Below are 111321 nucleotides of genomic sequence, written 5' to 3' on the forward strand. Positions count from 1 at the left end.
ATATACAGTCTAACGGACACATGTTTTATCTGTATCGCTGCATTAAACGGCTATATCTAGTTTTCAAATTTATAATTGTTAATAAATAAGAAATGTAATTTTAAAGGTTACCTGCGAACTAAACAATCACTTTTTCAGTTTCCCCGTAGCTGATTGCTTAATTCAAGTTTGACTGTATTATTGTCACTCAAACACTGCCTGTATATCGAGATACCAATACTAATTTTGTTACCACCACAAAAATATTGGTATCGTGACAACATAAGATATAATATATTTAATAGTAACTGCTTGGAGGAAGAAACGATGCAGAGGAGGGGGGAACATTATAAATGAAGTCTACAAGAACATTATTTTAAAGATTAAATACACATATTATAAGTTTATATATAGGCATATTCAAAGGGTTATATGCTTATCAAACTCGTGAAGCTCATGAAGGGCGTATCGAATCCAGGTTGGTTTGTGTTTATTTATTTATTTTTTATGTTTCATGTTTCCATAGGTGTCTTTATAAAGTTAAGCAAAGAAGTCATTATTGCAATATTATTTGCATACATAAGAGTGATGTGGAGGTCGGCTCGGATTGTGTATTTTCAAACAGCAGTTCTAACAAATATCAGCTCGTTGATCCATCTGAAATAGATTTTCAATGGTGCTTCAAAAATCAATTAGGAAAATACATTTAAAAATCAATTTTTTAATCCACAGCAGCAAATTCAAAAATATAATCGTCCACAATATTATATTTTGAATTTTTCGAAGCAGTCATTTAGTTCGTAGTACACTTATAAAGTCAAGTTTCTTGCTAAACAAAAATGTATCCATCAAGGGGCTACACAACAGGAGGGGGAAGGCAACCCCACTTTTTGAGAATTTTCAATTATCATATGGGTTGATTGTCCATATTTCCAAGATAGTTTGAGACAAGGTACATTAGAGACACTGATTTCAAGAAAAATATATTGCAAAGCACGCCTAATTTTAGTACATAATAAGTAAATATCTTACTAATATAGGAGAAGGATCACTTTTCAATTGATATTGCCTATCGATTGTGTTGAGTGTCTGTTTGTGATAGGCTATTGGTAAGGATGACGTATTTGTAATAAAAGAGCCTAAGTTTAGCGATTAAAAAGGACACACGGTTGTTGCATGTTCCCGTTCTTCTTTTTTGCCCGTTATTTAAGAAGTCCCTCTGAAGCAGGCATTCTGGGATATCTTTGGTATAAAATGGTTTTAAAAATGTATAATAAATAAATATATATTAATTTAAATATGATTATAATATTAAAAATATCCTCCTTACAGCATTAATTAATTTTCTCTCCCAATATCATATAAGAAACAATTGATAGTAGCAAGGCTCTTAATTCTGTGCTTTATTTCTTTACAAAAATGGCATCCTTAGCTATCAGACTCTTAACACACTCAACTACTTATTTATCTTCCTAGCACAGTTGAAAAGAGGATGACTAATTTACCTTGTTTCTAAGTATCTTGTATGTTTTGATTTTGAAAAAAGAAGGTGCAAGGCCCTCCTAGTGCCAGATTTAGGGGTGAAAGAGTAAATATTTTGATTTTTGTAAATTTGAAGATTAAATTTTGATTATGGTTATCTCAGATTTTTTTAATTAAAAAAAAAAGATTTGGATCTCACTTTATTTTTAAATTGAATTTATTTTATATTTACCTCTGTAACCATTTTGATGGAAATAGATGAATTACTTGTTATTACAATTAAGTGCATAGATAGGGGAGAGTCCTTACTTCAGAGGAATAAGTTTACACCACGACGCCATGTTAAATAATGAACAAAACAATATATATTTTTGTCTCTGTCTGTTTGTTTATTAGTCACTATGATTACAAAGATTATATATGGTTACAGTAAGAGATTGTTAAATACCTAGACGATTTCAAAATCAAAGTCTAGGTAACAAAAAAATGTAAAAAATGCATAATCGTCCCTAACTTTGAAACAAATTGAGATACATCACTCAATTTAATTTTATGACACGGTTTTCCGCTCTACAGAGTGTGGACTTGAGTTGTTTTAGTTTTTAGAAAGCTCTATTTTAAAACGTTATGGTACTCTAAATAAGAATGCTAAAAGTAATTTCAGTCGGTCAAAGTATAATTAAGCACTATGTGTTATTGTCAAATTGTCGGGTTGTAAAATTCAAAAGATGCGGGCTCAAAAATATGACAAGCCGTGTATCACTAATATATATATAACATACATTTATGAACTTCAATTTCGATCGTGTTTATATGAGATAGAGATTCACAACTCTTAAACGTTTTTTGATAAGATCATTTAAAGATAACTAATACACATCAAGTGATATTACTTTGAATTAGCAAATGATTTGTAATTGTGTTTTGTAATATATGTTGTGTATCAACATAAAAAAAATGTTGAATAAAAATCAAAAACAGAGAAAATCCCAAATTATATCCTTTAATTATTTTTCTCTATACCTATATTTAATACATACAGGCCAATATGTCCTAGACATATTTGAGTCAATTTTAAGCTGTGAATTAAAATTTTGGGGATGAGTGAATATACCCAAGAGCATTCATTAGCTATAGTCTAAAACTTTTATTTGATTAAAAAACTTATATTAGGACCGATATTCTCTTTCAAATAAAATCTCTCAATTATTTATTATTTTATTGTGACAATCAATTTTTGCTACTTTAAGTGCGATTTCCAAGCGCCTCAGAACGGTAAGTAGGAATGGTTTGTTGATAGAAATGGAGGATAATTTGTTGAAGAATACAAATGTAATCCAAACTCATTTTTAAGGAAATTATCGTGTGCAAGTTGCAATGATTAAAAAATGTGATGAATTATTTATGTGTCCTACTTGTGATGAGGATGATGCATAAAATGAAATTCCTTATATTTTGACTTTGTATTGAAAACTACATATAAATAAGTTTGAACATGGAATAGAAAATGAGTTCCTTTTAAGCTTTTTCTTCATTTTTCTAGCTGTTAAATGTAAAAAAAAAATATTTGAGCCCTCTTCATTTCTTGGTTTCTTTTTTATCATTCTCCAAGATGAAGATAAAACCAACTACTCAAACGATAACCAGCTAGTAAATTTTTGTCCTCATTTAATCGGCTACAAGAAAATGTATTTCTCGCTTGGGGGCGCTGAAGATCTAATGGATTACTCTATAAATAACTACAAAACCAACATAAATTCCGAAGTAGAATTATACGGACAAAACTGCATAAGCGAAAAGGAAAAATGATTATTAAGTGACATCAAAATGAATACTTCGATGGAGAAAAATAACATTTATCATAGCCAATTAAACTTAGACATAAATTGACCATGTGCTATTTTTCAGTTTAAAAATAATGATTGGATGGACAGACAGAAAAAGTGTGAGCAGGTCCAATCCTGCTAGTTGAACAGTACTCTGGGGCACTCTATAAAGCTCAAATGCCCACATTTATGTACATTACTACTTAATATGTACACGATGGAGACATAATTTAATTAGATCAAAAAGCTATTATAACATCCATTAAAAGTTATTTTTTTAAACGACTGATGTTGACACTAAATGAAACATAATGAAACGTATAAATTGTAACTAGTACAATCTGATTTACATGTTACAACTTATACAAGAATCGCAAATGATATGGCACAACAGATAAGTAAAATATATAAGTATTTTTGTTGATTAATTTGTAATGCAATGTGTCAAATATTGTTACAAAAATTGTCAAAAAGAATTAGAATCATGTCAATAAAAGATTTAATTTTGTACGTAAACATGTATACATGCAAAAGAATGTCCTTATATAGATACATCACACTACTACTGCAATGATGACCAAAAGGTTACGTAATGGAGAAGTAGGAGACAACTAAGACTAAACATAAATATATAATATTAGCATCTGGCCTCTTGACAACTGACTCATATGAACAGCCGTTTTGAAATGTCAAAAATATCCATATAGATATTAGTGTTGATTCTCGGTCCAAGAGGGAATTTTTTGTTCGGCTCGATCTTAATTTATTTTTTTATTCATCGATTTGGAGCAATATTTCGGTGCAGAATTGAAATATAATCTTTTTCAAATCATGGATCGATATTTTCTGTATCAATACAATGGTTTCTTGGAAATCGAGAACAAATATTCTCAATCTCAACTTTATCAAGATTCTCAAAAAGTACTAGTTCTAAGACAATGAGACTTTATATATTAATTTTACTTTATATAAACAGTTACATCTCCCTTGATCTCAAAGGCATCCATCCTAGGGCTGAAGACCTTGAAGGTATTCTTCCAACATGTCAGACCAGTCCTTCTCCACGGCAGTCTTTAAGACATCCAGATTCACATGTGAAGTGGCTCAGGCATTTTTCTCGATGGCGCCGTAGTCAAGATGGTTGTAGTCTGATGAGGATGGAGGCCACATTGACCAGGGACATAAATTTGTGAAGTTGTTTTTATACCACTTTCCCCCCTTGTGGTTCCTCTCATGGCTTTCGCTGTCGTAGTTTAGCCTTTTAGTCTTCGTAATAGACCCTTGAAGCAAGGGACGACGCAAGAGACTTCGTCATAACTCATTCCCACGTAAACAAGGCCTGACTCACAATTTCTATTGGCCAGATTCTCAGTTGTTATATATATTTCTCTGATGAAGAATTTTGTTTTGACAATCATTGGTTTTTTTATATTGCTCTACAAGTTGATACTACGTGGAAGTTATTTCGTAAGTCAGTGAAACCTTTCCCAAGTTTTATTCACGATTCACTGGGACACACTGTATATAGACAGATTTTTTTCGATTACCTTCTATATACCCATTTCCTCCACTGACCTTATTTATGAGGTATATAAAGTTAGTACTAGTTAGGTACAGGATTGATCGCGGGAGGAGGGGGCGGCAGACGGCTAATTAATCGAATGAAATGTTATTTATCTGCTTATATTGTTAAATAAAGACCGTAGAACATGACCCTGTTACTCCTGTTATTGATCTTGATAAAGTCAAACTATGTCTAGATTTATCTTGAAGACTCAGTAAATATGATCTATACAACAAATTTACCTTCATATCATGTTATTGTGCCGATGTTAGCAATATTGGAAACCCCATGATATCATATACAATTCATTTATAGAATTGGTCCATACTGAATTTTAAATTAGACCGATTACGATCATATTTTTATTTGAGACCGATCTAGACCGAACTTCTTTAAAAGACCGAATTAGTTTGGTTTATGGAAAATCATAACGGTCTCAGACCCGTCTAGGACTTACAAACTAAAATCCAACACTCACTGAAATGTAAAATTTAAAAAAGTATTTGGATCTTTATCGATTGGCGGCGGGTACCCGTTTTTACCTGGGGATTTGTATATATTTGTTCATATTGATGGATAATTTCGAGTATTTTACTTTTTTTGTATGAATACTTTTGTACAAAAATGATGAGTCATCACGTGACATAATGCATTGAACGCAAAAATTTTTGTTAGCTAGGCTCTTAATCATCCCCATGGGTGCTGGAAACGAGTTCTAAGTGAAGAGCCGGTGGTAATTTAAGAAGTATTTTAGAAGACGTCCAAACTTTTTATCAGCAGTCAAATACAAACTATCCATGAAAAATGGACGTTGTTGCCAGAATACGTTGTGGACATGTATGCCAAAATAAATACAAGAATAATTTGAAATTGAATTGAAATTCAGAATAAGAAATTAATAATTGTTTTTTTTGTTAGTTTTTTATATTAGTATATATATATATATATTGGAAATGGAATGAGTCGTCGTTATTGATTATTTTTTATGCTATCGAACCTCATATTCAAAAAGCTATAAACATAGTGATAAAATCAATTTTTCTTCAAATTAAGCTGGCTACGTGAAATATGGACGCCGAGAATTTTTCCTGACAATTAATAACCAACTCAAGATAAATTAGTCACTAGCAAATGCAGTAGCATTTAATTTCAATTTTATCACCGTTATTTTTAGTTATGGAGTTTCATTACACAATCAAACGAAAGCTGAAACAAAAACAATAAAGTTTTTTTAAATATCATGTCTCAATTTGTAAAAATTATGGAGCAACAACAAAAATGGAAACACGTCGGTGTCAATTACAAGAAGGCTGCAAAGACTGTTTGCATCTCCATTCGGACTGCCTACCAAATCAAGAAGTCCATTGCAGCTCCATGCAGTCAAGAATAACCTAAAATTATACAGCAACAATATGGATGACATTTGGCCTGCCTCCATGAAGTTCTCGTCCATCCCTAGACTTTGCAGTTTGGAATGACTTGGAAAAGAATGTTTGCCCCACTTCTCATCCAAATTTGGATTCCCTCTGAGCTTTCGTCATTAAAGTGTGGTACAAAGTCATGAACAGGCCTTCATCATCAAGAGCTGCCAATATGTTTGCCGGTGTGTCGAGGCTATTATTTCTTGAGAAGGGGGCATATTGAATTAAAAATACATATGGCTAAATATAGTATTTAAACAAATCACAAATTGGTTTGGAGTTGTCTTTTCTTAATTCCATAAAAATAACGTTTTTCGTAATTTATTCATGCTAGTGCAAGCTTCGGGTCTCTACTCTATAGGATTTATTTATAAAAACCACTTTTGATGACCTTTTTTTTTCATTTCGTTTTTCTAAATTTAATTTTATAATTTCGAATATAGCAAATTAATTCTCCGAATATTTCTAGGAGTGATAAATTGTGGATCAATTCCACTCTCCGTCTCATACACCTATGGTTGAGAGTTCCATTAATTTTCTTAATAAGTAACTACACAATCTTCGTGAATTCACTATTTTTAATTGAAATAATAACAAGGTAAATTCTGCACTGAAAAAAATTACATACATCACAAGGGGAAACGACAAAGGGGTGTTATCTATCTAGTATCTCAAAAGTGACATATTGCACAGAAGATTTCCTTGGCAGCATGAAAACTTTTTTCTCTGCAAGACAGATGACGAATCTTTATTATTTTTCCTTGGAAGTCGTGACGTATGCAATATTGGATTTCCTTTGTAGCATTCACCTTGATAATTAAATTAAAATGATGTCAATTCATGGACATTGAATATATTTGGCTTTTGTATCCCGTCTTATTTAAACCTATTTACAGTGATATTTTCTTTCCATGAGATAAAATATGAAGAAGTTTGTATGGTTTTTTATGGCATAAAACACACATAAACAGATCCCTATGCTTTTAGAGTAAGTCTCTACATGAAATTATCAAATGTTTTATTTTAATCAACATAATAAATTATTGGTACTCAAGGAAACAAAGAAGCGAAACACGCATGTTAGCTTGAAGTAATTTTCTTGGCAACGAAAAAATTATCCTTTCCCTGCAAGATGTCACTTTTAAGAGATAAAAGATGACGATATTTTATCAATCTTCTTTTTGACATACACAATTATTTCCCTCCTTTTGCATTTACAATGGGGCATGGGAGTTGTTTTCTTTTATTAATGTGTAAACAAAGCAACAGAGAGTGGCGCCATCCTGCGACAAAATAATACAACTCAAGATAATAATATGGAATAATAAATATAGATATATGTTATATACATAGATGGCGCTGTAAAAAAAAAATTCAGCATGCGCCATTTAAAAAAAAAAAAAATTCAGCATGCGCCATTTAAAAAAAAAAATTTAGCTACAGACTGTCACACCGACCTGTGGATAATATCTTTTTTTTAGTTTTTTAAAAGAACAGTTTGCTTAAAGGTTGATGAGACCATTCTCTATCTTTGTGTAGCATATCTTGATCAACTCCTATCAGTTAAAAACGAGACATCGTTGAATCATATTAAATATTGTAATTACCCACTTCTCCTAGCCATGGACTCTAACGCTTACAATCCGCTCTGGGGGTGTAAAAACATCAACTCAAGGGAAGAGAGTCTTGAGAACATTATTGAAGAAAATGGCCTTATCATTATAAACGAAGGCAATTAACCTACTTTCGTAACTCAGCGAGCTAGCTCTATAATTGATAGTTATATCATGAATCAGCATGCCTATAATATATTTGATATTAATGGTTGGTATGTAGATCTTCGTCCATCCATGTTGGACCACCGATATATAGTTTTCAACTTTGGTAAATACAAGCCAATAGCATCTCAATCAAGGAACCTGAGGTAAACCGACTAGAAAACTTTTAGGGTTTGTACAAATTCTGTATCAATACCTGCAATACGCCAGCAGTATTCACCATTGTGCCGAAACACTATATGATTATTAACAAAGTGATATATAGTGCATGTCCAATTAAAAGAACTTTAAAAGCTAAAGCAGTACCATGGTAGATTAAACGTCTTGCTGGATTGAGACATAAGATTAGCAAACTTGAGCGTAACCGATCCCCTCACAGAGAAGAGTATCTGATTGCCAAAAAGGAATCTCGTGCAGTTGCTCAGAAAAGAGCAAAAAGATTCCTGGAGTTATTTTTGTAGCACTACCGAAGGCTCAAAAGATATTGCAAGAATTATTACAATTCAAAAACCAATCTCTGAATCAATTGGCTTACTTAGAATAGAACAGGGATACGCTCAATCACCAACAGAATCTCTTGAAATACTCCTGGAGACACATTTCCCAAGATGCAAAATAAATTCAATAAATGTAAACCCATTGCGATCCACCGCCTTTAATATTGACTTTGCGGACGACAACAAAGTACGAGAATCATATAGGTCCTATTGGGGCTTACAAGAGCTCAGCTCAGGACGAACTAAATAAAATTATCCTATATTAGGTAGGAAATAACATAATCCAATAGCCCCCCACAGTGTAAAGAAATGAAGGGTGCACTTTTGCCAAAACCGAGTAAAGATAACTAAAGCTTGGCAAAATCATTCTGACCCCCTACTTTGTCTAACTTCTTTCTTAAACGTCTTGACAGAATCGTTCAATGGAGAGTTGAAGAACTAATTCCAATATTCTCCTCACAACATGCCTATACAAAGGGCTTATCAACAGAAACGGCTTTGTCATTGTCACTATCATTGAGACATTGATCTATCAAAATCAATGTACACTCGCGGTCAGCTTTGATTGTACTGGTGCATTAGACTGCATTCAATTCAACTCAGCGAAATGTGCAATGGGAAAAATGGGAATACCAGATGGTATCAGATCTTGGTACAGAGCACTCCTTAGAAGGCAAAGAGTAACAGCTGAACTTAAGGGAGAAAAAGTTAATATACACCCAACACGGGGTAGTCCTCAAGGAGGTGTGCTTTCACCTATGATATGGAATATGATCATGGACACCCTACATGAAAAATTTAATAATAACGCAGTCAAGGCTGTTGGCTATGCTGATGACATCCTTCTACTATTGAGTGGAAAGCATCCACTCATTAGTAACGTCGCTACCAAATGCAAGAAGCGATCAATACTTTTATAAAATTGGGAAGAATGAATAGTTTGACCTTTAACCCAGACAAAACTGAATCAGTTGTTTTCTCAAAGGTATATGAACTGCGATCTAAATACTTCCCACGCCTAAAATTGGGTGGGAAACTCATAAATTTTTCATCACAAATGAAATACCTTGGTGATATATAGTTGATCAAGGACTTACTTGGACGGAACACCTCAAAGAAAAAGCTGCTAAATACAGTCGTCTGTGGAACATGGCCAAAACAGTCATTGGTCAAAAGTGGAGTTTAATCTCAGACAATGTTTTATGGCTCTATGAAGCGATGATAAGACAAATAATTTCCTACGGGAACCTTATATGGGGCTATGCTATTATAGGAAAAAAAGGTGTCGTAAATTTTTTTAATGGCATTCTAAGAAAATCATTTCTTTCAATGACCCACACACTTCGGTCCACGCTGACAGTGGGATGGAATCAATTATGGGAATAGTCTTGATCTTTATATAATAGGGCATGCAACAAAAGTAAGATGGAGAACAAAACACTTCTTACGAATTCTAACGACATTGACAACCTTCCCAAACGTTGTGGAAACTGCTTCGCCTGTGACAAAATACTCGACCAACTTCACCTAAACAAACCCAATGATTACATTAAAGGAAAGCTCATTGGGATGGATAACTCTAAGCTTGATAATCCGGACACAATCATATATACAGACGGATCAAAGGATGAAGAAGGCAATGCAGGTCCTGGATGGGTCATTACCAAGGAATATGTTGTAAATCATCGGTCGATGCCATCTTTAAATAAAGAAGCATCCGTCTTCCAAGCTTAGGTTTTCGCCATAAAACAATCGGTAGAAAACCTTCTAAAACAAGAAAAAACATCGAAGAAAGTTATGATTCGAACTGACTCTCAATTAGCAGTTACCCCTCTGATTAATCTACTTACCACAAGTAATGATGTCAAAAAGTGTAAAAAAGACATCAACCTCGGGAAAAAGAATATAAAGAAATATTCATTGAATGGTGCAGAGATCACAATGACATCACAGGTAATGAATTTGCTGACTATCTTACAAAAAGTGGAACCGCGAGTGTGTTGGTGTACCTTCTTGTTATATTAAGAAAACACTTGATGACTTCTTTTACAAAATGTGGCGTAGTCGTTTTAAAAACAATCAGAGCATGAAGCACACACATGTTATGATGAAAGAGCCAAGATCAAAACCAGTTAAACTTCGACATGAATGCCTGAAGCTATTTGTTCAAGCCTACACAGGACATGGACCATTCCTTGTTCAGCTCAGAAAATGGACGAACCCAAGTGCACTCTGCAATATCTGCAAGGAAGAGACTCAGAGTGCAGATCATCTTATAAGTAGATGTCACAATGGAAGAACAGGAAGAAAATTGCCAAATTCCTAGGAATTATGAAATGTGTTAAAATGAAGAAAATAATTCTGAATAATTTTAATATTTTAAATGTAAGAAGGAATCTCTCTTACTGTAGTGACACAGATACGCCGTTGTGTGGTTGTATTCTTCAATTTTATCTTTATTATTATTTTTTTTATGCTAATTGTGAACAGTAAATAAAATTATAAGTAAATCTTACAAGAAAAAAGGATGAATGAATGGAAGATGATGCATAGCTATTTAAAGTAAATACATTTTCACAGTACCTTCAATTCCCCCTAGCGGAAAAAAATTCTCACGTAGACCACTACTTTGGATCATGTGGTCTGCGTTTCGTCAGTTGGCTTATAACTTAGATCTTGCCAAGTGGGCATGAGCATTGTTTACTTATATTCGTTTTTAAACAAAGCAAATGTGAGTTACACCGTCTTGCGGCAAAATAATAGAACTCTTTTAATGCAAGCTCTATTATTTAATAAAAAAATTACATAGAGGGGGCTGTGAAAATTCTTCTGGGCATGCTCCATTTTTTAAACAACAAGCTACATCCTGTCCTACCACCCTCCTGACAATATTTTTATTTTATTTTCTCATACCCTATAGGAGACTCTTCATAGTGATATTGCCCCTCTAACAAGGTACTTGCCGCCTATCACATATACCATTAAAGCTAAGTCTCGTCACCTTCTTATATAGTTTTGCCTCTTCTTAGACCCCTAGTGGAGTTTGAAATTTTTAATAGGGACCCAAGTCCTTAAAATTTATTCTACAGAAGGGACCAATTTGTATTTATTATTATTTGGACAAATATTGGTATTTGCATAGTCACTGGACTTTTAGCAATTTGGTCCTCGGAATATAAAAAATCCGTTCTATTCGTATTTGGTTTCCTTACACGTTTGAAACTCTTGTATCTTGCCATCACTAGTGTACATATATGTATTCATAAATAGCGTATTAAAGAAATGAAATCCTTTTTTTTATAGGCGCCTTCATGACAGAAAAATAGCTATGAGCCATAAATTGATTGTAGACACAGTAACCATGATATAAATAAATATTTGTCTATTTATTACCAATCTTGCGTATGAGTCATTTTAGATAATCCAGAGATGACCGATTAATATAATAATGTGTGATAGATACTATTACAATCTATAGATATCATAATAGCAGGCCATCATTGAGATTGTATTTTATTAGTGGATATAGAGTCATATGATCTCAATGTTCTTTCTACTAGCTTTTTTCCCATATGGACGTTTAAACATGTACTTTTCTATATATTGTTAGTAGTAGATTTATTAGTAACATCATTATGGTGAGTAGGAGTTTAAAAAAAAAATAACTATGTAAGAAGTGACCCTTTGACTCCCAAAGAGCAAAGCTAGGTAAACAAAGAAACGAACTCATGATTGGGAAATTGAAAATGGTCTAAATCCATCTGAGTATAAATCAAAAAAGAAAAATATACTGGGTGTGTGGAAATTCCGCAGATGTGACATAGAGACCCATACCTATTTTTTATTTTGAGTAAATATACTGACTTGAAATTTTTAGACAGGTGAACTTATTTCAAATCTTTTCCACGTTAAAGTTTTGTTTCTTTCTTTGTGCAAACAAAAATGGCAAGCCGTTTGCTGAAACGATTGAAAATGGAGCCACTTTGCACAAAAAGCACAGAGAGAATCAAGGCAGATGATAATCTCAAGGACATCGATGAGAAGTTCAGTGTGAACTTCAAGACTGTGTACAAGGTTAAGAGATCAGGGAGGCCAAGAATAACAAGAACACCAGCCAAGATCAAGAAGACCCAGGTATGAAATGAAGCCAACCCTTCAATGTCAACTAGGAGGTTCTTGGGAGAACAGAAAGTTCCTGAGAAGACCATGAGAAAGTTGCTGAAGGAGGACTTGGATGACTTTAGCCACAAGTTGGTTTCCTGAAAACCCCATCCGGAGAATTTCACGTTGGCAACTTTGGTAGATTACAGAAAACTATATTTAGTTATGCTAATCGGTTGAATTTTTTGTTCGTCCGATTTTTTTTTTTTACTTGGTATCCGGAAAAGTGAATATTCTTTTCCCAACCTGCTATAATTATTATTTCATTTCCAGCAATCAGATTGAACATTGGTGTGTGCTCATAAAAAATAGAAAATAACCCTCAGCATTTGTAGTGGAGTTATAATTGTAATTCCTTGTGGGACTCAGAGTAGGATTGCCGATCGATATTGGAGTAATTCTTGCAAGTACAGGTGTATTTCTCCCCCCCCCCCCTTATTATAGCTGCTGCTTGTAGCTGATATAAAACATTCTTCAAATTGTGATGGTTGAATTTTAGTTTGTTTATTTTTTTAACATGTCCTAAATGCTACCGATTAGCAATCTGACTACAACACGCAACAAATCCTCAGGGTTACTTTCTATCCTTTATAAGTACACACAAATGTTCAATCTGGTTTCGTATGGATCAATGATAGCTTCTATGTTGTAGAAGAGGAACTTCATTGCTTGGGAATTAAATAATTATGCCCCTTAACAAAATTTTAAAAAAATGGATTGGTTATTGCTCCTCTGTTCCCTCCCTTTGCACGGCTCTTGGGGACGCTTCCATTTAATGTGGCTATAAAAAAATCAACCCAGTGGCAAAATGGAGATCACGTGATCATTTTTCCCCAAATTTAGTAATTTACCGGAATAAAATACTGTCCTTTTGTTACTCTATAATTATAAACAAATACACAATTAAACTTACTTTTTAATTAAATTAACAAGATAAACTATGTGCATGCAATATGAAAAGCCTTACTCTACTTCCTGATTCCGGAATGGGGCATGAGCGATGATTATTATTTTAGTTTGTATACAAAGTATCAGAGAGTGGCGCAGTCTTCTGGCAAGATAATACATATCTCTGAATAAGAATATTATTTTTGAGGGACATTCTTAAAAGCTTATGTTGCGGCCCAAGCTACAGAACGTCACACCACCTTGCGGATAATGTATATTTTTTAGTTTGCTAATGCCGGACTTGTCGTTTACCTATTAGTTATTATTCTTAAGTGGTACTACTTATATAATTAAAAACTTGGAAAAACATGGCAGTGTATATTTCGTTTGAATTAAATGCTGTGTTTTGGATTGTTTCAAACTCCAGAAACATGAAAATAAACTTTTCACTCCAAAAAAATCTACACTTGTGGCCTACAATGAAAACATATTTCCTCTGTGTAACCTCAATAAACTTTGATAGTATAATGAATAATCCAAAATATATTTATAAGAAACAAATTTTAAATAGCTTTTAATATAATATTTATTTATTAAAAATAAAGTACACTCTGTGAAAACTATGATTTTTACTCAAGTAATTTATTAGACTTCCAAATAAAAAGTACATAAATCGTACATAAAATGTCCGACTCTAGTATTTTGTATGTCAAATCGTTACACCATTTTACAATAGTATCTTTTATAGCCTATATTGTACTATTGAGTCATTTGATTGCAGAAACTATAAATATATATTTGCTTTATAGATTACGTAGTTATATCGATGTAGCAAATAATTGCATCAGGTATCAATAAAAGGCTTGGAATACAAAATATTTAACTTGATGAACAACAATGAAATTAAATTTTTTTAATTATTTTAAATTTTTTAAATTAAACTTATAAATTAAGAGTACTGAATACTTATAGTTTGTAACCATTTAGAAGAAAAAAATTACAAACACTCAATATAATTTTTGTAGCCGGAGTAGGTACAAATTTTAAGACTCGTGACTCCGTCTCCATCGAGAAAAAATATGACTTACAAGAAATATCCTCCGATTTTTTTTAAATATATAAACCTGTAGTCACAAACCATATTCTATATATTTTTTCTTTTATGTAAATCTTTATAGGCGATAAATAACACTAAATCATGAATATGTTGTAAAATAATATATGTTTTATTATTTCAAAAAAGCCACAAAATCAGAAACTTTGGGTTATAAAGGTTATTTTCATGTGTCTCAAGGTAAAAACACTCAAGAACACACCATTTCAATCAAAGGGCAAAAAAATAAAAAGTTATTAGATATCTATTTTACCTCTGTAACGAAGTTGAATGGAAGTAATGGTTTTGCTTTCTGTTTGTTCATTTGTTAGTCACCAGGATTACGGCATAAGTTTCAGAGCGATTTTGTTAAAACTTGGTACGAAGATTATAAATAGGGTCAATGTAAGATGCCATTAAATTTTGAGTGATTAATATAACACAAAATGTTAATTAAAAATGCATAATCGACCATAACTTTGGAAGAAATTGAGATGCATCACTCAATTTGATTTTAGGCGTAATTTTTGTGCTTTTTTGCGAGCTATTCTCGTTACTTGTTTTAATTACTCTCCCTAATACTTTTAGGAGCACTAACAAAACTCGTGAGTCTAAAAATCAAATCTTTAAAGGGTTATTGAAGGTGTATCTTTTAAAAATGGTCATTGCCTTCTCAAATAAGAAATACTATTCATAACCGGCTCCGATTAAGCCAGATTTGTTTTTCAAGTACACACGAAACTTTTTGAATCTAAATGCAAAAATACTTCTTGAAGATTACCATGTTATAATGTGCTTGAAAAATAAAAAGGAGGAGTCATAAGTTGTGACGAGTTAGGAGTAAATACTCACGTTTTTGTACTCGATCCGAGCTTTTGGTGTACTTTATGTTTATTTCATAAAACGTGTCTACTAATTGATTAGTTTTACTCATGGTACATCACTAGTTTAAGACAAATAGAGATACACATCTCATTTTCATTTACGGCGGTGGTTTTGTGTTCTACCATGTGCCCATTCTAGTTTAAAAAATGTTTCCATTAGATGTGTAGAAAAGAAATTGAAAGACACGTTAGAATGATGACGCATCGTTTCCTTCAGGTTTCTACCTTTTTGGAATTGAATAACAAAGGATTCTAGGACTTTAAATGATATGTAATGATATTATAATATATCTTTGCCAGATTTTGTGTGGAAGAACAGAGGAATATTATAAGTATTCATAATCGATGAATTAGCCATGGTGTTAGGTGTCTCAACATGAAATATGGAATGTACTATTTGAGAATGAGTTGCAGTTTCTTTTTTTTTTGTTATTTCGTTCCTTCCTTTCATTCCTTGACTTCCAATGAAGGAGAGAGAAAAAGGAAGAGAGAGATGAAACCCGAGGATATGTTTAATATTATTAAATATCAAATATGTGTTTTAATAATAAAATATGTAGGTATATTATATGATTCAATATTATAGGCATAACAAAATGAAATTTAAAGAGAATGAAGTAATGAGTAAAAAGAAAGTAAATCATATATAGGTAGATGCGGATCGTCAGCATAAAGGCAAGCTAGATTGATTTTCCTCTAAAATTGAATCTGGATTACATTAGTGATACGTGAATCTAAAATCAATCTTGAATAAAAGTCAAGACAATTCTAATTTTTTTTTATTTGCTACATCGCACATGGCCTGACAAAACATGTGCTTCATACATAGATGAGCCAATTTTTTTTTTAATTTACCTCATTTTCAGTTTGTACTTACCTTCAAAAGACAGCCCTCAAAATTTCATGACAATCTATTGTTTTATTTGTTAGTTGTTGTGCTTAGTGCAACGCTATTTTTGTTATTCCCAAAACAATGGATCCAAGGACAACAATTTCGTGTTTTAATTTCCCACTCCTTCTGGTGGGAAAAAAAAATTTGTTTAAGCCAAACAATTGATTGAAATGGGCTATAGGAACTCTGTTCCATCAGAAAGAACAATAAACCTTGGTTTACAACGTCGTAGAAACAATAATGACGTACAATAAATGGGGCGTCCAAATGAGGTGGTAACAACAAAAAAAAAATCAAAGAAATCCACAAAATCGTATTGATTGATCGGCATGAGTTAGCAGATATTATTAAGATTTTAAAAGAACGTGTTGCCATATATTACATGAAATTTTTTCCATGAGAAAGCATTGTTCATAGTATGTGCCGCATTTGCTCACTATTGACCAAAAAAAAGTAAACATCCTGATGATCCGGAGCAGTGTTTAATCCTATTTAAACGTAACAAACCGGAATTCTTGCGTCGTTGTGTGCCAATTCATGAAACATGAATCCAACACTTTACTCCGGAATCAAAACGATCCTCATCTGAGAGAAAAACAACTGACAAACCTCGTTCAAATCTCCCGATATCACAATAATCTGTTTATTAAGGCATGGTATGCACATGGCATAATATTCATAGACTACAATGAGAAGGGAAATACGCTCAACAGTCAATATTATATAGCAGTATTGAAGGACAAAATCACGTAAAAACGGCCCATTTGAAGAAGAAGAAAGTGCTAGTTTACTACGATAAATGCATTTAAAGAATGGTAAAACTACGTAAATTACACTTTGAATTGTTTTTCCATACATTACTCTCCAGATTTAGCTCCATTGCTAATATACAGATTGTTGTAGAGCAAAATCATGACAACCTGCGTGTTGCCTCTGAGAATCTAATATGTAATCTCCATGTAAATATCTTGTTAACTCCATAACGATGATTTGGTTACTAAGTGAAACGTTTATATGCATATTCCACCTCACCAAAATTATTGCACAATTTCGTCATCATATATGCCAGAAAAATCCGGAAATCAGAAGCGTCGAATTTTGTTGCTGCACCCTGTACAAACCCGGAAAATAATTAAGGATCTACATTGAAGAAATTCCTGCCTATGCATGTACTAGATATGGAGTGGGAATTATGTGTTTATTTCCTTCATCTTATAGCGCCTTGCTGCTATTCTAATTAAACGTCATGACAGTTGGCCTTCTCTCCTTCAAAACACTCTTCCAATTGTCCGAAATGCCATGTTCACTTTTGGTCGGCGGTATTTTATTAGCATAACGGCAGGACAAACTTTGTACATCACTTTACATATTACCGTGCTAGTGGAAAAAAAATCAGGATTACATATATAGATGGGGGAAAAATGATAATGAAAAAGGGAGCGGAGTTAATAAATTAATCACTAATGGTCGGAGAATTTGTTGGGGAGTCATAAGTGAAAAAAATCCTTGTTGGACTCTTGGAGTAGAATTGAGGATCGACATTGGAATAATTATTGTCTACATACGGAGTGGGATCTGTGTTTCTTTCTTTCTTGTTATATCTCCTTGAATCTAATCTAATCTAATGTTTTGGCAACAGAGCTGCTCTCCTTCAAAACATTCTTAAAATAATTCAATTCAATTGAAATAAGACCACGTATTTTTTTAAAAATATAATGGTGGTTCATGTTATTTGAATCTCTGTAAACAATCATGAACAATAATCTAATTAGTTATTCGAATAAACGACTTATATTTGAGAATCTCTCTAATGTATTCATGATAAACATTCGTTTGTCATGAATAAACCATATATTTGCCTCCTTACCTCTGTTTGCTCCTTTATTTGTGAAGGACTCCTTGACGGGGTTCGACTGGCTCTCATCCTCATTTTATGTCTAAGATGATAATTGTAAAGAAATTCAACCCTAGGAGTATGCATTTTTAGTGATCAAGGAAGAAATAGTGAGCTCACATCGTTTTGTATCGTGATCTTTCAAGTCCCAAGTCAATTAATATAATATAGACCCTAGTTAGTCCATGAATAAGTTCTTGATCATCTAACTGATGGATTAAGACCTAAAGGGATACTCAATAACGTTTCAACTGCTTAATAATTGTTTCATGTTTTGACATTCACAAGTGTGCTTTCAGTTGCAAAAGTTTAAGATCTTTGAAACATTCTTAAACTTATCTGGATTATCAAGTAAATTTTCGATATATGTATATATGGTTTTTTTTTTATACATACCGGTAGGACATATGTTCTATTACTCCACTCATAAGATTTGCACTTTCTTTTAGAAAAAGGTAAAATAAATAAATAATCTTACAAAATAACGATTTTATTGTATTATTTGGGAAAAAGGGTTTTTCGCGCCGTTTTTTGTTCTTTTACATGATCCAATTTTATTCTAATATCCACAAAATATGAAGAATTTGTGTTACTAGTGAGAAACAATGGCGCAAATAAATATTACTACATAGAATTTCAGTACTTGTATACCTGAAGAAAAATGACGTAGGTACCAAAAAAGAAAATATCTTTTTTCTACGTTGCTTGAATACTCAAGCAACAAAATTATCCAATTTCATGGCCCCCATGATCAAAAAATGTAATAAAAGAAGAACGTTGGCAGTATTTATTCCTTACAATGACGAGAGAAAGTTTGAATGATACAGAAAGTGCTTCAACTTTGCCACAATTATGATATATGTGATGAATTAACACAAAAACAATCTTGAACAAAAACCATGAAGAGAAAAAATATTTTATTGTCTGCTGTCGATGTCAGTGCTCTGAAAGTTGATTGGTTCAACAATAATTCCATAGTTCATAAGAATTGTCGTAGAACTGTCTAACTACTAAGTGATTTTGAGCCCTTTTTTCAGTTTCTTTTCAGATAAAAGGTTGCATGACACAATAAAAGTAAAGAAAGTTATACCTATATCTTAGATAGGGCCTAATAGTTTATGAACTTATTTGGTTCAGTTATAAGTTTTATAGTCAAATTTCTGGGATACCTATAACAATATTTTAAAGCCTTCATTTGATTTATGAGACTTTATTTGAATCTGAAACTTGTGATTTCGTTTATTTATCAAAAAGAATAAATTATGAAATAGCCATAGTCAATCAAATGAATCCACAGCTGACAACAAATGAATTGGGTATTTTTCTCTTGCCGAGGTAAGGTCGTGTCATCTTGTCAGAATAATATTATATTTATTTTTTAAATGGCATACGTAAAGAAAAAAACCGATAAAATGACGTCATCTGGGGTACTTCAATAGTGACATCTCGCGATTAAAAAAGTTATTTCGGGACACTTATGTTTGGACAAAAATGAATATTGTGGTCGTCGTTTCGTTTTTAAAAATATGAAGGAATTAAAAGATAAAATGAACGAATGAATTAATAGATACTAACGAATAGGTACCTAAACGGATATTTTCAGAAAATAATGGATGAATGAACAAACAGATCCCACTCTGTGTATGAGTCGAAAAGTTTGAATCGTTTTTGAAGGACTGATAACAGGGGCAGAAATTATTTTAAGTCCCATATTTAGAACTATAACATTTTTCATTCATCCAGTCGCACAACGATATTACAAAGGTACATTTTTTTTTAAAATGAACACCTTGTACGATGGAAAATATAGCTACCTTGTACCCAATAATATGTAGTACTATGACCTTTTTACAACAACACCAATATGCATTCAACTTCTACCTCATTCCCTCTCTTAAAAAAAACATTTGAAAAAGATAAAATATATATGTTTAATTAGGCGCAAAATATGTGTTCAAAAGGTTTTGCACTTTTATTTTTGAAAGGAAGGATTGCACACCTTAGACTACCAAGAAAGAAAAAATATGTTAATGCATTGATACATTTTAGCCGAACTGGACCGAGAAATGTATTTCAGGATCCACTCTAACCGATAGTTAAGAAAATCATAAATAAGACACTAAATTAAATAATCATGGCCACTGTCATTGTTTAAAAAGTTCCAGGATTAACAAAGAAAACACAATTCAGTTTTTTGATTTTCTTTATAGAACTGAGTCTCTTTATAACACTTTTAAAGCCATTGCTAAACCCCTCCACTCCTTGACTAAAATATTTTTGTGTCGAAAAGACAAAGTTTTTAGTCAAAAATTATTTTTAACCCCTTAAACAATTTTACACGAGATATTTCATTTTGAATGTCTAGTTTTTTTTTTAATATCTCGTCTTAAAAGGAAAAAATAGATCATTTAAAAGAGGGATCATTTAACGGATTTAGAATGGGATTAGAGTTCTTCGTAAGATAACCAGCTGGTATATATTGAAAGGAAAAAAATGAGTCCTCAACATGTCAAGTTGACAAATTAGATTAAACCGGGAGTACGGAGCAGAAGGGAGTTCATAATCTTCAGAGACTATTTGATCGATGTGAATCCATAATCATGATGACTTCAACGGGCATGAACGAAAGGGATTCATGGATTGTTTGAAAGATGTAACCTTCCCAGAGGACGATCCATTTATTGATCCAAAGTCTTCAAATTCGTCATGATTCTTTTTTTTTTAATATTGATCCTGTTTGATAAAAAACTAGTTATTTACTGCTGTCAGACTCTGGGCTACCAAAATTATTTTATATTACCTCAAAAAATATAATTTTTCAGAATTTGTTTTCCCAAGATATTGACATGGATTTGAAAAATGGATTAATCGGTTAATGAATTAAAAAAGTTTAATTTATCGTACTTAAAAAAATATAATTGTCAAATTTGTCTTTTCTTAAAAAAACAAAAAACACTCGTGATTTAGTGTTTCTTTGTTGCAAGTTATTCTGATGTTGAAATTATATTTAAGACAGGTGAGGGATATATATTTATAAGGTTATTTTAAAGGATTTTCTTGATACATTTCTTAGGGTCATTTCCTTATATTATTACTACAAGAAGTAACATTTTTGTTAGCTTAGATTTAGGTTTACCGTTATGATTAGGAAGACAAATAGTTTGCTGAGTTTATGATAATAAACGTAGATGTGATCACTTAGATCATTCCTAAGGTGGCTTCTAGAGCTTTAATTCCCTTGATGGTAATCATTAAAGTGCTAATAAGCTTAATCCGTCCTTTAAATTAAAGAGTTCGGCTAATGGCTTTTATAATTGTTGGATGTTAGTCTTATTCCAAGGCTGGGGTCACTTCCTCTCGGTCGCTACCAAAGCCAAAGGCATTGCAGGATTATCTTGAAGCAGTTTGAAGACAGACCAAATTCCTCATCTGAATTTTTTATCATCTTATTATTTTGCTTTGCTTCCACGGATGTTGTTGATATTTTTTCAGCTAAATCGGAATCATATGTTTGCTAAGACTATCAACCCCTCATATTTGGGTGTTAACTCAACTGGAATGTCCTCGTTGTTCATATTCATAAAGTGAAACTTTGTCTATGTTTATCTGTTAGAATCTGTAAATCTATGTCTTCTCAGAGATTAGTAGAAGTACCTCATTAAAAATTGCGATTGATTAATAAAAGCGAAGAATATATTATTGGATTAGGAGAGTCGGAATTTCGAATTTTTGGAGTTATTCAGACAATTACCACTTTGGAAGATCATGAAAGTAGATGGAAGGACTCATTATGTGGAGGAGGTTATGAGTTTGTCTATTATGGAGTACTTGGGACAGGGAGAGGTACCCGACGTCAATTTTTCAACGGATGGATGAGACCGGAAGAAATCACATCTCATTATGTTAGGCACCACGACCTTATTAGTTTACTAGGATCGAACAGTATCATTTAGGCTTAGACATTTATTATCTTTATGTTGTTAAGATTTAATTCCTTAAATGTATTTACTCTGTTATGCTGTTATGTTGGTATCTTGATTCATGGTGGATACAAAAACACCATGAATCAGGATCAGCATTATTTTCTGCTTAAAGGTTCTGTATATAAGAGATCCACTCCAACTCTGGGCTCATCTCTCAGTCCATCGATTAACTCGGAGTCCGAGATAACCCTGATAGAGACTATGAATAGCTTGGGGTTCTATTTCTAATGAGAATAGGCGGGTAAGCCTGAACAACTTCAAACAACAGCATGAAGTCCCTCAAGGCCTCAATCAGGCGCGTAGCTGTAAGGCTCCACTGCAGACATCATTAAAGCCTACCGAGTATTTCATGGAAGTATTGAAAGAGTGATTTAGAACAATGGAGGTAATATTACAAATTAATATGATATCGCCATCTATGCTATTAAATAAATACAAAAGATTCGTCACAATTAGCGTTGATCGGTCTAAAAAGACTTCCGTCTTATCAGTCCAGTACTAATACAATTTTACAGAACTAAGATCGGTCTTTTATGGCTATTGCAACAGCTGAAATGACGAATTTTCTAACTACATCCTTTCACCAATTCAACATAAGCTCTTTCATAAGACAAAATACCTTAAGTTTAAGGTAGGGCGTGTATGGCTAGAACATATTATTAACCGTTCTAGCTATCATTTATTATTTTCTTCGTTTTTATATTATTCAAGCTTAGCTGTGAGTAGAATAGCTAAAACCGTAGGGCTGAAGGACTGACGTATTAGTTCTTCAGTATTTCAGTCTTCTTGAAATAGTAAAAAAGATGGGACTTATTAAAATAAAAGACTGAAAGGGGGGAGTCACCGATCCAACACTAGCCACAATTTCTTTTTTCAGGATCTGAATGTTTGTTCCAATTGTAGTGTGGAGCCCTGTACATCATTAAATTATCCTTTTTTACACATAAATGCGATCTTGGACTGAGTGAACACTAATATAATTATATATCCTACTTTTTTTTATGATTGTGCAAGACAAACTCAGGTTCCTTGTATTGTAATTTCATCCCTAAATGATTCATAGATACTTACTACGAATAGTTGGATAGAATGAGTGATAGACAAATGTATCTTGAGCTGAGCCATCATGATATATAAAACGATAATAATGAAATAATGAAAAATATAAACATGTTTGGCCCAAATAAAAATAATTCAAAGTAGACTTCCTATACTATACTCTATAGAGAGGTATTATTAATAGTAATCTATAAAATGATAAGATTATACTTTTTTAATTAAAAACTACATGAAGAGGTTGTGTAGATATTACTATTATGATTACGATAAGGTCTGTTTAACGTACGACACGACTTGTCTGTAAATACAGGGTGCTGGTATTGCGGCAAAACTTAATAGGATTTTAAACGATAATTATGACTGGAAACATTATGAATTAAGAAAAATACAAGCTCAAAGCAAAGTTTATATCATCATAAAATGATGTCACGGAGCCATTTGAATCTTTGACAGAAACTTGGCTACCTCTTAGGCTTTAAAATTAGAGATCCTCTCAGGTTGTGATTGGATATAGAGCGCCCTAATGGTTATTTTTCAACAAAATATTCATCTCCAGAATAATTACTTTCTTACATGTGACCAAAATTAAATATACCTATAATGTTAAATATAGATAGAGATATGATTTATAAAAACTGCGACTTTTAAAGCCTTAAATAATCACAGAGGAGCTCCGTGACAAACCTGCAACATAACTGCCTGTTTTATAATGCGTGGCAATCAGGCTGCAGTAGTAGTAGCGGCTTGGGTGGAGTTTCAATCTAGAGGCAAAATAGTAAAGTTTTCTTGGAAATGCAGTCAGTCGCTATCATGAAAAGCTAAAATTGACGCGAGCAGATTTGGTGTCATGCAAAAATTAAAAATTAGTGTAATTTGTACAAATTGGATAACTTGTCCAGATTTGTTTATTTTGTTTTGTTTTGTTTCTTTCTTTTTTTTCGCACTGAGCTTAAAAAACATACTCTCGTCGCTACATTGGCATTTATTAGATTAAGTAGTCACTCTAGGATATTAAGTGTACACTCAAAAAGGAGTCCTACAAATACAAACAGACAAACTTATATAGATGTGAGATTTGTGTAAGAGCGTGAATAGAAAGTGGGAGCAAGACATATGGTATTACTGAATTAAGACCCTTGTTAATATCAGCTGTTAATATATGATTTTTGGGGGAGAAAATGAATTACAGCTATAAAGAGGAAAGCCTTCTACATTTTAAAAAGCATTATTGCGGAGAAAATGTTATTATTATATTTAAATTCCTATATATTTATTTTATTATACATTTTAAAACCATTTACAGTGTAGTTCAGGTAAATTTGAACTACTTTTAACAGCATCCTGATCAATAAACGGAGCAAGTAGAGGTTTGAAATTTTATTTACATGTTCCAATAATTCAAAAGACATAATTTATTGAATGAGTTTCCCATTTTTGCCAATCATTGGCAAAAATACGAGACCTAAAGGATTTGCAGGCCTTTGCCACATCTGCAGAGATACTTTGTTCTAGAACTTGATGATGGAGGCCTTCAAGGAGTCGATGCTGTTGTGTGAATTGGCCGAGACCTTACTTTCCAACTCTTCTTAAAAGAGGTAATCAATAGGATTCATATAGGGAGAGTTTGAGTGTCAGGTGTGGGGTGTTAAAATGACACCTTCTCTTCTTTAAACAAGTTATGGACCTTGCGGCCTTGTGAGAGGAGCCCAAGTCTTGTTGAAACAGGAACTCGACACTATTGGCCTAAACTTTAATCCAAGGTATCACTTGGGTAGACAGGAGTTCACAGTACCTGTCAGTCACCACTCTCTCCTCTGCCTCTAAGAAGATGTACTGTTGCTCCCAATGACCCAAAGGTCATGATACATACTGGAAACTTTGTTTTAAAGATGTGGGGTTATTAGCTCTCTCTGTGGCCAAACATCTGTCATTCTGGATGTTGTGCAATCTGTCGACCGTCTTCTCACTCCCAAAAAAGATGGTTCGGTTAGCATAAGACTTCAAATCGTTCAGCGTTGTTCTTCCGTAGCCAGTCCGATTGGCCTTCATTTTTTCTGTAAGGATATGTCTTTTGAAGAGACGGTATGACTTCATCCTCAGGTCAGTGTTTATGGCCCTGGAGACTGGAGCTTACTTGGCGCTTTTTGGCTCAAACGTTAATCGGAGTACCAGAAGATGGCTTTCAGGCCTACGAAGAACATGGGAATATTTATCACTCTGAGACTGGGGGGTCCTATAATATATTCTTCCTTCTCCCAGTGATTTTAGATGTGGTAGACTGTTTTCTTTGGATATCAGAGCATCTTCTAAATGTACACAGGGTTGTGTCCCGTGGAAGCGAATCCAACTCTCATACATCCTAAATATTTGTTTTGAATTAATATTTGCGAAACAAACTTAAAGCTAAGACCCAACTTTTCACTTTAAAATTGAAATAACCAAGTTAAATGTTTCCCTTATTATTTAGAATGTAGTTAAAGATGGTCCAGGTTTACCTGAACGACATTGTATATGTTAACATATCCACTACTTATTAAATAATGAAAAAAAAAAAAAAGAGCACACACCTCAACTGTTTTACCTTGTCTAATTGGTAAACTTAGTTTTTTCTTTACACGTCTCCCTTCTTTAGATATGACACAATAACCTGAAGGGTGATCAACCGTTTTATTTTTACATCTAGCACGTGGAGTCAGGGAACTTTTTTATAAAGTATTAAAATGGTCGGTTTTATATAGGATAAATGACACATGATAAAATCGACAAACATTGAAAATAAAATATAAAATATTCCAAATATTATTTGCAGAAAATAAACCAAGATCCAAAATAGATTTACTATAAATAAAAAAATAAATACATCCACAATCATGCAAAATATCTTTTAAAAAAATCAAGATAAATAATGTATACTTTATTCTTAAATGAATTATTTGAATATCAGCCCCCTCTTCCCATAGCCAAGTATCCTTTTTCTTTAAAATCTAAATATGGTCACCCTGCAAATTTGTTTAAACATCTATTATACATTTTCATTTACATAGTGTAGACAATAAATTAACTATTATATCTGAATAGATTATAAATATGTTTTCCCACTTATCCTACTTTTCGTGTGTCTAATCCATGCGGGGAAAAATTAATTGTACAAATCAAGTCATTTCATAAGGTTTTTGATTGCCTAGATATTTTATTTTATTCAAATATCACTGTTTTTCATTCATATCAAATTCCATTAAACATAGGGGTATCGTATTTGTATCTCCAAAAAAAGAGAAAACGTGGCCGGATCAGTGTCGAGTTTAAGGTTATTTTTTTATAAATAAATATAGATCCTTTTCACGGCATCATTGTTGATATCGGCCATTTTGGGGGTCTAAACAACCAAGTTTTATAAGAATGAAACATCTTTTTCCTTTCATATTATCAAAATGGTGAACTATTGGATGTCAAAATAGGACCAACAAATAGTAGGGTTGAAACCTTAACGTCTATTAAAATTGTATCCCTTTTTTACCCTATTGCATTGTATATCCAAGCCTAAACAGTTTGAAATTTGTTTGTACATCGTTATACAATTATATTTCCATATTGTAGATAAAAATTAACAGTTACATAAGTATTTTTCTCTAATTATCCTATTTTTGTCGTACTTAATCGATCGAAAAATATAATAGTTGAACAAATCTAGCTATATTCTACGGATTTTCAATAGATATACTTTGATTTAATTCAAATATCACAGTTTATAATTGATATCAAATAGTTTTCCTTGCAGATATTACGTTTTTATTTATTTATAAAGACATTTAATGAAGTTTCAAGAATATTTATTACAAATATATATTTTTTATGTTGTAAAAATATCATAATATTTATTTTCAGTGACCTCCTTTTTTCTAATTACTTATTATAAAAATTCTTAGCAAATATCGACACTTCTATAAATTTCTTGCGGATTTTTGAGCCGATATATCAGTCCATCTCTGCTACAGTAACTGTATTTCGAACTACACTGGTAGTATAGACCAAATTTCTTTAGAAGACTAGTCCAGACCGAACTTGGACCGAATTTTAAGAGCTAATACAACGATCTCAGTCCAAAATCCCAAATTAATAAATATATCAACTCTATGCCCCCAACATGACATGACTTGGGTTTATGAAGAAATCTATGTCGTCAATGAAAAGGCTCTATTGTCCTCATTACATGACTTCCTTTGTTTTTCTAGGCACTATTATGATTTTTTTATTATTGTTATTATGTATTTGTTTCTTTCAAAAATGAAAAAAGCTTATTCGTGTTAAATAATATAAGGGAGTAATGAAATAATTGAATCCTCACGAATTTGAACTTTTATCACTTCCAAGTGCTCCAAATAGACTTACCTACCTTATTACAGTACAAAGAAAAGGTCCGTGACATAGTTTATAATAATATATCATATCCTGTACTAAAAATAAAAACAATATTTCCATCTCTGTATTTATTGTATGTAACATGGCGTTACCTTGATTTATTAAAGCTAATTATAACTATTATTAATAATAAGGGCTTTATCATTATTGTTATTGGCCTTTCAAAAAATATGCATGCATATTTTGTATGCCATATATGTAGCAGACCATGGATATTTCGTATTCAAACTGAATGACTCTTACAAATGCACGCCTCAAGACAAAAGCAAGCTGGAATGATTTTTCTAAAAAAATGAGCGTTATTTCTGTCATCAGATATGTGGTCTATCAACGTTGCAATATACAATTTTAGCATCCCTATCGACGATTAGAGATGTTAAATGTGTGCATTTTTAAGCATGACAAGATGCAATTGTACAATTTCCTTCTACTAATTACAACTATGATATGTGGCTCATCAATATAAAAGCTATCTAGAAGGATTTCTGATCACACATTTTGTATTCTTTGATGAATGATTATCCTCCATTTCTATCGGCAAAATGATCTTATTATCCCTATCGAGTCGCCGCAAATTGTATTTAAATTAGCAAAAATTATCAACATCGTTATATAATTACTTATATAAATGTTTATGTGTTATACATACAGGTTAGGGCAGCAATTGTGGACTTAAGAGATTGATTTAGAAATACATCCATAATTTTATATTTTAAATAATAGGCAAAAAACAATGTTAACAAAACATGTAGACAAGGTTTTCCACTCAATTTGGCCACTTTCATATCAATCACAGCCTTTACACGTTGACTGAAGGTCATGCAGGAGTTGATGGCAAACTCCTCTGGAAAGTTGTCCTATGCAGCAACTATGGAGAACTTCAGTGAGTCCACATTTGGGTGTGAGGTTCTGTTGATTTCCTTCTCCTAATTGCCTCATATAGAAAAGTCCAGTTGGTTCCAATCTGGTGTGGAAGGGGGGCATATCTTTTTGGACCATCCCGTGTCCATACGCAGTTACCCTCCGGGTAATTGGTTTTCAGCCATGGCAAGATGGTGTACATAAGCAACTTATAGTAGGCCTCCTAGATGTTTTTTTGTCCAGTCTTGAAAAAGAATGGAGGCATCTTCTTTCCATCAAAAGCAACAATACCAAGGACCATTGTTCGGGTCACATATTTGGTGTGGTAAGCCCCTTAGACCTCTTTTTCTGTTTCTGCAACCCAAGATTTGTTCCGGCGATTGTGGAATTGATTAACCGTGAAAATGTACTTGTCCAATAAAACTTTCACAATTGACCCATTTGCCATAACCCATATGATGATTTTCTCACACCTCTCGAGCCTCCTGACTTTCATACCCTGTCTCAGAAGATAGCATTGGGTCCTTGTGAAAGAAAATAATCCCAATTTGTGCTTTATAGCCCTTTTGATGGTCCTTGGAGCCACAGAGTAATTAAGTGAAGCTTACATCATGAAATAATTAAATGCGGGATTTCCAAAGAAAAAGATATCTCTGGAAAAAGGGATCCCTGGATCCTGAAAGAGAAGCCCAAGCACTATGAAGTATCACTATTTTTAAAATATGCATCGTTAATAAATGATCCACAACAATGGGAATCCTACAAGCTCTAAAAAGCAACATGTGCGCAATTAGTGATATAGATAAAATTAAGAAAATGAGAATTGAGAGAATATTTATCGTTAAAACTACTTTTTAACTAGATTATATCTTATTAAAGTATATAAAATAAATTTAAATTCCACTGTATTTATTACTTGGCATGGCCTGGAGTAAAAGACACATTTTTCTTTAATAGTTTACTCCCCAAGAAATCATCATTGTTACTCCCTGTTTTTTATGAGCACACTCACACGTAACTACTCAATAATTGTATCAATTCATATGACGGTTTCTGTCCTCAAGAATGAAAAAATAATAATATGAATTTGAGAAAAAAAAAGTGTTGGGATGAGTGATAAGTACTTTAGAGCTTAGAGCGCTCACTAAAAACAACGTTTCATCCAAAGTTTATATTTTATTCAAATCTTAACATAGACTGAAAATGCATATGAATGAGATGGGATTTGTGTTAGATGGCTAAAGAGAAGGTGGGATCGAGAAATATTTTGCCACCGAATTAATACCCTTGTTAAATTTTCAGCTGCCCGTTATATGATTTTGAGAGGAATAAATGAATTGGTGCTATAAAGAAGAGAGCCTTCACATTTAAAATAGAACTGATACAGGGAAAGTATTATAATTATATATTTAAATTTATATTATTTTGCATTTTTATTATGGTGCATTTTTAAATTAAGTTACAGCAAAGATAAGTGAGAAATCTTCTTTTAAAGGGAGATGTTAACATCCCCACGACGGATTAAATAATGAATAAAAAAGAAGAAAGAGCACACGCATCGAATGTTTTTTTTTCTTTTATAATCCTTTATTTAGTTTTGACTTACGTACATAAGAGAGCAATATCAAAAACAATCCGATAATACGACTACATTCTTATTTTTTAGATCAAAAATATATAAATATGATTTACATCAGGAGTAATATATGTAGTACATCCTGTTTACACGTTTGATACTATATATACACCCCTGCAATAGTTCATTACTACGACTACATGTTTATTTCTTAGATAAATATTTGTTGATGATATACATCAGGGTGCACTATGTACAGTGCACCTCGTGACTGTATTCATACATACAGTTTTAGTATAGATTTACAAACAAGACCCCGATCAATGTCAATTAGTATTATGTATGTCCTTATTTAGGACCGAGAACCGTAGTCCAGTCCCACTTGTCGATCCTTAAAGAAGGTAAAATTGTCCCTCGTGACGTCAATGAGGGTGTTTTTCCTCTTTTTAATTATTCTGTGATATAATCAAACTAATTATATAACTAAGTAACAATATAATATGTTCGTATGAGTTCTTATTATCACGAAAAATATAATATTTTTTGCAAGATAAGTGCAATAATCTTAATACATATTTCATATATTTGCCTTAACAAACCATAGATATTTTTATGAAAAATTCCAAGGACCGACTAGACTGGACTGGACCGAATAAATAAGGACCGATACAACACTAACGTCAATTTCCCAGGGAATGAGAAACCCTACTATTATGTTGCTATTAAAACTCTCACGGAAAAAAAAAAAAAAAACCATCCAATTCATTAAAAATTATATTTTGACTCATTTTTCAATTAGAGAATCATTAACCCTTGCGATGTAGGCGTTCAAAAAACAAGCCATACAAACTTACATGGTAATAAAATAAACATTAGGAGTACATCCATAATTATATATTAAATGAATCAATTCAATTAAATCTTAATATACTAGGTGAGGAATCATTTCGTGAATAAATGTTTTAGTTTATAAATTTATTAACTACAATCAAATTTTAGAAAATGATCAAATTCTAATATAAATTTAATTTAAGGAGAACTTTTGTTTGAAATAGGCACCCATTGCCCGAAGTGGAACTTGGTCAGAGGCAACGAGGAGAGTTTCTTCAGAGATATATGGCCATTCCTGGAAAAGGCATGCTTCAGAGTGTCTACAGGGGGGGAGTGATTTATACAAGCACTGGCCTAAAGGATGGGATTCAGGTCAAGGCTGCTATGAGGCCACATATTCTTTTCATAAAAGCCCTTGAAATTTACTTTTCACCTTGATTGCTGTGTGATAGGGTACACCGTCTTGGGGGAAGATGTAAGGTACATCAACATATGTGTCCGAAAGCCAGGGTAGGATCTTGTCAATCAACATGGCCTTGTCAACGTGTAGATTGATCTTCACACCCTCCTCAATGAAAATGAGGGGCATCTTCTTCTTGTCTGACATAATACTGACCCATACCCTGACACGGAGCGGTTTCTTAGTACCTGGTGATGATCTTATACTCCTAAGGTATCCTTTCAATGGTCTTTTCTAAAAGACAGTCAATTTGGGCGTTGTTTTGTTTTTGCTGAATCTGGAGAAGTTCCTCTTCGTCTCCGCCATGTAATAAACAATAGTCTTTTTAAGTTCATTAACATTACAATTTGATCATTTTCACACAAGCTTATGCTAATTAATAAATTTGAGATTAAATTTATAAACTAAAACATATCGTCTCGAACCTATCCCTCTCCCTGAACATATATTTAGAAATAACTCAACTCCTCCATAATAAAAATAAACATTGCCTATCACTAACTGGTTACAAAATGCATTTAAATGCTTATGTCTGTATATATGAGGGCCCCTTTCATTAATTTTGATATAACTTATGTATGTAACGTTACCCCTATTATGCCTATACATAATATTTAGTTAAAGGGATACAAATCTACGTATTTAATTTGAGAGGAAAAGAGGTCAAATGGATAACTCGTGATGAGGAAATCAGATAGAAATATTAACTAGGATTTCTCTCTTAGAATATCACTTTCCCGGGATTTCATGGGTTTTAACACTCGCGGTAAATTCCCAGTAAAAATTTATTTGCCCGGTAAATCCCGCATTTACTTATTTCATAATCGGGGAAGGGTAAAATGTAGAGAAAAGTAACAGTTTTCTAATTAGAAAAGAAACTTAGTGCCTAGTGTTTTTGGTTTTTTCCCCTGTATGTATGAATTTCTGGAAAAAAATCACAGTATATAGTGCTCCATTATGTATATCATAGATATATTTTGATCTAGGAAATAATAATGTATTCGTATTTATGAAATATTTCCAAGTATTGTGATTACAAAAAGAAAAACGGTTCATACATGTCCTCCTTCTACTTCTTTGTTTATTATTTAATCAGTTGTGATGCGTTAACCTCTGCGTCTAAAAGAAGGTGTATCGCCTATCTTTGGTGCAAATGAATTTAACTATCCATGATATAATCCATATCAATTAGTTTAAATGTAATTATAATGTTTTCCCTACACTAATGCTATTTTAAATGTAAAAGGTTGTCCGTTTTATAGCAGGAAATCATTTTCTCCCTCCAAAATCAGAGCAGGCAGCTAGTATTAAGAATGATCTTAATTCAGGTGTACCATATGTCTCATACCCACCTTTTCCTCGCGTTCTTATAAAAACCCATCTCCACTCATCAGTTATCCCAACTTATAATTTTTTTCTCCTCAAACCCTCATTATTTGTAATATTTTATTCTTAATGTGGGTTCACTGAAGTCCTTACGCACTCGTTCAGGACGCTTAATTTCTGTTTTTTATTGTTATTATTATTACACTTCACTACATTTTTTTTTAAATTAAAAAGTTATTACATAAGGATAATAATAAAAAGAAAAAGATATATGTGCTAAATTGTGCGTAAGCACTTCAGTGAACCCATCTTTAAGAAAGGAACAAGTCAAAAGAATTGATAAAAGTATTCATGTACCAAGTAGTTACGTGTGAGTGTACTCATCAAAATCGGAGAATAACACTGAGGATTTTTTCGGGGAGTTATCTTCTATATGAACACTAATATTTATAGGTAGGAAGGGCAAAACGTGGAGAAAAATAATAGTTTTAAGATTGGAAAGGAAAAGTGTTAGTACTATCTTTTTTTTTATTATTCATTCTTTAGGAGATCGTCGGGGTATTATCATCTCTCTCTGAATGAGGAGTTCCTGTCTACTTTTGTTGTATTTTTTTTAATGCGTAATGAAATAAGTATATATGGATTTAAATATAATTTTGCAATATATCCTAGCATTAATGCTAGAGATTAAATGAAGAAAGTGAGAATTTAAATCAGTAGAACGAGCTAAAAAATTATTTTTTCTTCATAACGAAGAAAATCTTTGAATTTCACCTTATTTAATGTTTACTAACGGGATTCCGATATTTTCCTAGATCCGAAATTTTAAAAATATATATATATATATTTCCCGGAATCCTGCGAACTTTTGCATTTTCTTATTTAAATTTCGATATCCAGGCCGATTTTATAGATAAATTGTTGATGAAATCATGGCTATACCTAGCTGTAACTATCGGCACAATGACGTCATATGATTTTTTAATCCCTTCATAGCTATACAACTCGATAAATAGAGCAGGTTATATTGTCTCACTGATCTAAAAAAAAAACCTGTATTTTGTTCTCAGCTGTTCATTTTTCTGATTATTTTCCTTCACAGCCTAACATCGCTAACACAAAAGTAAATACAGTATCTTGCTGTCAGCTGTCAATATTTTTGCTTCTTTTCTCTTAGTCAGTGTTCTCAACATTGATTGGTTCAACTAAAATTAGCTTTTGTTTAGCTGGTAATCACACCCAACAATTATTGCATAATATTCCATAGCTTAGAAAAAATAACTAACTACCAACAGATTTCTGGTCTTTTTGTGTTTTTTGATGAGGAGAGAGGTTGCGTGTTACACTATATGTAAAAACGGATCCCCTTATCAGTGTTATAAGCATTGTTTGGTTGAATTTGAATTGGGTCTTGTTGAGCAGCTGTAAACAATTATCAAAAGTTGTTAAATGATAATTTTATAGTTGTAAAGAATTGACTGTAAACTACGAATTGATTTTGAGCCCTTTCCCCGCGTTTCTTATTAAATTTGCTGAGTTAAAATAAAGATATGGACGTTTATGTGAGAAAATTGTTTCACATGGTGGCATCCAAAAATATTGGTGAATGATTTGAAAACGTTTTAATGTCTTCTTACGGCCTTAACTCCAATTTGAACCGATATATAGGTTTTTATTCTTCAACAAAAAATTACATAAGACCGAACCGATTGAAAATTGGTTTCAGACCAAGTATGAACACTAGTATTTCCACATAATATACTCGTTAAATAAAATAATTTCATATATAATGACAAAATTGACGATAAATTGATGTTCGTTCATTGAACGAGCCCGTGGAGTCGAGCCTTTTCCTTCCTTCCGACTGATATATTTTGTATATTTATGTATGTAGATTATTATAGGTCTGCCCTTGGACTAATTTTCGTTCTTTTCAAATGTGACTTTTAATTTTTTTATGATCAAAGATCAAGGACTTTTCTTCTTCTTTTTTCCTTCTTTCTTTCTTATCCAAATTCTACCTTTAAAAAAAATTAAAATAAGAAGAAAAAAAAAGAGAGGAAAATGTTGAGCTATTCATATTATTGGTACTTAAATAAATTCAATAACAACGAAAAAAGAGAAAATAAAAACCTACCTATGGCTCAGTGTATGAACCTATATTTCGAAATTGGATTGAAAATCAGGACTGGTTCAACATCTCGATGGTTGGATATTACTTATTATTGTCTAATTCATAAAATCCCTTGGAGAAGATATCATTAATTCAAAAAAAATACTATATAGGGTTTTTAATGACGTCATACATTGCCTCATAATTAAAAATAGGACAGATCTACATTTTATATGACATGAGTCGTGTTGGATATTAAGATATAAATATTTGAGGGAATGTTGGGTACCCAAACTTTCAATACAGATCCCAAACCAAAATTAGACGGATATTTGATTCGAATCTTATGATTATTTTAATAGTTTCGAACTTAATAAAATAGTGTCCAGATTATATGTAGTTACACTTTTATTGATTCCGAAACAATAAATAACCCAATGTTATTACAACATAATTATTAGTTATTATTAGAATTATTGTTATATTATCATTGGACACGTCGTTATCTATACCTTATCTCGCAACCTAATTTCGAAAAGAAATAGGAAAAATGCTCAAAATCAGTTGGCGGTTAGATAATTCTTCCAACAATGAAATAATTACACAATTATAGTTTATAATAGTTCATAGCTTATTAAGAACTAATTTGAATCAAACCACCAATAAATATTAAGGACACTGATTCGATTTTCTTCTAATTAAGGTTTTGAACGTTGATTGGTTGAATTAAAATTAGCTCCTTTTAAACTATCAACTGATTTTTTGCCTTTTTTCTGTTTCTTTTCGAAAAGAAGGTTGAGTGGTAGAATAAAGGTAACAGCATGCGCGATGCAACTATTTATGTAGATGTAGTTCCAAGTTCTAGTCAAGATATATTGAGATGCTATGTCCAATAAGGATATTATCTTTTTTTTTTTAAACTAAGATTTTTCAAAGAGATAAAAATTTGAGAATCCGAACCCAACTCAGGTCTCGGATCTTTTCACATAATAAAAGTTTAAAATACCGTATCTGGGTTCACAGGGGCGTCCGCACGTTGTTGTAGTTTTTTTTTGTTATTTTTTTTTTGAGAAGGGGGAGGGCCTTGATTTTGTGATTTTTGTTTTTGAAAAAAAACCCCTAACTAAAAATTTTTGAAAAAAATTTCAAAACCCACAGCTGTTCATAACAAATTTAATTTTTCAGAATAAAAATTCAAAAGTCCACAGTTGTTCACAAAAAAATTGACAAAAGTTGTACTTTTACATTTTTTAAAAATGAAATTTCAAATGATAAATTCTTTCGAAAATACCTTCAAAAATGCTCAGCTATTTACAAAAAAATGAAATATCGAATTATAATTTTTTCAGAAAATACTTTCAAAAATCAATAGCCCACAGCTTTTTACAGAAAAATTGAAAAATTAAAAGTATAATTATTAAATTTTTGGAAAAAAATTTCCAGAATCAAAGCTATCCACAGAAAATTATTTTTTTCCAATTTTTTTTTAAGAATTACATTTTTGGATATTGGGAGGAGGGATACTACCCCTCCTGCCCACCCCATGCGGACACCCCTGGTTCACGACCAGTCCTATTTTAATCACAATAGGACATGAGGAAACTAAACAAATTATATTCTGCACAAGATAGTGTGACAGTCTGTAGCTTCTTATTTAAACTAATTATTGAAGAAAAAAACGTACTATGAGAATAATTTTTACAGCATCCTCTATGTGAGTATAAAAACCCTATATTTTCGATTAAATAATATAATAATATAGGGAGTTTTACTATTTTACCACAAGACGGCGCCACTTTCTGTCACTTTGTTTACAACCTAATATATAAAAAAAACACTCATCCATCAAATAGTTTTAGGAATAAATAATACTTCAAAAATACTCAAATACTCAAGAAGAAAGATTGCACTACTTGGAGTGCTCCTGTTTGAGTATGGGTCAGTTTGGGATGTGGAGTTGTTCAGAACTACTGTTTATCCCTGTGTAAATGCTGTTCCGAAAATATTAAAAAAAAATGATTACTGCAAAAGGTGGCCAATTTGAGAAATAGTCTGTTGGATGATTTTACTTACATTTTAAAGATAATGAATATAAAATATGAAACTGATTAAATCTTTTATTCTCATTTTATCTCATTATAAAACTATTACAGAATTGAAGTTATAACCATCTACATTGCCATTTAAATATTTAGTAATGTCTTCTCATTATAGGTACATGTGTTTTAAGAACAACATTTTTTAGATAAAATTACATATCACATGATGTCCTCCATTCCAAGCATAAAAATATTCGTTTCGGAATTAAAAATAGTTTAATTTTTTCACAAATAATAATTTTTTATTTCAAGAAAACTTTATTAGCTTTCATTTGGTACCACTTACAATACAGTAGCATTAACTTCTGGGTAGCTACAATCTTGAATTTTGAAGTATTTTCAAAAAATGTCAACAATTAAGATAAATGGCTCTTGTGACAGCCAAATACAAGATCCAAATTGGTATATTTAATTAGTTTCGACCTTGGAGAATGAGAATGATATCCTTTCCATAGGTTGGATGAAAAAAGTCAAATTTGAAGAGGTCTAAAGGAGATATTGAATAAAATATATGGCTAAATAGAAAACTGCCCTAGATAAAATTGCACGTGGAAAATTACACTGGAGAAAATTACCAGTTAGTAAAATTGCTCTAATTTTGTTCAAACTTTGTGATGAATTATAACACATTTTAAATTCCCTCAATATTTTGTATGACCAATATGTAAACATATTTGCTTGTTCTATACCCCCAAAGGAGTACCTTCAAGTGTGAGCAATATTATTTCCAGATAAGAGGGGGAAGGGGGGATAAATAATTTTTGCCCTCGTAAAATATGGTGGAATACTTGATGAACATTGGATGAATTGGCGGTTGTTTTTAAGGATCCAGGGGTGATCCCAAGTAACCTGCGCAACTCAAGGGATTTGAGCTTTTTTGTTTTGCTTTGATTAGCTTTTTTGTTTTGCTTTTAATCTTACCCATCACACTACCCCTGGGCCTATCCTTGGACGGAGAGTGTTCAACTTTATTTGAATAAGATCCTAAGCTATTTATACCCCCCCCCTTCCTTACCAATCTTCTCGATCCATTTCGTAGAAGATTTAGATTGGATTGAAAAAATTGCAAGGAAATTGTATTGTCTCAGACTTATAGGTATTCCATTGGGGGACTGAACAAATAAATAGGTTTAGATATTTGTCACAAATAATATTAAGCAAATTTATAATGTTATAATGGGTTACTATTCATAAGGAAGTTTGAACAAAATACGGGCAATTTTCTCCCGGCCAATTTTCCTAGTACCCTAAATATAATATTTAAACATATCACAAATTAGTTTTGAGTTTTATTTTCTTGATTCCATAAAAATTCCGTTTTTCATGGAACTGAAAGTTGTGGGTCTCCATTCTGCACGTTAGAATTTTCAAAATAAGGATAAATAATGAATAAAAGCACTAATATTTAGTATGTTACCTATATAACCCATTTGTTTTATAACATGGCCTAACCTCACTTACACAAAAATACCCTGTATATTTTGTTATCAGGTGTTGATTCCCTCGTCTTGAAGAGAAGTAAAAAACTTTACGTCCATGTTTGTCTTCAATGAGTTTTGCTGCACCGTTGTTGATGCCACTATTGTTAACTATTGTATCAAATCCTGGACCAACATTGTTTTTTTTCTGGTTCCATGTTTCCAATAGCTCCAATTTAGCCTTGCATTGTTGAAGTCTGGTAGAACTTTTTGCAAAAGGAACACCGAGCAATTTCCCTTCCTCGTACTGTGGAGCACCTGAGACTATTAACTATTATATTCTTTAATATAGAGTTATTAGCTTTGTTCAAGGAAAAAAGTATTTTATTTTATTTTATTCTATTGTATCTTATTTTTGTATACATATACGTCAAGATAATAATAACTTGGAAGAATACCTAAAAAGATAAGGGGGAAAATGGAAAAAAATATGAAAATTCAACCATTCTTTAATATCCTGGGTAATATTTAACCATGGACACAAATAAACAGTGATGCTAAAACTGAGGTGGCACAGATTATTGACCGTGGTCCACAACTGTCAGAACGACCGTTGGTTTGGGGGATCACCAGAGGAGGTCAAGGGGGTGCTCAGTACAAACAATGATCCTGGGGGTTGTGGCGTCCGACCGCAAGAAGATGCCTCCCTTCTTTTTTAAGGCTGGGGAGAAAATCGGCCAGGATGCCTACTATGTACAAGGTACTGAGGTTCACCATACTGCCACGGCTCAAGGCCACCTACCCAGAGAACAATTATGCGTGGAGCCAAGGTGATGCACCCTCACACATATCAGCCAAATGCCATAAGTTCTGCACCGATAACATGGCTGATTTTTGGCCCAAGGACATGCGGCCATCATCTTAGCCGGATTTGACCCCGTTGGATTTTGTTGTGTGGTCACCTTGAGAAGGAGAATAAACAGACATTTCATCCGAACGTGGACTCCCTAAAGGACGCCATTGTGAAGGAGTGGAACAACTTGTCTGAGAAGTTCATCATCAACTCCTGCAAGGCTGTGAGTACTGATGAAGGCGGTCATATTGAATGAACATGTTCACAAGGGTAATGTCTCAAAGTTTTATTTAAAAAAATTCAAAGTTATTTATCAAAAAATAAAATGATTGACATTTTTCTAAAATCAGTCATTTAGTCATTGTTTTGCTTCCGAACCCTGTACAGGGTTGAGCTTATCAAGTGTTAAACATTTTATTATTTTCGACCTGGAATGACATTGCTTCAAAATCACGGAGGAGGAAATCAAAACATCTTATCTCTGAACAGAGCAAGCTGAGATGATTGGAAAGAACAAAGAAGTTTCTAAATTTTCTCAAAGACAATAACAATTTGGGGAAAGTTTTGCTCATTTCTGATGAAAGCTTTTTTACCGTTGATGTTACTTTGATGTACAGCCACTACATTGCGACCGAACATCCAGACATTTTTGTAGCTTCAGAACAAAAAAATCAAGTCTCACCTCCCATTTTTGAGGAGAGGAAGGAGCGGTTCAACGTAAGATGCATCGAACTTTTGCATATGGCTGTGCTACCTTGGGCTAGAGAAAAGTTCCTAGACATTTTTATTTTCACTCAAAAGGGAGCTCCGTTTCAACACGCCGCTAAAACCCAGGCCTTTCTGAGAGACAACTTTCCGGGATTTTGGGACCTCAACATTTGGCCAGCCTCCTCTCCAGACACGAACCCCTTGGACTTGGTGCGTCTGGAGGAGAGGGTGTGTGCCACCCTCTCAGGAGTGTCCAGTCCTTATAGGTTTTCATCAAGAAGGAGTGGACCAAGATCGAGTCTGACTACATAGTCAAGGTCTGCCCTGGATTTTATGGAGGTAATTATTAGAGCAGAGTGCTCACATATTGAATAAAAGTTGTTCAATCACTATTTTCAGATGATTTTGTTAAATTAATATCCTCACAAAATCTTTCTTTTCAATTTTACTCTTGAAAAATTGGAAAAAGTTATATGTGTACGATTTTATAAGATCAACCCTGAATATATCTCATTCGTTGTGGAGAAATATTATGACAATTATAGCCTTGTAGTACTTAGGAGATAATTACCAGTTGCTATCATTGACTTATTTCCCTAACTATCAGATGATTTCTGAGTTTTTTCTCTTTCTTTTTGGGGATAAAGTTTGCGTTATACAATAAAGGTAAGGGCCGGTAAATGTATGGCAAAGAAGATTTCGACGATTATCACATCTCTAATCATCACATAAAACAAATTGTATACATTCATTATGGTACACTGTCTATAAGTTTTTGGATATACGAGTACTTAGGTATGTAACTAAAAATATAATATATATGTATCTTTTCATCTAAAAAAATTAAAGGTATATAAAGATTGTTAAAATGTGACTTCACGTTCTCGAAATTAGTCTGAGAGTCACATAAAAACCATTTGTAAGAAATAATATTATATAATTGATTTACATTATTTATAACCTCTTTCCTCCTCCTCAAAATATGACGTCATAAGACGAGGTTATTAAAACATCTAACTATAATTACAAAATAATAAACTACTATTTAATTAGGGAGAAACGATTCATTCACATTTTTTTAAATGATTTTTTTACAAGCTTGTTTGTATCTACCTATGTAGTATTATTACGTTATGTGACAATTATAACCTTAGTTACTTAAAATCGGAATGGGTGGAAAATATACTTACTGATATTTGAAGATATTATATACTAGCAATAGCATTCGGCCCAGAGTTATTAGGCGTTGACGAACAGAAAAACTTTGCTTTATTGATATTGTCGATAACTCCCCCAAGAAATCATTAGTAGTACTCGACGTTTTTCAAGAGCACACTCACACTTAATTACTCAATCATTAGATGTTCTCTCCTCAAGAATTAAATACTAATGACAAGAACGTGAAGGGGGAAAAATAATACTACATGATGAGCTAGGGAATACTTTAGTCTCTAGAGAGCACAATGGGTGTGCATAAACCTAACATGATCGTTGCTACATCTAATCTAAAGTCACATTCAATATATCGAAAGTTGTTTTTTTATATGAGATTTTGTTACATACGTTTGTTTTTTATAATTGAGTCTTTAACTCATATTTTATCAGTATAAAGTTATACAAAACATGAGTTGAGCTTAGAGGCTGTGATATTTCATTCATTTTTACATACCAGAAGTCCTCTTAGTACACATAGTTTCCTTTTTTTTCATTTATAATATGAAGCAATAGTTCGTTGTTCAATTGAGTTCTTTACAAAAAAAAAATCAAGCAATCAAATAAACAGACAGACAAACTTTACTTTATGTTAAGGTAGGGTGACCGAGAGTGTCCAGGGATTGTTTTGATAAATTAATGAACTTCCGGATTTCTGTGTATCGACTAATAATATAAGTATATTTCAAAATAAAGGAAGACAAAAAAAAAAATTGATTAAAAATAATATATTTTTAGTATTAAGTTTGTTGATTTCAAAATATTAAAGGTCACACCCCTAGGAACACGGTTTAGAACTTAGAGTGGTCAATTTTCTTATTTTCCATGAAAATCTCCTCTTTTAACATGTTGTCTGCAGAGCACAGTGACTTTTTATGAATTTATTTTATTTGCGATCTTCTATGAGTTGTTTAAACACTATTATTACAGCAAAACATTTAACGATAATTATGACGAAAAAAACTAGGGAATTTGAATAATCCAAGCTCAAACCAAGGTTTATATCGCAAGAAAATGATGTAACAGAGTCATTTGAATTTCTAGACAGAAATCTGGCTTCATCTTAGTGTTTACAATTTGATATTTTATCGGGTTTTGATTGGATAGAGGGAGCCGTTATAGTCATTTTTGTACATCAAGCAGTTCCTATTTGGGAAAAATAGCTCATGTTGAAAATCGGCTACAAATGAAAAATAATTGGAATTTATTAATATTTGATTTTTAAATTGATTAATTTCAAAATATGAATCCCCTCTGAAAATTAACAACTATTGTCCATTAATTGTACTTTTTATGGATCAAAATATTTAAGAACTTGGGGGGGGGGTGAAAATTTATAATAAATTTTATTGTTGTTTATTATCTGGATTTTTAAATTAAAAAGCCCTACATCTGATGAGGATATTGCAATAATTGAATCGTCAATTTATGCTCTTTATATTAACGATGCCATTTTTGACTTTTTTTAGTGAAAATTATTACATATTGAAAAATAAACTTATATTACTCCATAGGCATACAAAATTGGTGATTTTTATAAGTCAAAACGAAGTGGCAGCGTCTGAATGTGAATAGTTTGTAATTAAAGTTACTATTTAATGTTTATATAGTTAATTAAGATATTTAAAGACGAAGAAAATGCAACCTGTGTGCATGTTTTATCTTGTAAACAGCACCTATATTTATATTAATAAAGCAATGTTTGTACGGATAGAAAAATATTCTATAAAAAAAGGTACCATGGTTGCTAAAGAGTTGATAATAAGAAGGGTTTATGGCCAGTGAGGCTTAAAACATGTTTTGCCGATATGTAGATATAAAATAAACCAAAAATTGATATGGTAACCCTGACAATTTGAAGAATGTTTGAGAGGAGAGCAGGTTAGCTGCAATTGAGTTTCATTAGATCCGCTGCAAGCAGTCTTGAGGACCAGGAAATAAGCACCAATAGGTAATATAGGCTAGAATTAATCCAATGTCGATCCTCAATTCTACTGTGAGTCCAACAAGGACTTACACAGCCTTTATATAGTTCACCTTTTTGAATCAATTTTTAGCACATGTTCTATTAGTTTTACAAGATGTAATGTTTTCAAGAATAAAATAATAATTACACGAGCTTTGGTAAATAAAGAAGCTTGATCAAATACCCAAATAGAAAAGGGGGAGTACATGGCTCTATTGATCACGCAAATGGTATTTGTCTGTCTTTTGTCGGGAATTAATAACTCTGAGTAATGTGTCGTACTCCCAACGGTACTAGGAAAACTACCCTGGGGAAAATTGCCCGTAGAAAATTGCCTGGGAGAAAATTGTAATGAAGGAAAATTGCCCTAATTTTGTTCAACTTTATGATGAATAATAACACATTATAAATTCGCCTAATATTATTTTTGACAAATATATAAACATATTTGTTTGTTCCATCCTACAAGGGTAAAATTCCCTTACTATTTCTAAATACAATCCAATTTTCTAAGAAATTGATCGAGAAGATTGATAAGGAGGGTGGAGAGAAAGAATAAATATCTTAGAGCCTCTTAAAATATAGACATTCGGCCTAGAACACTTGGTTTTTAACACTACCAAAACTTCCACGCTCAGTCCGAGGGTCTAAACTATTTTTTGGTACTAAAGGGATTCCTATGATGTATTGGATGAATTAGCGATGGTTTTTAACAATCCTACACTACCCACGGGCCAATTCGAGGTAGAGAGTATTCAACCATATTTTAAGAGGGCCTAACCTATTTATTTCTCACCCCTTCTCCTCCTCCTATATTACAATAATATTACTCATTATATTAATATGTAATATTTTTTTTTCCCCTTTCTTGTTTTTGTATTGACGAAGCACATTTTCTCTCTGGTATATTAATTATATTCATCAACGTCACAATGAAATAATTATTCATCATGACGTTTGAACAAAATACGGGCAATTTTTCTAATTGGCAATTTTCTTCCAGGGCAATCTTCTACGGGCAATTGCCCCATGAGCAGTTTTCTGTGCACAACTCCCGACGTACTACATGTATCTATATAATCTTGAACAAATATTATGGGAGAAATGTTCAATATATTTATTTTACATCATATGCTAAAACGACTTCAAATTTTATAAACGTATTTCAATCAATTATGGGCTTTGTATTCAAATTTATCTGATAACTTGAGATACTACCCAGGAAGAATATTAACACAACTGTAGAACCTTCCTTTGACTTATCAGAAAGTTAATTAGACCCCTATTATGTTCCATTCCAAAAATTATATCAATTTCTAATTATTCCATTGTGACGTTGATGACGATAATTGATAAATCAGAGAAAAAATGTGCTTCGTCAATACAAAAAACAAGGAGAGGGAAAAAATCATTTTATAACATCATATTATATCTGAATATACAACCCAATATTGTATAAATCTATTTTGGTGTATTAAAGGCTTTGCATTTAAATTTTCTGGAATTAGTTTAGATATCCAAAAACAATATTAACTATAGCTTAGAACCTTCATTTGATTTATCAGAAAATTAATTTGGTCCCTTCTTTAAATTGTGACGATTAATTTTTGCTTCTATATGTGCAGTTTAGCCAATAGGACATGAACAAACTAATATGTGGTGTGACATTCTGTAGCTTGTTTTTTTAAAAATGGTGCATACTCACAAGAATTTTGACAGTGCGCTAGGTATGTTATTTGTTATTAATTAATATAATTGTTCATCAGGGAGTTGTATTATTTTGCCAAAAGGTGGCGCCACCTTATATCGCTTTGTTAATAAACAAATATAAGTAAACAACGCTCATGTCCTATACGCTTTATATTCAAATTTCTATAATATTAGTTTAGTTCATAGATATATATGAAACTGATTGAACATTTACGTGTGATCATTAAAGATGGAAAGTGGCCTTGAGGACATGGTTCAGAGTTGCTGATGAAGGAAATGGGTTCTTGTTGTACTCCGATTAGAATTGAGGATCAGAAGGGGAGGAATTTTCGCTTATGTCCTTATTTATCCCCATTTCTCCCTCAACCCTCATCACAGCTGTTTTTAGCTGATCTAATGAAACCCCGTGACAGCTAAGCTGCTGTCCTCCTAAAGATTATTCAAATGGTCTGGGTTACTTAATTGATTTTCTTTTTTTCACATGCCCAAAATAACATCGATTAGCATCACGGCCCCTCCCGCACTATTGAAGAATACAGAATATTATCTTGTCATCCACACTTCATTTAGAGAAAAATCATGCAAGCTTGTTTTTGTGTTGGTGTGCCACATGCATCAACTACCAGGCAGAATTGTCTTAAAACAATATATAACTTCTTATCGATAACATTCAACAACAACAACATAATAATAATAAGGGCGTTTACTCCTTCGAATAAAAAGGAAACTGTGATCTTCTATGTAGATTTTTTATTTTCTATATTGTACGTGTATCAGGACTCAATAGTATATTATAATAAGGGATAAATAGTAATAAAATAATATTATATTTTCTGTATGTTAAAAATAAGGAAACCGATCATAGACGTGATAACCCTGACAATTTATGGGGAGAGCAGCATAGCTGCTGCCATGACGTTTCATTATATTATTTGCAAGAAGTTGTGAGAGGATGGAAAAATGTAAACACAAATCCCACTCCGTATTAAACAAGGACATACACAGGATGTCGATCCTCATTTCTACTCCAAGTACAAAAAGGACCTGCACTCAGAACCCCCAAGAAACATAAATAACATTTAAATAATAATGATAGTACGGATAAAAAAAGGAACCAGAAATTGACATGGTAACCCTGAGAATTTGAAGAATGTTTGAGAGGAGAGCAGCTTCGCTCTCATGACGTTTTATTAAATTATTTGCAAGAAGCTGTGAGATAAAGGAAATATGTGAACACAAATCCCACTCTGTGTCAAGCAAGAACATAGGTATAGATTACTCCGATTTCGATCCTCTTTTCTACTCCGAGTACAACAAGGAGTTGCACACATAATCATCAGCGTAACTCTACGGCATTCATGAGCACAGATACTTAGGGATACACTTGGATGTTCTCTCTTCAAAAATAATGATAACAGCTTTAGAAAATAAAATAACATTGTTCAAATTGCCAAGAACAGGAATAAAATGCTTATGTTCTACATTCCTCATTATGTCACTAAACATTATTTTTTAAGGATGATGACAACCTGTTCGTGTTTGCTGTTGCTTATCTTCTGCTGCCGTTGCCCACACTAGTGGAACAGCTATTCAAATGAGTCATCTCTTTATTTATTTTTCTTGTATAATAGGAATCGGAATAATGATTAGAATTTGCAGACAATATAATGAATGTCATGAAGCTTTTTTACACAAACGGGTTTTTTACATTCCTGGTGGTGCTACTACTACCTCAAGGATGGGCACTGGCATGTGTATTATTAGAGAGAGAGAAAAAAAAAAGAGCTCTGCTCTATCGGGTGACTCATCTTACTACACCTTTGAAAGGACCAACAGGGTGCAGGAGGAGGAAGCCAGAAGCAGTCGAAGGTGATCCCCCACTCTGCTGATCCCCGCAAAAAAAAGGAGAGAGGAAGACTCTCTTGTCACGACCTCTCTCCTCACTTCTACCTTCAACAAACATACTGTACTAATAGACTCACATTCCATAAAATAAATAAATATACAAAAAAAAACTAGGGAGATAAGATGAAGAAGAAAAAGGAATAGAAAAAAAAGAAGAAGAAGGAACAGGTCGGCAGCAGCCCATCCCCATTTTATTATTATTGTTTTGACATGATGATCCTGTCAAAGAGGGGGCCTTGACGCTCATTGCTGGCTTCCTCCTCGTCTATTTGCTTGCGTGCATGCGTACGTACGTAAGTTATGATGAGGAGGGAAAGGTGAAAGTTGCCGGTTGACCCCGACCGCCGTATCCAGTTTTTGTAGGCCGAGAGAGCGAGCCTTTCTTCATTCTGAGTCATTCTTTTTTTTTTCTTTCAGGATTGACTTCCCTGGTTGACTCACAATATCATGATGATGATTATGCAGAAGATGACCAATGATCCGACCTTCCCGGATACAAAAAAGACTCAAATAATATAATTTATTAAAAAAAAAGAGCTATAGAATCGAATGAGCGTTATATAAATAATATAGATTACATTCCGGATGAATGTAGTAAAATTTCCGGGCGTGTGTGGAATAAGCCCCCTTCCTTTTTGCAGTTACATAAAAGGTGAGTGAGTAAGTAAGGCGTGAGGTGAGGTGGGTATAGAGAGAGTTATTGTCACGTGAAAGCGCTTTATTCTTTGTACAAAAAGGGTCTGTTAAGTTGGTTAGTTTTGTAACTGTGGAAGAAGGAATTTCCAGTATATTTTGGCGGGGGGGAAAGGAGGAAGAGAGAGAGAGAGGAATGGAAGGAAAGAGAGTGTGTTGATGATCGGGCCGAGTGGATGGGCGCTCCTCGTTTGAGTGGAAGAAGAAGAAGAAGAGGAAGGAAGAGAGAGAGAGAAGAGAAGAAGAAGGGAAAAAGGGAAGAATAAATAGTAGTACAGTAAGTGGTGGGTTCCTTTTTTTCCTGACTCAGATTGAAAAAAAAGAACTTGATTGTTCTTCTTATTATTTTTGTTCGTTCTCCTGTATTTTTTGTCGCCGTCGTTTTTGGTGTTCGTTCGTCTACTACTTACTACTTAGTAGTTGATTATTTATTGATTAGAAGGAGATTCCTTGGTGAAGTCGTACCCTAACTCATTCTCCCAAACCCCGAAAAGACATAAGACAGTGTAGTAGTTGGTTTCTGCATCTTTTTCGTATTCATATTCATCATCATCATGACGGACGTGGACAAAAACGATCCGGACCTGAAATACCTGGTCGTGGATCGCAATGCTTTCAATGACCCCAGCAAACAAGCAGAATGGACGCAGAAACGCCTGGTTTGGGTCCCTCACGACTCTCACGGATTCGTGGCGGCCTCCATCGTGACCAACATGAAGGATGAGGTGGAAGTGGAGATCGTGGAGTCCGGGAAGAGGATTGAAGTCTCCAAGGACGATATTCAAAAGATGAATCCTCCGAAATTCGACAAAGAAGAGGATATGGCGGACCTCACTTGCCTCAACGAAGCTTCCGTCCTTCACAACGTCAAAGAGAGATACTACTCAGGACTCATCTATGTAAGTCGTGCCACAGAGGCATCCACACGTCCAGACATCCATACACTACATTCCGTCAGCTCAAGGACACTCTTGCTTTTCTTTTTTTTAGAACTTGCGACCCGGAGTCCAATAATACCCCTCACTAAGTCCAAATAAGTATTATCAGTCATACATATTTAGCCTCCAAATCGTGCATCCCAGTGTCCTTTTTTCACCAACTACTAAGGATAAAATGTCCTTACTATTTATAGAAGCAGAAAAATGCATCTTCTCCCATTAAGAGTTTATTTCACCTGACATGACGAATACATACATACTTGACAGGATCTCTAACTAATGTAACCCTTTACTAAGTCGGATAAAGTAGAGATGCTTAATAGTCCTTATTTATATAAGCCTAATAATGCATTTACTCTAGTTGAATATTTTCTTTTACCTGACATGACATGAATATAAATATCCTTTTATTATTCTGAAACATCAAAATCTTTTTTTTTTTTCTATACTTAGTTTTATCAGAGAGAGAGAAGGGGGAAGTTATTACTTATCCTTAATGATTTCCTTCTTAGGCATACAGGTTTTTGTTTTTATTGCAAATGATATACAATAGATTTCATTATCATCTTAATATATAAATATATATTAGTCCTTAAAACTTCTTGCGAATTTGAAAACAAAAACAAGATTCTTAGCTCTTAGAAGTACATTACTCATTCAAGGAGAAAATATTGTGTAAAGTGTTTGAATAATGACTTTTTTTTCTCTCGCTCTTTCTCTTAGAATTACAAATCTTTAATAATAGGAGTATATGCCTGGCTGTTTGCCTATGATGAGGATATAATCAGAATGAAATTTGATCCTCTTTATACATAATTATAATTCTTATTTTGTTAAAGAGTAAAAGTAACGTAGTATTATGTTATGTTGAAATACATTTATGTAATATATATTGCAATTTTCAACGAAGTTTTATATTAAATAGTCAAAAAATTCCTCCCAAATAATAATTATGAAATTACATACACCTATTATTTTTTTGAACCAATTGTGGAAGTTATATCATATACACACTCTTAAGTTTTTGCAGTTTTCGAATTTAAAATTGTTAAAAATAGAAAACATGAACTAAGCGGTCGCTTTTTCAGTTTCCCTTGCCTCACTGCTTAATAAAGGTTTGACTAATATATATGTACATGAGAGCCTACACATCTTTTCATTTAATATGAATTTATTTATTTGGCGAATTGATATATCAATTTGTTCCAAATATGTATTTGATATCATATATTTATGGTGCGTACATTTTTTAAGCTCTGTGATTTCAAGAACCTCATTTATAAAAATATTTATTTGCATAAGGAAAAAATGAAGTTTCTTTGCATTTAATTATATTGAGTCAACGTAATTTCCTTATTTACTTGTTTTATAATAATTCTCATATGCTGCATATTATATTATATAGCAAGTGCATATTTCCAAGAAACTTTTCTTTTATCATTCATAGTACTGTAATTATGGAGCTTCCATGAATTTTTGTGCAGTATCAGAATAAGGTCGGATTTTAATACATACATTGTATGTATTAGTAAAGTGGGTGGATCTTTTTTTCTTTTTTTTAAGAGTAAATTAATAGGGAAATTATAATAAGATATAAATATGACTTGATTATACGGTAATGTACATTTATATATTTTGAGTTTCAAATTTATGATCTGCCCTCGAGTCACACTCTATTCAGATTCAAATGAGTCTACAGTATTACGTTTATTCTAAATATATACTTAAAAATCATACTCGGATAAATAAATAATATTTAATTGTTATTTTAACTTCCGCTACTAATACTCTTCTCATAGAGAAGTAAAACCCCAAACTTAATCATGATAATATGAGAATGAGTTTGTTCTTGTTGGATATATAAACCCATATAAATTTTACGGCCTTAATAATTAGTAACGTATATGTATGGATGTGAAGGCTTCTTAATTAAGTAATTATCTACATTATGATTTATATTATTCTTATTATAGACCTATTCCGGACTTTTTTGTGTTGTCGTCAATCCGTACAAAAGATTACCTATTTATACCGAAAAAATCATCGAACTCTATAAAGGAAAGAAGCGGCATGAAGTTCCACCTCACGTATTCGCAATTACAGATACTGCATACAGGTAATTAAAAAAATATATTTATATATTCATGTCCTCAGACCATCAACTAACTACAAAAAGGGGTTCTGATAATAATCCTAATTAGTCACATGATGATGATTATTAAGGATCAGTTAGTTTTAATGAAGTAGGATTTTGTTAAAAGTATGTTATTTATGTAGATATCCTTTATGTCTTGATAATCATCATTTAATTGACTTTTTACCTCCTTATCTTCCTGTTCTTTACTACATATAACCCATATGTATATAGATATATGTTATGTACAAGTTACAAGCAAATTGTAAAAGTAATGATTTATTTGCCTTAAAATGTCTTATTTGACTACAACATTGGTCATTCTATTTACCAACACTATTAATTGATACTATCATTTCATTTCGATCTATTCAAATCACATGGTTATTATGTATTTAATAGAATTATAACTGTGAGCACTTGAACTTTATAATGTGCCACAGAATACTTATATTTTAATCATTTGTATTAAAATAGTCAAAAAGGACAGTATTATTATGTCGGTCATCAATGGAATATTCAATTATTGCATGATCTTCATTCCAAATACAGCAGTACATTATACAGATAAATGTATAATTACACTTTTTGTCACTTAAAATGAAGGTTTTAAATATTATTTTGTAGCTATCATTATGAATACATACTACTTTTTTCAAAAGTAGGTAATTTATAACCTTGAGGAAGTTCAATAATGAGTTATACGTATTTTTTGTATATTTTATGAGCTCCCATTGATAAATTGCTTACTAATACTACTAATGTATTGAATTTTTCTTTAAAAGTAAATATAATAATTAATGATGGGGGATACTTATCTTGAGGAATAATAATAAGTATTAAGCAATGTTGTTTATTTGTTTTAAAATCCCCATTCCTTTCCCTTCCCCCCTTAGTGGTAATCTCCTCCATGCATTTCAAAACAAGTTTTGGTCTTTTAAAAATTAAATAAATAAGTAGTAAGAGATCTAGGTAAATAAGTAGAAATCCTCCAACAACTTTTTATGTACTTTGTTGATGGTGATAGTAGCTTTATGGTGGTACCTTACTACTTTTGTCATTATATCCATCCATCTATCTACCTTTTGTTGGATGAGTCTTTCTTCCTGAGCGCCTATTATCATTTTCATTGACATGTTTCTATATATATATGTATATACCTTATAAAAATAAATATATAAATATTTTCATGTTTTTTTTTTCTTTTCTTCCAGGTCAATGTTACAAGGTAAGAATTAAAATAATAACCTTAAAATGAGTATTACTTCTATCTACTTTTTATTATGATATCAATTTATATACTTAATACGTGATTCTGAGTAGGCACTGAATAGTGTCTCTATGACTCCTGTTTGATGACTAAACGATTTACATACTAGTCTTGTTCTGTATAACCAAAGCTATAAAACAAAGTGGGGAAACGTGCCTGTTGGCTTGAGTATTTTCCCTCGACGTATATTTGTATGACACCAGTATAGATGACGTCACTTTGTCATTTTTCCTTATGACGTATGCAACTTTACTTCCCTTCGTAGAATTTGTCAATTCATACTTTGCGCCCCTTATTGGAAAATAGTAGTCTGGTAGTAAACTATATTTGGGGAAATAATGATCACGTGGTTTTTGGTTGGCCACTTGTATAGCTTTGGGCATACCAACTTCTATTATTGTGGTATCCCCGTATTACTGATATATTTTAAACGGTACTAGACCAAATTATTATTGAAATCTGTATTAGCGGCTCCATTCTGTCATTATAAAAATTGACTGGGCGACGACGTACAAAAAAAAATAAATGATAATAATAATTTCAGGAATATGATGATTTGTCTTTAATAAAAACAAATCATCAAATTTCTAAAAAAAAAAGTTATTGAAATACCGATACATATATTGATATCGGAACCGATATTTAAATATTGGTATCGTGATACACTAATTCATATATACTTTCAAACCTGACTTATGGACTCTCATTTACCGTGACATTTTCCGTTAGTGAGATCCTGAGACGGAAATTATTTAATTGAATGATATCGAGATTAGATAGTAAATAATATTACTCGACTTTACTTAAACCGATAATTTTAATCTGCACTCGAAGTGTCAAAACTTGACATTGGTTGAACTTGAAATTTTCGAAACTATTAGGAGAAGATCTAACATGAATTAATGTTTCTTATATTAGAAGGTCGTGCTATGGATACTTCCTGGGGCATCAATTTATTCAATGCACATCATTTGTGCACTAAACCTAGAGCCTTGATTTAAAAACTTTTATATTTAAAGTAAATCTTCATTAATATCTATTCAATTGCTCAATGAATGATTTACACATAAAATAAGCTTATACATACAGTTGTAACCACTTAAAATAGATATCAATTGTCCGAAAAAATATTTCTATTATAAAAATATTAAACGAATATACGTTCTAAGCGTTGGTCTGAGTTGATCTATTATATTCGGAAATAATTAAATGAGAGATGTATAAGGAATTTATTGAAGGTGTAAAGCTCCGATAAATCCTGAAAGAGAAACCCTACATGCAAGCAAGATTATTATAGTCTGATTGTTATGTATTTATGCAATCCCGAAAGAAAAACTGAGTTATAATAATAATACAATGAAGGGGAGAGGAGAGATAAGAGAATCAGTACATATTAGTGTTGAAACTCGGTCCAAGATCGATTTTTTTATGAACAGACCCGATATTTCGGTCCAATCCGCGGTTTCAAACTGTGGACCACTATTTCATTTCTACTTTACGTTGATCACAGTGCATAATTTTATATGACTTTCCCAGCTGGTGGACATGTTAAACTGTGTCTAACTTCGAACTCTATTTGATCACTTCAGAGTTTAAATTAACTTCCATACAAGTATCAGAATAACTCGAACTAGGGTTGTAAATGCCAAGCAGTTATTCATTCTCTATTTGGTAACGTGAACATTGTTTTCTATTTTCTAAAGCTGCTGTCATTAGTCTTTCATTCATGGGGAGATAACTTCAAAGTAAAAAGTGTAGCCATGAGTGTGTATACTAATGAATGACAGAGTAACGCTGAGGATTTGTTGGGGAGTTATAAGTGCTGGTAAGTCCCTGTTGGGGCAGAGTACATATATAATTAAGGAACGAAAACGAAGTAATTCCTAACTAATAAGTGATATTTGTGTATATTTCCTTTCTCTTATAGCTGCTTGCAGCAGCTGATCTAATGAAACGTCATGCCAGCTTAGCTGCTCTCCTCTAAACATTCTTATAATGGCAAAAGTATCGAATAATGAACATGATAACCATTATCACGTTAATTTTCCGATTATAAAAATAGATATATATCAAGAAAAATTTTCTCTACTGTATAATTTGGTCGAATGACTTTTTTTTTCTTCTATTTTGCTATAAATTTATTTTTACCACAAAGCAAAAATGCCTTGATTTGCAGGTGGCTACAGACTCCCTCCCCCCTTCGGAAGCCCCTGATAAACCGACGATTTACTACTCCAACACTATATTACATTTATATTACATTTTTTAAAGTCTGTGATACACTTGCTAATTTTGAAAAGTTATTGTATCACATGTTGTACACAAAAAATCAACGTGTTGAAAAAATCTCTTTTTTTTTCTGGGACCGATCGAAACCGATTTTTTTTTTTTTTTTTTTTTTTTTTTTTTGTGAAGAACAAATTTTACAACTAAGAAAGACGAGACTGACTGTGCTGATCTTACAAAAAAGGCAAAGATTACAAACCGAAACCCAACTACACGAGTGCTATGCTTTGCAGTTGAAAGAGAGATATGATGGTGGTGAATGTAACAGTAGTACCTAGTAGTTGTTGTTTTTGTGGTGTCTTTTAAACAACAACAAGGAATCCTTCAGATTAAATTACCCATTAAATAAATTACCTGTCTGTGTGAGTTTTTCTTCTTCTTTTCTTTAAAGGAGGGGGGGTGGAACGTAGAAGCAGCACTCAGAATAAGGAAGTCATCCTTGATGTATGATAAATAAGCCTTTTATTAGACATATTATTATAAGTATTAAACAACATCAAACAATTGATTGAGGGATTCCGTTTCATTTGTAGAATAGTCTGTCCCTTTTTTGGGTAAATATTTATACCCCTTTTACGCAAAGGGTTTGTCTTCTCGGAACCACTTTTAATTTTGTCTTTTTTCGTCAAGAAAAAAAATATTTTTTTTTTTTAGGATGAAATATTTAAAAGGAGGAAATGAGTTTCGTCTGCGTCTTGCAATTGTCACGCAAATAAACATTAGTTGAGGGATAAGTTATTTCTAGTCGTAACTAACGAAACTAACACTCTTGGGGACAATAAAAAAAACTGAATTTATCACAGTTTGAGATCTCTCAAATTATATTTTGCGTAGACCAGGCCATTTTAAGATTAGGGGGGGGGGATATGATTTATGGGTAGACATACAATATTTTAAGCCTCTTATACACCTGTTGCACCAAATATCATTATCATATGAGCTTAAAAAAACTGCACTTTTCATATATAATATTATTTGGTTAATCAGACAAAAATATTGTACACCTTGTTTTTAATAATAATTTAAGGTATGACTCAGATCTGTTCAAATGATATGCTGTTTATCTGTTGTATCAAAGATAATGTAGCAAAACTTAATCTCTAGTTAAAGTGATAGTAGTAATAGATGACAAATGTATAATCATGGAAAAGGGATAATGTATTTATGTATTTGCAATTTCAAGAGGTGTTTTTTACTATCATTATTCTTGAATGAGAATTATTTTTTTAAACTGTAATAAGTTTCCCGATTTAAAAGATAATTCAAGGCCCGGGCAACATGACATAGGTAGTTAGTTATCTAAGACAAATAATTCCAAAGTATTTTTGATGTAGTGCAATAATTAATGACCATTTATTGATGTTTTCGTAGCTAAAAAAAAGTAAAATACTTGATTCACCAGGAGGAGGAGACATGGTACTGGGTAGAATTAGACTTATTGCATCAGGAGGAAACATTTAAAAACTGGCATTTGTTATATTCAAGCATTTATTTTACTTTTTATTGCAGTTTGTCAGCATATAGTAAAAACTTATAATTACATATATAAGATAAACAAATAAAACACTTACAGAAATAGGTAACAATAAAATATAATTTTTTTTTTTACTATTTACTCTGATTGATTATTAAAGTTTATCATGAAATCACACACAAAAAAAAACATAATTAGATATAATATATTTGTATATAGTACGAGTATATATAATAAAAATGTGGTGTAACATGTATCCTCCATAGTGTTGGAATCAGAGTAAATGATGTGAACTGAATATTGAAAGTAATAATATATTACAAGCATGTTAATTAATTGAAAAACATGCTGGACTAAGACATTTAAAAAAAGTAAATTAAAGTTTTATAATAGAAATATATCTCAAAAAACACTTACCTAATGTTTACTTTTAGTGTCGAAATTCTGTATAACTATAAGCATTAGACAAAGAGAGTTTTATGTTGATTTGATAAACAAAGGAAGATATTCAATTGTATAAGAATAGAGTTCTTAGATAACTTTATATTTTAAAGTTATTGGCAGTGTAACATGTCTCCTCCGCCGTAACAAGTATCCACACCTAAGTATAAAGTAATCTCTAATTTGTGAAAAATAACAAGTAACACTTGAGATTTTTTTTTGGAATTTATAATTGTAAGCCCATGCTGAACATGCTGAGTAGAATTGAGGATTGATATCGTTCTAGTTCCTGTATTTACCAATGCTAGATACGGAGAGTGGGTTTGTGTTTATCACATAGCTGCTTCTAGCTTATTCAATGAAACTTTGTGACAGCTAAGATACTATTCTTCCAAAAATTCTTCAAATTGACAGGATTACCATGCTCATTTTCAGTTCCTTTTTTAGCATACAGGCAGATCATATTATTTTCATCACCTGTATAAGTTAAAATAAAAGGAAGAACATTATCTTCCTAATAAAATGTCTAAAACTTATTTTGAGCCTAAATCCGTTTTTTTCAAATTAAAAAAGCTATTAGGGATATTATCCCGAAAACGGGATAGTTCAATCTACCCATTAAAATTATATGTGATGCACAAGATGATAGCAAATAAATAAGTAATATTACCTAATAATTACTGTGAAAGTCAATCTTTTAATAAAGAGGACGAGTTAAGTACATCATAATATATGAACTGTAAATGTATATATAAATAACAAAAATAAATAGAAAATAGACTCTTGGCGCCATCGATTATTATTTTAAAATAGAAAGAGATAAATAATATTTCAACAACGATAAGAAGTGAATCGATAAATGCAATAAAAGAATAAAGAAAACTTATGGTTTTTGAACCATACACGTAAATCTATGCAATAGTGTTGAGACCCGGTCCAAGTTCGATTTTGCTTTTACCACTGCAAAATTGCCAATTCGATTTTAGTTGCTTTTTTCTTTAGACCGATATTTCGATCGAGACTTTTGCAGTCTCAGATCGTAGACACAAATTAAATTGTTTTCAAATTTCTAGACTGTTTTTTCTGTCGAAGTAGTTTGTCATTACTCTTAATCATCTATTGAAAGCATTTATTATAATAATAAAGAGAGTAATTGAATCCTAATTTTGACATAATTTTGACACCTACACATATTTATTATAAAGTAATCCTACAAGCACATCAATTGTGTAGTTATATATGTCCTAGAAATCGGAAACGTTTTTTATTTTCTAAAGCTGTTATCATTATTATTTAATTTTCAGAGAGGGAACATCTAAATATATTGTAATAACTAGTGCATGTGCTCATAAAAGACGGAAAGTAATAGTGAGTGTTTGCTCGAGAGTTATAAGTCTGCATCCTTTTTGGACTTGTAATAGAGTTGAGGATCGAAATAGGAGTAATGACCTTGCTATACAGGGGTTGAGATTTATGTTTATTTTCCTTCCTCTTGCAGCTGCTTGCAACATATTTAATATATCGTCATGAGAGCTAAGCTTCTCTCCTCCCAAACATTTTTAGAATTACCAGAGTAACCAAGTTCATTTTTACATACGGTAGGACACATTTTATACATCACTAAGTATATCATAACTCAGTTGAATAAGTCATATTCTATTTAAAAAGCGATTTAGATCGTTATTTTGTTGTTGTTTTTCTCATCCAGCCCGCACTTTGTGAAAGAACAGAGTCTAGAAAGAGTTATAACGCTCTTCTCAGTCCGGTCTAGGAACCTCAACACTAATATATAAGTATAACTAACTAAAAAGCAAATCTGCCAGAATAATTTACAAGTTAGTAAGATGCATGGTGATAGTATAGTAGTGTAATTGATTTTGTTTCCCTTGCACTCCTTGGATATCTCTCTAGAGAGTGATATATATATATATACCTAAGTATAGTTTTTAACCTCTCTTCCTATATATATATATTATTCTTTGAATATTCAATTAGGCCATAAAAAAACAAAAACTAAAGGAATTGTAGTCATAAAAAAAAATCCTCATACCTCGTAATGTTATTAAATTTTGAGTGCAATAAAAAAAATTGCTTTACTGTCTATATTCACTTATTGCTAGACCTTGATGTGTCACTTACCTATTTGATTCTAAATGATATTTTTAAGGAAAAGCTATATGGAGTCATAGTACTCCTGGAATGTTCTACATACTATAAGGCATTATAAGTTCATTTGTTTAGTGTGATAACACAAAAGCAATCCTGATCAAAAATATAGAAAATTAGTTTTAACTCCCAATTTATTGTTTATCTTCATAAATATCCGTGCCTTAATCACGAGTTTTGTTATTGGAGGCAGGACCGGAGCTTTGGGGAGTGGAGGGTTGTAGAATATTTTTTTTTAAATTTTCTGACTCTAATATGAGATAAGCTTTTTTTTGGAAAAAGAGGTATGATCCTTTTCATATTTCCCAAAAAGAATAGAAGGATTTTCTTAATGAAAAATTTGTTTTTTTAATCGAATAACGTTTTTTACTAAGCAAATTATATATTATTTTTTATAACCTTGTTTGGGGCCTTTTTGCTAAACTGTGTCATGTTATATTTCATTTTTTCAATGGCCCTTGCATATTTTATTCGAAAACCAGAATTGAACCCCTTAGCACCTACATAATTGAATATAAACACCCCATTATTTAATTGACGAATTTTGCTCAATAGCAGTTAAACTAGCTATTGTATAAAGCATTCATTTGATATATTAGACTATTTAGTTTCGTTCTGATATGACCTTTTCCAAATAGAATCTCTTTTACCTTATATTATAACCAATGCATAATTTAAAACAATCTTTAAGCTCAATTTGTTACCCCTCCAAATGATATATGTATATAAATAGTTTATTAATAGGATAATTATATTGAGAATACAAATATGTATTTTTAAATCATCCCAGCTTTCTTTTATGATGACGTGAAAATTGTATATTTGTCTTATATTTATTTAATTTGAATAACTTTCCAGTATGAAATTCATTTTTTCATAAGATTAATTAGTTGTTGCTTAGTTGAGTTTGCTGTCCTCATTTTGAGTATTCTGCAAAATACCTTGAATTTATTGTAAAAAGTAAATTTTTTCTTATCAATCTCTCTCGCTGAACACTTGTATTTGGTGAAAATAAAAAAGTCAATTGATTGTATTTCCTGTCATTTTGACCTGTACTGTGTATATGTATACACTCTGAAAACTATAAAACAATCTATTAAAAAATCTTCTATCTCTGAAATCTCACTATTGCTGTTTCAAATCTATGTTATACAGTTTCTTTAAATGAATACCTTTTGTTGTTCATTTTTGGTGCGTAGGGCTAAGAGATGAAAGGAGAAGTGACCCAAAAAAGTATTATCGCAAGCTTCTCATATACTCTCACTTGGAGTGATCACTGAGCTTGATTGGTGGCAGTTAATAATAATTCAAATAGTTATTGGAGACAAGAAATGAACAATAAAGGAATTGTACCCCTTATTGAGGGTTGAGGGCAAATATTCGTATCTAAAAAGTATCTAGAAAGTCACAGTAACCAGTTGTTACTAGCTTTCATTAATATTTTTTTTTTTTTTTTTTTTTTTTTTTGGGGGGCTTTAGCCCCGAAAATTAAAACACCTTTATATAAATAGGTTTACTTTATTTACATATACTAGTAGAGGGTGCCCTTGTTGCAGGCCCTGAATAGAGGGGAATAGAAAAGAAGAATGAAGGTAGAAGAAAAAAGACAGAGAGAGATGGGAAATGTGGTTTAATTTCGGTCAAAAATAGCCTCTTGATAACCTCAGAGGCTCAAAAAAATTCATATGAACATGTTTGATTATTTTATACGTCAATTTGCTACATTTTAGACTACTCTGTTCCACTATTTTGGAAAAATAAATGTATATTAGATATGATTTAAAAAAATGGCGTGGGTGTCTCAAAACCTCATAAAGGGTCTAGCGACGACATTGCCAATATTCATTTTTAATACTTCAAAAACAAACAAATTCAGACTCATGAAAAGATTTTCTCATATCCATTTTATTGAACCAAATCACCATTCTTCATACTGAAAGAACAGAGTTTCCAAGCTACATTATGTAATATAAATGTTTGGATTACGACATTTAGCTTTCATTCCTCGATATAGCATGTTTCCTGATTAAAATCATTGATAACAAATACTGACCAGTTATTCCACGACCTTACTAAGTATCCAAATTTCGCGCACGAGTAAATAATTACTCTAAGATGGTTAACCATGTTCCCCTTACTTTTGGATTGCAATGATATCATGAATTTCTATAGTGCTATCTTCTTAATAGTATTGAGGAATTGATTTTTATGGTTTGCAAATTAAGGGTTTGAATGGGATATATTTATGTATCATTATTATGAATAGACTTGGTTGCATACAAAATACAGTCACATGATAACTAAAAGGTAGGGAAGGAACATTACGTTTTTATTATTATCATTTTTTTTACTCATGATGATAGTCTTTGAAGGGCAAACTCATAATAAATCACCCAACATACCTCTTAAAAAAATGTTTTGAGTCGAACCCACTTCCTCAGACGCAAGAGGTAATGGTTGCTTTGTTTTTCTTCTTATTATTTTCTGTACATTATCCCTATTAAATGCATGGTTCTTGATGCACTTGTAAGAATAAGTAATGTGTTTCAAAAACAATTCTACATATCACATTTAAAATACCTCAATCTAAACAAATTGAAATACAGTCAAACCTCGTCTAAGCTTTAAGAGTGTCATTCCCAGTTTTCAAATTTATAATTGTTAAAAAACAGGAAATCTGCTTTAAGAGGTCACCAACTACACTAAGGGGTCGCTCTTCAGCTTCCCTTGCGTTACCACCTCTTATTACAGACAAATCTGGATCAAGGAAACTTCTATCCTTCAGATAAGAAGTTGAATATATCCGAAGTGTATTTTAAAAAACCACAATTTTGACGGCTCATGTTAATAATTTAAAACAACCATATCTTTACTATTCAAATGTATTTTATTATTTTTTTTGTGTTATTACATGTGTTTTTTGAGGGATCACTCATTATGTCTATCCGTGTATTGATTGACAAGCAAAGGAAAATAAAATTAAGAAGAAAGATAGAATTTGGTGCAAACTTACGATTTGTACCTATAAAAAAAGGCAAAATCCCAATTTGTTCAAATTTTTTTCATATTCGGAGGAAGTTGATATCCAAAAATAGAAGAAAAAGGTGACTTAATGTGGATTTTTTATTACATGTTCCTTCTATGCGAAGTATTTTATTTATTAAAAAAATGGTATCGGAGGGAAAGCTGACTACAAGCGTATTTTTAGTATATCCAGATATGACTCGTTATTTTCTAACTTTAAACTACACTGTGTTAAAAAAAATACCAAAATAGGCCCTTTCTTTTTTATTACAAAGCCTATATGTCTATGAAATATTGGGCTTCATGTAGGATATTTGATGTAAAATAATACATTTGGTTGGTTTATGTCAGTACTTAATTAACGACTTACAATCTATTTTGTCCTTTTGATTGGTCGTTAACAATCAATGTATAATATTCATTAATATTATAATAAGGAAAGATGCATTAGTTGTGTAAAGCCTATACATAGTATCTTTAAAATACGAGAATATTTTGCCATTATTTTAAGCCTTAATTAAACTATAAATTAGGCTTATTAAAATTATAGAAGTTTGATTCATGAAGACTAAAAATCTATCATGACAACCCCATTTATCAAAGATTGTTCTATGGGACGGCTTTGGCGTTTGATTCAGTTCTTTATATTTTGTGTTAAGCCAAAAGTAAAAATGGGTTGCAAGACGGCCACCCTGTATGTATATATTTGTTCGATACAATATCATTCTTAGTTCTATTATTAACACTTGTCTAATAATGACTTAAATTATGTATGATCTCATTTCATTCATATTGAAAGGAGGAGATAAAAAAGAGAAGGAAAAGTCTTTCTTTATCCGACGTTTACTTACTTCTCTTATTTCTAAGCAAAAAAATAAATGCATCCATATATTGAGATTAAATATTATATATATATACGTAATTACAAATCCTGTAATATATTATCTACTGAATAAATCATTTTCTATTTCAATGTATTAATACTGCTGTAGGAGGAGGTGTGAGACGACGACTGGCTCGCCAAGTGCATTCATAATATCCAGACCACTTTGATTATGATTTCATGTTCTTGCCCGTAAACCTCCTCTGTATTATATATATATATATATATATGTCAGGAATCAGATTTAAAATGGCGTTACATTTTCTTCATGGGGATTTTTCCCACCTCCACGTTGTTTGATGATGGAGCAGCAGAGTAGGGGACATATATACACTTTAACCCCCATGATAATGACGTTGAAAGGAATGCCCATGAATACATGTATTGTCATATGTACATATTGAGATACAAGTACATATCCAGTGTTTCAAATGTCTTGCAATGTTATTAAAATGAAAATTTAGGAGGTTTCGTGTGTGGTTTGTTGTCAACATCCTGCTGGAACTTTTTGGCCCGACAGTTTTTAGAAGTGAGGTCAGCTATTAATGGTCAGATTAAATAATCATGAACATGCTATCAGTCAGCAACCAGACGGTCTGGAAGGTCAGGATACGTGTTTCTTTCTTGGGATACAGTCTTCCCGGGATTTATCAATGGTTTTATTTTATATATCTCATTTTGCTTGTTAATAACAGTATCAACAATGAAGGTTCTTTCGTCACTGAAGAACATGACCCTATTTTCATTATGTGTAAGATGTGTTGACAGGGTTGGAGACGAGTGTTTTTTTGCATCCGGCTAAGTATAGGTTGTTTCTCAAGCCTTAGATACTTACCACCAGCAATTTTTACGGGACAATTAGCATTTTTCTTGTATTGGTTTCGTAGGTCTCCCGGCCAGCTTATCGTGTTAGTTTGGTTGATAAGTCATTTTGAAGTTTGTCTTCAATGTTATATCCAGCTTCAAGTCGTTTTCTGCCCCACCAGACCGTCTGGCTGCAGACTGAGACAATGCTCATGATGTTGGGATCATCAGCGCAGACTATAATATCAACATTTTTTATTTTGCCTTCCATTTTTCACTTAAGAGTATTTAATATGACCTAAATAGCTCACCTCACTTCTAAATATATAAGGTAATCAGTAATTCACGGATGGTTCTATTTCTTGTAGATACTAAAAAATGAACTAGTAACTTTGATAGATCAAAATGAAAAGAAGGCTTCAGTACGGAAATGCCAAAAAGACTGGCGAAATAATAATTAAAAATAAGACGCTAGGTGAAAAACATGGAAGTTGCATATAACACGTAAATCTCCCTTATATCAAATATTTACTTCGATCATCCAACACACACGTACTTATTATTTTCAAAGAGATAATAATTGCCGTTAGTCCTTATCATTGAGAGCCCATTTTGAAAGTCATTGTCGTGAACGCCATCAATTAATGTTGTTGTATCAATGTATTAGTGAGATACAGGTTGGCTTTTTTATGCCTCTATGCCTCGTATCTTTATAATTTTGTAACTCAACTCGTAGCGTTAAGAAAGAATTGACCATCTTGAGTTTCTAGCCTATTGTGTGAGACTTGAGAGCTGTGGACACTTGTTTTGTATGAAATATGACAAATACTACTGAGAAATTAAAGAGCTGATTTTTATTAGAACTGCGGGATTAAGATACACAGCCCAACCCACGGACTAAGCATGAACTCGCGTATCCCTCATTATTACGTCATTAGTATGTAATTGCTCATAATATCCAGATTCTATCTATTTTGTAATTGGAAAATTTTAAATCATTCAATCCTTTACTAGATGTAAATATTTATTATATGGTCTCAATAGGATTTTTTTTAACACACAGATGATGAAGATGTGGATGTAAAATTGTGAAGAGTAGAAATATTAATTGTTCTTCATCCATCATTCCAAAAATATCTCACTATAGATTAGCAAATTTATCATTCACGGGTGATGGAAGATAATTTACTCCCATTTGTGACAGGTCACAATTATTTATCAATCCATTACATATTATTTTGTATCTCAAAAGTAAAAGTTGTCTCTTTTTAAAAAGTAGCTAAATCAAAAGTATTTAAATGCCCACGAGTAATGTTTTGCTTTATTACACCCTCAGTTACAAAGAACCTTAAGAATGACAGAATAATGTACTAATGTATCTAAGTAATGCACCATAATGACTGATTAGCATAGTCATTGGAATAGGGAGAGGACAGTGGACTATTGGCTAACCCACTTTTTGAAAGACTATAACAATGAAAAATATCGATATGATGCCATTTATATGAAATTGCCTCAGCTCCAGCTCACTACTTATGAATTGTATCCCTGGCGATCACTGATTGAAATAAGCAATATTAAACGTAAACGTCGTAAGCATTTCTTGCAGAGTTTGAAAAGATTATTAAAAATACATATAGGTCTCAACAAATAGTAGAATTTTCATGAACTCATTAATACATTCTTTAAATTTATTTGAAGAAAAAAACAACATAATAAAATGCCCTCATTTTATTTTCAAAGAAAATGAGGATTCGAAATGTATTTCTGATTACAAGAAGGAAAGAAAGTGGCACGTACATTTATCTTTGTCTTAAGCTACAGTCATGGTAAAACTGTCTTAACTCAGTTAAATAAAGATCCAATACTAGGTTCTTTGGAGTAATATGTATGTGTGTACTTTTTACTTTGATGTTCCGGGTATGTGTATTACCCGAGCCCATCCCTATCATATGATAACATCCGCCACCCTCCATTGAATCTATGAAGTACTTCTGGATTCTTTTTTATTATTGAGTTAGTTCTCATAAGACGAACAACTCCCTATACTTAGAATATCGTTATGTCTAATATTTTTATGGTATATGGCTTTATAGGTACCCATACATATCATATCGCTCTTTGATTATATTATAATAATTTATATATATAATAGCATATCCTACTAGGGAATCAAGAGAGAATTCATGAAAATATCATTAACTTGCCATTTAATATTCATAAATAGATACACAGAGTCGAACCGTGGTACAAACATAAATGGATTGAGTTATTTTATATATATTATATATTTGTTTCAAGGCTAAAAATGAAAAGTTATCAACGCAGTAGGGATACTTGTAGGGTAGACCGGGGGCGTTGAAACACTTATTGTTTGTAGCTCATCAACTCAAAAGTTGGATTCATTTTGACGCACCAAAATTTAGCCCCACATACATATGAGGTCGTTTTATTTTTTTATTATGTTGGTACGCATGTTCACATCGGTCTTTTGGTATGCTCCGTTATTTTCTACTATTGAAATAAATCGACAAAACAGATCCATTTAAGAGAAAATCCATTAAAAAAGATTTTTTATTCTTCCAAAATAGTTATTTTTTCACAAAATCCTAAATTTTGAAGAATAAACCGTATTTCCCCCAGTTTTTAAAGAATTGTACCTTAAATGAGTATTTTCTTTAAATAAATTTAAGAATTGAATTCGGAATTAAAAAGTAATGATTTCTTTTTATTGCTTGAATCTATTTAAATAATATGTCATTCAGTAGTCAAATGTTGCGACTGTCCTCGTAGTTAGGGACGGTTGCTACAGTTAAAAAATATCAAATTTGAGTGAGAAATCAAGAAAATTAGACTAAATACTATTTTTAATGAATAACCAACTAAATATTTCATAATGTTTTATAATAGGTTCAGATATATTATGATTTATACCATAGATTCATTTGTAAAAAAAAACTCTTGCTCTGGCTTTAAAAAAAAAAACATGCTTGATGTGAAGTGCTAATTATATAAAATAATTAAGAGAATAATACCCCATACTAGAAAAATTGTACACTTATCGCAACTAACCCATTTGAACTGAGCGTTACTATAACTCAAATATATCCTCACTTTTTGAATTTTGATGAAATTATATTAACAGATAGCAAAATAATCAATCATTCAAATCTTATCAGTTACATACAAAAAAACAAATTAAAAAATATTACAAAGTCATATTAATACAACTATGTTCATCCCTCAAAAGCAGGATTTATTTATTATCGTGAGTAAAAATGGACAAAAATGCCACATTAATACTATGTTATACAATTGTAATGTAAGTTCATGGATGTAGCCTTTTTTTATGTTGGAGGGGAAAAAGGACTGTTGCAACCTATCCCTGCCTCCTCTAGCCTCTCATTGTGTATGATTATTAGCTTTTATCATACCATTTGTATATAGATGGAATTACCTTTATGTGTAGTTCATTGCATGTTTACATCCATAGAAGTGAGAAGAACCCTTTCATTATCCGTAAATTCGTACATAATACTTATATGTATTGCAGAATTAGTGCCGATAAATAATAATTAAATAAACTCTGCTTGTGTGCATCGGTTGATTTCTTTGTACAGTCAAAAATAAATATCCATTGGTGAAATTTGTTTCTGAAATATTTACATCCTTGATTTTCATACATGTTACATACAAGCATTTAAATGCCTATACTTAGATGACACATCTGGCCGAGAACATAGAATTGTGGCAAACAAATCTGAAACAAGATATATGTTTATATATGTGTGCTCATCAAATTTAATTGACAATATTGTATTTAAAAAAATTACTAAATCTGTCTGATGGGTCGGGAACACCTGCAAGGAAGACTCCTCATCTTTATAAGTGTAAAAAACGACGAACTTCATATACTTCCTGAAGGCCCTGCAGGATAAAGGAAATGTTGCTTCCTTGGACTACTATGTCTTGCGGAGGAGAGACACATAACACTGTTTACTCTTTAAGGGTTTCCATTCTCTGAGCAGTTGCCCTCATGGACAAGGAGTTCCTCATCAAGGTTCCGGCCCAGGTTAGAGGATGTGGTTGTAGCTGTAGGTTTGAGGGATTTACTTCACTATGTAAGAGCAAAAGGGATGTGTGAATTGTTGAATTAATTATGGGAAATCATTTCTAATATACATTATCCTTAATTTTTCGGATTTCAAATCCCCACGCTGTATATGTAATGATGTAGAAAAAATAACCGACCCATTTGTGTACACTAAACATAGGAAAGCATGGTGAAGTCTTGAAAATATAATTATTATTTTGTAAAAAAAAGATCTTCGAGCGAAAATATTCAATGGTCCTGCACTTTATTTTCCAAGAAAATAAGTGAAATTATTTTTTTTAAAGGACTATGAATTGATTTACTTAACTTTAATTAATGCAAAAAAGGGCCCGCACACTTATTTTTTTATCTAGCCCTCCTTACGATAAATACAACCCTGGTGTTTTTTAACGACACAACACTCATTTCATTTCATATATTGAATTGATTTCCCAGAAAAGTTTTACTAGTCCCATAATCACATTTGCAACTATATAATTATTACGAATATTTGGGGTAAATATATTTAGAGACTTGGAATAGTCAGTCAGGAAATATTGTCATTATTATTAATACCTTGAGATACGAGCTGGATTCTGAGCAGCAAAAATAGGTATTGAAACATGAGTTTGTTTGTTTTTTTTAAGATACGAGCTGGTCGATAATTGATCACGGGACGCAAGAGCCAGTTCAAGCTTAATTTGTATAAAGCTCTTTCTTATCATATAAATTGTCTTGACTTACGAGCTTCGTCCAGGAGGAACAAATTAAACTCGTTATGTCAAGGTATTACTGGTTTACTAATAATTATCATTTGAGAGTTCCTTTTGTCCATTTTTGGCATCCTTTTGTTACATCATCATTCATCCCTGATAATGTATGTAATTCGAGTGGGAGTTAAAGAGGGACTCTCCAAATCCACTTGTACACGCATAGTAGATATATGCAAATCATTACATATTATGTTAACTTTATGGAGATGGCATGAATTAAAGAGAAAAAGTGTTGGGTCTAAGTATGTAAATCCTCTGAGACCCTTATAATTTTAAATAATTCCCTCAAACTTAGGTATCGGACCGAGTCTCCAGTAGGGTTGTATCAGCCCTTAATATGATACCTACAAACTGGTCCCGTCCTTGAACAACGTCCGTAATTTTTAGAAGCCCCTCTACGCATTTTCAGGCAGGTACCTCAGTTTATCGATGGAACATGAGTGTTTTTACCTTATTAGTAGTTTGACTTCATAGCCTAGAATTGCAATTATTCTTGTAGTTTGTTCTTGCCCTTTTGAATTCGTTTAGTGAAACTGCTACAAATATTTTTCATGCAGGAGAATAATTGTTTGTCGTTATTCTTAATAACTTAGGTATCACTAAAGTATTTATTATTCATAACTAGGGATGTTAACCGGTGCATGTAAAAATTTAAAAAAAAAACGAAAATCAAGATGCTAACCCCGACAATTGAAAGAATATGTAGTAAGAGAGTAGTTCATAACGTTTCATTGGATCAGCTTCAAGCAGCTGTTCCAATGTCGATCCTCAATTCTATTATGAGTGTTACAAGGACATACAATTATAACTCCGCAGCAAATCATCTTTGTCTTTTATGAGCACACGCAAAGTTCAATCCGGTTTTGGATATATCAATCCACCGATTAAAATCATTGTTCATAACAATATTGTACCATAAACGGGGAAGATGGGTTGATGATGACCTCACTCGCTGATATATATGTCAGCTGGGCAAATATTGTTTTATAAGACAACTTCTACGTCCGACTTTGACTAAGGATTTACGGAAGAGTACATCAAAAGCTTAGAAACTATCACGGGCTATTTGGGTGTTATTATTATTTTTTTTGTATTGTTGTTTTTAAAAAATATTATTTGATAATATTCCCCATATTTGATTGGTTTTTATACTGCTCCAATAATAATAGACTATTATTAATAGTACTCAAGGAAGCGTGTAGAGTTGAATCCAAATAAAGAATCATAATAATTGTGTTCTTTCTTTCCTCTCCCTTTATTGTTGTTGCATAAGTATCCACTCATGGCCAAGTATTGCCTTCCATATAAAGACCAAGTATTGCTAACTTTTATATATAATGAGTGTGTGTGTATCGTTATTTGCAAGGAGCTTATAATATTTATCTTTCGACTTCCTTGTGAGGTCTAAAAGCCCTGCTCAAATTTAACTACTACTACCACATCTACGATGATTATCTCCATCCTATATACTTACTAATGTTGAGACACGGTCAAACACCGAATTCCTCCCCTCCCCCCCGGTTTGTTCTTAAGTGTGTTTTTATTTATCGATTTGTACTAATAATTTGGTCCACACCGGAGTAGATGGAAATTTAGTGATTTGCAAATAGTGGACCAATTTTTTCGGTCTCAATCTATGGACCCATTTTATCCCCTATCCTAATGGATGCTTTGAACAAATATGACTACTAGCGGTACATTGCCATATATGTTTACATACCGAACTCAATACTAAGTAAACTCTCCCTTTTCATTTTTAATATGACGACACGCCCGATGTTACATTCAAAACGCATGCAAAATTTCATTCGTAATATGACATTTTTATTTCTTGGATCAAAAATGTCTCTATGTTGGATATCACATAAAGAAAGTCGGACAAACTTATTTATTAGTTCTATTAATCTTATAGATGCAACACATTTAACTTCATATGACGTCATTGTAGGTTCACCATCACTCATGACTTCATGTACAATTCATCTATAGAATTGGTTTAAACCGAAATTCAAAAGAAATCGAATTTTTCCGGCCCCATCAAACTTATTTAAAGGACCAAGTTAGTTAGGCCCACTAAAAATCCTAACGTTATCATGCTAGGATTTTCAGGTCCAAACCCAACACTAAGTACCTACATACGTGTACAATTGAAAGGTCATACAATCAAATATATCAACAAACAAAGCTCATTGGGGGCCTACCTAATTGGACTTAGGTAAAGGCATATATGTTAAATGTCACTGTTCACGTGCTAGGATTATCTACGTAAAGCAATTGCTAGTCTTCTGGTATTTCGATAAGAGGAGAATTTATATATCTATTTATCATAATAGAGATGTAAAAAAAAAGAAGTAATATTATTATAACAGCAAGTGTTAATTTCTCATAAGGGGCTATGTACAAATTACTTACACTAGTAGGGGGTGGGGGGAGATGGTTTGAAATTGCAATAGCAAACTATAATGAAGTATGTATACTATGTTTCAGTTGCACTAAAGCATTAAAGGAAAGTAACGAAACGCGACCATTTGCTAGAGGAGATACAATGGTGCAGTGTTTTAACATTTTTTTGCAAGATGTCGCTTTTCATATGACGTCACTCAGTTATTTTATAATGACGTAGACTGGGATACAATAAAGAGGGGTGAAGCACGCCTCACACTCTAAAATTCCTATGGGGAAAGAATAAATTATTTTCTTATTTGATTTTTCCTTTTTTTCCTATGTACCACCAAAGAAAAGAGGAGTTTTCAATTATACATTGATTTATTAATTGTTATAATAATAATTAATAGTATAATGATAAAAGTATAATTTAATATACAATGGTCAATTATTGTAAAAGGTGGGAACTTTGGCTACAGAGTTGAATTGTACTCCATAGTCTATCTAAGCTGAGTCCGTCTTCCGAACCTCGAATGAGCATCTTCTAAAAAGTCAAATATATTAGAATACAACATAACTCCTAATAATAACTATTGAGTACTTCTAGCGGACAAAAAAGTTTATCTACACAAATACATTTTTCAGGTATTGATCACGTGGGTCCTCGTTTCTCTACTTGGTATAAAACATTAAGTTCCACCAAATCGACTTAACTATAAGCTGAACTTCAATTTAAGACAAGTTATCGTCAGTGTTGCATTTGTTCTTATTTAGGACCACGGTCCAGTTCCCACTTATCTGTCCTTTTATATAAAATATATCCCTCGTGACGTCATTTAGGGTGTATTGGGTAATTGAAGTAAAAGTGATTAAAGCCCACTGCTATAGAGTATCTTGAAGGCATAAACAACCAAATTGTATGTATTTCTTATTGATGAAGGTAAATGGGGAATTAATATTGCTTTGTGTTACGATTATGACATAGTAAGACGGACAAAATACATTTAGACTTAAACTTTCACCATCTACCAAAAAACTATGTTGTATCGCAGACCACATGCTATTAGTTTGATTTTTTTCAACATTGATGTTTATTTTTGGCATCAAGTCGGAAACCAATCAAATCTGATTTAATAATTTTTAAAGCCATAAGATCCAGTTTTCTTCATATCTTTAACTGGAAATTTGGCCACCTTGTAAACCAAGATCTATAATATATATGTATCTTAAATCATTCAAAATGTATAAGCTTCCAGTAATTAATATATTTTTCAATTACCCAAAATAATCAAACTATTTATTTAGTTTCATATCAAAGTATAAAATAAAACATGATATGTTATGTTTTTCATGAGACGCATATCACATATTAGAGTCTAACTATGTAGGTAGATATATCTCCAAAACAGAGTCATAATTTCGGTGTTTTATGTCATTTGTGACGTCAATAAAAACCTTGTTTTATTTTGATAGTACAAATGTCGTCATCAGTAGATTCATTATTACGTCTTTCAGTATTTACCTTATTGTGTTTATGACATCATCATACCAGGGTTGATTTCATTTTTATATAATATGAGAAAATAGGAGAAATCCCAACGTTTGTCGAAGTTGAAAGGAGGTATGAAAAATATGGACTTAGACTAAGACTTTTGTTCTCAAACTTTGTTCATTGTGTACCACCTGAGATAATATTAAGATCTCCAAGCACAACCATTATTTTGAATAGATAATTTTTGACAGAATTTTGTCATTTTGGTTGTATTCTAGAGGGAGTACACCTCAGTTTGAGAACCACTCCTCTAAAAGACAGCATATATACAACTGATAGAATGTGATTCTCATAAATATTGCTGAATAGTTATTAATTATGTATAACAAAAAAAACTTTTGCCTTTATAAAATTATTTTTTCTTTGTAACATTTATACTATAATCTTCGTTTTTTATTTTTTTGCAGATCGTGAGGATCAAAGTATTCTCTGTACTGGTGAGTCTGGAGCCGGTAAAACTGAAAACACAAAAAAAGTTATTCAATATTTGGCATACGTTGCGGCCTCTAAACCCAAATCCTCTGCGCACATCCCTTCCTCCGTAAGTATATCTGCTCTAGATACTAGAACGTTACGTCGTATATATTCATTTATAATAAGTAAATAACTGGCTCATATGCAATAGTTTTTATGTTAACTTTTAAGGCTTCTTCACTTGATAGCCAAAAAATTTCAAGGAAGGAGGACGCGGGCACACAGGAGGAGAGGAAAGGACGAGAGGAGCATGTTTCTTCCTTCTCCTCTTCTTCCTATTGCAACCACCTTCTTTTGAAGATGCATGTCAATTCTTTGATTATTTTATATTTATTTGTCAAATACCGGGGGTTTTTGCACGTTTTTTTGGAACATTAATTAAGATTCTTAAGTACAAGATATATATACATAGAGTAGTAAGTAGTTAGTGCTCCAAAACTATTTAACAAAGTGGTGGTAAGAACTTGTTATCTTGAGGAGATTTCCTTGGCTATGAGAAAACTCTTCCCCCCTATATATATTTTTATTTGTTTGAAGCATCCAATCTGCCCATCTCTTTGCATAATTATTCTTGCTAATTTAATTAACAACTCTAAAACGCCATACGTATCATGTTTGATGCTAAATGAGTATTGAAATCCTCAATTTGAGCAGTTGAGTCATCAAATTCATTGATATAATTGCATATATACAGGATATAACAAGGAGCTTTTGATCTATCTAATTTAAATTAACTTAAAATGGTCATTTTTTAAGTTTTATGCGAAAAAGAAAAATTGAGCAGCAGATACAATTATTGAGAATATATCTCACTCAATTTTGTATTCTAGTAAAATAGCTATTTTATAATAAAAAATGCTACATTATGAAGAATATTGATATTTTTTTCAATAGTCGAAAATTGCGGGTCATACCAAAATACGTCTTATCTTAATATCTATCAAAAACTAACTAACAATGCAAACGTTTTAGAACGTACAGCACCGTATATACATTCAGTCCTCCAGTGGACCAATAAGTATTCTCATATCCAACTTTAATTGGACAGAAATTGTATCTTCTTTTCGCCACTTGGTTATAATATAGTTTTGGTTATATTTTATAAATTTATTTACGTATTATTTTGATATCCTTCTTTAATTTTTGACTGTCTTACTATTTTTATTTTTTTTCTGTTTCTCCTTCCATTCCTCATCTACATACACATGTACTACTTCCAACACCATCACCTCATCAACGACAACGAAACATCTCTCAACAACAAACAATTTATTACCTCTATATATTGTATCAACAAAACATGATCATCAAAACACGCACATTTAAACAATTCTGCATGAAATCAAAAAAAAAAAAAATCACTTCTCTTACACTCATTTCTTCTCACAAACTCTTTACAATATATTTATAACAAATATTTTTTGTTTTATATTATATTTTTCACGCCATCCTTTCTTGAACACTTTAAATTTAATATTCATATTATACGCATTTGTGCCATCCTCAACATTCTACCAAAAATAGACGGATAGTCCAAGCTTCGTAAGTATTTCCCACAGTTTATCATTATTATTCCTCCTTAATGCTGCTCATTTCTTCATATATATTTATTTTAATCTTTTTGTTTGAGGGGGTGACCATAGAGAAAGAATTACATAGAGACAAGAGAGGGATGTCGATTGGCGGGGTAAAGGCGGATTACCACATCGGGCATGCGTATACAGACCATTTATTTACAAAAAAAAACATTGCATGTTATAATCTTCAAATCTCAACAACTCATCCTCTCGAGATGAAGAGGTTTTTGTGATTTAAAGTATGCCTGTTTTCTAGTGGATAAAAATCCCTTGATAAATGACTAATATGCCGAACAAGAAACACTTTAAATCACAGAACCTCTTTAAGTTGTTGAGGTTTGAAGATCATAATATGCAAAGTTCTTGGAAGTAAAATTGCATGTATACGCATGATAGATGTGGCGTTAGGGTTGTAGTAGATTAAAATTTTCAGTTTGCAGCAAATTAACGTGAGTAAAGGTTAGAAACACATATAAGGTAATACCCTGAGATACGAGTGCCACAACATACGAATTTCTATTAAGATGAGAGTTGACAACGGAATGCGAGAACCACTTTATATTTAATTTGTTTTTAGTTTTTGCTTTGACTTACGAACTCTGTCAAGGAACGAATTGACCTCGTATATCAAGATATATTATTTTATCTCAGATTATTACTTAAGACATTGTGAAATGTCAAAAAATCCAAGCTCAAAACTAAAGTTTATATCGCAAGAAAATTGTGTCACTGAGTAATTGGAATTTTTTGACAGAAATTCGACTTCCTCTTAGGATTTACTATTTGAGATCTTGTGAGATTTTGAGTGGTTAGATTACGCCTTAGTGATCATTTTTGTAAATGAAAATGTCTCAATGAAGGTGTATTATAATTTCAATGTCTTCAACTGAAAGAAAGTAGTTGATTCCTTGACTTTTTTGTACATTATCAGAGTTGGAATTGCCGATTATTAATGTAAGAACAACAAACAAATGTGATATCATATTATACCGCTTTTGTTAGTTGATACCTTTGTTCAATCATTCGCCACTCTTGACGTCTCTATGGCTGTATTTCTCTATGGAGATACCTCATTCTTTACTCTACTACTGCACACATTTTAAATTGAGCCATTTATCAGGTTTTTGAATAATTGTTTTTTATAGATATTTTAAATATTTTCATGAAAAAAATAATGAGTTATTACGAAGTATATAGTGTTGGATTCGATTATTATTCGAACTCTAGGGGCGTTAGGATTCGAATTATAAACAAAACTCAAAATATTTACTTATTCGTCTACAAATTGGGTAATATTTCTTGATAATTACGTCACTTGTAATATTCGGTGTCAATGTGAAAATTCTCAAGCGGGCTAAGGTCGTAATCATTTTAACAGATTCGGTCCTACATTTAGTAAAATTCCGTCCTACGTCATTTTCCTTTTTTATATATGTTGTGTACATGTTGCAATTTATTCATTTTTAAATTGATTATTTAATTACAACAAAAGTTATACACTAGACTATCATTTCATTTTGATCTATTCAAACTAAATGGTTATCATTTATTTATGAGTAATATAACAATGGGCATTTGAACTTGTTAATGTGCCACATAAATATATTATATTTTAGTCATTTGTATTTAAATAGTCCAAATTTCACCATTAATATATTGATCATACATAGAATATTGAATTATTGCATGATCCTCATATCAAGTACTGTAAAACCTTCATTTATTCAACTCATTTTTTGTTGCTACTTGTACACAGCTTATATAAAAGGATATTTCCGTTTGGACTGAAATATCATTCCAGATCGGTATAGAAAAAATTACTCAACACCGAAAATCTGTCTCGCCATTTAAAAAGTCGTTGGCTCAATACCAAATTGTCGTAACTCAAATATTTACTTTACAGAGTTCAGAATGTGCAAAAAAATAGATCAGATAAATTCATTTCAACAGTCTGAATTTTTCTTTTTTTTTAAATGATAACATAAGTTATTAGATTTATAGGATGATATATATATAGGCAACAACACGTATATTTGTAAATTTTGAGTTATGAGAATTTGGCGCTCAGCCCTTGACGTATTGGTGTTCCATGAGAAGGCGGGATCTGGTGTCCGATTCGAACGCTTCTTAAAGATTTAGGAAGGATCATATATATTTTTGTACATCCCTAGAAATCACATTACATATTATATTTAAATTGTCAAATACTACTATTCGACCGAACTCAAATTTTTATACTCGAATCCAACACTAGTTATTACTTTCTCTCTCTCTCTCTCTCTCTGCTGAAGAAGTTATCTGTGGTTATTATACCCCTACTATTATCATGGTTGGCAGTCATTTAAATTATACATACCTACCTTTATAAATGTGGATTAACCTTCTGCTTTTTATGTACGTAGTAAAAAGTAATTGTTGCGCTTTTTTGAATATTTTATTTTATTGCTGCCTTGACTGAAGATTGACATTTCAAGATTATTATTATGTTGATGATGATTTAGAGGAAGTTTATTTTACATACGTATATTATAGATGATGAGAAATGTGTACGTTTGAATTTCCTCTCTTTTTTTTTAATGATGTGTACTTATTTGAAGAGAGAGAGAGAGATGTCTATCTTGATACCCCCCTCATGTCTTTGATGATGAGTTCAAAATAATGTGGTTTGAGCAGATTATTTTAACTAAATACAGATTCTCTGCAAGGTGGAGTTAGTTAACTCTAATAGTAATTAACTAAAATTAAGCAAACAAGCTTTGGGTAAACAAAAATACTATTTCTACGTTTTCCCTGTTCAGTTATCAGTTTACTTTTCTGATTTATGTAAGTAGCCAAAGAGCATATATAGAACTTAAAGAGTTGTAATGTGGAAAATTCAAATGAATTGTCAACCTTTTTTCTTTTCGTTCAGCTGATGAGGCGTTGTTCTTCTAATTCTTTAAATATTTTATTTAATAGTAGCTACGTTATTATGAATTCAAATGGGTACTCTAATATATCTTTGCTAGCCATGGGATTATACCCACTGATTGATGGTAATCTGTATAATTTCGAGTATGTTTAAAAAACACCAAAAATACATGGTTACCCTGACAATTTGAAAAATGTTTAGGAAGAGAGCAGCTTAGCTTTCATGAGGTTTACTTAGATCATCTACAAGCAGCTGTGACGAGGGGGAGAAGAAAATAAACAAGGACAGAGTCCAACAAAGACTTACACTTTTAACTTCCCACAAGCTCCTCTTCGTTACTCTCCATCCCTTACAAGCAATCATACTATTTTATTAAATGCTTCCTTATGTTATTCAAATTAAGAGGGGGTTATTTGGACAAAAAAGCTCTTTGTGCTAATAAAACAAAATAACATGTGTATTTTGTTACAATTTCTTGCTGGCTGCAAGACCTTGACAATGTAGACAAAGTACTATTTAGAAGGAATATGGTTGTCAATTTTCTTATCTTAGTAGAAATGGATAATTGAACTTCGGACTCGGGTAGAACTGGGTATTTTGTAACTATATAGTCTTAGTTTAAAGAAACTTTGAGAAGCACAGAATAACACTTATTGAAAGACTATAATAAAAATGAAAATGAGTGTTTTTATGTGGCCATCAATATATGACGTCATTTTTATGAAAATATTTCTAACTCTCCTCTTTTGGAGGGGTTCTCCTCAGGCCACCTCGTGGTGAGGGAGAGCAAGGGAAACGAACGATTATAATCTTGTGCCACATAATCTCAATGATTTCTTGCTGAGTTTTCAAGATGGACGAAGACGTCACTTTAAAACCATGAACTACATGTTTGCTCAGTCATCAAATGTACTCAATATTTTACCAACTGACGAGTAATTACCCATTCCTGCAAGAAGGTAGACAACGCTCATGCCCCATTGTACCTTTGCTAGAGTTATGACTGAATAGAATGAAGGCGAAAGATGCTTCTTGCATTTTTCATATTTATTTTTTAATTATGTACTTATATTTATTTCATTTTTATTTTCTATCTTTATATGCCTTTTTATGTACTGATTAAAGGATATTCAACTTGATCAAATTGCATACGCGGTAGGTGGTGAAATTGACAGTTATCCTTTTACTTTTTGCTTTTTTTTTCTTTTTTTTTGTGTTTTTTTTTCTTATTATTTTTTTGCAAAGTTTGTTTTTCTAATTCAAATGAATAACTGAGACTTTATTGTTGTTGTTACTCAATTTGATTGATTGAGGTATAAGGTAACATTGTGTGTGTTTTCATTTATGTATTTTTCCCATTTGTTTTGTACAACGTTTTTTGGGGGGTACACGTTGTTTTTAATATATGCTTACTTATTAGACTACTACTCTTATGAAGTATCTAAATCGCAATGGTCACCAAATTGTTTTCACCAAAGGCCTGAAAGAATTATGAACACGGATTGGATGTAATTATTTGGGATTAAAATTATGTTCAGTCATATTACGAGCTATAACGAAATATACGAGCTAGTTGAGAGTTAGTGATGGGATGTAAGATCCGCTTTAAGCTTATTTTATAGTTCTTCTTGTGTGATTAATAGCTTTGACCTACGAGCTCCCTCCAGGAACAAATTAAACTCTTAAACTATAATATTTTGTTTAATCAAATTTTACTATAAATCATCTAGTTTTGAGTGGAAGAGGGAGGGTTAGAGTCAGAAGCGGACTGATAAAAAGAGGTGGTACCACTCCGCTGAATATTTCAAGTGGTGGCAAAATGATGAAGGATCATGATCCAAACTTTTTCCAATACAAAGTTTAATTTTGTCAAGATAAAAGTAAGATTGTAAAGGGAAAAGTCAATTTTTTAAATATTTAGTTCAAGGGCAGTAATGTTTATACATGTATCATCTTAAAGTTGAAAATGAAGGCAAGGGTTTAAATAATTCTGGAAAAATGGGAATCGCCATTTATTTTACACCATAGTAGACTAGAATCAATACCGATTCCGGACTTGACTAATTTACTTTATAGTCAAATTAGTTCTGGGGGTGAATAAAGTTCTACAGTTCCCTAAATACTCCTAGCTAAGATTAAAGAATATAAAAACGAAGAAAATAATGATAGCTAGAACTTATAATACTTGAATATTATATATTGAAACCACCCACCTTCTATTTCAAACTTCAGGTATCTTGTTTCATTGACAGTGGTTATGCTGAAAGCTGAAATGACATAGGTTATTTAATACGTTTTTATTGCTGCATAAAACACCAATAAGGATCGGTCTAAGACTGACAAATTTTATCTTGATTGGACTGTTATTTATTTCTAGTGGAGGATTTTAAAAGTTATATAATTGACTTAATCTTAATTTATTCAGTATATTTTTAACTCTCAAATAACTTATATCAGTCCCAAAAAATCCATTTTTTAGTAAACAAATTCACTAATCATCAGTGAGCCGTAAGTTTGGTGACACCCAGATCCATCATAAGCATTGATTATCAAATTTTACTTCCTTTGTGTGCTAAAGTTTTTGTTTGAAGTCTTTTGACATCTTAAACTTTCCATCTTCTTTCATTGAAGAAAAGTATAAATGTGGAAAAAAAACAATTATTTAATACTACATTTTCTCAATCTCTATCTATTCTTTTTTCCTCCTTCTTTTTTTTTTTTCCTTTTCTTTTCTGCTGCCCCCCGATTTCACTCAGGAGTCGTCAATGAGTTTAACTCTCGAACTATGTAAGCTTGACGAATCCGTTGATTTAATTCCGGATCGTGACTACACAGTAAGGAATCTAGTGTTAGTATTCAATTCATAACTATTAAGTTATTTGTTACTCTTTCTGTTAATATTTTTTGGTTTTTTATTTGTAGATTATTTCACAGGACTGGGCAATAATTAATAATTTTAATTTATTCATTTATTTAAGAATAATTACTGATAGTCTCATTACTCATCCCTCATTTCATATAGTTGATAATATACATATACCACTTCGTCCAGTCCTTTTTTTAAAGCATTGTGATTTTATTTGTAGTATTATAACTACGAAGGGGCAATTAGGGGTTCAATATGCGAATGGTCAAATATATTTCCACATACAGTAATACATTAATGACAAACTTCTTTTAATGTTATTATTTATCAATGTATCTTGTTCAAGGTTCTAAATGATAGCCCAAGAAGTCGTTTTTTCACTTGGGGGAGGAACAAAATATAATAGTCCACTGATGCAGACTTAGATGGGTAAGACGTGTGATCAATAGTTTGGACCATTTGCCACACGTCTTCTTTTCATAATAAATTCTGCCATTATTTATCTGCTATAGTCCCTCCCTTTCAATCAAATCTCGTTCTTTCCTTTCAAGATATTGTAAAAAAAAGTCTTACTCTATTCAATGAGTCTGACAGAGTTAACAAAAAAAATATTTAAAAAAATCGGAAAAGGCCCAAAAACAGTTGGAACACAATGGCATTATTATTTAATAATTTTTTGGAATTGACGTTTACTGCTTTATCAAGAGCAATATTGAAAGAGAGAAAAAAACCTGTTGAACGGTTCAACGGGGGCCAATATATTGATTCATTCACATATTACGTAACCTAATAACCCTTTTATTTATCTAGATGTTTTTAGACCCATGCCTTATCTATTTATACTTCATTCGTCTTTTTATATGTCTGCATCTTTTACGATTAATAAATCACCACATTCATAGTTTTAATTTCATTGTATTGATATGGATTTTACTTGATACCAAGATCATTATTTTACTCATAGATATGTGTAAGCTATGCATGCACTTTGTTGTTACCCATTTAGCCCTGTACACTACTCTCCCCCTTTTTGTGACACCATATTCAGGCTTGGATATTGAGTAGAAAATGCTTCCCCCCCCCCTTTTACTGTTCTCCATATACCCCGGACCAAAGCTACAACCAAATGGCGAAATGACGACCACGTCATCAATTTTTGTTTAAATTATTTAAATACGAGTATACTTTTTGTCGGTGATATTTTCATATTTTCAATAAAAACATTATAAAATAAATGACGTCATAATTGGACAAAAAAAGAACAAAAGGGCCCGTGAATCAAAGATTTACGTTTATAACACTCACAACGAGAATGATCCGTGAATGTGATCCTACTCCACGGAGACTTACCGAACGTAGTGTTTGAATGCTGTCATACTCAATGAGGATTTCTGTTATTATCGCCTTCACAGAAACTTAAGGAGTTGATACGAAATCTTACAAGAGCCTAAGTTACCTCGGCTAGGCTTCTTCCATTTGATTTTAAATACAGTTAATGACGTTATTCATCTTGTTATGTTTATTATAAGAAATTGTCGTTGAAAAGAAGATCGCCCATATAAATCAACGTGAAGATGACACTTGCTAAAAATAACTAACTTCAAATGAGTGGGCAAGCTTTTTTGTTCGCCAAGGGGGTGCGGAGAGTCTTAGGAATTACTCTCTAACTATCTACGCAAACTCCGTCAATTTACCCATAAAAAAGCTGCTGGTAGTATATAAATAATAACTTCAACATCTTAAAGTCCTAATTTTTTATGTAAATTTTCTTTAAAATTTGAATTTTAGACATCCTACCTGCGACAGCTGCGTGAAAAACACAATTCCCTTCTACCTTTTTTCTTCATTTAGTGTCTATGAATAGGAAGGGTAGAAAAAATTGTGTACGTCATGTGATTAGTTGTATCTCAAAACGGATATGTCTCACGAGATTATTTTTTTCCTTGTAACTTACTAAATTTGGAGAAAAATTGATTACGTGATAGGCAATTCCTTTGTAAAAAGTCCTACGAACTTTTTCAGGGCTGAATGAAAAAATGTGAACGGGTCAAGCCTGACCCCATTATTACATCATAATCTAAAAACAAAGCTAAACAAAATGATTGCTTCGTATCCTTCGCTTTATTTGTGTGTGCTTTTATTTTCTTTTTCTTCTATAGAGTTTTGCATCTCAACTTATTAATAATTATTATATCTGTATTAATAAATGTTTTCTTTTTCTCTTTTTTTTCTCCAAATTATTATTTATAGGGTGAACTTGAGCAACAATTATTGAAGGCAAATCCTATCCTTGAAGCCTTTGGCAACGCAAAAACCGTCAAAAATGACAATTCCTCCCGTTTTGTAAGTATATTATCTTTCATTATATTTGTATGTGCGAAGTCCCAGTGAGAGTTGAACTTTACATTATGTTCCTCTCTTAACAAACTTTATATTTCGCCATAGTAAACTCCATTAGAGCTGTCCAAGTTTCCGTTTGGCTTATTTATGCCCGGATATATTCAGGCTCCAAACAATTTAAAGTATAACAAATATAATCTTTTCAAATGAGCTTCTGAGTGAGAATTATTATGAAGTGTGACTCAAATTGTTAAGTGTTGTAACCTTCCAATTTCATAGTCAGGCTAAAAAATAAAGGTCAAAGCAATTATTTGAACGATGTTAGAATATCTTTTTAATAATAACTAATTATATTAACAAACATTGATATTTTGGAAAATACATTTACGCCAATGTATTACAACCATCTATGGTACGGAAGCTCTTGCAAACTTTTTGGACCCATTCAGAACTTATTACAGTCCCACATACATCTAGTAGATTGAAAAAAAGTCTAATAGATTAAGATCTGGGTTCTTTAGGGACCAGAATTCCTTATCCTGAAGCAATGCTTTCTGAGCTTAATGCAAGTTCCAGGACGATTTTAATGTCATCCTTGACCTCTAGGCGCTTGTACATCGCATTGTCTTCGAGAAGGCTCTAGTTTGGTCAACAAACTCCTTTCTAGCTAATCCAGTGTATATGAATGCACAAATCTCCCTTCGTTTTTCGTATTGATTAATCATTTATTTATCAAATAAGTTCATTTTTGTGTGTACAGATAGCAACAGTCAGCTCTATGTATTAGTTCATCTTTAAAAACTGTTCAAAAGTTGACAATAAACACTTAAAAATGTAAGTATAAGTAATGATTGATAGTGGTGGGTTTCAGTCTTGAAATCCAAGACTGTTCTTAGATAGTTCAAATTTTATCTAATTCGGTCCAACATGGGTTTGTTTTTTAGAACATGAAATTTTGATCTACGATTTAAATTTTGATCTTCGGTTCATACCGCGATCTGGACCAAAATATCGGTCTAGTAGAAATCACTTAAGACCGATCAGGAAAATAATTGTTCTTCAACCCAGTCTCAACGCTAATAATTATGCAAGGCTCGGTATTAATATAATGTAACCATACCATAGGGTTTTACATATTCCAATGTTAAACGTTAATGTAGAATCTCTTAATATTATCAAAAGTACAAGGCTTTCCCACCCACCGTGATCTGAATACATATTGAATATATAATCTATTCTATGAGTATCGATATCAAAATTGATGTTCGTTACTCGCGCATACTATTCATCCTGCTGCCGTCTCAGATTATCCACATAAATATATATTGAAGTATTTCTTTTTCAACCCCAGCTGGAGACGACAGTTATTTAAATATATATATATACATTATATTATGGTGTTGTATGTCTTATAAATTACAATAATAACCTCATTTTATTTAAAAATATATATATACATTTGTTGCTGTCTTGATTATTGTTGTTGATCCCAAAGTAAATAAAAAGAGTTAAACGAGGGTACCTAACCACCCACCGGGTCGTGAAGAACGGTGCTATTTTACTTTCGCATTGAACTATTTTGGCTGAGGACATCTTGCCTTAAAGCCATTTTGTCTCAAGACAATAGAAATGAACGTTGATAAATATATTGGGGGGGGGGGCTACCCTCTCCCATGTGGCGCTCGAAGGGTTCCATATGAAGTAATTTTTTTTTTTGTTATGCGTCATTTAAAAAATATGTGTATTATCATATAATGAATATCTTATGCTATTAAAAAAATCAATGGATTTTCAAAGGGTTTAAGAAGCAATAAAGGCTTGCGCGTGTACTGTTTGATATAAAAAGTAGTTGCCCCAAAAATATATGTATCGATGTTCATTTCTCCTGCAAAGACGAAACTTTTGTCATGGTCAAATCTTTCTTATTTCAATTTTTATTTTGGGAGGATGCCCTCTATAATGAAACGTTCCCCATTTCTAGTCAGTCAACCAATATTTATATATACATTATGCCGCCATCTACCAATGAAGTGTTTATCCATAAAAAACAAGTAATTGAGTCATCTGTTTTTCCAATTGGGCTTTATTCTGAAGAAGCTGGAGAAGCACTTAAGAATTAACTCCCTTACATATCGGATTCACCATCTTCTGATAAGCAGGGACCCTTTAATATCTCACCTTCAAAAATATAATTATAAAGGAAATAAACAAATTTTATTGTCAGATACTAAATCAATATTTATATTGATAAAGTAAAAGATGAATCTGATGAGATATATTGAATTTATGTTTACTTTTATTTGCCCTGTATCATCAAATAAATTATATTTCTAACATTTCTATAAATATAAATGCTTTAAAAATTATATGAAATCAATTGAAGTTAATATATTTTTGATAAATAAGTTATATAAAACTTAAATTGCAATTGTATTTGTAAAAATTAATATATAATATCAATTTTTATAGTTTTGGCCGCTTTTTTAGGGAAATAAAGCACCTACCCGTTGGTTTGATTCACGATCACTCCTACAGGAGGAAATGTACATTGATTCCAAATACATTTCATTCGTCAGACGGGTTAATTGTAATACTTATACCTTATTAACAACTCAGTTTGACCGATGAGGGGAATCATGTTAGGAAAGAAAATCAGTCCACTATTTGAAAACGATTAAATTTTGGTCTACGGTCTTAACCAAAGTATATGGCCTAATCGGTCTAGAAAAAAATCACTTAAGACCGAACTGGGGGTCATGCACTGAGCTCCAACAATAATAAACATGATTGTTATTACATGGTTCTTCTACATATATCACATCCATGTTAATTTAATTTTTATACGTTTATTTAGGGTAAATTTATTCGAATCAATTTTGATGCCAGTGGATACATTGCTGGAGCAAATATTGGTAAGAAATTTGAGATAAAAAAGAAATATAATTCTTAATTTTTTTATTTTAAATATAATTTAGAAACATATTTATTGGAAAAGGCGCGTATGATTCGCCAAGCCTCAGATGAAAGATCATTCCATATTTTCTATCAATTATTGGCAGGAGCTTCTCCTGAACAAAAAAGTAGGTTTTATCACTGCAAAATAGATATTCATCATTACTTATATTCTAAATTTGTTTTTGTTTTTTCAGAAAAATTCATTCTTGAGAATCCTAAAGATTATACTTTCTTAAGTAATGGAATTGCCACCATTCCTGGTACCGATGATTCTGAAGAGTTTAACTTGACTAATCAAGCAATGAAGATCATGGGCATTTCTGAAGAAGACTCTGCATCAATTTGGAAAGTCATCTCCGGTACAATGCTTTTTGGAAACATGGAATTCCGTCAAGAACGGAATTCTGATCAAGCTATTCTTCCTGATAATACAGTCGCTCAGAAGATAGCTCATCTTCTTGGTCTTAATGTTAATGATCTTAGCAAGTCATTTTTACGTCCTAGAATTAAAGTTGGTCGTGACTATGTGACCAAAGCTCAAACAAAGGTACACAGATAATTTGTTATAAAATTTTTGCATTTAAATAACTCTTGATTATAAAATGTAGGAACAAGTCGAATTTGCAATTGAAGCCATTGCTAAAGCTATGTTTGAGCGGCTCTTCAAATGGATTGTAACCAGAATCAATCGCTCTCTTGACAGAACAAAGCGTCAAGGTGCCAGTTTTATTGGAATTTTGGATATTGCTGGATTCGAAATCTTCGATCTTAACAGCTTCGAGCAGTTGTGTATCAATTACACAAATGAAAAACTACAACAGTTGTTTAATCACACCGTAATATATGCATAACTTTAAGAGGAGGAGGGTTCGAGCGTTATTTTCATTCCATGATTTTTATTTGTAGATGTTTATCCTTGAACAAGAAGAATATCAGCGAGAAGGTATTGAATGGACTTTCATTGATTTTGGTCTGGATTTACAGCCAACCATTGATTTGATTGAAAAACCTATGGGTATTATGGCTCTTGTTGATGAAGAATGTTGGTTTCCAAAAGCAACTGATAAGAGTTTTGTAGACAAACTCGTAACTAGTCATTCTGGACATCCTAAATTTGTTAAAACTGATTTCCGTGGAGAAGCCGATTTCTCCGTTATTCATTATGCAGGAAAGGTTGACTATTCCGCCAAACAATGGCTCATGAAGAATATGGACCCCTTAAATGAAAATATTGTTCAACAATTGAAAGCCTCTCAAGATCCATTTGTCATTAACATATGGAAAGATGGTAATTTATTTACATTTCTTTTGTGTCATTATATATAATCTTAATGGAGTATTTCACCTTTAGCTGAAATCGTTGGCATGGCTCAACAGGCCATGAGTGATACTCAATTTGGAGCTAGAACACGTAAGGGTATGTTCCGTACAGTTTCACAGTTATACAAAGAGCAACTTGGCAAGCTCATGGTGACCCTTCGTAACACAAACCCCAATTTTGTCCGTTGCATCATTCCTAATCATGATAAGCGTGCTGGAAAAATTAATGCATGGTTGGTTTTGGATCAACTTAGATGCAATGGTGTTCTTGAGGGAATTCGTATTTGTCGTCAAGGTTTCCCCAATCGTATTCCATTCCAAGAATTCCGTCAACGATACGAATTACTTACTCCTAATGCTATTCCAAAGGGGTTTATGGACGGAAAGAAGGCATGTGAAAAAATGATAACTGTTTTAGAATTGGATAGAAACCTTTTTAGAATTGGGCAGTCTAAAATTTTCTTTAGAGCAGGTGTCCTTGCTCATCTTGAGGAAGAAAGAGATTTGCGCATAACAGATCTTGTCGTTAAATTCCAAGCATACTGTAGAGGTCTTTTAGCAAGAAGGTATCAAACGCGAACATATTTATTTTATTCAATTTGATGCTGGTGTATTAATTACAATTAATTTTTTATAGAAATTACCAGAAACGCACTCAACAATTAAATGCCATCCGAATCCTCCAAAGAAATTGTTCTGCCTACTTGAAACTTAGAAACTGGCAATGGTGGAGATTGTACACTAAAGTAAAGCCATTGTTGCAGGTCAGTATTTAATTTAACAAAACTTCTATTTACTGAAAATTAATTAATGATATTTTGGGCACAGGTTACCAAGAACGATGAAAAGGTGATTCAAAAGGAGACAGAATTAAAAGAAATAAAGGATAAGTTAGAGTCGCATGAAAAGTCCGTCCAAGATTTGGATCGTCAATATCAACAAGCCATGGAAGAAAAAAATATATTGGCTGAACAACTCCAAGCTGAAACAGAACTTTGTGCAGAAGCGGAAGAGATGCGAGCTCGACTTGCTGCACGGAAACAAGAACTGGAAGAAATTCTTCATGATATGGAAGCCCGTATCGAGGAGGAAGAAGAAAAAGCCTTGAAAATGACTGAAGATAGAAAGCGTCTCCAACTTACCATCCAAGATTTAGAAGAACAGTTGGAAGAAGAAGAAGCTGCTAGACAAAAAATGCAGATTGAAAAGGTACAAGCTGAAGCTAAGATCAAGAAATACGAGGATGAACTTCTTGTATTTGATGATTTAAGCCAAAGAGGAGTCAAAGAAAAGAAAATGTTGGACGAACGACTCAGTGATGTAACTGCAACTCTTGCAGAAGAAGAAGAGAAATCCAAGCATTTATCTAAGCTTCGTGCCAAGCATGAGTCTACCATAAGTGATTTAGAAGAAAAACTTCGAAAAGACAATCAACAACGTCAAGAGGTAGAAAGAGCCAAACGAAAAATCGAAACAGAGTTGAACGATGTTAAGGAACAAGTCATGGAAAAGAAGGCTCAAGTCGAGGATTTCCAACTACAGCTCGGTAAAAGAGAGGAAGAGTTGGCATTAGCTATGATGAAAATGGATGAGGAGGCTGCAGCCAAAGCCAAGTCCCAAAAGAAATTGAGAGAAGTTGAAGCTCAATTGACTGAGGTTGTAGAAGATCTTGAAGCTGAAAAAGGTGCTCGAGTAAAGGCTGAAAAACAAAAGCGTGAACTTAATGAGGAACTTGAAGCTTTGAAGAATGAATTATTGGACTCATTGGACTCAACTGCTGCTCAGCAAGAGCTTCGAACTGCTCGAGAAAAGGAGTTGGCTGGACTAAAAAAATCTTTAGAAGATGAGGCTCTGAATCACGAAACATCTGTTGCAGACATGAGACATAAACATTCCGCAGAAGCAAGTCAATTAAATGATGTTATCGATCAATTGAAAAAGAATAAATCCTCATTGGAGAAAGCCAAAGGTCAACTTGAAGCTGATAATGCTGATATGACCAATGAATTGAAAACCCTATCCACTGCCAAGGCTGAAAATGAGCGACGTCGCAAGCAATTAGAAAATAGTATTGCTGAATTGCAAATGAAATTGCAAGAAAGTGAAAAGAATGCCGCGGATAGTACGGACAAAGTTTCAAAGTTAATTGCTGAACTTGAAAATATAAGTACAGCATTGAATGTGGCAGAAAACAAGGCATCGCATGCCACTAAGTCCACAGGAGCTTTGGAAACGCAACTTGCTGAAACCAATTACCTTTTGGAGGAAGAAACTCGTCAAAAATTGGCCCTTAATTCCAAATTACGCTCCTTAGAACATGAAAAGGATGCAATGACCGAACAATTAGAAGAGGAGGAAGAGGCCAAAAAATCTTTGGAAAAGCAGCTCTCAAGCACATTAGCACAATTAAATGATGTTAAGAAGCGCGCTGAAGAAGAGTCTGAAACCATTGCTCGTTTGGAGGATACTAAAAAGAAGAACTACAAGGATATTGAGGAACTTCAACATAAGGTTGATGAGCTCCAAGCAGCAAATGAAAAACTGGATAAATCTAAGAAAAAATTGGCTGCTGAATTGGATGATGCATCATTGGAGTTGGACGTTCATCGCGGAAAAGTTTTGGAGTTGGAAAAGAAGCAAAGAAACTTCGACAAGATACTTACGGAAGAAAAGAACACTACGGATCGCATTGCTACTGAAAGAGATAATGCGGAAAGAGATGCCCGTGAGAAAGAAACAAAACTTCTTAACCTTAACAGAGAACTTGAAGACACTCTTGCTCGTCTTGATGATAAAGACAGGGAAAAGAGACTTCTCCAGAATGAACTTGATGATCTCGTCAATTCACAGGGTAATGCTGATAAGAATGTGCATGAACTAGAGAAGGCGAAGCGTAACCTAGAAGCAGCCCTTGTTGAAGCTAAGAGGCAGTTGGAAGAAGCAGAAGATGAGTTCCAAGCCGTTGAGGATCAGAAAATGAGGTTAGAAGTCAATATGCAAGCATTGAAGGCTCAATATGAAAGAGATATTCAGGCTCGTGAAGAAGCTGGCGAGGAAAAACGACGGGGTATGGGCAAACATATCAGAGACCTTGAATCTGAACTTGACGAAGAACGTAAACAGAAGGTTGCTGCTGTCAATGCCAAGAAAAAACTTGATGCTGATTACAAGGATCTTGAGTCTACCATGGAAATCAATACCAAGCTCAAGGATGATGCCCTTAAACAACTCAAGAAACACCAAGCTGCTATGAAGGAACTTCAACGTGATGCTGAAGAATCCAACCAAGCTCGAAGTGATACCCTTCAACAATACAAGGAATTAGAGAAGAAGGTCAAGTCCTTGGAAGCAGAACTTATTCAAATACAAGAAGATTTGACCGCTGCTGAAAGAGGAAGAAGGCTCGCAGAAACTGAGAGAGATGAACTCCAAGAGGAGATTAACTCAAAAGAATCTCGTGGATCTCTTCTTAGTGATGAAAAACGGCGATTAGATGCACGTATTGCAGCATTGGAAGAAGAGCTCGAGGAAGAACAAGGCAATTCCGAGATGTTGATGGAGAGAGCCAAAAAAGCCCAGGCTAGTATTGAGCAAATGACAACTGAGTTGGCACAAGAAAGAGGACAAGTTCAAAAACTTGAGAATTCCAAAATGCTTCTCGAGCGACAAAACAAGGAATTGAAAGCCAAGTTACAAGAGATTGAGACCTCTCAAAGAGTTAAGGCTAAAGCTACTATTGCCGCTCTTGAGTCCAAGATTGCTAATTTGGAAGAGCAATTATCTGTTGAAACTGCTGAACGCATGGGACAAGCTAAACTCAACAGAAAACAAGAAAAGAAACTCAAGGAGAACTTGCTTATGTTAGAGGATGAACGCAGACATGCTGATCAATACAAAGAGCAAAATGAAAAGGTATTCAAGAATCAGCAAGTCCTTATATTGGAGGTATAACTACATATCCTATCTTTATTCTAGGTTAATGCCAGACTCAAAGCGCTCAAACGTCAATTAGACGAAACCGAGGAGGAAATGTCGCGTGAAAAAGCTCAAAAAAGAAAGACACAAAGAGAACTTGAGGATTCTTTGCATGATAATGAGGCAAAGGAAAGAGAAATCACGAATTTGAAGAACAAATTAAGGTATCCTTTAGTAGTAGATAATAATCTTATACAATAAACCATCAAAAACAAGCTGTGAAACAGTATTGTTCTTTTATTCACTTATTATTGCTTTTTTTTGTGTATGTGTCAAGAGCACAGCTTTTCTTAGATATCACTTGATTTATGGGTTTTAAAAAAAGTAATGATCATAATAAGATAATGTATAATAATAACTAAGTAAAATCGGTGGTGGAACTATTTCAAACTTGTCGACAATATTTTATTGATTTAATAGGGAGTACGAAGATGAGCTCAACTATTCGTTTTTATCAATGAACAAAGATGCGCTAAGGTAGAAAGAAGTGTTTCCTGTTTTTGGTGTTTTTTTTTTCTATATTTCTTCATCAATGATATGCTGTTTTAACATTAATTATGATTCCTTTATTTTGACGAAATTGCAAAAATAATAACAATCGTTTAGTTTTTTGTTGAAGCATTTTAAAGCATCGGATTATTAATAATAACAAATAATTCTAATAATTCCTTTTCTCTAGTTTCATTTGATCCCATTTACATAACTATGTGAGTTGATAGTTAACACAAAAACAATCTTGAACAGGAATGCTGCATATATATTTTTACATCATATACAGCCCAATATTTCACATTTGGCTTAGTTATAGTCTTTGTGTTCAAATTATCCAATATGGCATTGACTTATTTCTTACAATTATTGGCTATATATTATAATTTATGGCTATAGTATAAAGCCTTGATATGTGAGACTTTATTTAGTACTGATATGGTCCTTCAAATAGATTGTATCATATCTTTTTGTATAGCTGATCCGAGAATTTTTACTACGGTTAATTTCGATTTGTGTCACCTTCGAATGATTTATCAAAATAATTTGATTAATCATATAGAAGGACTTGCTTTTGTATTGACATATGAGACGATTTGGCCCCTTTCAAATAAAATGTACACTCCTTTTATAACTTATACATACTTCGTAAAACCTTCGAGTCTGTTTTTGTGTTGATAGGACCCCACATATGTATCATTTTAATTAATATCTCAGTTGTGGAACAAATTTGATTTCTTAACCTTTTTTTAATACATAAATATTATGTCGACTCTTTACTTTCACACCCTTCTTTTTTAATGGCTTTATCTGTTTTTTGTTTTGACTTTTTGAGCCTTTTTCTCTCTATCTGCTTTGACAAAATCTATGTGTATTTGAATAATATCCATAGATTTTGTTGTGTTTATGTTTTTGTATCATCACATCATCCTTTTATCTCCACTCGCTTTTTTTTTTATTCCCATTAAACAGAAGCTTAGCAACAAACTCACGACGACGGGACATCCTTTCACTAACACGAGGAACTGCTGCGGATATGACAACGGATAGTCTAACAAGTTCTTCATCACCCTTAACACTCAGTACTGAAGATCTATCTTCAACTCGCTCAATGAGTCCAAAACTCTCCTCCATGAATTCCACTAACAATAACGAATCCATTTATAGCAATGTCCTCCATGACAATAATAGCAAATTCTAGTTCTTTTTTTATATTTATATATTATAATTATAATTACGAATGATCCATGACTATAAGTAACCATCTCTAGCAACCGACCTGGTTGACGTATTATTACACATATTTTGATAATAATTATCTTATTACTTACAATCAGCAAATAATGATTATACAGAAATAAATTACTCTCTTCCATTATTTTCTAACTTTTTCTACTATTTTTTTTTTTTAATGAAAAAAAAAAAAAAAGTAATTTACAAGAGTAATTATATACAATTTATTTACTACACTACTATTATATTATAATTGATGATTGGATTTGTATTAAACCTATTGTTTATGTCAACGCAATAATAATTACTAATTTCTACATATGTTAAACTCTGAAACAAAACAAACCAAAAAAAAAAAAAGTAAAATAATAAAAGTTCCATTTTTGTACGAAGAAAACATCGACTCATTTTTAACACATATTTAATAATAATATAATTAATATATAACATTTACTAAGAATACTCAACGGTGGCTAATCTATCTCGGTGTTGGTGATGTCTCTCTCTCTCTCTCTCTATCTTTGTGACAGTCTTAATAACAATGTACATAGTTGTATTTTGTACAACCTAGGGGTACGTGAAATATCTTTAATTTATTACCAATATGTATTATGTCATCATTATATAAATGTAATAGTACCGTTTTGGGTTAATATTTTTTTATCCTCTTCATGTACAAGGGCCTTATCTGCTTAGGACAATCAAAAATCAATTTTGCGAAGTACGCATCTCAGAGCGTTTTTTGCAAGGAACATTTTAATTTGGGGGAAAAGGTTAGGGGTTGAAATACACCATTCTTGAGTCTTTTGTATCTACCGTCCCAAATATGATAATACTCAGCTAGCGCCTCTTTAACTTGTTTTATATATCTTGTACAAGAAAAAAAAAATGAATAATTTTAAATGAAGAATAATTAATGCAATTATTGAATATTCTATAGATTATCGATATATTAATGCTGTCATTTTGGATAACAATTACTGAAATATATTTATTCTGTGGCGCATTATAAAGTTCAATATTACTTTACTTTTAACATTGAAATGAAAATTAATATATGGTAATTAGAATAACCAGTATTATAAGTAAAGAATGCATTTTTCAATACGAAGAAATTGTAATTTGTACAGTTTGCTTTTACAAGTTGCAACTTGTACACAACATATATTTAAAATATACATATTTACAATTATATAACGCTGTTGATAACTTTTGGGGTTAAGCCATATGAGGATACAATGAGTCAAAAATGATATATTTTTTAGTATTTGGTTCATCAGACAAAAAAATTATCAATCTCGTTTGTAATAATCTAAGGAGTATATGTAATGTAGCTCATAGTAGCAATCATTTGTCGGAATATATAAGATTAGTAATCTCAATCCAGTCCTGACTATGATGTGCTGTTTCCTTGTTTTATCAAAGAAAATGTGAAGCAATATCAAGTGTCGATGAACGAAAGGAGGAATATTATCTTGGATAAATCAGGTTAACTAAAAATCATTGAACACTTCTTAATGATTAAAAACAGGCTGCACAATATTTTGAACAGGCAAACCAAATACTAAAAGGTATATATAGTACAAGTTTTGACTCATAGCATCATCGTATTTGGTTTACGACGATAAGAGACTTAAAAATGGCGTATTTTGATGCAAGAATCCTATTTTTCAAATTAAAATGGCATGTACTCCGCCAAACATTACTCAAGTTTGTTTTTTGGTTATCCCCAGTAGAAAAGGTATTTGTGTTTGTGATAAATATATACCCAAAAACGGGAGATGGTCTAACAATGTCCTAAAATAGGCATACATAGAAAATGATCTCTAATATAACTTCCTATAATTTGTTTATAGACGCGGACTTGGAAGCCTCCCAACCACACGTCTTGTCAAGGGTAGAGGTTCCATTCAAACCGGCTCCAGCATGGAAGACACTTCTAATGACGACAATCATGCCGATGGAGATGATGGCGAAAAGTAAATTAAATCCACAGCAACGACAACAATCAACAATAACAAAATTATAAGAATATGACCCCCCACTAAAACCTTCTCATGTATTACTGCACTCTCCATTTGTTTTGTATGTGACTACTTACATACTTATTATAAGGAGAGAAGGATGAAGAAGGATGGATCGACTAACCTCTATCTTATTCACTTGAGAAAGATATTTATTTATATGAATATATTCGGCCCACAAATTATTTTGATATTTTTTGCTTGCTGTTATTCTTTTTGGATGATGATAAATGATACATTCCTTATTTATTTTACATATATACACACATCGAATGAGTGAGTGGATTGTCAGAGGATTCAACGACTCTCGTTGCTTCCCCTTGTTAATAGCTGCTCATCATCATTATATTATTATTATTCTTTGTAGTTTTTTTAGAACTTTCTTAAAGCCTATTTTTTATAAACATTAAACATATTATATATTTATTATGTTCTTGGATGCCATATTTTTTATCATTATTATCATTTTATTTATTACTATTGTTTGAATAACCTTCTCAAAATAAACAATATATCTTCTATAAATATCTATTTAGTTATACTTAGTCAATACGTTCCATTTCGAGAAGTGGGGAGTCTCAAATCGAAGTTTTGTCTTACTTAATCTTAAATTAGTGTTGAAGACGACAAACTTATGCATTACTAGGGGGAGTTATGAAGCGTCGACTAAGAGACAGACAAACTATGTTTTATTCATCATTATAGTATTGTGAATCCTAAGTATTTTTTTAGCGTAAGCGTTGACAACCTCAACAGTATTTTTTAAAGAAGTTATCATTATTCTTGAGAAGAGAATATCAAACATCCCTCTGCCTTCCTTGTATCAATGTTTCTTTGATACAAAAAGAAACAGAAAAAATGACCAAAATCAGTTGATAGTAGTAACAGTGTCAAAGTAAAGTGGCGCTACAAGTACATAAACTTTTTTTTTTTTTTCAAAAAGAAGGACCAAATGTAGTTCTTTTACAGGCGCTAGAGTGTATTTGATGAAACAGCTGTTTCAAAATAATAATAAGTATTATTTATAAATATTAAATGGAGCTTTTGATTCTTGCTATCGGATCTGTTGCTACATCTCTTACATCTACTTTAGTAGTAGTAAGCCGAAAGGAACGTTGTGATGCACAGGAATAGCTACTCGGACGCCCTCTATCCAATTAAAACCTTACAGGATCTCAAATTTTATACACAAAGTGGAATTCGAATTTCTTTTGAAAAATTCAAATTACTCTGTGGTATAATGTTTTCAGTGATAATGATCGTTTAAAATCCTATTCAACATTCTCTATGGAATTAATATTCAATAATAGTTGATAACCGGAAGAAGGAAATATATCGACAGCTTAAAACAAAATACGCAGTATACTTTTGTGTTAGCGGGATAACTCCTTGTGATGAGTTACTTTACTCAGAGTAAAATTGAAGATTGAAAAAAGGAAAATTCCTGCTTATATTCTTGCATGATACAAAGTGTGACTTTTGTTAATTTCCTTCAACTCACAGCTAATTAGCTAATTTAATGATACGTCAAGACTGCGAAGCTACTTTCTTCTCAAACATTCTGCAAATTCTCCCAAGTTATAATGTATTTCTTTTACATACCAAAAATACTTGAATAATAGGTAGAGTTGTATAAAATATGACCTTCAAGTATTTCAAAATAAAAGAAACCAAAAAAAAATGAAAAAAGTAACCTTAACGATTTGAACAATGTTTTGGAGGAAAAAAATTTAATATATGTATATGAATCCACCATAATAATTTTAATTATTCAACATAATGAAAAGTCTAGTTATTAATTCATCCAAAATAATATTTAGACTATTTTTTGTAGAACTCATTTTCAAACTTGATATATTTTATCTGTTGCAACCGTTTCTGGATGTAATGACAAATGTGATTTGTGGAAAAAGTATTTACTAAGATATAAACTTTAAACAATATCAGACATTTATTTGTAAGTATAAATGTTATATTAACCTTTGGGTAGTGTAAGTCAAATCAGCTAGGAGTAATCAGGGGCATCCGCGGGGGGAAAAGGGGCTGTAGCCCCCCTAAAAAAAAATAAGTTTATTTTTTACTCAAAAATTTAATTTTTTGTGAATAGTTCTGGATTTTTAAATTGTTCTCCTACAAAATTTCATTTTTTAAATTTTTTTCTTAAAAATTTAATTTTTTGGTGAAAAGCTGTGGATTTATAAAAAAATCGAAAAAATTTAATTTTTTTGTGAGCAACTTGGATTTTGGTAATGTTTTTCCAAAAAATTTAATTTTTGTGGATTTTGTATTCCTTTTTTTTCCCAAAAAAAAGGAATATTTTGAAACATTTTTTCAAAAAAAAATAATTTAAAAAAAAATTTATTTTCATAAATTTATAAAAACCAAGCCCTTTCAAAAAAAAAATATCATCCTACGGGCGCCCTTGGTAATTGAGTCAAAACCGTTAAGTACTGCAACCGTCCCTGATCTCCCTACCAAAAAAAATAATACAAGAATAAGAATTTGTTTAATGCCTACTCTCCTGTTTTCTATATACTTATATTCATATAGCTGCAAAAAATATGACCTTAGACGAACGTGAGACTCCTTAATAGGCTTTCATTTTATTTTCCCGAAGCTGTTAACATTTTTTGTTAATCCTTAAGATGGAAACATCGTAGCATGAAGTGCGTGAGCTCATAGATAACTAATTGACAGTTACACTGAGTATTACTTGAGGTGTCATAATTGTAAGACTCAGTATACCTATATTGAGGATTGACATCATTTCTGCTAGATACGAAGTGGCGCTTGTATTTGTTTCCTTCGTATCAAATCTAATAAAACATCATGGGAGCTTCAAATTGTGAGAATTAACACCAGAGGCGTTCGCAGGATTATATTAGGGATTTTCGGATTATTTTTTTAAAAGAATTTGAAAAATGAAGTCTTATTTATTCAATTTTTTGAAAATGTATCCAAAAAACCACTGTTATTCACAACAAATTTCAAAAATTAAATTTGAAATGGTATATTTTTTGTAAAAAAGTTTCAAAAATCCAAAGCTATTGACAAAAAATTAAGTTTTTTAAAAATAAATTTGAAATATTAAATTTTTTGGAAAAAGATTTCAAAAATCCACGGCTATGAACATAAAATTAAATTTTTCGAAAAAAAAATTCAAATATTAAATTTTCTTGTAAAAAGAAAAAATGACTTAATTTGGAGAGGGCTACAGACTACCCCATGCGGAAGCCCCTATACACGTTAATTGTTGGGTTGTTTTTTTTAAACATAGCGGAATGCTATATTTTTTACAACAATACATATTAATCAGGATAATCTTATCTAATTTTGTATTATTTAACAGCCTCCGAATAGTTGTCTGTTGCTGTCCCCTAGTAGTAGTGATGAAGCAAATTTTTGAATGAAATTTATTGTTGCATACATTAACATAGTAATGGTAGTCAATATATTTGACTTTCTCATGAGTAGTTTAATCAATTAATATTGTAGGTCAGTCACTCAGTCTTAAGTCATAATAACAAAACGGATAATGAGGATTGTATTCTATATTTATTACCTATTATATCTATAATATACAATAAATATAAAAAATTTACGGATTTGCAGGTAAATTGGAACATTTTTTATGCGCCGTAGTTTAGAAAATTTTAATTTTACAGGATTTTTTCAAGAAGAAATGTGAGGTTGGGTGTCTAGTTTAATCACAAAAAGTTCCGTTCAAATACGTAAACAAACAAACTTGGAGCAAGGGAAAGGTTGGCCGTTGTTAAAATAATTTGTACGGGACATAAGCCTCCTGCGATCGCCAAGACGCGATGGTAACCCAAGTCGCCAGTTTACAGGATCTAAAACAAGTGGAAGCTAACTGGCCAGTCCGAACGGAAGTCCCTCAGGGCAAGAAGCGACAAGAAAATAAATCCCACGTTTCTGGCGGGCCTCAACCGCCAGAAACCGCGGAGTCAGTATGCAAACAGTCTAGAAGGCGGTAAAGCCCGACGTGAAGTTGACCTACTACAAGTACTTGAAGAGCCACGTTTACCAGGCGTCGTAAATAATTGAACCTCCTCACGGATTAGCGCCTTCCTGTAACTTTCTTCAGGGATGAAAAGAAGTGGACCGTAAACATGTTATACAACAGACAAAACGACCACTTCTTAGCTGACAAAAAGGAGAAGGTTCCCATGGTGTACACAACCAAGTTTCAGGTATCGGTCATGACGTTGGGGGTCTTCCGGTCCGACAGGAAGATTATACCACCTATCTTCTTCAACCAAAAACAGAGGTTCAGTGTTGACAAGTACTGGAGGGGGGGGGGGTTGCTGATGGAGAAAGTCATAATGTGGATGAATAGAGGGAACGGGTTCACTTTCCAACAGGAATCCGCTCCTGATCACAAGCATTAAGAAGACCCTTGACTTGTTCAAGGAGGAAAAAGTCAACTTTTGGTGCCCAAAGACTTGGCTCTCTAACTCTCTCGATTTGAACCCAATGGACTACTTCTTTTAGGGGGAGTTAGAGAAGCATGTTTTCACGAGGCCCCACAATAGTTTGGCCGACATCAAGAAATCGATAGTGAAGTACTTGACCAAGGTAAATCCTGCACACGTCGTCTCGGCCAGCTCCTCCTTCTGTACCTGCCTCGAGAAGGTCATCGTCGCCAACTGTAGACACTTCGAATAATCCTTTTCTACATTGATGGATTAACAATTTACAAAAAAAAATCTGTAAAATTTAAATTTCTTGAGTAATAGCCCGTTAAAAAATGTCCCTATTTATTTGCACAATGTGAATCCCAGAAAACATATGATCAAGAGAAAAGACACAAAAATTTAATTGTTACAAATTACTCAAGATCAAAATTGATAAACATTTTCAAATGTCTGATTTCCTGAATTAATTTACTGAGTATTTAAAGATTTAAAAACTATGTATATTTATGCCCATTTGTATCTTGTTCTTGAAAAAAATTAATAATACAAATTGCTGAATAAATAGAAAATTCATAATTATTTATCTATGTTTGTATGACGTACATAGTTACTTCATGAGTTTTAACTAACAAAACCGACCACATAATAAAATCAAAAAAATCACTAACAAATTCAAAAAAATTATCAAATATTTTTTTTCTTTTCTTATGCCTTAATTGTATTAAGATTTTTTTTTTAATTTGACCTCATTTTGAAGTACTTCCAGTACACTGGAACTTTGATCGGATGGAGGGTAACGGTTTTTGATGGCACAGAAAAAAAAAAATTAGGAGATCATTACCAACACCTAAACACATTTCGTGATCCATGATAATTTTGAATTTGGTCAAAATAGTGACCACTCAACTGTGTATCCCTGTATTTAATAACGAGATGAGATATTAAATGAATAGTTTAGAACATAACTTCATTATGATGAGGATAATGTATTATTTTTTAGATGGCTCATATAATACAGGTGTGGGCGTCTAAAACTGAACACTCCTTTAAATTTTACGCCATGCGCATATTCGTGATTTTATTGAGTTGAAACCGGTTTATACTTTGAGGCAAGGGTCTTGACTAGTTATAAACAAAGTTCCAGCAAAATCTAAAAAGCAACAGTGAAACAAAAGCCGATAACATGTAGAGACGTCGAGTCGCAATTTTGGAACTTTCCGAGCGTGGAAAAACTCCCGCTGAAATTGCCAAGGTTCTGAACTGCCGCACCACCTTTTACAGCGTGGTAGCCAAAGGGACTCCTGAGGTGACCAAAAGATCGACAAGGGCTCGAAGATTGGACGAAATGGTTGCTGTCGTAAAAAAGTCTGTCGAGGACAAGAGAGGCAAGGTCACCGTCAGCGGCCTCTCCAGGGAGTTCAACGTCAACAGAAGGACCATGGACCGGCTAGTTAAGAAAGATATTTGCCTTAACATCTACAAGAGAACCGCTCGTCAAGCCCTCAAGCCGTAAAATTTAAAGGAGTGTTCAGTTTTAGACGTGCACACCTGTACGAGTATAAATGATGTAATTTTTAACTTTTTTAAATTCAAAATTACTAATGGATTGTTAAGTTTTCTGAGGGAAAGTTCTAAGTTCAAATCCCACCCCCTATATTATTCGTAAATACATAATAAATAAATTAATAATTTTAATTTACATCAAAATAAAATTTTAGAGTCAATGTAATTCTAAAAGCATAGGAACCATAGGGAACAAGTGGTAATTGGCCTCCACTTTTTAGATTAAGTGTTTCCACTGGGTGCGACTTCTATTTAATAACCAATGTCAAATGAAAGATATATATTTATATATGATTTAATATAATTACCTACTCATCTACCTCTCACTCAGAGAAGTCCATGGAGTTGAGGTCCGTTAAGCTTGGAGGACAAACACTGGGTCAACAAAGTAAAAACAAATTATGACAGCCAGTCAACGTTTTTCATTTCTGATCAGTCTACCAGGAAGGTTGAGATCCTTAGCAATGGTCTCACCAATTTGGATGGCTCATCATCAAGGATTTTTTTTTTTTTTTTTTACAATGAAATCCTAATACCTCTGGTAGTCTGACCTCATTTTGTGACCACCATGCTTTACTGTTGAGATTCATAATCACCTCCAGATTCTTCCAGTTCCTTCTGAACTCTCCAGACAGGAAGAATCTGTCCAGGCTTAAGAAGTTTGTCTTGTCCGGCGCGAATCGCAACAAAACGCACGCCTTTTCCATGATAGTGGAAAAAGTACTTTGTTGATCGATACCATGTTTTTAAATGAGGCCAAACACTTCTGGCTAGCCCCAAAATAACAAACAATGTCTTACCTACGCATGCGGGGTTATTGCAGGCGTTCAAACTTCGTTGTTGGCCTTACGCTGTTCCATAAAATCGTAAGGTTGTGTGACTATGTTGTCAATATTAGTTAATGTGCCCCCCCCCCCACACTTGACAAAACATTCCGGCGCTGATGACGTAATTATAACATGAGCTCAACATAAAAAATATATAGGGATTTATCGTAACCTGTCGACTTTTCTGCTAATTAGTGTATTCAACGTTGATAGATTGATTTCGAATTAGCTCTTGTTAGACTCCGAACTACTATGGAATTATAATTCCATTGGTCAGAATAATTGGCTAACTACTAATTTTGGGTTATTCCTCTGTTTCTTTTTCGATAAAAGGTTACTAAATATAATAAAGTTAACAACAAATGTGTTTTGAAGTGTACAAATTATAACTTTAACAATCTGTTCCTACGATATGACAACCATTCCGGTAAAATTTTAAGCTTGTCAATATAAGTATACTAATAGCCTGCCCTGTATTGCTTTTTTTTGTATGTTTTTTTTCCCTTTCTTTTTTCTGTTAATCGTTCATTCCTTCAAAAATGAACAGAAAGCGTGAACGCCGTTCATTTTTCACGGCGTTACCTGACTAACACAAAAATACCCTATGTATTTTGCTGTCACCTGTCGATTATTTCTCTCACTATATACGTCATGACCATTTTATAATTTATTCTTTTTAATAAATAAAAGCAATTATTAAGTTATACAATATTTATGCTCCTTTTCCAAAAGAACAGGAATACAATTTCTTGTATACCCCTCATCGTGTATACAATGTCAGCCATTTTATTATTTCTATGTATAAATTTTGGCAATTTTTTCATAGAAAAAAAAATATTATAACTACTTTTTAATCAAATATTGCCAAGTAATATTATAATTTATAATACAGTATTGAATAAATAATATGTAGATTTTAAAGAAATGTAATTTATTTTAAATATGGCGAAGAAATTAAATGGCAGTGATAGTCTGCGAGTATGTAAGAAATAAATGAAAGTTGGTATGATTGACTTATTTGGCGAACTACCAGATGATTTTGGGCCTTTTTACTGATCTTTTGTAAGGAAAGGTTGGGGGGGATACAATAAAGATAATGGAGTGTTTTCAGTCAATCTCCTAGCCTGTATAATAAGCATATAAAGAATTACTGATCTATATCAAGTCCGTTACCCTTGTTGTATTTTGTAACTTTTCATACGAAAAGAAACAGATAAAGGACCAAAATCAGTTGGTAGCAGTTAGCTAATTCTTCTCAACTATGGAATTATTATTCAAAAGTATCAACAAAATAACAAGAACTCATTCTAATTCCCCCAATTAACATTCAGAACACTGACTAGGGGGAATTAGAACGAGTTCTTTTTATTTTGTTGATACTTTTGAATAATAAAATTAAGGTTCTTAGTATAATCAGAATAGGAATTATTAAGCAGCCTTGGATATTGAGCGGAAAATGGGCGCCGTTCCTGCTTTCCTTTCATTTCTTTGCACCTTTTTTATTGTTCTACAATGGCTCAAGGGTATTTTACTTCAGTATTAAGGCTAAAACCAAGTGGCAAATCTACGACCACACAATCAATTATTTTCCTAATTTTATGGACAACAATAAAACCTTTTTTCTCACTAAGGGCACTTTGAGCATCATGAATTACTCTATTGTAACTAGAGTTGACAAATTTGTAAGGAAAAAAAGAGCACGACAAAAAGATGGAGCGAGACATATGGTAATATTCTTGTTAATATCAGCTGCTTCTTATATGACTTTAGGGAGGAGAAATGAATTGCTACCAAAAAGAGGAGAACCTTTAATATTTAAAATAGCATAAGTGCAGGACAAGTATTATAAATGCATTAGAATTCATATATACTCGTGTTTATTTTATAATGCATTTTCTAAATCATTTACACCCAAAAATAGGTGAGAAAGTTTACTTTCGAAGAAGAAGTTAACACCACGGCGACCTATTGAATAATGAAAAAAAGAGCACACGCAATAATGGTTTTTTTTCTAATTTTTGAAGGCAGTTTTTTCATTACAAACTGTTCAACTTTATTTCCTACAAATCCTCCATGAATTCTACGAAAAACAATTATATTTTCTTTTTCAAAATGGACGCGAGAAAAAAATAAAATATTGACAGACAAAAAATTGATGACGTGGTCGTTTAAAAAAATAAATGGAAATCAATTAAGGTATGACTGTCAGCTTAGATTTTTTTTTCTTCAGAAATTAGCAAATGAACAAATACAAGGGTGTTCCTTACACTATAATTTGTGCCTCTCTTCACATTTTGTACCAGGATATGTTATTCAATCCCTGCAAGTGCCCTCATATACTGGGAGTGATATTGATGTATAAATAATTTTGAATAATAACATATCATTTAATTTTCTGTATATATCATGTCGACGGTTAAATAAAGCGTTAAGCTGTGAGGATGAAGTTCTTACTTTTTCTTATTTAAGAAGAAACACGAGGGGAAATATTGAAAAGGAAAAAGACAAATAATCACGCGGGGGATTCATCTCCTTAATGTGGAAAATATTACTTCGTAAAGCATCATTTTGCCTTAGTGACATAATATGTTTATAATTATTAATCTAAGGATTACAGCAGCCATTTTCTTAGAATTTCTTCATAGTATGTAGCATAACATCAAAACAAAAGGAAGATAGAATGATTTTTTTCAAAATGAAATCTGGATTATGTACAGATGTATATTCTTTAACGAATTGTAATCATTATATAATAAAATATTTTTATTATCATTATCTGTATATATAAAATAGAATTTGTGTGTGTCCTTAATGTGTGCCCACACAGTTACACTTAGGAGACTTAATTCTGAATGAGTGCCTCTTTCAAACTTGGTCAGGCTAAGACGGGGTGCCGATTTAAGAATGTCATATAAGGGGATTATACCATACCCAAAACACAAACACCGTTTTTTGAAGCTTAAGGAGACTAGATAGGGGGTTGACAAATAAATCAAAAAACGATTTGCGTCTTAAAATACAACTATTAGAATAACTACGTTTTCTTAACAATTTAGTAAAAATCAAAAAAAAACTTATGGGTAAAAAAAATAAATCTGTGGAAATTGCAATTTCGTTTTTTTTGTTCAGATGCAAAAAAAAAAATTGAACTTTTAATGAAATATTGGATTAGTAAATAAAATCAAGTTTGTATAAATTTCTCTGGAGATCCGTTTTCATACAAGTATGACAAATAAAAAATAATGTTTAGTTGAAATATCTGTCATTTTCTGAATAATTTATCATTTTTTGTCTCTTTTTTTTTTCTTCAAACGTCAATTTTCTTCGTAAATTTCGATTTGGGAATTTTTTTTACGTAAATAAAAAATAGACTTCTCATCCAGACATATTTTTAGGTATATATATATACATAATGATATTGGGGTGTTATTTGAAGTTGATAACACAATTCATATTATTTTAAATCAATACTACTACTAACGTTACATATTTTGTGGGGTGGGGGGCTATGAATTACAACATATTGTCAATTTTCCACTTCATCGTTATTTTGATAACAAGAAAATGATAATTATTAGGATCTTTCTCGACAACAATGAAACATTCATATTGTAATTATTAGGATATGTAGTAAATAGAAGTATTTTCTGAATATTTTTCTATTTTTTTACTATTGTCATTGTGATTTCCCGCTTCCTCCTTTGCCCGAGCAACACCGGATAACCCTTTGCTAGTAATATATATAATTAAAAAATATTATTTTTACATAATTAAATTATTGATTCTATTATGTAGCATAATGATCCAGAAAAGGAAAATACCCTCATGACGTCACGAGTGACCAATTTTACCTTTTTTAAGAAAGGACAAGTGAGAATGGATTGGACCGAGGTCCTAAATAAGTCCTGGCACGCCAATAATAGTCATCAATTTCTATCAACCAATTAAAGATCCATCAAGTCTTTACAATCGATGTGAGATTCAGAAATTTCTACTGAATCCTACAGATTTTATACACAATGCAAAATATTAATTATATCCATATCTGAAGTGTACAAGACTAAGACTAGAAACAGTTTCATACGTGTTAATGCTCATTTATGAACGTCAAAATGACCAATTGTGAACGAGAATTTAGGGTTGTAAAAAGGTATGAGGGTAGACGACTTTTTGTAGTTGTAACTTGTAACCTGAACCCTGTTTTTTAATTCTTACAAACTGCTATAATTGTTATTTTATTGTTGAAGAGATAATATCTAGGTATAAAGTAGTCACTGGTGAGTGGAAGAAGAAGAGTTTCACTGAGGATTTGTTGCAGGGATATAAGCAATAATGCTAGTTGGTAGGATTTTGAACATTTTTTAAAAAAGAAAAGGAAAATCAACATGGTAACCCTGACAATTTGAATTATGTTATAGAGGAGAGTAGCTTTGCTCTCATGACGTTCCATTAGATCAGCTGCAAGTAGATGTAATGAAAGGGAATGAGAGAAGGGAATAAAACGAGACTGACTAAGACAAAAATTACTCTGATAGTGATTCTCAATTCTACTCCGAGTCCAAAAAGAAAGTTACTCTTTTATGAGTACGCGTAAATGTTGAATTTAGTTTTTTATACATTGGTGATGAATAAAAGAGCGGGAAAAAAACAATTTAAACCTTTATATGAAGTAATTGTGAGCCTTTTTTCCTGAGTTTGAAGACAGATGATGACGTAACAAAAAACTATTAATTACTTTATGTGCACAGTTATCAACTTTAAAAACATTCAATATTCGAAAGTATCTGTCACTAAATAAGGATACAAAAACATTTTTAAATATATCGCGCTGACAAGTAATTACCTGGAGTGTACCCACCCCTTTTTGCGGCTAAAGTAATACCTTTTTTCCATTGAAGTTCCTGGTATGAGTCAAGGGGTTCATTTAATACACGGATCCATCCTATGTTGTTATATGATAGTAAAAAATAAATCGCGTATTTCTCCATTTCTTTAATTTTGTTCAGGATTGTTTTTGAGTTTACCCAACATATACATAGATAGATTTTCCTTCATATTATTTTAGAAATTGTACAAAATATATTTATTAATATAATTATAATAAGTTTCCTAAAGTAAGGTTACATAAAATATGATGTATCCTTAAGTATAAGTCCTTTTTCCTTCAACGGCTTCCTTTCGTAACTTGTATTAACTAAACATAATATAATCTTAGATTCTGATTGCATTTGTCTATAATTCTCCTCCATTATTCAATTAATAAATTGACTATACACATATTATGTAAGAGACAAATCTTCTATTTTAACATGGACAAATTATGTACAAGGGATATTCTGGGTGAATATAATATGTTCAATAGAGATTATAACTAGGGATAGGAAAATTGTCAAAATCCAGGCAAGCGCAAATTAAAAAAAAAGAAAAGAAGATCATGTTAGTTATATAATTTGCTAATATAGAAAATTGATTTTTGAAAAGAAAAGACATATGTAGTATGTATCAAGGTTAATAGAAATACAAGGTTATAGCGTAACGCATGTACGACTGATGTTTGACTTCCACCACGCTTTTTAATATTGACGTCATTGTAGATGCATGGTTTCGTATGTTGTCAGAATTTGTTTTTCTTGCCCTGCAATTGGTACGATACATCAAATTGAAAATTTTAGGAAGCACAATTACATGAAGGTCTAACCTTGTATTTCTATTAACCTTGGTGTATATATATTAGAAAAAGAAAGTTGTTGAAGCAAGAAAGTGCACAGCTCAATTCTAGATTTCGATAGACTGTATTTTTTTTACGATCTCTGTAAGGATTGCGGAAAGTTTTTTAACAATATTCTAAAACTAGATATGCTGATTTTCGTGGGGATTCCTGTGATCATGCTATTGACATTGTCAAATACAAACTGTCAGATTTATTTAGTATGCGATTGTTTACATAATTTTGTATTCGTCTTATTGAAATGTTTGATTGTTTTAGGTGTATGTTTTGGCTAGGAGGTCTAAGTAAAAGCTAAAATGCTTATTTAAATATAATATTGCGCAAGCGCTTACTTAAAATGTAGACAGTTTTCCTCTTTAAAGCAGAAATTCATTACGCCCCCTCCCCCCGCAAAAAAAATAATCATATAACAAACAGCTGATAGTAACAAGATTCTTAATTTAATAAGACTGTTATTACGATTTTTTCTTTGGGGAGGGGATGTTAGGCTTTTTGACAAGTCTTTTACAATTTTGAGAGAATATTTCAATTTTTTTTATAAATGCCAAATTTGACCAATTTGTCAATTTATTAAAGTAACAATACAAAATTCGAATTTTTTTTTTTCATTTGACATTTAAAATTTTTATGGAAAGGATAACATTTTGGATAATTTCAAAATTATGACAATAAAGAAAAATAGTTGACAATTTTTTTTTTTTTTTGACAAATTTGACAAAAGATTTTAGTATGGGGGGTTACAGACTCGGAGTCGATTCGACACAACATTCATGTAAGTAAAAAAAGAAAATAAGAAGTAATCTGAACAAAATGCCATCTTAACATAATATAGGATTAATATGCATATGCAAGGCATGTAGATGAGGATGACATGATAACAAGAACTAACTAAGAAGGCCCAAACTCCTTCGCTAATGCATTTTGAATAACTATAAATAAATGTAATTATGTATCAAGTGTATCCTATTTGTATAATACAATAATCTCTAAAGAGGATTTCCTTTTGTTAAGTTGCCCAGAGATTTGCAGTTTATATAATATGGCGACATTCTACTTAATAATCAGTTGAGCAAATAGCTTGAGTGCTTTAAAAGCGATGGATAAATTTAATAAAATTTGTTCTTTCGCCATTCAAAACAAATACAATTTTCACAACGCCGCGCTTTCTATTTACTCATTAATAGTCATTTGTTTCATCACCACTTCATACCTATTGCAGTCAAATAATCCCCAAACTACCATTTTAAGTATATTTACTACGTGTCTGATAACTATTTCTTCACTTTTTAATATGGGCATCACATTTAGGTATTACATAATTCAATCACTGAACTCCTACGTACGGAAAACTATTATATCGACATCAGCAAACAGGTTACTGGGGAAGACTGGGAAGAATGTTGTCCTACAGCAAGATGGTGTCTCTGCTCATACTGTCAATTTGTGCTTCCTTGATTATCTCATGTCCTGATAGAACATGACCATGTAACCACCCTTTTCCCGTAATGCCAAACAACTCACTGGATGACTATTTACAGGCTTGTATTGAAAGCAAGGTCTGCTCCACACCCCATTTCAATACCAATGTTCAGAGGGTCTCTGAATGTGCGAAGATATAAACAAGGCCATGGTGACGAAGACTTGTATTGCCTTCAGGACCCATATAGAGGCCATTATCCAGGCTGTACGTTGGCTGCAAAATTATAGATAACAAACATATCTGCTGACAAAGATTACTGTTTATAAACTATAAACTTATAAACTTGCTCGTTGATTCAATAGAATTTTCAAAATAAGGATGAATAATTAGTGGAGCTTTTTCACTGACGTCATCAATTGCATCTTAACTATAGGAGACGCCATTTTGGGATCTCAAAGTGATTAATAAATATAATAGAAAAATTTCTAATACACGATTCGATTTCATCATATGCCTTTATAAATAAAATAAAAACCTAGCTTCTGAATTGAATATTACTTGATGCCAATAATAAGCGCTGATATTTGAATTAAACCAAAGTAATATGTACTTAAAATTCCTAAAAATTGCTAGATTTGTAGAATTAATTAATTAACGAGAAAAGTGGGATATTACTAGAAGGGGTAATCGGTAGAGTGCAAGACTCCACATATGGTCACTTTTTCTAAATTTGATTTTTTTTCCTATATGACGCCTGTTTATTAAACCTACATAAAGACATATAATTGAGTTTTGTACTTGAATATGTTTCAAAGTTATGGTCGATTATTTGTTTTTAACGTTTTTTTCTACCTTGACCTTCAACCTCAACTTATCAAAATTTAATGTCATCTTACTGTATAATATATAATCTTCTTACCAAGTAAGATCAAAATTGATCAGTAACTTTTGCCGTAATCCTTGTGACCAATAGACAAAAAAAACAGTAGCAAAAACATAACTTCACCGGCATAGGTAATTAGCAACAAATATATTATTCTTTCCATTTTAATAGTTAATTTATTATCTACACAATGGAAATAAGATTGTACAACGATGTAATAACATATCTTAGGATCAAATATATAATAAAACTAGGCAATAGAGGAATATATTTTTGATAGACGGTAAGTTTTAAGTCCTATTATTCGTTGGTCATATTTTGACATCCAATAGTTTACTATTTTTCTTTCTATAAATGAAAAAAGAGTAATTATTGTAATAAAACTTGGTTGTATAGGATTCCAAAATGACCATATCAACAACGACGTCATCTGACGTCGCATGAAAATCTCAACAATAAACAAGAGAGAAAGAGTACTGAATTCGATGAATTACAACGCTTTCTTTATATAGCTTGCTCCACGGTAGTACTAACTACTCTGAGTCGCTGTAAGTGCTATCCTCTCTGCGTTAATTAAAATCTAAATAAAACTATAATAATTAATGCATATATAAACACTCTTCAGATCGATGAATGTCGATGAATAATAATTATTATTTTTGAATTAAATTTGGATCAAAAACTGGGATGCGGGGCCGGATAGATGACCAGTTAATAAATTCCTTATAAAAATAAAGTTGTGATGGGGCATAATAAATAACTAATAGTGAGGTGTCGTTCATGAACGAGTCGTGAGTCCGTAAAATGAGCAATTCAAAGAGGGCATGCCTATACTACTAACTTTTTTATGACTGATCAACCTCGACTGACAAAAGGGAAAGGAAAATTTTGAAAAGAACAACAACAGATGGCTTACCTTCAGTATTTTTATTGTAGACAACTGTTATTTATTATTTAGAGAATAGTTACTAACTGTTATCAAACTTGTACCCGTTCACCCTTTTGCCGTTCAATTATTCCTTTTATAAAAACTTTCCGTTCGCCGTTCATTTTTTCCCCGTTTTCATTTTTAAGTTATTTATTTATTCATTAATAATAATCTAGTATAAAAAGTCCAACCTACAAAATATTCATTAATATATGTATAATTTTTTTTTTTTTTCAATACATAAAAATGAGCCTCAAGGGCGTAGCTTACCTTAAGCAAAACAGGCAATCCCAGGGATCCCCAAATGTAAAAGGCTCCAATTTACCGATGAAATTGATTCTCTTAATGTAAAAGAAATATATTGTACAATGAGCATTTTTTTAAAGTTTCATTAAATTTATTTCATATAAATGACATCTTAATTAATTTAACTTAAGATTGTTATAGTCATTAATACTTCGAAAAACATTTACTACTCCTTCTTATGGTATGCAAGGATCAGTCTTCAAAGAGGATATCAGTCACCGTAATAAATAATTATCAAATGAGATCACCTATTGCACAATAAATCTTAGAGATCTTCTAGATACTTCAAGATAGTCTACCTTTCAATTAATTCATACAGAATTGTTAAAGTCCTTGCTCTAGCTATTATCTAACTAACAGGATGATTTTATCGACACAGGGTATATTATGTCTGGAGATCATACCTAACCAAAAGAAGTTCATAAATGTATTTAATACGAAACTCTCCTGAAGTTGACTAATGTTTTTACACTATCTTTCTCCCATATATTGATAGTTGAATATAAATAAGCTAGAACCAATAAATTATTCTAAATCATACTCCCATTTGGAAACCTGCGTATTATAATTAAGGTTTGAAGAATTGTGATTGTCTAGCTTGCTTACCTTTTTGTTTCTAATTTATCAAAACTGGAGTACAAAGGTAAAAATTCAAATAAAAAATATGTAATTAAGAGGTATTATTCCCTCTGTTATTATCCAAGACAAAAAAGTATCTAGACGAATACATCGCAAGGCAAAATATTACAAGGCGAAAACGCTACAAGGCAAGTGCGTCACAAGGCGAAAACGTCTCAAGGCAAAGTGTTACAAAAACAAATATGTATAAGACAAAAATGTTCAAGGCGGATCCTCCTAAAACCATTAATTAATATAAAAATCCAAATCCCATGTATTACCTCTTTCAGTTCATGATTAATGTAGAGTCAGGTGCTTTAAGAACCCTTCAGTATATGTTTTGCTACAAAACTCAACCTAAAACAATGAATATTCATGAGAGTTGGTTTTGAACTTCGTGATCAGATTAATCTTCCTTATTTGATGCCTCACGAGTTTTATCATACAAATGTTCTAAAATTAGAATTATTTGCTTCTTTTAAGTTCATCTACGTCTGTGTTTCTGTTAAACAGGAGTCTCTGCTTTATTTTTTATCTGAATGTGTTCAAATAAAGTAAGTAGGATTTAAATTATGTACCAAACGCCACTATCCTTCTGGAGATTTTCACAGAAATATTGATTCTTCAAAGTGAGCTGAAAGTGAATAATTTAAGTATGAATAATTAGAATATGG

At 32.2% G+C, this 111321-nt stretch overlaps 1 protein-coding gene and 1 long non-coding RNA gene across 10 annotated transcripts; both read left to right on the forward strand.

Annotated features, from left to right (window-relative positions):
* Window positions 1-47819: 47819 nt before the first annotated feature.
* On the forward strand, window positions 47820-94463 carry zip (myosin heavy chain 10). Of its 9 annotated transcripts, none has more exons than XM_040713903.2 (18): window positions 47820-48450; window positions 50463-50605; window positions 51838-51851; window positions 72182-72315; window positions 73773-73790; window positions 77862-77891; window positions 81853-81945; window positions 84797-84854; window positions 84918-85022; window positions 85092-85444; window positions 85506-85733; window positions 85804-86185; window positions 86249-86783; window positions 86855-86981; window positions 87046-90129; window positions 90193-90356; window positions 90613-90669; window positions 93771-94463. In XM_040713903.2, the coding sequence occupies exons 1-18, from the start codon at window positions 48106-48108 to the stop codon at window positions 93895-93897; spliced, it is 5997 nt and encodes a 1998-aa protein (XP_040569837.1). In that variant the 5' UTR covers window positions 47820-48105; the 3' UTR covers window positions 93898-94463. The 9 variants fall into 9 exon arrangements, with proteins under 9 accessions (XP_040569837.1, XP_040569833.1, XP_040569838.1 ...); XM_040713899.2 differs by lacking the exon at window positions 93771-94463 and adding an exon at window positions 91654-92089; XM_040713904.2 differs by lacking the exon at window positions 90613-90669.
* A 13051-nt stretch (window positions 94464-107514) lies between these two features.
* LOC121120125 (uncharacterized) lies at window positions 107515-108459 on the forward strand. Its single transcript, XR_005864911.2, has 2 exons — window positions 107515-107739; window positions 107801-108459. It is a non-coding gene; the product is annotated as an uncharacterized lncRNA (long non-coding RNA).
* The last annotated feature ends 2862 nt before the right edge of the window (window positions 108460-111321 follow it).

The sequence above is a fragment of the Lepeophtheirus salmonis genome, chromosome 6 (genome assembly GCF_016086655.4).
Source record: "Lepeophtheirus salmonis chromosome 6, UVic_Lsal_1.4, whole genome shotgun sequence".
NCBI classification, from domain to species: Eukaryota; Metazoa; Arthropoda; class Copepoda; order Siphonostomatoida; family Caligidae; genus Lepeophtheirus; species Lepeophtheirus salmonis.

Excerpts from the sequence above, each read along its gene's own strand:
- zip (XM_040713899.2), top strand. The coding sequence starts at position 48,106 with ATGACGGACGTGGACAAAAACGATCCGGACCTGAAATACCTGGTCGTG. Across the intron at positions 81,946-84,796 it reads ATGACAATTCCTCCCGTTTT|GGTAAATTTATTCGAATCAA; the intron begins GTAAGTATATTA and ends ACGTTTATTTAG. Across the intron at positions 85,734-85,803 it reads AACAGTTGTTTAATCACACC|ATGTTTATCCTTGAACAAGA; the intron begins GTAATATATGCA and ends TTTTATTTGTAG.